Source organism: Wolffia australiana, chromosome 12 (genome assembly GCF_029677425.1).
Source record: "Wolffia australiana isolate 7733 chromosome 12, ASM2967742v1".
Lineage (NCBI taxonomy): Eukaryota > Viridiplantae > Streptophyta > Magnoliopsida > Alismatales > Araceae > Wolffia > Wolffia australiana.
The window spans coordinates 16,021,963-16,166,141 of NC_135846.1; the positions used below are offsets into that span (position 1 = coordinate 16,021,963).

General features: G+C 41.8%; 7 protein-coding genes and 2 long non-coding RNA genes across 9 annotated transcripts; 6 read left to right on the forward strand and 3 right to left on the reverse strand.

Moving 5' to 3' along the window:
- The first annotated feature begins 27,166 nt into the window (after positions 1-27,166).
- Positions 27,167-29,747, forward strand: LOC144710503 (E3 ubiquitin-protein ligase WAV3-like). Its single transcript, XM_078584303.1, has 3 exons — positions 27,167-27,349; positions 27,470-27,696; positions 27,774-29,747. Exons 2-3 carry the CDS (start codon positions 27,487-27,489, stop codon positions 29,565-29,567), a joined length of 2,004 nt encoding a protein of 667 aa, XP_078440429.1. The 5' UTR covers positions 27,167-27,349; positions 27,470-27,486; the 3' UTR covers positions 29,568-29,747.
- Positions 29,748-29,811: 64 nt separating this feature from the next.
- LOC144710509 (NADH dehydrogenase [ubiquinone] 1 beta subcomplex subunit 3-B-like) lies at positions 29,812-32,326 on the reverse strand. Its single transcript, XM_078584314.1, has 2 exons — positions 32,184-32,326; positions 29,812-30,202 (listed from the first exon to the last, which is right to left on the reverse strand). Exon 2 carries the CDS (start codon positions 30,199-30,201, stop codon positions 29,992-29,994), a length of 210 nt encoding a protein of 69 aa, XP_078440440.1. The 5' UTR covers position 30,202; positions 32,184-32,326; the 3' UTR covers positions 29,812-29,991.
- A 278-nt stretch (positions 32,327-32,604) lies between these two features.
- On the forward strand, positions 32,605-37,495 carry LOC144710700 (uncharacterized). Its single transcript, XR_013583381.1, has 3 exons — positions 32,605-32,782; positions 33,990-34,103; positions 37,252-37,495. It is a non-coding gene; the product is annotated as an uncharacterized LOC144710700 (long non-coding RNA).
- A 1,361-nt stretch (positions 37,496-38,856) lies between these two features.
- On the forward strand, positions 38,857-43,449 carry CNGC15 (cyclic nucleotide-gated channel 15). Its single transcript, XM_078584327.1, has 7 exons — positions 38,857-39,112; positions 39,185-39,674; positions 40,209-40,421; positions 40,720-41,009; positions 41,103-41,214; positions 41,303-41,539; positions 42,497-43,449. Exons 1-7 carry the CDS (start codon positions 39,099-39,101, stop codon positions 43,190-43,192), a joined length of 2,052 nt encoding a protein of 683 aa, XP_078440453.1. The 5' UTR covers positions 38,857-39,098; the 3' UTR covers positions 43,193-43,449.
- Positions 43,450-69,913: 26,464 nt separating this feature from the next.
- On the forward strand, positions 69,914-71,835 carry LOC144710269 (uncharacterized). The gene is made up of 2 exons (XR_013583246.1): positions 69,914-70,078; positions 70,746-71,835. It is a non-coding gene; the product is annotated as an uncharacterized LOC144710269 (long non-coding RNA).
- Positions 71,090-72,858, reverse strand: LOC144710268 (putative aquaporin PIP2-1). Its single transcript, XM_078583992.1, has 4 exons — positions 72,492-72,858; positions 72,114-72,409; positions 71,541-71,681; positions 71,090-71,456 (listed from the first exon to the last, which is right to left on the reverse strand). The coding sequence occupies exons 1-4, from the start codon at positions 72,796-72,798 to the stop codon at positions 71,337-71,339; spliced, it is 864 nt and encodes a 287-aa protein (XP_078440118.1). The 5' UTR covers positions 72,799-72,858; the 3' UTR covers positions 71,090-71,336.
- Positions 72,859-97,204: 24,346 nt separating this feature from the next.
- On the forward strand, positions 97,205-97,626 carry LOC144710401 (uncharacterized). Its single transcript, XM_078584159.1, has one exon. It carries the CDS (start codon positions 97,205-97,207, stop codon positions 97,541-97,543), a length of 339 nt encoding a protein of 112 aa, XP_078440285.1. The 3' UTR covers positions 97,544-97,626.
- A 16,862-nt stretch (positions 97,627-114,488) lies between these two features.
- LOC144710214 (protein S40-4-like) lies at positions 114,489-115,720 on the forward strand. The gene has a single exon (XM_078583918.1). It carries the CDS (start codon positions 114,842-114,844, stop codon positions 115,358-115,360), a length of 519 nt encoding a protein of 172 aa, XP_078440044.1. The 5' UTR covers positions 114,489-114,841; the 3' UTR covers positions 115,361-115,720.
- A 6,792-nt stretch (positions 115,721-122,512) lies between these two features.
- LOC144710685 (Pentatricopeptide repeat (PPR) superfamily protein) lies at positions 122,513-125,162 on the reverse strand. Its single transcript, XM_078584514.1, has one exon. It carries the CDS (start codon positions 124,895-124,897, stop codon positions 122,696-122,698), a length of 2,202 nt encoding a protein of 733 aa, XP_078440640.1. The 5' UTR covers positions 124,898-125,162; the 3' UTR covers positions 122,513-122,695.
- Between the last annotated feature and the right edge of the window lie 19,017 nt (positions 125,163-144,179).

Here is a 144,179-nt window from a genome sequence, read left to right on the forward strand (position 1 = left end):
GGAGATGTGATTGGGTTAGAGGGTTTCCGATCCCTCTATAATTTCAAACAAGGCCTGGAATCATAAAACTATCAACTCGCATGGCGCACCCTCGATCGGGTATTATAGATGCAATGTGTATGCTCAGTATCCGAGTGATGACCTGGGGGAGGGGGGTCCAAGTCTGACTCCTCGGAGATGGAAGCATCATCGTCCTCGTCATCTATAGTATCCCCACAAGTATCCTTAGAGCTAAGGAATGGGCCTTGATGGTTATTAAAGCAGTCCTCTTGCTCAAAAGGAATATGTGATGGATGGAGGTTGGACAGGGAGGTGAGTATATCAGGTGGGGGGGGGAGTGTGGCTAGGGTGGGGCGGTAGGCTAGGGATGGGGATGGGTGGTGAGCGAGGGGTGGGTGGCGCAAGGGGAGGAGGGGAAGATGAGCGAGGTGGAAGGGAGCGAGGTGTAGGGGAAAGAAGTGGAGAAGATGGAGGGGAGCATGGTGGTGGGGATGATGGAGGTGGAGGCCGGTGGACTGGTGAGAGGCGAGAGGTTGTGAGATGGGGGGACGATGAGGAATGGGGGACTGGTGAGGGACGGGTGGGTGTATGGCCGAAAGTGCTAGGAATACTCATGCAACTCTGCCCCACCTCCACGTAGTCTCCCTGAGGGCTCTTGAGATCCAAGAGAGCAAAGGTATTGGAGGTACTAGCAGGTGTTTGTACCTCCTTACCCTTGCCTGGCATAGAATCCCTAGGTGGGAGAGGGGTAGGGGTAGGCGCACCAGGTAGTGCAGGGGCGAGGCGTGTACTCTGAGTCGGTCTCTGAATGGGACGACGTCCTTGAGATGTAGACTTTGCCTCTATGATGTATTCGTTATAAGGCAAAGGTGGGAGATACTCTTCTGAGGGGATAAAGGAAGTCTGCGACACCCTTTGGCGACACGTATGAAGTGTGTGTCCTAGGAGGATACAATGCGTACAGAACTGTGGAAGATTCTAGTACACTATAGTCTGTCTAATCAGCTCATCCCCATTGTGGATGAGGATCATGCGGTGAATGGGCTCTAATAAGTCGATCTCGACAGATACCCTCGCGTATCCGGGGCGGTTGAACAGATGTACATCTTCGTCGAGACGTATAAATGTGCCAATAGCACTAGATAGGGACTCTAGAGTAGTGGGCATGAAAAGATGCGGCCTGGGCCTTGGAAACCGATCCAGACTGGTACAGAGTGGGGGCAATGCTCCCGTGAGGTGCTAGTCTGCTCGGCTGTCCATCAATAGGTGTGCATCGTGGAACCACTAATTGTCCACATGGTGCGACTCCAAGCTTTCCTAAAGTCCGCTTCCTGTTGGAAGCGAATGAAGACACTCCGATGGTTGTGTGCTCCAATAACCACTGGACCGGCGAAGTATCCAGGTGCTACATAGACCCTCATGATGTCGTCAATGAGGGGCATTTCGTCACGAATCGCCCTATCAAGGTGTAGGCGAATGGTGCAGCCATTCGCAAGACCTCCTCTTTCGAGAAGGCGGAAACTCTCACCCCCTCCGTGTCAATGTAACCCTGCTTTGGGGTTGTGTCATCATAAAGTGGGGGAAGAGTGACCTTGGGGAGGGGTTGAGCGGTAGTCGTGTGCGTAGTCCCTGCCACTTTCGCCACGCAAGTCGTCGATGGTGATCTCCCATAAGGTTGTCTAGCAAGTCCATTGCCACACTCCGTTGGCGCTCGCGGATCCTCCATGTCTAGTCGGCGTGGTGCGACTGGTCCGAGTTGGGTCGTTTAGGGCCGTCCGAAGGTCCCAAGGATAGATGTCCTATAGCGTCCAGGGGTACTCGAGCCGGGTTAACCGAATTCACCTGGCCGAGAGGATTAGAAGGGATAGTGTTGACCAAGTCAGCTTGGTCAACCTGGTCCGGGCCATCCAAGTTGGCCTGGTCAACATGGGTAGGTATGACTGAATCAACGTGACAAGGGTTGACTTAGTCGACCTGGTCAATAAGGGTAGGGTTGACCGAGTCAACCATGTCTACACGATCGAAGTTGACCAAGTCAATCTGATCACCACTAGCAAAGTTGACCAAGTCAGCATGGTCAACACGGGGAGAGTTGACCGAGTCAACAGGATCAATGCGATGAGAGTTCGTTGAGTCAACCTTGTCAACAATGTCAAGGTTGGCCAAGTCAACCTGGTCATCATGGTCATCCTTGACCAAGTCAGTCTGGTCAACCCAATCAGGGTTGACCAAATCATGTTGGTCAACATGATCTGGGTTGACCGAGTAAACCTGGGGGGTTTGGACCTGTTGACTGAGTCAACCATGTCTCCTTAGTCCGGATTGACTAAAGAGTCATCCGGGCTAAGGTTGACCAAGGAGGCCGGGTCAACCAGGTATCCTCGACCAGGGTTGACCAAATAGTCAACCTGGTGGGGATTGACCAAGTCGAGCAGGTCTCCTTGGTCCGGGTTGACCAAATAGTCAACAAGAAAGGGTTGACCCGGTCGATCGGGTCAACTCGGTCAGTTTTGACCGAGTCAACCTGGTCGATGATAACATGATAAATGAACCTATATTTGCATACATTTTAGATGTTTTTAGTATTATTAATTTATAATTTATCATGTTATTGTTTGAATTAACCAAATATTTATGCATTAGCTAATAATTCCAACTTTTGCACATTATGATTATTTTTCACTAACTTCATTGACTCCTATGAAGTCAATCAGTTTTATTTTTTATGAGTATTTTATAGTTCCAAATGTGCAGAAATTTACAGGAATTAGAAGATATCATTATGAGAAAAATTGAAGGATTTTGGGAGCTTAGTGATTATCAAAATGGGCTGCAAATGATGAAACAAAATTGTGGGCTTTTAAAGGAGAGACCAGAGGGGCTTGGACCACGACCTGACCTACATATTGGGCCTGCAAAAACATTACAAAAGAAACAAACTGGAAATTACAAGGCAAAGCTCTCAATCCATGGAGAAAAAGAGGCAAAATGGCAAGAAAAGAGAATAGATAATGCCCAAAGGGGTATTTTAGTAATTCTCACAATGTATAGGTAGACTTTTTCTCATTTTCCCTCATTCTGGACGTGCTCTAGCAAGTGGCTGGCCAGCAGGACAAGGCATTTTTCAGAATCCAGGTTGTTCAACCTGCTTAATGTAAGTTTATTGAAGTTTTCTCTTAATCTCGTCTCTTGTTTGCATTGAAAAGCGACTGATCCTGGCGAAATATAAGGATCCATACTTTAGAGGAATCATTGAGGGCTCAGTAAACTTGCATTGAGGCTTTAGGATCTTAGATTTCTACCTTCTCCATCATTTCCCATCCATTTACCCTTAAAATCCATCACTTTCACACTCTAACCACTAATTTTCTCCACTTTCTCTCTCTAACATAGGTTTTTTCTCCCACCAGACCTTCATCTATATCCATAGTTACTCCCCTAAAATTTTCATAAAAAATCTTCTTCATTTGCTCATCCAAATTCTATCTCAAACTCCTTCTACACTCTCTCTTAATTTTCTCTCTTTATCTCCTCATTTCGGCCCTTTCTGATGTAACACGATTGGGCTCTCGGACCGAACGACTCGTGTTACACCAAAGGGGGGGCTAATGCGATCATATCATAGAGCAGAGAGGAAGATTGATGATGTCATGTTAATGATGATGCGTCAATATAATCAATGAGAAGTATGAATTCGGTGTCGACAAGCGCCAACACCCACCAGGCCACAGCAAGTAGGACCTGGGAATGCCACTAGGCTCCCGATGATCCGGATATCAGGTTCAAGGCCGGCGGTGCGAGCTCGGCTACTGCCGCTTTTGCACACACCGTCAACGGTCCCAACCAAGGACGTCTCGAAGGAAATCCTAACGCTCAGAGCGTGAATCCTATCTATCACTAGCCTAACCCCGGCGGTGGAGAAAACGTTCGGAGGCACTGAAAGAAATAATATTACGTCAATGGGAAAAGTCAAAGAGCGTACCAGGAACGGTAGGCTTTGGGGGTGGCTGTCTTCTTCAGCAATCGTGGTTGGCGAGCAACAAGGTGCGGCGACCACAGGGCAAGGAGGTGCGACCGGCGCCGCAATCAGCGGAGATTGGATGCTGGGGCTGATCGAGGCGCGACCACGGCGCGGCCGCCGGATTGGACGGGTGCGCGTGAGAGAATGGCGGCGGGATGGCCAAGGGGCCGCGAAGCCGCTGGCAGTCGCGGAGGCTGCAACGGCCGTGGTGGCTTGGACAGACGCGGCAGCTTTGGGCGGCCGCGGTCGAGCACGGTTGCGGCGGACCCCGCAAGCTATGAGGAAGCGAGGGCGGCCGCGGCGGTGCATGCGGCCGAGGTCGCTCTTGGCGGCTTCAGGCTTTGCAGACGGCCGCGGAGGCTCAGGCAGCTGCAGTGGCTCGGGCGGCCTCGGCGGCTTAGGCAGCCGTGGTCCCCGGCGCCGCGTTGGTCCTAGCGCCGCAGCCGTCCGCAGCGCGGCGCCGCGGAGGCTCGGGCGGCCGCGTGGCGCGAGCGCCACGTTGGCCTGGGCGCCGGCGGCGCGGGTGGCCGTGGTGGCGCGGCGATCGCGTGGCGCGGCGGCCGCGTGGCGTGCCGCGATGGCGCGGGCGGCTGCGGTGGCTCGGGCGGTCGCGGTGGCTCGGGCGGCCGCGGCGGCTGGGGCGGCCTTAGTGGCCGCGGTCGTCGCTGGCAGCCGTGGGCGGCCGCTGGGAGCCGCTGGCGGCCCTAGGCGGCTGCTGGTGGCCTGGCGGGGTTGCTCGGCCCGGTGGGGTCGCTGGCGGCGCTGAGGGGCCTAAGGAGCCGGCGACAGAACTCCGGCGAGGGTGGCATTTTCCGGCGACTGTGGCAGTTTCCGGCGATGACGGCGGCGGTTTACGACAAACTTTAGGGTTCCCTCTTTCTCTCCTAACTTTGAAGTGGCATTTTCATAAATAACTCAAAAACTAAAAATAACACTAAAAATCAGAAAAAAGGTAAAAATCACATTTTTGAGTCTTTCTTCTTCTTTCTTAATACAAGGGGTTCCCTTCTCTTTATATGGAGGGTCCATATCAGTTAAGGAAGGTGCAAAGGCAAAACATAAAACAGGAAACAAACCAACAAAACAAACAACAAAAAAAACAAGGAAGGTATTTCCTTAAGGCGCGATGGTCCCCCATCATCCTCCCATGGTGGGGAAAGCTTGACAACGTCGAGCTTGAGGCCAACTTCATCATTTTGAGAGGAGCTGGCAGAGCTTTTGTTGCCTATCCACCAGTGCTTCATCGGGCGGGCGACCCTCCCATCGAATAAGGAAGAGTCGTATGCCACCTTTCCCTGCAACGTTAATTACTTCCCACAGTACCTCCTCTACACTCTCATGCCTAAGTGGGGCGCAATCAAGGGAGGGTGGACTGGCAAACTCACTCTCAAATGACTTTAGACTACTGGGGCTAGAAAGGAATGCCTTTTTGGTGGAGAAAAGAGGCGGCATGGGTTGGTACGACTCAAATTCCCTCTCAAAGTCTCTCTACACTATCTCTTCATTTTCTCTCTCTATCCTCTTATTTCGACCTTTTATCTCTCTAGAAACATTTGTCTCTCACTATAAAATTTCTCCCTTTATCTCACTAGATCCTCCTGCATTCCCTACTTCGAATCCCAAAAAAAATTGCATTGAAATATCATTTCTTATCCTCTCAAAGCACTTATTTTTTTGTCTTCTAGCCGCCATCGTGCGGTGCCGTGCGGCGCCGTGCAGTGCCTGTGCGGTAGAGACCGCCCTCTGCCCGCCAGTCCGTGCGCAGCCAGCGCACAAGATCGCAGGGCACAGGGTTGTCCTGTGCAGGACTTAGCCAAATTCGGCTAAGTCCTGGCCATTGGGTTAAGCCCAATAAGCTTAAGCCCAATTTGGCTAAGTCTTGACTTAGCCAAATTGGGCTAACCTTAGTGGGCTGACCCACTAAGGAGGCCAGCCCTCTACGTGCCAATCCAGGCCCGCCGGCCCGTTCTGCCGCTCCGCCGCCGCCGCTGCTCCGCCGCCACTCCGCTGCTCCGCCGCCGCCGCCGCCGCTCCGGCGATCGCCGGAGTAGGTAAATTTCATATTTTTCATATTTAAATTTAATTAAGAAATCGAAAAACAAATCAGAAAAATCGGAAAAAATTGTTTTCTACGTTAAAAAAATCCGAAAATTTTTGGAAAAAATCTAGAAAATTAATATAAGCTATTTAAGTCATTTTAACACCTAAAACATTTCAAACAAAATCTCTATTTCTCATTTTTAATGCTTATAATTGTGTTTTTTATGTGAATTAATCCCAGAAAATTCTAAAAATATTTATTTCTGATTAATTTGCTAAGATAAAATAGAAAAATTAGTTTATAAATTTGAATTTTGTGTTTCTCCTTGTACTTTGGCTTAATTTAAAACATAGGGAATTCTGAAAATTACCAACAAATCTAGAAACATCTCTTAATCTAAAAAAATATATAGTATTTTTCACGTTTAAAATCATTTTCTTCATCCCAAGCTTGAGAAAGAATTCTGAAATTAAATTTCTGCCTCTCCGTGGATCGACCCCTTACTTGCCCTATATTAATTATAGAGTATTTAAGTGGAAATTTTCATAAATATTGTTGATTAAGTCTGAATCAAAACAACGACATAAAACCCCTGAAATTTGGACTTATCAGTCGACCAGGTCAGAGTTAACCGGATCGACTCGGTCGTTGTCGACCGGGTCGACTCTGTCGAAAGCGACCAACTCGATATGATCAACTCGGCCACTCGAGACCCGGTCGACTCGGTCAGAGTTGGCTGAGTCAACTAGGTTGAGTCGGCCGTGACTAGGGATCGGCATTCGTCATCCATCATGTCACGCGTCACCGTGACGGTCACGTGACGGATGACATGACGGATGACGTGACGGTGACGGTGATGTTTTGCAGGGTCCGTGACGGTGACGATGACGGTGACGGATTTCCCGTGATGGTGATGGTGATGGTGACGAGGTGATCCGAACGAGTGACGGACGTCACGGATGACGTCCGTGATGGAACTTTTCATACAATTGTAATTTAATATTAATTTAATTTATCATTAATTTAGTGAGATGTATGGATTAAAATGTATTAATAAAATATTTCCAAAAACTACAGTTTTAACTTCTCAACCTATTTATAATACCTATTTAGAATTGCTCCGAATAAACTATGTGTGAACTGCGAAAGTATGTGGTCCTGTTTCCTAGCTTTCTAACCTGCATGACGAGAACCGAGCAAAAATTTATTCTACTTTCAATCTCGTTTTCAAGCAAAAAAATACAAACGGCGAAGAGAAGAAAAAAATTACCTGATTATACCCCGTCCGCACGAGAGAAGAAAAAAATTCTTCCACAGATAGAGAGGGAGAACCGAAGGAGTGGCAATGCTCCAACTAGAGACGGGGAGAGGGACCGATGGAGAGATCCACAAAGGGAGAGGGAGAAGAAGCGGGCGAAAGAGACGGAGCGAACTAGAGAGAAGAGGAAGAGGGACTGAGGGAGCGACCCAGCGAGAGACAGAGAGAGGGAAAGAGATCGTAAGGTGGACAAGGAGAGGGAGAATCGGAGGAGTTTAGAGAGAGGGAGAATCGTAAGGGGACCGGGTGACATAACAATAACAAATGGTCCATAAGAATAAAAATACATAACCTATAAAAATGAATAAAAATTTCATCACGGTGACGGTGATGCCGTCATCGTGACGGTGACGTGATGGTGACGAGGGTTTGCAGACGAGTGACGGGTCGATGACGATTTTTCTGAAAATCCTAGGACGAGTGATGTGACGGTGACGCGACGAACAGTTCTGATGTGATACGGTGTCGGCCGGGATCGATCGGCTCGTATTACGTCACAGGAATTATGATGCGAATGATGTGAGATGTAATTCAAGTAATGAGAAAATGGTGAATGAGCAGTTAGGGAATCGACGGATAACGGCGTCGGCCGTGCCGATCAATGAGAGAAGAATGATCCTAAGATCAAACTCCAAATGTCCCGCAAAATCAACTAGACGCTTAAGCGGTGAGGGGCGTATGACGGCCCTGGAGTGTTCGGCGTCCTAGTCAAATGAATATCCTTTCAACCACAAGAATTCCCTACTCTCGACAATGGTGGCTATCCTATCAGTGCAGAGGAAAGTTGGGCAGTGGACGCGATAGCAGGTGACGAGACTGGAGAAGATAATAATGCTGGAAATATGGAGGGAAGACGAGACTGACATTTGGGTCGCTTAGTCCACGGCATAGAGAATCGTCCCGACTGATAACGAGGTGCAGACGAATTGTTGGAGACGACGGTCTGGATGCGGCTGACTCCCAGCGGTGTGATCAGCGGACGCGGGACGACTCTGGCGGGCAGGGTCGACGGTGCACAGTGGGCGGGCGTGCGGCCGGCAAGGGCGTGAGGTGCGCGCATGGGCAGGCCGGCGAGCGCGCAGAGGTAGCAGCCGCGTGCGGGCGATGGGCGGGCGTGTGAACACCCACGCGAATGCGTGGTCCCGGCGGGGAGAGGCGTGGTAACAAGGGGGGGGCGAAGGCGGCAGTGATTGGACTAGTGGGGCGGAATGGCGATGTTGGCCGGGTAGGGCGACCAAGAAGGGGTTGGGAAGGGAGGGGTGACGGGAATCCAAGAAATGGAAGGGAAGAACGGTAGTAGATCAAGAAAGAGAGGGTGGAGGGTTGAGGATTCAAGATTTCAAGAATTCAAGAACAAGGGGTGGATGACAGATCAAGAAAGTGAGGGCGGAAGGTTGAGGTTTCAAGATTTCAAGAATTCAAGAACGTGGGGGAAGGGGGGGGAAGAAATGGTCAAGAACGTGAGAGGAGGGGATCAAGAACGCGGGGAAATGGATCAAGAACGTGGAAGAAGGGATCAAGAACACGGGGAAATGGATCAAGAACATGGAAGAAGGGATCAAGAACGCGGGGAAATGGATCAAGAACGTGGTAGGAGGGATCAAGAACGCGATGGGAAGGGGGATGGATGGTGGAGGTGGGAATAGGTACCAAGAAATGGCTTTCTTGAACTATAACAACCAAGAACCCTCCAAGAAAGAGGAGTTCTTGATGGATCTGGGGTGTGCTCCCTCGGCGGAGCGATTTCCCCGGTTGATGGCGTGTCGGCGACGCTTCTTGAATCTCCCAAGACCCCCGGAGTAATCTCGACGAAGGCCTCTTTTGATTCTTGATGGCGGCAGCTTCTTGAAACTCTTTCCTCGCACCGGAGTGATCTCGACGGCGCGCTTTAACACGTCTCCCTCGGAGTGATCTCGACGGGAGAGACGTGGGCTCTACCCACGGAGTGATCTCGACGTGGGGTGGGGCTAGCCAAACCCCCTACACTACTCTCTACGATAGGGGGGAGACGAATTGTGAATAAACTTTTCAACAATGACTCCAAGGTGTTCCTTGGGCATGCCATCCCCTTATATAGTGAGGATGGGTGCCAAGTGAACGTGGGAGAGGACGAACCGTCGCGAGACGTGGTTCAGCCTCTCCTTACAAATTCAAAATACAAACATAAAAAGTAAAAACGACGAGGACGGGGCCCAACAACATTGGCCCAGTCCACAAATCCGAAAATACAAACACACATGAAAATGAGCATAAGTAAAAAGATAAAAGTTCTTATGCGGGGTACTTAAACCCCGGGTGGCGAGCATCGGCGCGAGCTACTCAGTGTGGCAGACGACGTCCCGTCACGTCATCCTTGAGATGGTTCTTCGTCATTGTGGTGTCGTCCTCAAGATGGTCCTCCATCAAGTTCATCACATCACTGTCCGTCATGACTCGTCATCCGTCCCGTCACGTCCGGGGCGTCATGTCCCAGACGTGCCGTTCCCTAGCCGTGACCAACCCGGTCGACTCGGGCTGAGTTAGCCGAGTCGATTAGATCGACTCGGAGTGACTCAGCCAAGTCAGCGTGGCCCATCTTGGCCACATTAGCCTTGGCGGTGGACCGACGGTGAGAGATCTGCGTGGAGGGATCTGTGCCGTCGATTCGGTGGACCAATGGAACATTGATTGGTCCAAACTAAGGGGTAAAATTTGATCTTAAGTCGTTTGTAAGGATAGTTAAGTACCAATCAACAATTTTATTTCCTTACTAGTAGTATTTTAGTAAGGGTCGATCCCTCAGGGAGCTAGGTAGCTAGTTAGGATGAATTTCAATTAGTATTGCAAGTTCAAGATTCATATAAACCTTTTTTGTAATGTTTTTAGTGATTAGGAAGGTTAATGTTCAATTAATAAGGATGATATGAATTTTCCCAAGTGTGAAAAAATTTATTAGAAAGTTTAGATTGAGAATAATTTGTGAGAATTTTTTCAGAATTTTTTATCGTCTCTAGAGAGAGATAAAAAATTCTGAATTTAATTGAGTGAGAAAAGAAGAGGAAGAGAGAGATAGCACACAAGCTTGGGCGCTTCCGCCACTGTTTGTGCGCTGGGCTTCGCCGCTCCGCCGCTGGTCGCGCGCGCGTAGGTCCTCTCACGTGCGGTGGACCAAAACAACGATATCTGGAGTTCCAGATATTGGTTTGACACGTGTGAGTAGGCGTTGGAAAGCTTGAGATATTGGCTATCTGCCTAAGGATAGCCAAGAAGCTTAAGAGAATTCTAAAAGGAGATAGGGTGAGAATAATAACGTAACCTTTTTGTCACACCCCAAAGGGCCCAAGGTTGTTGCTCCAGCTCCCTACCAACTGGCTTCAAGATCCAGGATGCTTCTAGAAGACTCCTTGCACCTTCTGAATGAAGGTGGACCCAGGAACAAGCTCAAGAAAGAAATAAAGTAAAGAAAACAATACTCAATTCTTGGATGCCCTCAAGGAGGGTAGGGGGTCCCTTTTATAGGGGTACATGTGTTAGTTTCAGCCATTCTTGGTGGTTGGATTATGGATGAACGTCCAGGATTGAGTTCTTGAGGCATCAATCCAGGTGATCAGACCCCAACCAACCAGATTCTTTCCCTCCAGGTTGAATTTGGAGGGAAAAGAACAAGTCGGTTAGAGTTAGTTACAAGTCATCTCTAGCCCTTAGATTTGGGCTGGAATGGATGGGTGGATGCGTTCCACCTCATGGATCCTGGGCTGGATCTCGACCCTGGGCTCTCCTCCAACTAGGATCTGCCAGCTGGAGTCACCCTCATGTGCCTTGATCAACTTGGAAGCCTCCAAGGACATTCTAGAAGGTCTCCTTCAAGCTCCTTTATACCAAGCCTATCGATTGAGTCAACTCCACTGGTTAGCATGCATCTTTTTCTTCATTGCTCCTTTTGACTTGAAATTTTGTCCCAAGCCTCAAGACTCCTGTCTTGACTTCCCCATAAAATTTCATAATTTTATGACTATCAAAAGTCAACCTTGACCTGAAGAGTCAACACACTAGGGAAATCGTTAGATTCATATCCCACTTGACTACACGAGTCAAGTGGGGGTTAGAAATATCCCTCAAATCCTCTTATAAGTAAATCCCAAACTGTGTAACTTGTGAAATGCATGTCAAAGCATTGATGGAAACATTAATTAAGTACAAAATGTAAGCTTTTTAATCTTTGGGAAAGTGAAAAGGCATGATCTCATTACTATGCAAAATAAGCATTTTTGGCAATGTTGTACTTACTTTTAGGAGATTTAAGATGAATAATGCATGGAAATGACTACCCTTATTTGAGTTTATCAAGCATCTAACAGCTGAGAGCACGTTCAACAGTCAATAAGAGTGGGCAGCAAGGGAGGTGAGATTACTGGCAACGCATTCAATGCGTTGTCGGCGCCGTTTTTTTTTGAAGATGCATGGGATGAGCTGGCAGATCCGGCGGTCATGAATGGATCGATCAGGAGAGGGAATTCATTCACGGCCGTCAGATCTGACATGTCTAGGGGGCCATTCTCGATACATAAAGTGGCCTTAATTGAGCCGTTGGCATTTAATGCCAACGGCTCAATTTTTTGAACCGGTGAGAGGTCCACCGTGAGTCCATCATGTGGACCGTCGCGATCGCGACATGTGGGCGTCGCGACGGTCTAGATGGACTCGAGAACCTCTTGCTCGGCAGCATTTAATGTTGCCAAGATTCCTTTTTTTTGTTTTTTTTTCTTTTGTGTTTTTTTTGTCTTTTATGGTATTAAAGTAGCCGTCGGATGTGTCCACACTAGCGGATCTGACGGCGTGGATATGTCCGACGGCTGATGAGGGCTGAGACGGGTCCACCATTGGGTTGGTGGACCCGTTTTTTCCCTCCACATGGGTTGCCAGGGTCGCCCGCCCCTCCAACGTGGCAGCCACGTCGGACAAGCAGCCCTGGCACCCATGTGACTCCGCAGCCTGCATTGGATTGCGGGCTGCGAGATAGCTTATATGGCGATGAAGATTTTTGATGCCTAATTAGAGGTTAAATAAGCAGATTCATGGAAAGTTAATAAGTAAAAAAAGATGTGTCTCTTCGAGACGAACAGTTTAAGTATAACTTTGATATAATTAGAGCATCAGAATCATCTAAATTATGGAAAATAAAATTCGGATGAAAAACTTACCTCTTGGATTCAAAAGCCTCCAATCGTAGCTATAGGACTCTGTTTTTGACGTTCTGGTAGTCGATTCCTATAGACTGAGATATTCCAAATCCAATGAGACAAAAATCACCACGATCTGAGGTCTGTAGCCAAAGTTAAATTAGATAAATGATCATGCCAATCAGTGAAATAATTTTCTTCAAAAATAATTTAGCAACCCATGGTTCAATAAATTCTCTTTTGATCTTCAATTTTAGACCATTTCCAAGTTTTGGATCCATTATTTTTTCAAATAAATTATTCCTTTATGTATTATTCACGTGCCTATGAAAATCATCATGTATGTTTACTAAAATAAATCTAGAAATAATAAATGAATATCAGAAAAAAAATAATTTTCTTTAAATTCAATCATATGATAATAAAATTCTTCATGATAATCTATCAAATTATCATTTTCATCATTCATAGACAACATACAAATATTATGAATAATCTTATCAACTGAAAATATGTAAGATGATGCATGTGACTCAATATTAGATAAATATTTAGGATTCATGGAAAGGATATTGAAGGATTAACATGTGGTGTAGTCCATCTTCTCTTCTTCGTACTGGATGTAATTTTATTTTTTTCAATACATGGCTTCTGTTGACAACCAGGCTAATAATCACCATGGTTTTACTTCAGAAAATACAAAAACGGGCCCTCTTCTTCTGCATGATCATAGTATTGCACATGGAACAATATGAAGAAACAAAGTTGGAATTTTCATGAATTCCCTTACCATTCCTTTGATCATGGTTTACACCAGAATTCATGCTATCATCTTCCACTTTGTTGAGTCTATTCACCAGCTCCTACATCATCTTCTGCTTCTCTTACATCATCCACAAAATCAAATGATTTGAATAAGGAGCATATGCTTGTTGATATGAATAGAATATGAAGCTTGATATGGTTTTTTTTGAACTTGGGATGTTGATCTGTCTGCTGAAATGAAGGCCACGGACCACTTATCAAATTAATGTTTTCTTGATGCCCCATCATATTTCATTCACTTTGAAATCGCCCTCCTCCATCCTGTCATTTAACTTCTCCATGATTGTGACTGAAACAAGAATCATTTTTCACTCATGGACTTAAAATAAAATCCATATTTTTTGCTTAATTCCATTTCATTCTTTTATAATCATCAGTAACTTCTAAAAGTTGATTTTTTATGATCTCCATTTTTCATTCAAAATATAATTTCCCAGGGTGGCTGCGTTCATCAAAACATATTGTTCCTAAAGAACTTATACTTTTATATCATCCGATAATATTAAAGACCTTTCTCTTCTTGTATACAAATAATAATAATCAGGATATAGATTTGTGACAAAACATTGAAGTGACTAGTTTAATAAAATAAATTCATACTTAATGCTCTCTTGATGCCTTAGGAGTAATTTCTTCACCTGTCATTTTAGGGAGAATCATACAACTGAGAAATTCTAATTTATATAAATCATATTGCGATTAAATTAATGAGAACGGTGATCATAGTGATTTTCATAAAAATATGGCGGGATAAATATATTTTTATAAGCAAGAGCAGAATTAAAATGATCTGCCCCTATGACTCTTGATATGCATGGTACACATCATGATTTCCGTATGATTTAAAATCATGATGATTATAACACGTTTCACTAAAATTTGAACTCATTTTATTGTTAAAAAAAATTAAGTGAGTAGGTATATTTTTGAACTCTTCCTTCGAACTATCTATGCCCTAAAACTTTATCAAAATGAATAACAATAAATGTAGTTGACAAACTCAATGGCACCTGCTCCCCATTGATGATGGCTGTTGATGACACATAAATCAGGGTTAGAATTTTTTTTAAGGCTTAAGGTTTATGAAAAAATATTTACATTTTTACTTTCATGCACATGATCAAAGGTTGAATCCATGTGAAACAAGTATTAAAGTCATGAATTTTATCTTTCATTTCTACTTTTTTATTTTTTTATTTTTTTTAGGAATTAAATATAATTTAATTAAAGGAAGATTGTGAAAACTATTTTGGCATAAGTTTTGGAAGGTCAGAAAATATGAGTACCATTTAACTTAATTTAATCAAAATTTATAGAATAATTTACATAAAATTAATATAAATTTATAATTGAAAATCTATAACAAAATATTGATTTTTTAAAATATAAATATAAATACTAATGAATTATAATCAAAAAACCTACTGGTGCTTTGGGATCGCTGGGCAAGGGTTAATGACAATGGATGTGAGTGGAGTGAAGCAAATAAAAGAGAAAAAGTTGGTGATTGCAATCGAGATGAAGGTAGATATGTGCCGACAAGTTGCAGAGGATGAGTGGTGATGATTTTACCATTTCTAGTGCGATGGAGATGGAGACATATATGCATCTAAAAATGGTCAAAGCCTTGGCTGTCGAAAATAATAACATAGGAAAAAAGACAAAAAATGAGTAAAAAATACAATATCTCACTAACCTTTTGGTCGCGTGCCCAATGGACTGAGTGATGTTTTTTTTTTCCTTATGTATCTAGATCTTAATGTTACTCCTTTAAGTGTCTTCTCTTGCAATCATAGAACAGACCCACAAAAGATTTTGGATGATCAAAGCACTTCGCTAATCAGAATTTAAAAATAATTCCAAGGGGTACCTTTTTAACAAGTATGAGGGGCTATGTTTCTAGATCCAAATAATGGATGGATAGGGGAGGTAAATGTGTAACTAATGTATAAAAAATTCAGCCAGAAACTCCCCCTGAATTGTCAAATATCCTTTAAATTGGAGTAATATGAGCAATCAAAGTTTCTCTCTCCTCTGATTTTCTCTCTCTGCATGGGTTCCAACATGGCATGTAATCCTTGGAGTAAAAAATTTAAAAAATCATTTTAAATATTTAAATCAACTAAAAGTACATTTAATCATATAATTATTTTCTTTATGATTGGACTTAAGAAAATTCTGTAAGAAAATACCAAAAAATTAAAAATGAGAATATTATTATAAAAATATAATAAACTAATATTATATTGAAATAAATATAAAAATGTTTTATCACTCATAAAAATATTTTATCACTCATAAAAATATTTTATCACTCATAAAAATATTTTAGTCATGTAATTAATGTCAGAAATTCATTCTAGAAGTGCAATACATTATTTTAAGCTTTGTTAACATTCATTTATGATCATTTGTATGAAAATAAGCACAAAAAATACATGAAATTACTTAGGAGTAACCAAATCTGTATAAAAAATAACTATATTTACTATGTCTTATAACTCACATTGTTATGTATGGTAGAGTGAATACAATATAATGAACTTAATTCGAACCCTCCTTAGGTAGAAAATATTTCATTTAATTCATGAGAGTATAAATTTATTGGAATTAAATGGAATGATGATCACTGGATTGGATCATTCCATATGAATTTTTGAGCTATTTATTTGGGATATTGGGAATAATTGTGGCAACTTTGGTTTTTGGCTTCAACTAGCAAATAGAGGGGGCCTGGGCCACCTCTTATAACCCTCCATACTTCCTTTTAACTTCCCTAATAAAGAGGAGCCTCATTTATCCGAAGAGAAAATAAGAAGGAATGGGGTGAGTGTTGGGTTTTGGTGCCTTGGTTCAATCATAGAAAACAGTTTTTTTATGCAATGAAAGTTGTAATTGATTCAAAATAAATCTTTAAAATGACATCATATGTACCTTGTAGGGAACTTGTTTCACCCTTGACTTTCTCATTCTGATATTGTTTTAAAGCCGTTCACATGCCCAACCTCTCGAAGATTCTATGCTTAGATTATCTCATTTGGTTGAATATCTTCTCACCATGAAGATTATCTCATTTGGTTGAGTGAAGAAAAAGGGGGGGCCCAGCTCTGGCTGGCCTGGGTGCCTAAAATGTAGGGATCGTCAGTCGTCATCCGTCACGTCACTCGTCACCGTGACGGCCCCGTGATGGTTACGTGACAGTGACGGTGACGGATCTCAGGGCTCATGACGGTGACGGTGACGGATCTCAGGGCTCATGACGGTGACGGTGACGAAGAACCCGTGACGGTGACGGTTATCCCAGGACGGTGACGTGACGATGATTCCGTTACGGTGACGTCCGTGACGGATTTTATTGTACAATTTAATAATATAATAGAAGATTCACTTATTTTATTTGAATATGTGTTTGAATGCAATGGGACTTTGAAAATAAAACTTTTTTAGAATGGAAATTTGAATGGAATACGTAAATAGCACAAATTGAGACAGAAATAATTAATATTCTAAATCTGGTTTGAGAGAATGAATTTGATAAATAACTATGGGATTGGTAGAATATTAAATTTGATAAATTCAGTTCAAAGTTAAATATTTAGGAATAGAAATAGTTTTGATATTAAGTAAGAATTAAGAAATACACTAAATGTCAATTTTCGAAAAATTTCAAAAATTGAAACTTTTGAATGATTTTTTTTGTGGAAGAATGGTTTCATCACTATATAAATAAACTAAATGAATTTAAATCAATCTCTATAATTCATTGAAAATATTTGAATTAGAAAGCATCGAGGGGACCAAAATGGGGAACACGTTTAAGAGAGGGAAATATATTTTTCCTTGATTTTTAGTAACTACGTGGAGAAGACAGAAAGAAGAGTTATAAGCAAAACTAGAGCAACCATCTGGTACATTTTGATCGAGGATCAGAAAAAAACTTAACTAAATATTGTTCTGCCTTATAAAGTTGACTAACCATCTCGGATTTATCCTCCCCTCCAAAAAAATTTGGTCAGACCGCGTTATTCCCTCGTGCAATATGTATACATCGGGTATTTATTTGTTCTACATCTATATGGGTTAAAAATAAGTAGAGGAATGAACTAAGAGATACTTTCAATCCTAGTGAACTATCGGCATATTGGCTTGTAGTTGGTATCGGTTACAAAAAGTAGAAAGATTCAGATTCAAGTATGAAGCAACAAACGTTTGATGTTTCAACATAAAATTTTGTGACGTCAAAAGTTCTGCACAAAAACGTTCTGACAGAGATAGAAAAACTATGACCATTGTCGACTGATAATTCACACAACTTTTTCCATTTCTTTACCCTCTTTCTCCTCCTATCCTTCTCTTGACCAGTACAAGGGCAAGAGACATAATGCCATTTCGTACAGATACGAGCCAAAAATGCGCACCCATCCTGGAGAGGCGCTTGATTACGCTAACCGGAGGCCTGTTCACATCAAATATAAGATATTAAGAAAAAAATAAACCATATCAATGAAAATCACGTCTTCAAGCATAAAAATTGATCTGGTATTCTGCTTTGGTTAAAGAGGAAAATTAATTCAAGAAATAATGAATGAGATAGATACTTCACTGTAATATCTTAATCGAATTATTTCATGAAGCAGTGTATTCTGCCGTGGTCAGAATCGATTGAAAAATAAAATCTTCATCTAATAAATAAAATTCTAAGATTATAATCAATTTATCTAGCGAAGCAGTTTATTTCTAAGATCATCTAATAAAAAGGTTTCACGTCTTCAGGCTTAAAAAACGATCCAGTATTCTGCCTTGGTTTAAAATATCATAATCGATTTATTTCACGAAACAGCGGATTTTGCCTTGGTCACTATCGTTTCAAAAAAAACTTCATCTAAAAAAAGGTTTCTTAGATCTTTATTCTTGGGACTACATAAAGGTCTCTAAGATCGTCCATAAGTAATCAGCTAGAAGTAACTTACGTGGCAAATGACCACCAAGACCGCCAATCCTGCAGAAAAACTGACCATGGTTACGTTGGAAAAAATTGACCACTGCTGGAAGAAAATAAGTCCAAAGACTCACACTAGGCGTCATCGTCAGGGGAATCTTTCCCTCCATCTCCAACGCACAGTAGACTGTTCTCGGCACGTAACCAGCACTTCACTGTAGCTAGGAGCTCGATGCTTTCAGCACTAAGACGGGCTCGCTTGAACGTGACAACTGCACGTCCGATGGAGAATAAACGTTCCACTGGCGCACTGGTCGCGCAAACTGAGAGGAACTCTTGCGTTAGCGTAGCAAGTCATGGGCAGGATCGTGCACCAATACGGGCCACCCCAAAGCTGTCTCGTTGTCCTTTCTCTCCGTTGATTGCACATACGCCTCCAATTCCTCGGCTGGCGCGGGCACTCATCGTTCCTTCCCTCTCGCTGGTGGTGCGCCATCAATAAGTTTGGTGAGCCAATCTTCTTCCTCGGGGTCATTGTACATAGGTTCGTGCTGACTGTGTTGAGGCATAAGTTGGCGGACAAATGCAAGTGATTCCTGAAGGTCGTTGGATTCAAGCGACGCTCCCTTGTTGAAAGGGTCCAGAATCGCAGTTGTCGTCGTCGCACTGTTCATGGAAATCATCATCTCATACTTTAGCATCTTTGACTTCATGCTCTCACAAGCTCTACGTATGCATGCAATCTGCCCGGCGGTCATCCTCCTTCCCGATAAAAAAATCGTGGCCATATCAAACTTGGACAGGATCGTGTCGACATGGCGCAACAACACCTTCATTATGCGGATCACTTCCACGACTCTAACTGTCTTTGAGCCACTCACATACTTTTTTGTTCGATAAAAGGGCCCTTAAATGTCGTAGAAGTCTGCTAACATGTCCCACTCCTCCCTTGAGATTCTGATGTCCTTATCAGTGACCGACATGATCTGTAACGCCATCAAATCAACAACTTCTCTCTTCTCCAATGCAGCATGCAACATGTCATGTGTACTGTTCCACCGCGTAGGGCAATCTAATGGCGGTTGGTTGGAATTCTTCCCCATATCATTGCAGGTCTTCACGTACTGTTGCCGTCGTTGTGTCGATGCTCGGATACTCGTCACCACTTGTCGTCTGTATCGGCGTCATAATACGGTTCATACGTTGCATCCCATGTGCTGCTGTCGGCAGTCTTCGGAGGATTTGTGGTCACCGATACACGTAATGACTGCAGTGCGGCCTGGACGATGATGTTCAACACGTGGGCAGCACACGGGACATATCGGTCCCGAGTGAACCGCTGTTTATCGGCTTCAGTTCCTTTGCGAGCATCCCTACCATCCTCCCGTTGCTTGACGCATTGTCGGTAGTGATTGCACTAACCTGCATGGCAAAATTGTTAGTTTCCAATATGGTTGTACGAGCCAAAACTGAAGCCAGTTTATGAGCTCTCGACCTTCGTCTTCAAGCCGAAGTTGTCCAATGCTTGGAGGACTATTGCGCTCATATTCTCGCCGCTGTGTTTGTCGACTAGCTCACAGATAGCAAATACACGCTCGCATAGTTCCCACCGATCGTTCACCCAGTGAACTGTGATGCCGAGAAGACCACAGGAATTCTCGGCGGTCCATGCGTCAACCGTTAGGGACACACTAGGGACATTTGCTAATGCCGACACGAGCTTCGCCTTCATGTTCACATATAGCTTATGCGTCGCATCTTTGATTGCCTTTGACCCTGGCGGGTCAACTATCGTCTCAGCGGCGTACTTCCACATAATCTTGAACCCCACGTTGTCCACTATAGCCCACAGAGAGTCCGTGAGACAGACAAACTGCGCTATGATCTCCTTGGTTTTCTCTAGCGTCTTCCTGACGGTACCTCCTTGTCTGTATGCCTCGGTTATTGTACGCTGGTCTGGATTGATGTCCTTCATCTCGTTGTACAATTTGGTATGGGTGCACTCCATATGCCTCCAAAAGATGTTCGTAGAACCATCTTTTCGCCGCTTGAGCCGATTGCGCAATGGATCTACTCTTTGGTCGCGGCATAGTAGGCACGCCCACACGCCTGCGCTGATCTCGGTGAAGTAACGCAAGATTTCGGCCTTCCCTTTACGTTTAGGACGTGATGGCCCTACCACCGGTAGGGTTGTCTCCTGTACGTCCTCCTCCGAGGACTCTATGGCTACGTCAACGCATGCATCGCCAATTTGAGTGCCCATTGCCAACTATGTCCTAGGGAAATGGGCGAAAAATGTTGCAAGAAATTCTTGTTTGAGGATGGAAACTAACTGCAAGAAAATATCCACTTTTTTAAAAAATGTTCATTTCAATTAACAACTTCATGACAAGGAAAATTGTAGTCTATTTCATCCAAAAATGCATTCTGAGAAGAACCCACTCAAGAATAAAATTTTGATAAAATGACAAGGACAAAGTAACATTTCAAAGCTGTCGATTATAAGAGACACAATGCAATAAACGGTGGCATCATCAAACAGGATCTCATGATTGATTCCTTTGGCAGACTAGCATTACGAGCAGCGATACAATGCCTTGAAGGTCATTGCTTCTAAAAACATGAATCCATCATTACATGATTTATGTCTGATGGACATCTCACATGTCAACAGTGATGATGCAACATTCAAGTGATTGCACCAATATGCCATACAAATTTGAATCTCATTTGAGAGACAATTCAAATCAAAATCAGCTCTTTTATCAGATAATGATTATTATATAAACATATCAAAATCAGAACCTGATAAGCTTTGGATGTGTGATCCGTGTTAGATTCTCGTCTGGGTTGCAAATTTGACCAGAGTCACACAATGACCAGATTGATCAGGATCAGATCCCAGTGCAGCCTAAGAAATAAAATGGATGAGATTCTAAATCATATCAGAGTTGGAATGTGATGGGTTTAAAAAACTGATGAGAGATCCAAATATGGTCAGGGTTAAATCCTAATCAGATGGACCACTCATCAAAACCTTATATTAAACAGTAAATGTATCTTATCAGATTATTATCAGAAATCAGAATTATAGTCACATCAGAGTGTTTATTGTAGGAAAGGTGCCTAGATCAACGATACGGATACTTGAGAAAGATTATGGCAAGATACCACAGAAAATAATTTTTCAGAGGAAACTGGTGGATTTCATCCAACAATACGATTTGATTTATCTAGAAAAAAGTATATTCATAATAATGCGTTGTGCAAAGAATCGAGCCGATGGTAAAAATCAAACTTTAAAATCCACATGAAGTAAAATTTTGAGAGCATTATCAACAACGAACAAGTTGGAGAGGAAGATGAGAAAACAGGATGAGAAATTAGCTTTACTTGAACACAATACCCATTCAACAATTTATTCAGAAAAACAGGACCCATTGAAAACTACGGATACTTGAGAAAGATTATGGTCAGAAGTTTTTCTTAGATGTATGTCAGTAAAGGTATTTTTTATTTTTTATTACATTAAAGTCGCATTTAAATCAGGGCACTGATTCATTTATTTTATAGTAAATTAGTAAATAAAAATGATATTAAAAAAAATTAATCGCTAAGAAAAACATCTAGTCATTAGGATTTTCCAGAGGAATACGGATTGAGTTTGTCCAACAATATAATCAGATAGACGTATGGAGCAACGAATCGAGTCCACAGGAAAAGTCAAACATTTTGATCAACTTGAAGTAAAAGTTTCAAGACATTGCGAACAACGAACTAGTCGGAGAGAATGAAGAGGAAAAATGATTAGAATATGCCATACTTTAAAACATGGGATCCTATTTGAGAAATACGAAACTTCAGTTAAGGACTTTCCAAAGAAATACGAATCGAATTCACCCACTAAAATAGTCAGATTAACGTACAGAGCAAAGAGTTGAGTCCACAGTAAAAATCAAACCTTTCCATCAACTTGAAGTAAAATTTTCAAGACATTGCCAACAACGAACTAGTTTTTTTTAATGAAGAGGAAAAATGATCAGACTACGCAATACTTTAAAACATAATATCCCATTTGGGAGGCCGGAAATTTGCTTACATTGGTAAAGACTGCAAATCAGAGAGGCAGCAGTCGAGGGCAGCAATGTATGCCCCTTCTCGGCAGCTTGCGCCTGGCAATGCTTGCAGGAACTTCAGAGTTCAGAGAAGAGGAAGAGTTGAGAGAAGAGGAAGAGTTGAGAGTTCAGAGAAGAGGAAGAGTTGAGAGAGAGAGGCAGCGATCGTAAGGGGAGATCAGCGATTCGGCGGACTCGTGAGATGAAAAATATATAACAAAAAATGAATAAATACCCCGTCACCGTGACGGTGACGTGACTGTGACGAGGGTCTGCGTGACGGTGACGGTTCGGTGATGGATTTTTTGAAAATCCTCGGACGTGTGACGTGACGGTGACGTGACAACCATTTCGTCACGTCACCGTTCGTCAAGGTTCGTCACCGTCCCGTCACGTCCCGGGCGTCACGTCCCGGACGTGCCGTTCCCTAAAAATGGGTGCCCGTTCCCCTATTTATATTTTACTTAAGTTTTTCTGAAAAACTCATCAAGCAAAATATATCCACCAATGGGTGCCAAGTCACACCTCGTGCTCTAGAAGATAGAGAGTAGTGTTTGAATCTCTCTCATGGAATACTTAACTGTCATTGATTACCATATATGTATAATCCTTCATCTGTGAGAGACACCCGTACGACTTAGGGTATGGTTGATCGTCAAACCCTAACCCATCATTCTATTAGTACTAATGTGTAATGTGGATCATTGGAGAACACCTTTACCAATATCCTCACTACCCTGGCCACGGATTTGCTACATTATTTTCCTTGAGACAATCTCCTCGTATATAGATGGTGGATGATCCTTTCTTCACCACTCGATCATATCCGTGAGCTTCTCACTTCATCCAAGCTACGACTTGTTTGAATCTCGTACTTAGAGACTCGTAAGTCATAGACAAAATATAGTAGTCCATCCATGAGATGTCCTTGGTGTCTCAAGTCAACAGATCACTTATACATGAGTGACATGAATCAACCTAATTGATGTTAAGGTATAATACGTTCATGGATTCATACAAATCATTTCGGTGAACTCTTTCTCCAAAGCGAACCTACTATCTGTCCTTAGTGTCACCACACTAATATTCGCAGGATCAGCTATACTTAAGTAGGATCACTTAGTGTTACTCTATCCGGATAATTCGATGTCCATCTCGACTATCCATCGAATAGGAATATTTATAATAAATGTTTAAAGAATAGTGATAACTGTATTATGATCTTGTCATAATTCACAATGTCATTGAACGTATTCATGGACTTCATTATAAACATCACACTAGAATAATAATGAACTAATATTTTATTCAATGAACTTAAATAAAAACATGGTGGTGTAATTTGGCTTGACGACCACATAATATCCTTTAAAGGCTATCCATGATTCTGGTTAGTAACTATTTTTAAGCGTTCATCCTTCATTAATCCTTTTCTTGCCTATAAAATGCATGATCCACAAAAATAGTAGTATGAAATTTTATGAAAAGCCATTTGGGTATCAAGATGTGAGCATTACCATCACTTTCTCTCCATCATTCCCATCCATTCTCTCTCTCACTCTATCCACCCATTTTGTATCTCTCCAAAATATAGAATATTATATTTTTAAACCTTGAATTCCCACTTGGTTCTACACCTAAAAAGTCATTAAAAAATTCATCCAATTACTGTTCCCATTTCTCATCTCTCTATCCTCCATTCAAAATTTTTAGAATACATTTTTCAGTTCTATTGGATTCAATTCAGTTTTGCTCCCCAGAATTGGCAAAATTTTGGCCTACTCTAGGTTCCTCCAAGGTGATCCTCAACCTGTTTGTATCTCTTTTTACCCCTTTCCTCGACACCCGCCCACTATGCACAGCTGGAAAAGGCACTTCATGGTTTTTTAACATTTTAATTTTTGATAAAGTACAATATATTAGTTTTAGCCATTTTACCCTCAAAATAAGCTCTATTAAAATATCTAAGAACATTTTTTCTCATTTCTAGTTGTTTTTTCTTTGACTTTAACTCGTGAAATTTCCAATTCAATCTAAAATTAGAATTACTTAGTTATTACATTTTTCCTTGAATATACATGCTATAAAATCATTTATAATCTCAAAAAATTTTCCTTTTTCATTTCTAAGCTTATAAATATTATAAATTGTATTTCTCCCTACCTATGGTCAGTTATTTGACTGTATTTGAGTGGAAATTCCTTTGTTACATAACTTGATTAAAGAAATGAATTAAAATACAAAATTTATACTTATCATTGCCTCAGCCATAAAAGGGGAGAGAAAGAGAAAAAGGTTAAAAATTTAGGGACAAAAGTCTAAGGACCTGACCTTGCCTTTTGAAAGCTTTACAGGGAGGTTTGGTTTCATTTGATACTGCCTCTCATCTTGTTTCTCGCACCATTTTAGGGTAACAACAATGGATTTGAATGTGTCCAACAGATTCAACGTTTTACCTACCTATTTTTTGACCGGGTTGTCTTTCCCTGTCACCTAAACGTAGTAAAAGTGAATCTTGCAATACACGATGACTTGCTTTGTAAACAAGATAGTTCTTTGCTCTGCTTGCGTCAATTTTACATGTACTTTTAAATTTTCTCAAAAACCGTAAAAACTGATGTTTATTTAATCTTGAAAGATTCACTGAGATGATATCTAAAAGTTTTAAAAAAATGAAAATTTGGAAAGTGATTTGAACATAAGTATTACCAAATTTGGCGAAACTACAGTTCCTAAACTCAAAAGTTCAAATAATTAATAGACTGGAAGAAGACTGCAACGGAATAATTCTTCACCAGCTACGTCTCCAATCTTTTCCAATGTCGAGACACGACTCCAATGTAAGACAAGCTAAATGTAATGTCTCCAGTTCTCACTTGCTTTATCTGCCCTATACAAAGGGAAGTCATGCCAAGAGAACGGGGAAAATAAATGTAGTCTGAAGACCTGGAACGCTAACAACTTCAGACATCACCAAGCATAAAAATTCGATTTTTTCCAAAAAATAAATCAAACTGACCTGGAAAGGTCGACCAGGGATCCGAGTTAAAATGTACCTTAGTGATTAAGGTTTGACGAGCGATATTTAATGTGTGCGCAACTCATCCGGAGGCATTAAATTTCGGACATAAAAGGAAGAGATATGATCATCTTAATTACCGATCCGCGGAGGGAAACCCGGACGGCATTGCCGTCAAATTACTGGGTTCCAAATTAAAGTACTAGCTCAGTAGATGATAGAGATTCTAGACAAAGGCTCAAGCAAAAAGAAGAACACGGCACTGCAAGCAAATTTCCTATTTTCCATTAACTCCTTTCAGCTTTTAATTTTAAACTCAAAATATTTTTCGACGTTGAGATTAATACCCCTTATCCAGAACTGTTTTCTAGAGAGAGAGAGATGAAAATAGGAGTGCATGATGTGTGTGTGGCGTGACTGTATTTCCAGGAAAGTCTGCCGACCTTCCCTGTTGGAGTTAACATAACGCATACGCTCATGCCTTTGTAATCTCTCTCGTTCTCTCTCTGCTTTTTGCGGTGTGACTCGACCGCATGAAGATAATTGGCCCTTGTGGTTTGCAGTGACAGCTGCGTCGGAGATAGAGAGAGAAAGAGGCTGACTGACAAATTAGTGGACCATCAGTGTCCAGTTGCCCTGGTCCTCTTCCTGCACATCTCTCTCTCTCTCTCTCTCTCTCTGTCTCTTTGCCTCTCTCTGCTGTTCATCAAGAGAGCTTCACGAGAAGGTGCAACAAACTGTCCCGTTCGATCATTCTGAATCAGACTCTGGCATCTCCAACGGGTCCTCCGTCCGTTGCTTACACCAAGTTATCTCTCTGTCTCTCTGTGTCTCTCTCTCTCTGTTTTTCTCTCTGCGTCTTTCTTTCTCTCGTCTACCATTGAATGGTTGTCTGGGTCCAGAGAGAGAGAGGGAGAGGGGTGGGTTAGGGAGAGAAAGAGACGTGGTGAGAGACTCAGAAAAAGAGAACCAACAGGATAGAGACTGCGAGGGAAAGGAAGGGAATGCGATATTGAAAAATAGAGTAACGGAGAAAGGGAGAGAGAGAGAGAGAGAGAGAGGACAAAGATAGAAACAGCCAGCAAGAGATATGAAGAGAGCGGAAAACAGCTGGAACGAGATAGATGAAGAGAGAGAAAGAGTGCAAGGAAGAAAGGAGAGAAGCTAGAGAGAGAGAGAGAGAGGAAGGTGGAGTTGTGGGTCAAGAGGAGATGACAGCAGGCACGGGCCACACGTGCCTCCCAGCCTACAACCAGCTGGCGGAGAGGGGCCCCACGAATCCACGATTATCTCCGGTCAAACTCTTTGTTCTTCTCATGCCACGTCGGTCAACGCTATCCCTTTCCTTTCCATTAACTCTCTCTCTCTAGAATTGACTTTTTGGGATTTGAATGGGAAGGTCAACATCAGCGCATCTCAACCGAAATCTCCAGGGAGTTTGACGTCTCCGCCAGTAATTACGTTTTCTCTCTCTACCTCCAACACAAAGGAAAGAAGAGAGAGAAGATTTCGGCGGGGAAGGGAAAGTGGGAAACCACCTATAAACACGTCACGCGTGTGCGGCTTTTGACCGTCTAGAGAGATAAAACTAGAGAGAATAACACGTCGCAAGTCTCTCAAAAACGGGTTATTTACTGAAATACCACGCCTGGAGCCCTCTGTAAATAAAAGAAATCTCAGGGGTATTTAAGGGCTGGGCTCATCTTCTTCCTCGGGTCATCACGAATTCACCATTTATTTAGACCAGCCGTTTCACGCAATCCTCACTCGCTCGCTCTCTCTCTCTCTCTAGGATCTGTTGTTTCTCTCTCTAACGAACAGGTGGTGGGTTGGGGAAGGCAGGTTCGGAATCTCGAATGGCGGCGGCGAGGCGGCGTGGAAGGAAACCGTGTACTACTCGCCGAAGAAGGCGGTCGGGCGAATGACCTGGCTAACTCATCTTCCCGTTTAAAACCTCTCTCTTCTTCCTCTCTCCCGACTGCTTCTCTTCTTCTTCTTCTTCTTCATCTTCCTCTTCTTCGTTTTCTTCTAGCGTGGTAAGATTTGAGCATGGCGGAGGCATGGCGCAGGGCGAAGATCGCCCTCGGGCAGAGGCTCAATCTCTGTCTGAGTATACGGCGGACGCGGGACGAAGCGCAGCCGTCGTCGTCGTCGTCGGATTTGACGGGATTGGGGCCGTGGAGGGCGCTCTCCCCGGCGAGCTCTTCCTCTTCCGACGTCCGGCTCTCCAAGCCCGGCAGCGGGAGATCTTCGTCCAAGGTGAGCGCTCGATTCCTCTCTTCCTGACCGTCCGATGAGCAGCGAGGCGTGATTGATGTGGGTCGACGTTGTTGCAGAGGACGTGCGCGATTTGTTTGGGTGCAATGAAGACGGGGGTGGGACGGGCGCTCTTCACGGCGGAGTGCTCGCACGTCTTCCACTTCCAGTGCATCGCCTCGAGCGTCAAGTACGGCAACCAGGCGTGCCCGGTCTGCCGCGCCAAGTGGAAAGACCTCCCATTTCCGGCGCCGGAGCCGCCGCCGCACGGGCGAGCCAGGATCAGCCCGCTGGACCCCCCGCCCTGGCCGGCCGAGCCGGGCCGGATGACCGTCTGGCGGCCGCTCCCCCGCGCCGCCTCCGCCGGCCGCCGGCGCCGCCCCCACGCCGAGACGGGAGCCGCCTTGGACGACGACGAGCCGCTGGCTCGGTCATCCTCCCCGCCGCGGTCCCGCTCGGGGTCCCTGGAGGTGACCGCCTGCCCGGAGTTCCCCGCCGTGGCGCGGGGCGCGGACGCGGCCAGCCTGACCGTGCTGGTCCACCTGAAGGCCCCCCCCGCCGACGCGAGCCATGAGGCTCGGGCGGCGGCGGACCTGGTGGCGGTCCTGGACGTGAGCGGGAGCATGGCGGGCACGAAGCTGGCGCTCCTGAAGCGAGCCATGGGGTTCGTGATCCAGCACCTCGGCCCCTCCGACCGGCTCTCCGTGGTCGCCTTCTCGTCGGCGGCCCGCCGGCTCTTCCCGCTCCGCCGCATGTCCGCCGCCGGGTCGGAGCACGCCCTCCGCGCCGTCCACGGCCTGGCCGCCGGCGGCGGCACCAACATCGCCGAGGCGCTCAAGCTGGGCCTGCGCGTGCTCGAGTCGCGCCGCCAGCGCAACCCCGTCTGCGGCGTCATCCTGCTGTCGGACGGGCAGGACACGCACGCGCTGTCCGGCGCCGGGCAGGAATACGGCGCGCTGCTGCCGCGCACCGCGGCGGGCCCGGTGCACGCGTTCGGGCTCGGCGCGGACCACGACGCGGCGCTGATGCACGCCGTGGCGGAGCGCTCGGGCGGGACCTTCTCGTTCATCGAGGCGGAGGGCGCGATCCAGGCCGCGCTGGCGCAGTGCGTGGGGGGGCTGCTGAGCGTGGTGGTGCAGGAGGCGCGGGTGCGGCTCGAGTGCGTGCACCCGCGGGCGCGGATCGTGTCGGTGCGGTCGGGCGGCTACGCGGCGCGGGTGGAGGACGGGGGGCGGCGGGGGTCGATTGCGGTAGGGGACCTGTACGCGGACGAGGAGCGGGACTTTCTGGTGGGCGTGGCGGTGCCGGCGCTGGGGCCGGCGGAGCGGGAGGAGGAGACGGCGGTGCTGGCGGTGGGCTGCGGGTGCCGCCGGGCTGGAGCGGGTGCGGGGGAGGAGGAGGTCGGCGGGGATGTGGTGCGGGTGCGGCGGCCGGCGGCGGTGGCCGCGGGGTTGGCGGGGGCGGTGGAGGTGGGCCGGCAGAGGAACCGGGAGCGGGCGGCGGAGGCGATGGCGGAGGCGCGGGCGGCGGCGGAGGGGGGCGCGCTGGCGGAGGCGGTGGCGGCGCTGGAGCGGGGCCGGCGCGCGGTGGGGGATAGCGCGGCGGCGCGGGCCGGGGACGGGCTGAGCGCGGCGCTGGTGGCGGAGCTGGGGGAGATGCAGGACCGCATGGCCAGCCGGCAGCGGTACGAAGTCTCGGGCCGGGCTTACGTGCTCTCCGGGCTCAGCTCCCACTCTTGGCAGCGGGCCACCGCCCGCGGCGACTCCACCACCGTCAGCGTCGACGGCGCCGCCGCCCTCCGCGACTTGTACTACCAGACCCCGTCCATGGTCAACATGCTCCACCGCTCCCAGACCTTCACGCCACCCCGCTAAGGCCCCATACTTCCCATTCTCTGGGGGTGTTCCATTGAACGCCCGTAGCCTTTTTTTATTTTTTTTAAATGTTTTATTTTGGTTTTTCATTTTTTATTTGCCTCTGAAAAGATGGCTCCCGGTAACTTGTAAAGTCAAGAAATCTTAAAAGTGTAAGTCCCATGCATGGCTGATGGCTGAGCTCTTCTGTTCCCTCCCTTTATTCACTCGGCTGATGGTGCTGTGCTATAAGAGAAGAACATCATTAGAGCAAACAAGCGGCGGCCGGCATGGTTGGCTACTGCACAATAAAAAGTGCAACAACAGATGGTAGCGTGGTAATAAAGCCAGGAAAAAAAAAAAACGAGGTTCGGAATTTTGCAGGGAAGCGATGACTGCCGTTCTTCACAAGGGCATTGTCTTGGTCTTCTTCCTTGTTTATTGATCAGTGGGAGTTGGAGTGGGAGTGGGCACTGGTGCTGGGCTGGAAGAAGCGGTCATAGGCGGCCTCGCCCACGAGGTAGATGCCGAAGGCGACGATGGCGATGCCAAGGCCGGGGGTCGCATGGCGGAGCTGGTTGCTCAGCATCGGATGCTTCCTCCATTCGTCCCTCCTCTTGAAGAACTCACCCGTCTTCCCCAAAGGCTTTGACATCCTGCTTTTCCAGTCAACCCACAAAACAAAAGTCAACCCACACAATCACCAATGTCAATATCAAATTAGCACGCTATTCACATCTCGACTCCATGAGACACCTTATAATATAATTACAGTCAACTTAAAAGTAAAAGCGAAATGTCGGGTCGTTTCTATGAATATAGACGCTTGGTTGTCACAATACATAGACATACGACAGGAAAAAAAATGAACTGAATGACATCAATTTTTTTTTTTTCTGAACGACATCAAATTAGCAATAGCTTTACAGGTCGCCGACATATTTGAACATATTATCAAGCTGTTTGGAAGATACCACCCGTTGTGTAGAGATGGCTCCTTGAAAAACATTAAAGCAAATGTCGTGACATAGATTCATGAAATGTCTGCTTCTTCGCCAGGAGTAAATTGGCCTGGTTGTTAAAGTACGTAGCCAATAGGGATATGAGTAGAAATATGAACTTCCGACGTCTCAATATAGATTTGTCACAAAGCAGAGCGAAGTGGGAGGTCTCTGAATCCTCAGATATTGTTCAAAAGAGATATTGCGAGTAATTGTGTCATGTTTTGGTAAATTTCAGCAGGAAAAATAAATATTGTCCAGCTGAAATGTATCAAGACATGATGGCTGTCAACAGCTGCATCAGCAGAGGCTCCTCAGACGCTGTTGAGAGCGTCCAGTATTTAAAAAGGAAAATCTCAGCTTATCTAGAATTAAGGCTCAGTATAAATACCAGTCACTAGTGTTGGCCACAATACGAGTAAGTCATTAGCATGCCCAGAATGAGAAAGGCATAAAAAGAAGGAAATGATGTTGAACCGGTATGGGTCGGTTCACTAATGACCCAATACTGGATTACAAAGGGAATTATAAAGACAAAAGAGAGGTAATGTAGACGCCGCTATATAACAATAACAATTAGTCTCAATTACAATCAACCAAATTATCCTAGCCAACTGGTCGTAGGTGTCTGTAGAGTAGTAATGCATGATTCTGCACACAACAAACTCTACCACAGACAGACAGTAGGCGTAGCATTTTGATCATTTATTCCGTGGTTCTTGTCCGTAGATTTTGACTCGGAAAACTTTGACGTTAAAGAGGCGTTTGAAATGGGTGAGCTTCAAAACAAGCCGTGATCCTAATCTGATAACTTTTTCGTCCCCCCAACTGTTTGTCATTCGTTTGGCTACAACCTTTGACAATCGATAAGCGCTAGATGAGAATGCCCACAGAGTTCCTTTTCCCATCAGACTATTCGAAAGAAAAAAAACCAAATTATCCAAACCGATTGTTCTTTAGTGCCCATAGAGTACCAATGCACTAAACTGCACACCACATATTCTATGCCAGACAGACCATCGGTCCTGGACTTAGATCAATTATTCCTTGTTGATTTCAACAAAGGGAAATTTGATAGAAACCAGGGGTTTCAAATGCGAGAGCGTCAAATGTAAGAGCGCAGACACCCGCATATGCTGTGAAAATGGCAGGCACCCAACACAGAGTCCCCAATAGTTTTTGAATGACACTATGGACTGTAGAATCGGTAAGCTTAAGCCGTGGCAAACAAAATTCTGCAGGAGGATATCCTCATCATACACAACCGATTACAAGACCGGGAAGATGAGCAAGCGCGATTATATTTTAATGCATGATGAACTGGAGAGGGGCGCGAATTTATGAGTAGAAGACGAGCAGGAACAAATCGAAAGTCTAGAAGCGTTGAGGAACGAATCGAATCGAAGGGGAACAAAAATTTGGGCGTTGGAGCAAAATCAACGTCCCAGAAAACCCACAAAGAAAAATCACCGGCTTTAGACCTTTCTACATCCAGGAACACCAAAAACACCGCTCCGGAACGAACAAGGATTGAATACACAAGATCAGGAAACAACAAACTCTATTTCTTCACATCGTAGAAAAACCCAAATCCATTGGTGAAACGCTGAGAGGTTTCGAAACAAAGGGCTCAAACCTGGGATCGTCGCGCCCGCCTCTCCAACAAGATACCCGGACAGAGATCAGGAGAAGAAGTCGCGCAAAGGGCAGGAAAGATTACTCGATGAAATGTAGAACTCAGACCCGGGACTCCCCGGTTCACCAATGTACGAACCGGACCGGTTTCTTAACCCAACGATAAAATCCGTCTCCGTCATCCAAAACACATCCCGGACGTGAACGATCGACGGGACGAATTGACGTCCCGTCCGACGTTCGGATTCGGTCCAGGGACGGACGGGACGATTATTCGTCTGACGATTTGAAAACCGTCCCGTCCAGTGCTCCCGGGACGATTTTTCGTTCCGTCCGAGAAAAAAAACGTCCCATCCCTCGGTCACAAAAAAAACCGGTTATATTTTACTAATTTAATAAAATTTCTTTTGAAACCCCTGTTGTTTCTTCCTTTTCAAAGGAAGAACAAGGCCGACAGCATTTGCAGCCACCCACCTCCAACCCGTCCGGTGCAACCAGCCTACCACGGGAGGTCCTCATTGGTGGCATTCGTTTCCCCGACGCCCTCTGCCCCCGTCCTCATCATTGGAAATCGCGTCCCTGATGGACGTCTCGAAGACGGTCGAACTATGTGCATTCTTCGCTTATTCTCCATTCGTTCCCATCTCTCAATTGTCTTTTTTTTTGCTTTCTACCACTGTGAATTTTCTCAATCATTGCTTCATTCACTCGCCATCTCTCTATATCTCTCTTTCTCTTGCTTCCTATCTTTCTTAAATCACTCTATCCTTCCTTCTCTTACTCTCCATCCCTCCCAGTCTTGTAATCTCTAGTTATCCTGCTTGCTACCTCTCCGAATCTTCTTAATCTCTACTTATCTCACTCTTCATCTCTCTTAATCTATCTTTCTCTTGCTTTTTACCTCTTCTGATTTTCTCACTATTTTCTTCTCTCACTGTCCATCTGTCCCAATACATCAATATCTCTTTCTTTTGCTTTTTACTTCTTCAGATTTTCTCAATTTTTCCTTCTCTCACTCTCCATCTGTCCTAATAAGCAATACCTTTTTTTTTCTTAATTCTTTGTATTTTCTCAATATTTCCTTTTCTCAATCTCCATCTGTCCCAATATACCAACATATCTTTCTGTCTTTCTACCTCTCCGAATTTTATCAATATCTCCTGCACTCACTCTCCATATCTCCCATCTCTCAATCTTTTGTTCTCTTACTTTCTATCCCACTTATTTTTCTTAATCTTTCTTTATCCCACTCTCCACCTATCTCAATTTCTTAATCTCTCATTCCCTTTCTTTCTACGTCCCCTGAATTTCCTCAATATGTCCTTCTCTCACTCTCCGTCTCTCTCAATACCTCAATCTCTCATTATCCTTCTTGCTTCCTACCTCAATTTTATCTATCTCTCTCAATATCTCAATCTCTGTCTCCTGCTTTCTATATTTCTCAAATCTGTCAATCTTTCCTAACATCTCAATAATCCATTGCTCCTAACATCTCAACATATCATTATCTTGCTTCCTACCTCTCAGAATTTCTCAAAAACTCATGTTCTCACTCTCCATCTCTCTCAATATCTCAATCTCTGTCTCCTGCTTTCTATATTTCTCAAATCTGTCAATCTTTCCTTTCCTCACTCTCAATTAAATCCAATCTCTCATTCTCTCGCTTGTTACCTCTCCAAATTTTCTCATTCTTTCCTCCTCTCACTCTCCATCTCACTAAATCTTTCTTTCTCTTCCTTTCTATCTTTCTCAATCTCTTAAGAATTGTTCATATATCTAATTTTACCTCAAATTTCTTGGATTTTAGAGAATTCGCCGTGCCATCACTGATCACGTCACTACCGCCACTGCTGGGCAGGTCGAAATATAACTCGAGCATAGGCACCTGATCTCGTGCGTCTTTGTCGTCGACCCAAAAGAGGTACACTGTGTTAATTACATATATACCAATTTGTTGTATGTGTTATGTGATTAATGTGTAAGAATCAGCCAGAATTTTTTTGGATTCATCTATCTATAGTTAGTTCAATTGGTCAAAAATTTGTGATTGATTTGGTCATCAATAAATGGGATTTACAATACAGAGAAGAAGAAATGGGTTCTTTCCACCCATCTTCCTTGTCATATGCACTACTGTAATGGATCCATCAGTCCATTCTACTCAGTGGACTAGGATTCGATCAGTCCATGGAGTAAATCTGATTGATGGATGGTTTGATCCGATTGATATAATTTTCTTTCATGTGGTTAAGTGTAGTATAACATCATTAATTTCTGCAATTTTTAATTTTGTGAACTTAGACTTCGAAAAACAATTATTTAAATCTCCATCATTTTTTATTATTGAATGCGACTCTAGCATGTCATGAAAATTGTGCGTCACACACATTGTACGAATGATCTGCTACCACTCCAAAATCAACGGCTATGGCTACGCCGTCAGTGTTCGCGGAGTGCTATTTAGTAGAGGTTGATGACAACATATCATCTCAAAGCAGAAGATGCAATCGGTCTAAAGTTTTAGATCGATTTGTTGAAGTTGGTCTGGACGAGTACCAGTGTACGCTTTGTCAAGCGCAGAACCCCATCCATAAGGTCATCATCAAGAGGAATAAAGATAAGAGCACAAATGTATTTTGGAGATATCTAGATAAAGTACACCGTAAATTTCACGATGAAATCAAGGGAGTCCTGACGAAGTAGAGAACTATTCTCCACTATGAATTACTCACCCACAAGTTGTACTTATGCGGCATCAACGTGGAGCAAACGAAGGAGGAATTCGTTAGGTTCATATATAACAATGATCTTTCGTGGCGACTTGTGAAGAAGTTATTCCGAAGACTATGGTTCTACGGGACACAAGTGGTTGGGGACATCCCTAGTCCAGATGCAGTCAAAGCAAAGTCTAAAAAGATGTAAATAGAAGTCAAAGGGAAGTTGGTGGAGATGTTTGTTGAAGTCCAAAATGTCTCTCTTACCTTAGATGCTTGGACATCCTAAAATAACCTCGCCCTTTTAGGTGTCAATGCCCACTGGATTGAATGGACTGGAAGCTCTGTGAGCTTCTTCTTTCTCTCTGACAGATCAAGGGATCCCATTGCGGCACCAACTTGGCGAGGATCATCGTGGAAGTTGCATATGAATATGACATCGAGTCGAAGCTTTATGCCATCATCACGGACAATGAATCTAACAACAGAACGATGCTGGCCTCCATTGTGGATCAAGTGAAGACCAAAAATCCTCAATTCACTGTGGACCGACACGTACCATGCATTGCCCATGTACTCAGCCTCGTACCAGGCCGAACTCAAGATCATTCGTAACAGAGGCGCCGAGAAGTAATACTCCACGTGTCTGAGATTTCCGCCCAGATACAACGCTGGACACAAATGATCCAACCAAATCACAGGTCGACAAAAATACTACGGCGACAGTTGTACCTTTGGGACTAACCATTTCACAAGTATGAGTCATCATTAATGCCATCTAGGGATCCACACAACAAATAGAGAAATATGTGCAAAATTTTTGAGCTCTCAGATTCAAACAAGATAAAGGTTGACTGCCCAACATGCTAGAACTCCACTTTCATTATGCTAGAGCACAGTCTTTCCAAGAGAGAGGTACTGGACCATATGATTATGAGGTTCCTTTTGACGTCGACTAAGGATTACGGCCTATGTTTGGAGGATTGGGAGTTTGATTGATGAATATTTGGGCATCCTCAGCCCTCTATTCCAGGGTTCTGACTTTGTGTGTTCGACGAAGAAATTACTAATCACTGAGGAAACATCATTGATCGCAGAGCTTAAGATCCACCTTGAGTAGGCAATGTACAATGCAGGGGCAGCATTGGATGCTAAGCGGAGGGATGCATTGCGTTTGGCGTGTAGTGCTATTCATAACAAGGTGATGCAATATGTAATGGTACTTTGGGCAATTAAACGGTCGCCATAACAGTGAGATTGGATCCATTCTCCAAAATAGAGGTTGTGCGTTTGTCATGTCGCCAAGATGTGCATTCCTATCTTGGCCGTCTTTTAGACTATGCATCTATTACAAAAGCAACTGAATGTGACTTAGAGCAGGGAGAACCGTCAAAAAGTCGTCGTCCACCACAATATGTTTCCTCCAAGCGGCAGTATATGCGTTTGTGTAATCATCATCCACGACGCTCAATGCCCAAACAAGAGCAAGATAAGTATCTAAACATCCCATGCAGTGAGGAGGAGGATAACCGACTAAGCTGGTGGAAGGATGTCCGGATGCGATACTTTCCACAATTGACTCAAATTGCATGCCAATTTCTTGTTGTAAGCCTGACCAGTGCACTGATGGAGCGTTAATTAAAATCACAAAATAAAATAGCTTGAATGTTAATTAAAATCACATAGCTGAATAGTTCCATTCATCATGATCTGCATGCTCCAACGCTTCTTCATCTTGCTTAATGTGGGAGTAATATTTATGCACAAATTGGTAGGCTGGAAGGTAATTCCTGTTATCTGTTTACTTCAAAATTTAAAGAGGAGAGAATGATCTTTCCTTGGTTGTAATCTTGAATGTTCAGTCACCGGTCACTCTCTCATTTTCACATCTCTCTCCACTTCTCAAAATGTTTTGTTCTTTCATTCTCACTCTCTCCTTTTCACATCCTTTCCCTATCTCTATATTTGATCCATTACCATTCTCTTACTCTGCATCAAGATACAGAGTAAGAGAATGCATGGATTACATTTATCAGTTGGACAAAGACGGAAATGGAAATTAATTGCAATTAAATTGATCGATGCTTAATTGATTCTATAATGTTTCTCAATATCTCACCCTCTCGTTATCTCACTCTTTTTTTCTCTTAATCTCTCAATCTCTCTTTTTCTCATTATCTCACACTCTATCTCTCTCCATGTCATAAAATCTTTAGCTTCATTGTATTGCATCACAACATGCCACTATTGAGTTTTCCCCCCAAACACATTTGGAGAGTTACAAATTTGGAGCGTTACATTTATACACCAGTTTTCTTGAAATGAAATTTTTTTTACCAATTTAACTTTCTGTAGATATGTCGGTGTTCGGGTGTTGGTATGGACTGCCTTAAATCGAGAGAGATGACAAAGCCATTTCATCACTGCCATTCTACACCACGGTGAAGATGATTTTGAGCGGACTGGATGGACGGCTGAGTGAACTCTACATCATTATTCTGTCTCAGATTCTGAACGAACGCTGTGTATTTTCTTTTCACCTTTCATGTGATGGATGAACGACACATCTAGCAGTACTATGACAAACAATTTTTAAATCTGCGTCTGTGTGCTTTCCTATGGACAATTTCGAAGGGTCGACGAAAGAAATATCTACAATTTCTCATTACAACATATTTAGCCATTTCGATTTTCGATGGAGAGAAAAGTAAATAAATTTCTGTTCAATTATGTATGTCATGTGATTTATTTAAGCATGGAATACCCCTTTTTATAAAATTGAATTGACTTCTTCAAACACTTTCTAGAATTGACAAAGCTGGGGATCAAATAATGAATATTCTACATTTCTCTCGAACTTAATTCCTTTTTTGGGTATTTAACAAAAAGATAAATGGGATACAAAGATCTTATTTTACCCAAATTACCTGTGAAATTATTCATTTCATGTAATTAATTTAAACATGAAAATACTATAGTAAGATGAAAAGGGCATGTATAAAAATAAATCATATTATAATTAATGAGTGATTAAATATTGACTTTTCCACACTCTCATGGAAATCCATAGAATTCTTCGACAATTTAATCGAGGAATTAGTTAATTCAATTATCTGCTTTTCCCCCACTTATCTCTTCCAATATTCTTTTGATGCAATCCATCTGAGCTTCGAATTACTCTACTAAAATGACAATGGCATGTCTACAAAAAAGATTTTAGTTTTATTTAATGTGGGGATTGATTAATAAGTTTTGGACATTTATCTAGAAATCTATTGAATTTTTCAGAATTTAATTTAATGAAGATTTGAATAATTAAATCACAAAAGGTCACACTTGTAATAAAAATAATAGTAGAATGCTGGGAATTAAATTATGAAATTTCTACATTTCTCTAGATTTTTTTGCATTTTTTTGGGAATTTAATCAAAGAATTAATGGGATATGAAAAATAATATTTTACCATAATTATCTGTTAAATGATTCATTTCACTCAATTAATTTAAGCATGAAAATATTATAATAAGATGATAATGGCATGTATACAAATAAACTATATTCTTAATTAGCGAGGAATTAAATATTGACTTTTCCACTTTTTCTTGGAAATCCATAGAATTTTTGGAATTCAATTAATCTAGGAATTCAATTAGTTTTTCGTCCAGCATTCGTCCGTCCATCGTACGGACGGATTTTTTCGTCTCTGGACGAAAACCGGGACGAATTAGTTTTTCGTTTCCCCCGGGACGAATTTTCGTGCCAGAATTCGTCCATCCCATTGGACGGGACGATTTTTCGTCCCGTCCGCGTCCCTGCACTAGTGACCAGTATAAGTACTCTTCGTCATGATTTTAGAAAGTCGTCGTCCGTGGCAAGCCTCACGGGGTCCACGGCGGCGGCGCCGCCGAGCTTTTCGCCATTAAGAGGAGCTCCCCGCCTCATCGCTGCTGTCATTATCGTCCCCTTTTTCGTCCCCGCTCACATGTTTAAGATTTCGTCGGGAGACGACCTCTCCGATGGCGACGGCTCTCCTCCCCCACTCCCCCATCACGCACACAGACTTCTCGCCTGGAAAGAGATATCCACCGAGAGAGACGCAGAACTCTAGAGAGAGAGAGAGAGAGAGAGAGACATAGGACGAGGTTTAATGGAGGAAGGAGCTTCTCTTCCCCGCTGTCTCGAGCCTCTCCGGAGCGGAAACGATGAGGTCGGTGAGGTGAGTTTCCGTTTCTTCTTCCTTTTTCTGCTGGGCTTCTTTTCCTTTGAACTAATGGTGGGTTGGTCTCAGGTTCCAAGGGGATACGGGGAAGGCAAAGCTGCCCGTGTCGACGGGCACAGTCTACCGCGAGAAGCCGAGCCGATCTCTGAAGCAGAAGGTGCTTTCGAGGGTCTTCTCCGAAGACTACGGCTCGAACAGGGCGCCGAGGAAGGTGCTCGACCCGCGAGGGCCTACGATACAGCGATGGAATAAGCTCTTCCTCGCGGCCTGCTTGGTCTCGCTATTCGTCGAGCCTCTCCTCTTCTTCCTCCCCGGCACGACAGACGCCGCCTGCATAGACATAGCCGTCCGCCTTGAGGTCGCCCTCACCGTTATTCGCTCCCTCGCCGACGTCTTTTACGTTGTTCAGATCTTCGTCCGGTTCCGCACTGCGTACATCTCGCCGTCATCGCGGGTGTTCGGGCGGGGCGAGCTCGTCATCGACCCGGCTAAGATCTCCGCTCGCTATCTCTCACGCGGCTTCTGGCTCGATCTCTTCACCGCCTTGCCGCTCCCTCAGGCACAAACAACCCTCCTCCTGCTTCTTCTAGCTTCTTCTTGCTTCTTCTTCTTCTTCATGCTTCTTCATGCTTCTTCTTCTTCTTCTTCTTCACGCTTCTTCTTCTTCTTCTTCTTCTTCTTCTTCTTCTTCATGCTTCTTCTTCTTCTTCTTCTTCATGCTTCTTCTTCGTTTTCTTCATGCTTATTCTTCTTCATGCTTCTTCTTCTTCTTCATGGTTCATCTTCTTCTTCTTCATGGTTCATCTTCTTCTTCTTCATGGTTCATCTTCTTCTTCTTCATGGTTCATCTTCTTATTCTTCGTGCTTCTTCTTCATGGTTCATCTTCTTCTACTTCTTCTTCTTCTTCTTCTTCATGCTTCTTCTTCATGCTTCTTCTTCTTCTTCTTCTTCTTCTTCTTCTTCTTCTTCTTCTTCTTCTTCTTCTTTTTCATGTTTCTTCTTTTTCATGCTTCTTCTTTTTCTTCCTCTGGTTTCTTCTTCTTTTTATTTTGGGCTTTTCGATCGTTGACTGTTTTTTTTCTCTCCTTGCAGTTTTTGTTATGGGTGGTGATTCCCAATCTCAAGGGTTCAATCATCGCCAACACCAAGAACGTCCTCCGGTTCAGCATCATCCTCCAGTACGTCCCGCGGCTCTGCTTGATCGTCCCGTTGTCCTCGCAGATCGTCAAGGCCACCGGCGTCCTCACAGAAACAGCCTGGGCTGGCGCCGCCTACAACCTCATCCTCTACATGCTCGCCAGCCATGTAAGCCGTCGTCTTCTTACTCTTACTCTTATTCTTCTTAATTATCATCATTATTATTATTCTTCAAGATCCGGATCATGATCATCATCCTCTTCTTCTTTCTCTTGTCCATGATCATCATCATCGTCATTCTCCTCTTGTTCTTCTTCAAATTCATCACTATGATCATGATTGTGATCATGATCGTCATCCTCTTCTTCATCGTATTATAATCAGCCTTATCATTATCATCATCACTATTACACCATATCCATCTTACTATTATTATTATTATTATTATTATTTTTGCTTGGGAAAGGTGCTCGGCGCGCTGTGGTATCTCCTGTCTGTAGAACGGCAGGAGTCGTGCTGGCGGGCGGCATGCGCTCTGGAAAGCCCCATCTGCGATCTCAGCTTCCTGGATTGCCGCCACTTGGGCGAGAAGAGGCAGAGTTGGTTCAGATCAAGCAATCTCACGCGACTGTGCGAGCCGAGCAGCTCGTTTTACGAGTTCGGCATCTACGCCGACGCCCTCAACTCCGGCGTCACCTCCTTGCCTTTCCTCCAAAAGTACTTCTTCTGCTTCTGGTGGGGCTTGCAAAACCTAAGGTAAGAATCCGCTACTTGCCGAAAATAACCTTATCGCTCTCTCGCATGAAAGAAAGCTGATGATCATCTTCGTCGTTCTGTCCCTCTTCGAAGCTCGTTGGGGCAGAATCTAATGACCAGCACGTACGTGGGAGAAATTGGCTTCGCCATTGTCATGGCCGTCCTGGGACTCGTGCTCTTCGGTCTGCTCATCGGCAACATGCAGGTGAGTTTGCCCCTCCACGAGAGAGCTCTTGATATGGATTTAAGCCAAGACGTTGAGTTGATTATGGGGTTTTTTGTTCGTTGCGCAGTCGTATCTTCAGTCCACATCGGCCCATCTGGAAGAATGGAGGACCAAGAGAACGGACACAGAGCAGTGGATGCGGCACCGGCAGCTGCCGCACGAGTTGAGGATGAGAGTGCGCAAGTACGACCAGTGCAAGTGGATGGCCACTCGCGGAGTGAACGAGGAGTCTCTCATCGATGGTCTTCCCAGGGATCTCCGACGAGACATTAAGCGCCACCTTTGCCTTGATCTCGTTCGCCGGGTTAGCCGCATCTCTCTCCCTTCTCTCTCGCTCTCTCTTTCTCTTTCTCTCTCACTCTCTCTTTCTTTATTTCTCTCTCTTTGGCTCTCTCTTTCTCTTTCTCTCTCACTCTCTCCTTTCTTTTTCTCTCCCTCTCTCTATTTCTCCCTATTTCTCTCTCTCTCTCTCTCTCCCTATTTCTCTCTCTCTCTCTCTCTCTATATTTCTCCCTATATCTCTCTCTCTATCTCTCCCTATTTCTCTCTCTCTCTCTCCCTATTTCCCTCTCTCTCTATCTCTCCCTACTGCTCTCGCTCTCTCTCTCTATCTCTCCCTATTTCCCTCTCTCTCTATCTCTCCCTACTTCTCTCGCTCTCTCTCTCTATCTCACACTATTTCTCTCTCTCTCTCTCTCTCTCTATTTCCCTCTCTCTCTTTCTCTCCGTACTTCTCTCTCTCTCTCTCTCCCTATTTCTCTCTATCTCTTCCTATTTTTTTTTTCTCTCTCTCTCTTTCTCTATCGCACTCTTTTTCTTTCTTTCTCTCTCCATCTCTCCCTATTTCTCTCTCTCTCTCTATCTCTCTTTTTCTTTCTTTCTTTCTTTCTTTCTTTCTTTCTTCCTTTCTCTCTCTCTCTCACTCTCTCTTTCACTGTCTGACTGTCTCTATCTATTTCTCTCTCTCTCACCCTCTCTTTCTCTGTCTGACTGTCTCTATCTATTTCTCTCTCTCTCACTCTCTCTTTCTCTGTCTGACTGTCTCTATCTATTTGTCTCTCTCTCTGAGTGATTCTATGGGCGACTGTCGATATGAATGAGCGTATGCAAGCATATGCATGTATACATGTCGGTGCGACCAGATGCATGTAAGCATGCATGCATGTAAGTATGCATGCATTTTTATTGTGCGCATTCATTGTGTGCATTCACTGTGTGCCTGTGGGGACGGTGAATCATTGGTCGAATGAACAACGAGCAGGTGCCGCTGTTCGACCAGATGGACGAGCAGATGCTAGACGCCATATGCGAGCGGCTAAGGCCGGCGCTGTACACGGAGGGGACGTGCCCGGTCCGCGAGCTGGACCCGGTGAGCGAGATGCTGTTCATCATTCGTGGCCACCTCGACTCGTACACCACCAACGGCGGCCGCACCGGCTTCTTCAACTCGTGCCGGATCGGACCCGGAGACTTCTGCGGCGAGGAGCTCCTCACCTGGGCTCTCGACCCGCGGCCCGCCGCCAGCCTGCCCTCGTCGACGCGCACGGTCAAGACCATCTTCGAAGTGGAGGCCTTCGCCCTGGTGGCCGAGGACTTGAGATTCGTCGCCGCGCAGTTCAGGAGACTGCACAGCAAGCAGCTCAGGCACAAGTTCCGCTTCTACTCTTTGCAATGGCGCGCCTGGGCGGCTTGCTTCATACAGGCCGCCTGGCGCCGGAGCCGGCGGCGACGGGCCTCGTTATCCATCGATCTGCGGCGGGAGGACTTGGCGTTGGTGGCGGCGCCGCCGGGGAGGTACCCCAAGTTCCAGGATCCCTTGCAGCAGAGTCGCGCGGCTGCGGCGGCGCGGCTTTTGCCTGCCCGGTCGAGAGCTGGGCCGAGAGAACCGAACCCTCGCGCGGCCAATTCGTCCCTCATGAAGCCCGCTGAGCCCGATTTCTCAGTGGAGGAACCTTGATTACAGATAAAAAGAACAGGGATCTTTTCCCAATAACAGGAACAAGAAGAAGAAAGAAGAAAATGAGAAGAGAGGGACGAGAAGTAGGTGATGAGACGACTGTATTGATCCACAATATATATTAAAGTTGGTTTGATATTTATACTATTTACTAATAATGTAAATATAGTAAATTTCTGTAAACTGATGGTAGTCGTTATAACTGAATATAACGTCTATATTCAGTCTAATTCTAACAGCCAGATCTTTGGCCTATCTATCTTTAATCCTAGCCACTAGATCTTGGCCAATCTATCTTAAATCCTAGCCGCTAGATCTTGGCCTATCTACTTTAATCCTAGCCATTAGATCTTGGCCAATCTATCTTAAATCCTAGCCGCTAGATCTTGGCCTATCTACTTTAATCCTAGCCCTTAGATGATCCTACATTGAATCCTATCCATTAATATCTCATAATATGTATATAAAATATATATATCCTTTTCTTACTAACTAATCTTGTTGTGTGTCCTATGTGGCTGTACAGTTTGATGTAGGCGTGGCGCCGAATGCTGACATGGCTTCGAGTTTCCAACTCCTCTATCACAGATTCCTTTCATCAAGTAGACAGGCAGGTATGATACGCGAGGACTATGTTGGTCGATTTAGAAAAGAATGTCAAGAATCCACAGGTTATATTCTCACTTCTGTAGAACTTCAGGAAGATAAGAAAAAAAAATTTACCTCTAGACTTTTACCGATGACAGAAGCCTAACAAATCTTCACAGTTTATTAGCAGGGAAACTAGATCATCAGTAGGAGCCAATCAGTTCTTTGGTTGAGACAATAGAGTGTTGTTCAGTGTTCAGCTCCACCTCCGTCTCGACCTTTAAGCTTGTCCAGCTCAGCATCCGTAACATCTCTATCTTGACACCCCCCTCAAGTGGAGTATGGATAACCCCCTGAGCTTGTTCAGAAGCTTTCAAAATTTGAATCTTACCAATCCCTTGATGATCGGATATAGGGGGTACAAAGAATACCGTCCTTTAATCTTTCTTTCATAAAATGTCCATCGATGTCAACATGTTTTGTCCTTTCATGTTGAACTGGATCGTGGACAACTTATTGCTGATTTATTTTCACGCAACAGCTTAACTGGACCCTCCAGTGTTAATTTCAACTCACTAAATATATCTCTTATCCATTCTGCCTCACTAACTTTAGCCACAAGAGCTCTTGATTCAGCCTCTGCACTCGATCTCGATATTGTCTTTTGTTTCTTTATCTTGCAAGTAAACAGGTTTCCACTTAAAAAGGTACAGTTCCCTGTGGTTGATCTGCAATCTATTAGTGAACTCGCAAAGTCTGTGTTGGTGTAGATATTTAAATCCAAACACTTACCTCTGTTGAAGTCTAACCCATATCCCATTGTTCCTTTTAGATATCTTAAAATTATGAAAGCAGCTTTCAAATGCAGAATATTGGGAGCATGGATGAATGGACTTAAGGTGGTCACAGCATAAGATATATCATGCCTTGTATGAGACAAGTAAATTAATTTACCAATAGGTTGCTGATATGCCCTGATGTCGGACGTCGTCAACGACTTCGTCCGACCGGTAATTCACTAAAGTAAATGTAACTACGTGGATGTGAATGTCCTAAGTGGAGTGTACGTGCAAGGCCGACGAGTGGGAATTCACCGAGCTCGGAGCTCCGAGGCAACAACCGGTGACGATGACGGTGACCTTCTGATCCTCGTCGAAGCAACAACAGCGACTACGGTACCGAACGAAATACTTCCGTAGGGGCTCGCACGTAACGGACGGGTTCGACCCGTACCTAGGATTATGCTCAATTCGTAGTTTTCTCGAAGTAAATCTCTCACCTAACTTAACCGAGTGCAGTGGCGTGCAGTCGAAAGATATACTGAAAGACGTAATATAACTGGCGAGCAAGGGGAACAGCCTACCTTGTTGGTGGCGGCGTTCATCGTTGACGTCTTCGTTGGTACACAAAGCGTTGCGAGCAGATGCAGTGGAGGAATTCCAGAGAGGGTTGGCATGCTCAATTGGCGGCTCAACGCTGGAGCAATCGGTGGAGGTTGGAGGGGAAAACAGTGGTCGGCTAGTAACAGTGCACTACGGCGACAGAGACAATGCATATCACATGCAGGGACAGCAGCGGCTCCTGACACGGCGGCGACGGTACGGCGTGTGATCAAGTGGTGATGCAACCAATCCTTGGTGTGGCCGTGCGTCAAATCGTGCTATGCAACTACCCAACCGCGAGGCAGCGCAACGATTGCACTGTGGAGAAGTCCGGCTGCATAGCCGCACAAAGGGTGCAAATTTACTATCGGGAAGCCATGGCGTCCGCACTAGCAAGGGGCGTTGTGGCCGTGCGGTGCTTGTGTGGCACCGCTTATCGACCGTGTCATGTAAGGCGTGCTCGTTGATGCGTCAGCGGATGGTGTGACTTCTCCCTGTGGTGTGAATCTGTTGTCTGTCGGTTGGTGCAATAGTTGCGTCCGGCGACTATCATCGCGTTCGTTCTCACACTATCGATTGGTAAGTTGCCGTCCGAGTGGTATCGACAGCCCGGTCACTAAGTTGAGAGCGCCGGTCTTGACGGTGGCAACAGCGAGGCCGCCGCAACGGCTGTAGTGCCCAGGGTGGCCGCAGTGTTTGATCGAGACTTCGCAGTGGAGCTCATCGGGCTTCAACAATGACTCGAGTTTACACTGCGACGGCTCCGTGGAACGCAGCGATATCACAAGGCGAGAGCGATCGATCGTGCAACTCCAAGAGACGATACACCGTCAAACCAGATCGGTGCACTCCTGCTCCGCGTCGACCGTGATTGCGTCGGTGTGACCTCGCGATGCCATTCGATCACGCGGGCGAGCGACGATTGGCGCAAGGTGCAATAATCCCACGTGGTTTCTTTGGTTGACCACCGTGCAGGAAGGTTTTTCCACGAGCAAAGATCCCACCACGCTGATAACTGAATGGAGAAGAAAAGAACGATCAAGACTTCGCTGGTTTGGAGGGCACACTCAGAGAGCAATCATTTTCTCTCCAAACGCCCTTGATCTTATTCTTCTTCTTCCTTTTCCTCTCCTACCTTCTCATCTTCTTGGTGAGATTTGGACGGTGGTAACTGCCAAAAACGAGAATTCCAGATCTATCTTGAACGTGGTCCCATCATGGCCTTATATAGGGCCATGATGGGCCCCTTACAAGGAGTCCAACAAAGGGGAAGTCCAATAAGAGACCTCCTCCCCATTTTACAACATAAAAAAGGAAATTACGGAATCAAAAGATGTGAAATAAAATGATACAGACGGGAATGAAAACACGATGACACGGATGCATCACAACGAGTATGGTGCACTCGTCCTACAAACACTACACCGATTTTAAAACGACTGAAACAGATAACGAAACATGAAGATACCGAGGCGGACGGGCTCTACCAGGGTATTTAAACCCGGGCGTCTTCACGAACGCTTTGGCGTGCAGGTCAGGCTGGATACAGACCGGCGGGGATGCTGATGACGATGAAGACGGCTCGTATGATGATTCGTTGGCATCATCTGGATGCGCTCCATCAAACCCCATGGCCAGTTGCCTCAAAATCTCCTCCCATCTTCAGTTTGTGATTGGGATCTACTGGGGTCTCAAGCGGTTGACGGTCTTGATGACCTGTTTCTCTTAGCAAATAAGTGTATAAATCTGTTGTGATAAAAATAAATCAGTTGTGATAAAAATAAATCATGTTGAAAGATACGAAAATTCCATGCCAAGAAAGAATTTTAAAGACCTAAGTAGTTCCCTGCCTGGTTCCTGAGACGATCTATAGCCAAAATTTTTTATCTCTTCCTTGTCATCACCAATTATAATTATATCATCTGCATATACTAATACAATTTTAAAATTTCTCATCCTGTGGTGTTTTTAAAATAGCGTGTGGTCTCGGATACTCTGTTGATAGTTAAATTAGTTAAAATGATGTCTCAGATACTAAGTTTTCCAAACCAAGTGCATGATGAAAATTTCAAATTGTAGATCATCTTTTTAAACTGAACAAATTATCATTTGATTCTTGATCATATCCTGGTGAAATATCCTTATCTATTTCATTTTATAGTTCTCCATGTAAAAATGCATTCTTTATATCATGTTGTTGTTAGGGAAATGATTATTCACATAATATTCATCTGTTTCACTAGAGAAAAGGCTTCCAGATAATCTACACCATAAATTTTTTCATTAGAACATGCTATAGGAAGGTTTCCAGATGATCAAATTATTTTTTCCTGATCTAAGGAAAATTTTGTATTGAAAGATGTTACTTTTCATGAAAATTGTATTAGAACTGCTGCATAGAGGAAATGAGAGGGTCAAAATACTAAGTTCCACCCACTGTCATGAACTCAAGGGGAAGAAGTGACTGATCTGATCTCAGAAATAATACAAATGAATCTGATGTTTAAAAACAGATAACTGAAGAATATGGTGGAATAGTTAGAGTAGACCAAAACATTAAACCTTCAAATAGCCTTAAGAAAAATGCAAAGGGATAAGACCTTAAGAAAAATATGGTGGAATAGTTAGAGTAGATCATTTGACCTATAAATATGCTTTGTTAACACATCAGACCTTTTTTACCAATTTGGCTAAAGATAATATTCCTAGAAATGTGAAGGAAGCACAAAAATATCAAAGATGTAAGTGAGCCACGAATGACGGATAAGATGCTCTAAGTAGAACTAAATCATGGGAAATAGTTAGTTTACCCAAAGCAAAAAAACTTGAGAGATGTCAATGGGTATTCCCAACTTAATAAAAAAATGGAGAGGTTAAAATATCAAAAGCTATATTAATTGATAGAGGATGGACACAAATGATTATTCTCACGATATTCATCTTTGCCATTGGATAAATGATTTACAGATTATCTATACCATAAATTTGGGCATATCCTTTAGCGGCTAATCTAGATTTCTGATTCATGGTTAGAGGATATTAATACCTCCTATTTTTTGAGAATTTACACACCTCAAAGCCAAGTTTTTTATTTGTGGAAATAAAATACAGAAAAGAAGTATTAGGGTTCTAAGTGAGTGATGCCTCAATTCCTGATGTAGAAGTCTCACCTCCTCTTCATTATTCACTTTGGGCTCCTCCCTTAGGTACACACTTTCTCCATTACCTGAAAGATAGTAGAGTATTTGGACTAGTTTAGAAAGTCTATTATTTCTGTTGGACTCCTTGTTCACCAAAAATGATTCACCATCATCAAATTATACAGCATAATGAGGTAGGTTGGCTAACTTTGCAACAGACATGAGATTGATACACAGCTTCTGAATGTGCAACATATCATTTAATGCCTAAATAGTTTCTAATATGATATTTCCTACACCTTCTATAGTTAGAAGTGATCCATCAACAGTTTGAACTTTCCTAATGCTTGGGCATGGTGTATGAGATAAGAAAATGCCGGATTTTGGGGTCATATGATCTGCTGATCTTGCATCTAAAATCCACCCACCATAATTCACCATCGAAGCATAACCAATGACTGAAACACTTTCTGAGTACAAGTTTGTGATTCCTTCCTTGATATTCCCCAATTATGTTGGTATAGATCAGCTGATTTGCCTCCCCCTTGACTGTTAGATTCATTAATTTCAAATGTAAGAGAACTTTTTCCCAAATATTTTGGATTTCCACAATTTTCCAACCTGTCTCTTTAGTATTCCTTCTATTCTTGGAAAGTGTGCCCCATAGATTTTCCTTAGAGTCATCTGACTGAAATTATTATTTTATTCCTCTGATTATTATTTTGATATGCCATATTCTTAAAAAAAATTTATCCTTCGATTGACCAATAAATGCTGAATTTAAAACCTGATCAAAATTCTGAATTTTATTTACTGATAATTTTAATTTACTTTCCTCAAGAATTTCAGCAGATATAACATTTTCAATTGATGCTTTTTTCGGCACATTAAAGACTTGAACTCAAAATACCTCAATTTTGGATTCAAGCCGAGGAGAGGTAGATTCAATCTTGGAGAATATATTCCTTGTCTGTTGACTTTGGAATTAGAGGTTTGTAGTGATCCCACTCTTTCCAAATAGTGTAACTCACTTGAATTTCCCAGAAGAGACCTTTGACCTTACTTAATTGTGCAAGTAGATGAGCCTAATTCATACATCGTTGCCTCCTTTTCTCTTTTAATATGTGACTTTGATGAGCTGATTCTCATAACACCTTCCAAGATTTTTGATTTTTTAATCATTCTTCAACTTCATAAACAATTTATTCTAGGAGGCACTCAAAGATAAGTGATTCCTTGCTGATCAATTTAGAATATGCAGGATCATCAACATTTGGGCTATCCTTTGTAAGGTGATTTATTGATTTATGTAAAAATAATTGTCTCTGAATATAATTGGTCCATAGGAACAAGTTTTGGCATGTGAGGAGTTCTATTTCAGGAACCTCAGTCAATGCATTATCCATTTCTAATCATATAGCATGGATTTACAGGCCGTCAGAGTTTGACCTAGTAGCGTAATCTGACTTGATGGATTTGGAACCTTGGATTTCAACATTCTCCAAATTTCCAATAATACTTATCTTTCTAATCAGTTATTTCTAACACATAAAAGGATTAAAATCAAGGCAAGGTAATCAGTCATTCAATCAAGCCTTAGATTTGTCAATCACGCAGCATAAAAAATAATTAAAGAATTAAACTCAAAGAAATTCTCACCTGAATTTCTCTAGCACCATGCCAATAATCCATAGATTATATGCCATTGATCCTCAACCTGATTGAGAGTTTGGTAGGATACCATTCAAGGATTCGTACATACCAATGTGGTGTGCTTTTTCCACTAAAGAGCACCCACTATCTATCCTTTGTGTCTCCACATTAACGGCTATGAGACAGGCCATAGATATAATATAGGTAAGGGTAGATAATGCAATTCTACCCTGATACTTCAATTTCCTTCTTGATCATCCTTTGAATATGAATATTTAGAACACATGCTTAAAGACTAGTGTCTCCGTATTAGAATCTCATTGTAATTCATTAGTCCCGATCATGTATTCATGGACTTATTCTAAGCATCTCACGTGCCCTATTATTAATTTGTTGTCTTAATGAGCATGGAACACGATATGGAATGTGTGATTGTTATTATGTGGTTGTCATTTTCTTCTATAACAAGTATTCAATAGTTATTATTTTTTAAAATGGAATTCTATTGAATTTGCCAAAAATATTTTAGGTAATCTCATCATTAGTTTTAGAATGCCATTGCAATTTATTCCTAGTCTTTTACTACATGAATCAATTAGTTATTGTCTCAATCAAGGCTCTAGAACCCAACAAATGCATATGCTTGTATTGATTGTGGAGGAGTAATGAAGGTTGTAAGTGCCGGAAGCATGGAAAATGGGTTTTTTTTGCGCTTGTCAATGTACAAAAATATCATATCACATATCTGCCATGCGATTAATTCTATAGTAGATTTAGCATGTTGGCCTAGTTCTTTTATTTTTGTCCTGAAGCATAACTTTGGTGTCCACGTCCTCTAGAAATTCTTCCTTATCCATAATGTGCGCAAAAAGGACTTTAATGTGATCATTTACAGAGCATCTCACAGGATCTAGACATGTAGTAATGCTGCATTTTTTTTATGAAATCATCTATGATCATGAAGATGAGTTCATGATTGATCATGATGCATGTTACATGAGAAGTGGTGGAGTCTTGGATGATAGGTACGATTTTTTTAGGCATTGAAGACATAAGTGTGGCCATGCCGGCCATATCCCCTTTTTAGAGAGGGTGGTCATGATGACTTTTAAAGAGTTTTGTGCGTGCCCTGAAAAATACTAATGCATGAATTTCTTGTTCCCTAAGAGATGATTCATCATTAGGGAACAAGAAGGAATATGGCTCGTGGCTCTTTGTGTGGGTACAAAATCTAAAAATAACTTTTTTTTGCATGCATGATTGTTGTACAATGGCTTCATCTTACCTGGGGCCGTCTGAGAAGAATTTTTGTGCTTTGATACCATGATAGAGCTATTTAAGTGAAATAGAGAAGAAAAATATAAGCATATGATCAATAGAAGGAAGAAGAATTAGGAAGAGAGAAAGAACATAAGAAGATATTTATGATTTTTTATCATTCTAAATGATTGATACACATGTCTATTTATAAGCCAAACATGAAGCCTGGTAAAGCCTAAAATTTTGGATTTTTCAATTCATGTCTGCCAAGAGGGAAGTTTCTAGATGATGAGTTTAGAGTTCGTAACCTAGGGTGGCGATGCGGCCATGATCTATAATCGTAAGATAAATTTTCAAGTCGTACATGAAGCATCAGTCTGCTGTGACACCTATTGTCTTTTACACTAACCAGTATGTCTTGTAAAGAGTTACAGAATATCATTCAATAATAGACTACTTTGACGACTCCATGTCCTCACTCTCTCTTCTTCTTAATATATTAATGTTATCAATGGCATATAAATTGATGGAAGGAGATGATCACTGCTACAACATGCTCTCAAATTACTATTACGCTAGGAACAATGATGTTGATGAACCCCACAAGAAAAAAATTAGTATCATAGAAAAACACCATAACTCATAATCAGAATGGCTGCAATTTGATACATTTTATTTAGAAGGATCTGCCCGATATTAAAATGTTGGGTGAAACTAGAGGCATGATTGAAAACCCATAACATAAATGTTCGGTGGAATATTTAGTCCCAAAATTTATAAAATGAAGAACCCATTAAGTCATGTATTTATAGTCCATTTTATCGTATTGCGGAGGTATGAAAATATCTGAATATCCATGAGATGCATTAAAACTGATTATTTCATCTATGGGTAGATCAAGAATCAGAAAATTTTATGGCAATTAAGTTAGAAAAAGTTCACGTTAAAAGACTCAAGCATCCATCTTAAAATCTCCCCTGATCTGGTCATCTTGTTGGTGAAGAATCATTGATATTTTATTTGTTCAAATGCTTTGGGCTAAATAGATTCATTTCAATAGCACTATGAAATTCAATCTTGAGAATATTATGTTGAGAAAATCGTTGCATCATAAATAATAAGATCCATGTATGTCATACCATCGGCCTAAATACGAGATACCATATTTCCTTCTACTAAAAGTAACGTACAAACCTCATCTCTGTTGAACCAGAATCAAAATCCCAGGAAAAATAGATAATCCAACCATGAGGTGGTTATCAAAATCGAGGACAAAAATGATATGACAAAGGCAGGTAATTTCAAAGGGATATACTCTTAGATGTCAAATATGTGGTGACTTAGGTCACATAGCCAGAGAATAAAAATAAAGGTTGACCGCAAATTATATTCTTTATTAGTCCAAAAGTATCTGATATTCAAATTTCATTACATTTTTGCAAACTATGGTTGTTACATTAGGCTGTATTAAACCATATATTATGCTTCTTTTTCTTCTGTTTCTTTGTGCGCTTATCGCTGTGGTGTAGTAGACCACTCAGTCTACCAATTTATCATTAGTGTGCATCTTACTCCTCCTCCAGATATGGCTTTTTGGGTAAATAAAGCATTTAGAAGTTGCATCACTCCACATTAGACGATTGGGTGGCACTAATGAACTTCTCTAAATCGAGGGCAGTATTCTTCATGGTTTAGTTCTTGATAGGGAACGACACATCTGGGACGTGATGCCCGGACATGACTGCCGGTGACGTGATGAAACTTCCGTCAAGTCCCCGTCCTGTCACCACGTCCATAGATTTTGAAAAAATCCATCACGTTTGCGTCACACGTCCTTCATTGCGGCGTCCCATCACGTCCCCGTGACCGGACTGCCTCACTGTCACATGTGTCGGGAAAAAAAACCCTGTTTGAGGGAGGAATACTGTTATCTCACTTGTTTTTTCTCTCTCTCTCTCCCTCTGTTTCTCCCTCTTGTTTTTGCTCTCTCTCACACTCTGTTTCTCTCCCGTGTTTTTTCTCTCTCTCTCTCTCTCATTCTGTTTCTCTCCCTTGTTCTCTCTCTCTCTCTATTTCTCTCCCTTGTTTTCTCTCTCTCTTTCTATCACTCTCAATTTCACACCTCCTCTTTATCTGTCTCTTTCTCTCGTGTATCTCTTTGTCAGTTTTGCTTATTCAATCTCACTCTCTCTTTGCCTGTCTGTTTCTCTCCCTTGTTTTGTCTCTCTCTCTCTCTCTGTCTATCACTCTCAGTTTCACTTCCTCTCTATCTTTCTCTCTCTCTCGTATCTCTTTCACTTCTTCAAACTCACACTCTCTCTTCTCTCTCTGTTTCTCTCCCTTGTTTTCTCTCTCTCTGTCTACCATTACAAAGCTTGAAGAAGGACGTCCGACTCTTGAAAGTCAATACTTGGAGGAAGAGAGTGCTGTGGTAAGTGTTTCCTGTTTCATTTCTTTGGTTTCTTAATTTTTCTTTTATTTTATTCATACATCTTTTTCTCTATATCAGTGAATTTACCTTCTTCTGCTTGATCACCATCACTAGTATCACTAACAACGTTGGTAGTTTCCTCTTTATTAGTATAGATTACAACACGTTTGGCTTTTTATGAACGAATGTCGTGATCTTCCATTAATTCTTCTTCATTTTCTTCCTCGTGTTCTTCAAAATCCTCTGTTAATTTGTATGACCAATGTGGAACCTCTTTTATGATTTGTTCTATTCTAGGAAAATTCAATCGATTATCTTTCTCTCACTTGGTCTAATACTTGCCCTTTCCTATGCACTCCCAATAAATGAATGAATCAATCTTCATTCCTATCTTTCTCTGTACCCGTGAATTCATCTTTTATCCATCATTTACCCATTTATCACAAATTATACTTCTTGATTTATCTTTGGAATAAAGAAGGGTTCAATTTCTACTACAATTCTTCCTATTAATCAATCAATCAATTTTCCCATCTCTCATTATCTCGGTAAATTTTTTGGATTTTTTTTTTAAATTATTGTTTTGATAGTAGTCCAGAATGTTGATTTTTGGGGTGACATGGTGACAAAGGAAAAATTATCCTCCTTACCAAGAAAAATTATGCATGCAGAGACCACTCAAAGAAAAATGCAAAATTATTTAGAAGAAAGATGCACAATTATCTTTCTCCATATCTGTGAATTTACTTTTTATCTATCAGTAAATCACTGTCAATCAATTTACCCACCTGTCAAAAATTATTCTTGTTGATTGATCTTTGAAATAAAGAAAAGTTCGGTTTCTAATACAATTCTGCTTATGAATCAATCAATCAATATTCCCATCTCTCATTATCTCAGTGAATTTACATTCTATCTATCAGAAATTATACTTGCTTCTCATCCTTGTTGATTGATCTGTGACAGAAACAATAAAACTGAGCAGAAGAAGGCAAAGTTTGGCTAATTTCCAAGGCTTGTCCTTTAAACTTGGAGAAAATTTTCTTCTCCCAATGGCTTCTCACAAATTACCTCACTAATTTTGAAATTTTCAGATTACTCTGTAATGTTTTATATTTCAAAAACCGTATTACTTGCTCTTACACTATGAACTTCTCCTGATATTATGAGTTTTGGGTATCATCATGTCGTGAAGGTCTCGATGGAGTTTTGAATGTTTATTCTCTCTTATTTTTTCTTTCATGGAAGCTATGTATTATATGAATGTCTGAATTTGGGAAAACGAGGTAATTTGTGAATTTAGCAAAATGAGAATTTTTTGAATTTAGCTAGTGTTCAATGGAATTTCCACGTGGCGACGTGTGCGTTGACTCGGCTGGAAAGACATCGGGATATGATGTTTCTGAAACCCCTCTGCCTTTGGTTGGCACATCTCGTACCAAACAGAAAGGGAGGGAAGATATATTTAGATATTTCATGGAGGTTGGGTCAGGCATATGGGTGTGCCTATTATGCTGCAATTATAAAGTTTACCCACTAGAGAATAGGTTGAAGAGTTTCCAAGATGAGTCCACGAACATATTCAGGAGGGATTTGCAGTTCAGTCATTCTAGAATATATGCTAAGCTGAAAGACATTCATTTTGATCAACGGTCGATAGCTGAGGTGTACAGGCAGGGCAGTGTAGTGACGAAGACACTAGAGAAGACACAGGAGATCATAGCGTAATTCATTGAAATTGTGAGAATGAACCATTTGACTTCAGAGAAGTCAAATTGGGTTAGTTTATAAAAATGGACACACAAATATGCACAAAATGATGCATTTAGGGATTAAAACACTTAATTCACATAAATGCGGTATTTCATGTTAAGATAGGCATAAATGCATGTTTTAATGATAATTTATCATCTCAGAGTAGCATTTTAATGCATGTATGCAACGAAAAATTCATGCTTATCAAACACCCTACATTTTACTTAATGCTAATCCCTTAACATTATCCCATAAATTTACTTAGATAAACCTTTTCACCTTCTCGCCTTGAAGATAAGCATGCATAGTCTTTCAACTATTGATTGCACCATGTCGGGTTATTTAGCCCCATGGGATTTGGACTTCTCAACATTGGACCCTCTTAAAGCATGTGGGCAGAGCTAAGTGCGGTGAGCAAGGAAGGATTTAATACCATAGGCATGAACGATCCTCACCGCTCATTGGAGGAGCTATTCCTTTCCCGCTCAATGTTATGATCGCACATCTTCGCATAATTTTAGGAGGCTACTTGGTGCATTAGGGTAGACTCGTCTCCCTCCTCAAAAGTGTGAGATGAATGAAAAGACATAGAAAGGATGCACAAAGGGTGAATGAGGTGGTGGTGTGAATGGTGAAGCTTATGGAGGAACATGGAAGCACAATGGTGAAAACGGCACAAGTGATCACATAGATGACTGTTCACATGATAAAAGGAACCCACACATGCTGACTATACTCTCAAATACATTTGAAGAGGAAAAGGGAAGCATATGGAGGTAGGATAAGAAAGTGCTTGAATGGGAGATGGTGAACCATAGAAAGGAGAAAGATAATAGATAGTAGTGATGGAAGAGAGAGAAGCATAGTGATATAGGATGAACTTGAGAGGAGAATGGATAAACTATTCATGACTTTTTTTGTTTTATTTTTCTCTTCTTTTTTCTTCTTCTTTTTTTCTTCTTCTTTTTTTCTTCTTCTTTTTTTCTTCTTCTTTTTTTCTTCTTCTTTTTTCTTCTTCTTTTTTCTTCTTCTTTTTTGGAAACATATGTACACGAGATGAGTAGTCAACATTTAATGTTGGTTTAAGAATAAAAAATAGAATATACATAACAATCCTCTTTTCTTGAACTTTCGTCAACTGAACATTTTGATGAGAACTGGTTAACTTGGACTCATCTTTCGAATTTATACTCAAATTGTTCGTCTCGACAAGACGCATATGTTTGTATTACTTATTTTCTATGATTTTGTCTTTTATATAGGAATGTTGATCCAATTAGCTTCACCATCAAACTTAACATGTAGCCCGCAATCCAATGCGGGCTGCCTCTTGACGTGGGTGCCACGTCGGCGGGGCTGCTGACCCTAGCAGCCCATGTGGAGGTGGAAACTGGGTCCACTGATACCATAGTGGACCTGATTCAGCCCACATCAGCCATCAGAAGCACCCACGCCATCGGATCCAACATCATGGATGCATCTGACGGCTCCCTAAATACGAAAAAAGACAAAAAAGGGAAAAAACATAAAAAACAAAGGAATCTCAGTCAATGAGCTCATTTTGACCGTCGTGATGTCCACGTGTTGCGATCGTGATGGTCCAAGAGATGGACCCATGGACCGCAGTCCCAACGGTCAAAAAATTGAGTTGTTGGCATTAAATGCCGACGGCTCAATAACTGCGTCTTTATTTCAAGAACCTGATGCACCCGCCACGTCACAACCTATGGCTGAAAACACATCCCACAACTTGATTGATCCTTTGTATGCCGTCGAATGCGCCACGCCAGCCACCATTGACGTTGAAATTTCAAATGCCGACAATGCATTAAATTCGTTGTCGGACACCTCGCCCAAGGCGCCGCCTACTTATTTTGACAATTCCACAGCATCGTCGTTGTTAGATCATGCGGTGGACCACCAATTGGACGACTATACTCTTCTGGACCTTTGCCACCTCAGCATGGCCCACACACTGACTTAGACCCGTTGGGTGGAGTCGGATGGGCTACTCGGTCATGCCTGGCCACGTCAGTTGAGTCAAATCTGATTGGATCGATCTGGCCGACCTGGCCAGACTCGATCCGATCAAACCGGTTGGGTGCGACCCGATTGGCCAACCGATCCCGATGAGTTGACTTGGTCAACCGACCGGATCCGACCGAATCGACCCAACCGACCCTGGCCGGGTCAACTTGGTTGACCTGACCAGATCTGACCGAATTGACCCAATCGATCCCGACAGGGTAGATCTGGTCATTCTGGTCGATCTGGCCAGATCCGACCTGATCGACTCGACTAATACCGACCAGGTCGACCTGGTTAATCTGGCCGGAAGTGACCTGGCTGACCCAACCGATTCGACCGCATCTCACCAAATCGACCGGGTTGGATCAGATCAGGTCAACACGGCTGATCAAGCTCAGGTTGACCTGGTCAAACTTGCCAAGTCTCACTTGTCAGAACTGGTTGACCTGGTCAAACCTGTCAGCTCCGATCGAATGGCTCTAACGAGTCAACCCAGGCGGCCCAGATCAACACTTCACGAGTTGACCAGCTTAAACTAGCTGAGTCAACTCGGCCTGATACAATTGACCCGTTTGATTCGAATCGAGTTGAACTAGCGGGGCCCAACCCGATCGAACCCGCTGGGTCCGACCTGGTCGAACCCACCGATTCAGGCCAGGTCGACCCAGGCAAACATGCTTGGTTTGACTAGTTTGATCTAGTGGACCTGGCCGAGTTTGACCGGTATATAGGGTTGACTTAGTTGAGTCAACCCAAGTCAACCTAGTTGACCTGATCCACTCGGCCGATCCAACTCTACTTGACTTGATTGATTCGGTCGAGAATACCCGAATCGACTTGGTTGACTCAGCTAAGTCCAAACAAGTTGAATCATATGCATTGACTGGAGTCGCCCGAGTCAACCTACCTGACTCGAGTGACCGAGATTGAGTAGGTTCGGCTGAGACTGGTCGAGTCAGCCTAGTTCTCTTGATCACATGTGACCATTCTGATAGGGATATCTCACGAGGTACAGGCCGATTGGAGTCGACTCGCTCATCCCTTATAGACTCAAACGATCGTGGACGAGTAGGTTCTACTGACCCAAATTAGTTACTCGATTGATTTAGGCTGCGCTGACCCAGCAACACAAGATGCAAGCAAAGCGAAGGGAGGATCCGAACCGAATGGGCCTCCACCTGGCCATACACTTCCGATGACCTAGGCAGTGAGATTGGTTGGACCCTCACAGATGGCTACCATCCAATCGAGCTCAAAGATTACACCCGCCCCCCCCTTTACGATGCAACTACCCTGACAAGAGGCTATACTGAGACAGAGGGAGTGCAATTGGTGGCTTTCTCCAAAGAGGAGATCACACGAATGGAAGCACCATTTGCCTACACTTAAATAGGACGATATGCTAGGAAGCGTCCCCTCATTGATGACATCATATGGTATACTTAGCGCTAGGGAATTTCCTTGGTCCTGTGGTTATTAGGGCGCGGAACCATTGGAGTGTTTTTATACACTTCCAATAGAAAGCCGACTTCAGAAAGGCTTGGAGCCACACAACATGGATGATTAATTGCTCTACTATGCACACCTATCGATGGCTGGTCGAGCAGACAAGCAGCTCATGAGATCATTGCCCTCACTCTGTCCTAGTATGGATAGGCTTCCCTGGCTTACGGCCACATCTCCTCACACCCATTGCTCTGGAATCCTTAGCTCGTGCTGTCGGCACATTTATACGTCTTGACAAAGACGTAAATCTGTTCAACTACCCTAGATATGTGAGGGCATGTGTAGAGATAGATCTACTCGAGCCCATCCATCGTGTGATACTCATTCGCAATAGCAATGAGTTGATTCGCCAACCCATCGTGTACGAGAACTTCCCATAGTTCTGCACACATTGTATCCTCGTAGGTCACACTCTTCGCATGTGTCGCAAGAAGGTGTCACAAGCCACCTCGCCCTCCTCAGAGGAATACCTCCCCCTTTTTCCCTATGATGAATACATCATAGAAGCAAAGCCCACTTCCCAAGGGCGTTGACCTAACCATAAACCGCCTCCACCTACATAGCCCATCCCCACACAGAGTGTGACTCAAGATCCTATGCCGACTAAGCATGTCCCAACCAAGCCTACGCCCACCGCTTCACAATGGGTAAAGAAGGGTGTTGATAAGCGCCCCCAAACCCTACCGTGGGCTAAGAATGTTCCTTCCATTAGCCCTCGGTCGGGCAAGGACAAAGAGGTTAGGGCACCCACCCACATTTGCCCTTTTGGATGTGCTAGATGGACCCGATATGCGGGATTGCACGGAGGTCGGGCGTTCCTCTGGAACCACCCTCACCCATCCCTCTCCATCCCCTTGGCATACATCCCCCAAGCCCTCATCTTCTCTCGGCCTACACCCTCTTGCCCCTCATCATCCCCTCGGTCTGCAACCCCCCCCCCCCTAGCTGCTTCACCTCCATCCCCATCACCTCCTCCACCCTCCCACAGCCCTAGCCCGTGATCCCATCCTAGCCATATACCACCCCCACTGGATATACTCACCTCACTGCCCGACCTCCATCCATCCCATATCCCGTCCGATCGAGAGGACTACTTGACTAACCGTCATGCTTTACTCACCAGCTCTAAGGATGCTTGTGGAGCTACTAGCGATCACACTTCCATGGGAGAGGAGGACGATGACCCCATCTGTGAGGAGTCACACACGGACATGGAAACCTCCCCTCCTTCAGGACATCATTTGGATGCCCCTCATACACGTCGCATATATAACACCCAATCGAGGGATAGTTGGACTTATTGAGCCGATGACTACATCGGGTCACTCCCATACCATTGCGAGGAAACTCGGAATGGATCATGTTTACTACCATTCCTCGAATAAGCTCTGGCCTTTTGGAAGAAAGATTATTCGTTGGAATTACTTGTCGAAGGGACGCAATATGTTACTTTTTACGTACCGTACCCCCCGAAGCCCTACACGCTCAGGGTAGTCTATGCCTCACATAGACTCTAGTACAAGAGGCCCTTTGGAAGGAACTCACTCTACATATCCAGGCCCACCCACAACTTGTTGACCTCCCTTGGTTTATAGCTGGGGATTTCAACTGCATATGGGCAGCCAGCAAACACCAGGGAGGCTGACCGCCTAGGTTACAATCTATGCAAACATTTATTGATTTTATTCATCAGGTATCCCTCGTGGAGCCTCCCACCATAGTTGAGAAGTGGACATGGTGTAATGGGCGCCAGGCAGATACGTATATGTATGAGCGGCTCGAACGTTGCTTTATTAATAGCACTGCACTGATGCATTGCACTATCACAATTGAGATCCTATCAAGATATTACTCGGACCACTCACCGGTCCTCCTTCCGGACTCGAGTTCACGAGTACGCCACCTCCCATTCCGATTCCAAGCTATTTGGTTAGAGTATGATGACTTTCATCATTTTGTACACAACCATTGGAATGGAACGATCTCTACATTGTCTATAGAGAACTTCAGCTATAGATTGAGGAACCTCAAGTTCCACCCTGAAATGGTAGAATCAACATGTATTCGGAGACGTACACACACCAGTCGAGACACTCAAGAAGCAGCTAGTTTTTGTCGAGCGACAACTACAGGATGGTTGGACAGATGAAGCGCGAGAGCACAAGCTTCGGCTTAGCGAGCAGCTTGAGGAAGCTATGCGATGACAGGAGATTCTCGATCTCCAGAAATCGCAAATCCAATGGCAGCGCGTAGGTGACAAAAACACATGCTTCTTTCACGCCTCGATCCACCATAGAGCCCGTCCTAATTATACAACTCTATTAGGGATGTTTAATCAGGATCCTATCCAACTAGCTACATCTGGAGTGGAGTACTATCGCTCGCTCCTATCCTCACAATCGACTATCATGAGTGAGGATCTATTCATCTCCATCCCTCATTTGGTGGTCGACCAAGAAAACACACTACTCACAGCCCTTCCTAAGTGAGTAGAGATAAAGGATGTAGTTTTTTCCTTGTGCCGCAACAGGCCTTTGGGACCGGATGGATTCTCAGCAGAATTCTATATAGCATGTTGGGATATCATAGGCACATACTTGGCGCTTACTATCAAGGAGATGTTCACATGTAAAGTCTTACCTTGAAGTTGGAAATCCTCTTTCTTGGTGCTTATACCAAAAGTGGACGATCCAACATCATTTAGAGACTTTCGTCCAATCAATCTTTGTAATGTATGCTATAAAGTTGCATCTAAGATTATTACAAATCGACTAGGGACCTTCCTTGATAGACTTATCTCACCTAAACAGTACAATTTTGTCAAGGGTCGACAGATCCATGACAGTATCATGCTATTTCATGAGTTAGCCCAGTCCTTAAACACTCATATTCGAGCTTTGAATGTCATCATCAAATTGGATATGGAAAAGGCTTTTGATCGAGTTGAGAGGATTCACTAAAGCATTCATTTCTCTCGTCGATGCGTGCAGTAGAGAGAATCACTTCTCTCTCCTGATGGACAGAAACTCCATTGGCTTCTTCACGGCCACGAGGGGTCTACGACAAGGTGATCCCATCTCACCCACCCTTTTCATATTGACGGAGGAGGTCTTCAAGCGATCACTCATACGAGCGATCGCCCGCGGTCTCATCCAACCATATTTTATGAAAACGGGATGCCCGATCCTCTGGCACTCCTTATTTGCAGATGATGCCAACCTTTTCCTTAATGGATCTAAAAAATCAATTAAGGAATTCATAAGTGTTCTCACTACGTATGAGCAGGCTTCTGGCCAGCTCGTCAATGCCTCAAAGAGCAGCTTTATGGTTGGTCCATCCACCACTATAAAGCGCTCTCAGATTATCCAACACTATACCCAATACACACGAGGATGCCTCCCTTTTGATTATCTTGGATGCCCTATCTTTCTTGAACGGGCTAGGCATCATTATTTTGATGCCTTGTTGGCCAAAATGATAAAAAAACTGGAGGGATGGAAACTTTGTTTTCTATCCCTTGGAGAACGCATCCAACTTATTCGACATGTCCTCAGGAGTATCTCGCTACATACCCTAGTGGTTCATTCACTATCGCTCATAGCCCTCCGTTCTGTGGGTCGCCATATCTGGCATCCGGCAATCATTACTCGTGTCTCCTTCTTTCTATGAAGACTCCTACATCGAGGCCTCTCTACTGATGATCGAGTGACGTTTATTGGACAATCCCTCAGTTCGGATTGTCATTGTTACCCGGCATCTCCCCGCGCTGAGACTACGGAGCATCTTCCATGGTGAGACAGCCCTAGACTGTTGGCGTCAAATCACACAACATTGGCGTCCACTCCTCGGTACATCCTCTACTTTGACACCGTTAGAGTGTTTTGGCAACACATTGTAAACGGAGCCCCTTCCTCCACATCATCATAGTTTACTTATTATGGGAGATATGGAAAGTGTGAAATTCTTCTTGTTCTGCAAAAACTCCCATGCGCACCTTGGATATCATGCAATGAGTCAAGCAATGGTTACGTCTCACCCACCATCTTCTACCACTTCGCGCCCACAGCTCAGACATCGCACGCAACCTATTTCGCTCGTGGGGCATTTCGATGACCCTCGCCTCCATTTACATTCGTCTATAGGTTGTTCGTTGGCATCCACTGCTAATCAGCATCCTCAAACTGAATGTGGATGGTGCGGCCAATGGAAACCTAGGGCGAGCCGGGGGAGGCAGTATCCTCCATGACCATGCAGGGAGTATTATTTTTACGTTTTCAATTTTTATGGCATTCAGACTAATACAGTAGCCGAGGCTCTGGCGATACGTGATAGGAACGAAACCTTCAAAATATCATCGTAGAATCAGACTCACAGGTATTAGTTGACATGTTTCGTGTTGGCAAATGCTCCTAGTGGAAGCTTGAGCACGTATGGCAAGACATCATGTAGTGATGCTCTCGCACAACTAGTGTTCATCACCAGCTACGTGAGAAAAATCAGACAACAGATGCCTTTGCTAATCAAGCGGTACACACGCGAAACCCTACCTCCTTTTTCCTTTCTTGGCAGGAATTCCCCCTAACAGCTCGTGGATGCTATCGCGTTGACCGCCTTGGCTTGTCAACTCTTTGCATGTGTCGCACACCATCAAAGGAGGGGCCGAAGGAGTGGTAGATTGCATGGAGAGCTAGATACGGGAGAGCTTATCCTCTCGCTTGATAGTCCGACTTGCCGCACACCTCAACGTTGACATCAACGTTGGCAGGTTGGACTGCGCACATTCCAAGCATCACATCTGCTACGCCGTCTCCAAACACTCCTACTGGCATGAATGATCATCTCTCGATGATTGGCCCCTGCAATTGGCATATTGCATGAAGCACGAGAGGTAGGAGCACTCGCTCTCTCGCTTGACTGATGTCCTCACCACACAACTCCTCGATGCCACCTATCACCGACAGGGAGGTCTCCGCACACTCTATGCTTCACCACCACTACGGGGGGATCTAGAGAGACGCTAGCAAGAGCGACCATTTCCGAGCACTTATCAGGTACCACTTATGTATCTTCTCTTTTTCCTGCACATGGGCGTGGACGAGTGAGATCCGAGTGTAATTGGGATATTTATTCTCGCTCCATGCCTATAAACGCTGATAAACAATCTACTTAAATATAAAATCTCCTTGGGTGGCATCCAGGGCACGACTGAATCGGTCTACGGACACAACCGCAATGTTGGACGTATCTGGCACCGTGTTTTTTGCCAATAAAAAAATTTTGGTTTAATCTGAGCCATTAGATCGGTGGATCTGATGAGCCACTAACAATGGGACACATGCCCTGCTCTGATTGCTAACCGTCCGATTGCCTTGATCGTGATCAGATGGTCCACGATATTTATATGCAAGTTTGAATAAGGTTTGACTAAGGGGGGACCGCATTTTTAATGGCCGTTTAGTTGCAATGATCACGATCGAATGGTTTAACAATCTGATGTGCGTCAGGTGACAGAGAGAGAGAGAGAGAGAGAGAGAGAGAGAGAGAGAGAGAGAAGAGAGAAGAGAGAAGAGGAGAGAGTAGAGATGAGAGAGAAACGATAGAGGGGAGATGACCGTCCGATCGCAATCAGACGATCCACTTGTATGACACGTGTCAGACGAGAGGAGAGAGAAAAGCTGGGCACACCCCTCCAATGGACCTATGGTCCATTAGATCTGGATCTACCGATCGACGATAGTCGATCAGAGGCGCTTGAAGCTGCCACGTGTACACGTCTCATGTGCCACATAGACACATCTGCCAATGTGACAACCTCGCGCCCATGTGGCATACACGTGGGCTCCACATGACACACACTTTACCAAATGCACTTTTTTTAAAGATAATGAAAATTACATAAAACCCCTATATTTATTTTAATTACAGAAAACCTCTTTTCCTAAAAATCATAGGAAAATTAAAGATAGCCCCCTCTTTAGTAGACTTGCCATATCTCTCTCATTTTAGATCATTTTAATCCCATATTTCCTCCATTGGATCAATAATTTTATCCTCTGTCTTTATATTCCATCAAATACAAAAACATAATGCATATAATTAGCGTTTAACACATAATGAGTGTAAATCTATGTATGATGTAGGCTCAGTTCTCGAGTCATTTGCCTAACGAGAGGGAATTGACAGGTTGACTTCTTAAATGTGTGGACCATCCTAACAGACTTGGATGATCCTTTAAATGTTTACTAACCTGATTGGTTAGGCTCCAAAGTCAACGACGTGTCCGGTCCTTTCTCGGCATCGTTGTTGCATCCATACCATGGGTCAACCAAGAACGGTGGTATTCTTGCAAGGAATGTAACTATGAACAGGTGATTGTAGGCGATGCTCCACGATGATCTCGACATGGAGATGTGACCACGATCCCACGATCTAACAGCGAATTACGTATCCCCTGCATCCAAATACTCATTAAAATTGTGAGAATGATTCATTTGACCTCGGAGAAGTCAAATGGGGTTAGTTTATTAAAATAAACACATAAATATGAATAAAATGATGCATTTAGGGATTAAAACACTTTATTCACATAAATGCGGTATTTCATGTTAAGATAGGCATAAATGCATGTTTTAATGATAATTTATCATCTAAGAATAACATTTTAATGCATGTATGCAACGAAAAATTCATGCTTATTAAACTCCCCATGGGGTATCGTGGACAATGTTGGGCTCAAGATTATGTGGAAGTGTGTTGGTGATACGATAACATTTTAATGCATGTATGCAACGAAAAATTCATGCTTATTAAACTCCCCATGGGGTATCGTGGACAATGTTGGGCTCAAGATTATGTGGAAGTGTGTTGGTGATACGATAGTTGACCCCCCCCCCCCCGATCGAAGGTAATAAAGGGGTCGTGAAAGAGAGACTAATTGAGTTATTAGCAAACATTCCCAAGGTCTCGTTGACAGTGGATGCATGGACTGCTGAAAATTCATTTGGTCTTCTGGGCATCACAGTTCATTAGGTGAACAATCGGTGGGAACTAGTAGGGAAACACGATGGTGAGAATATGAGCACAATTGTGTTCTAAGCGTCAGATGACTTTGGTTTGAGGAGAAGGTTGGCGACAACCCATCAAGCTTTATTATGTAGTATATTTTTTTATTGTATAATTCCCCATTTTCTGCTATAGGTTTGCGTTATCACTATAGGCAATGCCTCAAGCAACAAGCGGATGATATCACTAGTAGCGAAGGAGCTTAAGCTAGTGAACGATCGTTTCATAGTGGACCGACATGTTCCATGTGCTGCTCGCATGTTGAACATCATTGATCAAGTTGCCTTGAAGTCATTGCGTGTAGTAGTGAATACACCTCTTCTTAGGATTGTGGACAACTGCTTAGTTGACAAAGTACATGCTACTGTGTATGGTGCTGACATAGATGATTTGGATGCCATGCGCGAGGCCACGGCGAGTCATGCAGACATGATGATTCATGATACTGCCCTTCCCTTGGGGGATGCAGTCGCCCGTCTAAGAGCCTTAGTAATAAGCATCAGGACATTGACTCAACGACGTCAACAGTACGTGAAGACGTGCAAAGATATGCAAAAGAATCACAACCAAATCCCATTAGACTGCCCAACACGATAGACCAGTACGCAAGGCATGTAACATGCCTCATCGGAGAAGCAAGACATCATCAATTTCATGGCTTTACTAATCTTGTTTGTAACATAGAAGGACTTGAGAGTTTCCCATGAAGAGTGGGAAATGTTGGCCAACTTCCACGCCCTCCTAGGGCCATTTTACAGGACAACAAACTACGTCATTGGCTTGAAGACAATGAGAGTTGTGGAAGTCCTTCGTATTTTGAAGGCCTTGATTAGACATATTGATAACGTCCTACATAAGTTTGATATGTATACAAATCTTTACTTCAGAAAGAAAACTGACCAAGAGTCAAATTGCATCTATCCTACAAACTTGTGAGAGCATGAAGAGTAAGATATTAAAGTATGAGTCAATTATATCAAAGAACCGTGTGACCACAACAACGACCATTCTTGACCCCTTCAATAAGGGGTCGGTAATCAATTCTAGCGTCAGTCATGATGCTTTGGCATTTTTCCAACGACTAATTCTCCTTCATGAGGACCAAGATCTAGCATGTAATGACCCTGAGGATGATGATTGGCTCACTGAACTCATTGATGGGGTACCACCCCCTAGATATGAGGAACGATGGGTACCCACTCCAACGGAGGAATTAGAAACTTATCTCAAATCAAAAGAGAGGAAGGACACAGAGACATCAATAGGATGGTGGGCACGCATAGGCGCATGGACTTACCCTCAACTATCTAACCTTGGGCAAGAAATTCTTTCAGAATGTGTGACTAGTGTCCAATAGAGCGTTTATTCTCCATGGGACATGCAATCATTACTTTAAAGAGGGCACGTCTTATTGCTGAAAGCATTGAGCTCCTAGCCACAGTGAAGTGTTGGTTGCATGTTGAGAATGCTCAACTATGTGATGGAGATAATGCCAATGACTTTTTTGACAAAGGCGACTGGTATGAGGTATTAATCCTATTTTTTACCGTTGCTTGTGTTGTTTATTTGCATTCGCATAACCTTAATTTTATTATTGTAGCCATTTGTATTTCTCATTCTGTAACCTAATGTGAACTTGATCGATTAACTGGAATGCATATTCATATGCATATCTACGGTATTGAGATTAGGACTAGTGAATTATCTCTTGTTAAAGATTGATTGATATATTAGATTATAGTTGTCTTGTGTTACATCATTGAAATGAACTTAACGATGCAATCATTACAAGTGTTGATATCATGTAGAAATTTTAAGCATTGACATTGATTACTTGACTGAAGACACAGGTTTAGTGACAAATTTGAGTTCATATATTTGATTTATTGATCTTCATTAGGAAGATTATTCGAACCATATTACCTCATTCACTGTTGTCGTTTACTGGAAACATGATGGAAGGACAATGAGATTTTATGAAGTCTGCACAAGGGAGTTGGGGTGGATGCGAAGTACACCAAAGACATAGTGATGAGAGCTGCCGGATGCCAAAACACATGTTTAATTCTGTAAAACTCTCATTGTCATGTTTGATGTATTTGATATTTCCAACACATACGAAATGCTGATGGATTTCGTACTCTGTGCTTTAAGCTGTCATGATCACCGTTCTTCTTCTAGGCACACCACTAGCAGTTACTATCGCCAGCTCCCGCCATCATTTTATTTTTTTCAATTTTATTGAACTTTTTGGGAAATTTTTCAAGAAAGAAATGCAATTTTAAATAGAAAAAGATATAATTATAGGGAAAATATGATTTTGAAGTAATTTCTAAAGTCGGAGGGACTATTGTTAAATTTTGGTTTCAAATATGCTCTTAAAACAGCTCTAGATCGTGTGTTACATGTGTAAAAATCCAGTAAAAATATTTACAGGCTCTTATAAAATTAATCTAGAATTTTCTGTAGTTTTCCCTAGGGAAATTTGGAGGAGAGAGAATCAGATGGACATATCTCCACATATTTTTGGGCGTCATCCTCTAGCGTGAGCAAATTAATGCGGGGACTTTTTTGCAAAATGCCAAGAAAGCTTAAATATAATGATTTTAAAGCTTTTTGCCCATTTTTAAGGTTTAAAAACTCAGTCATAGCCGTCATCCATGATGGCCGTCCCGTCACGTCACCCATCACCATTGCATCACTGTCACACCCAGTTTGTCATCCGTCACAGTCAACGTCCCCTAACTTCGTCACCGTCACATCATCCGTTTCGTTGCCGTCTCCGTGACATGTGAGGTGACAGATGACAGCTGCCGTTTAAGTTTTCTAAAAACTTGTACCAGCCTAATTTGATGGCATTCAACTGGAGGCCATTTAATCTATATTGACAAAAAAATAGACTGTAGTTGCTAGATCAAGCAATAAAAAGGAGTACGACAAATTAGCGAATGCAGATGCAGAAAATTTCCAGATTGAATCACTTCCTAAAGTGCTTCAGATTTCCATTGTCACACAGCCTACACTTTTTTGAGACAACGTTGGCGTCGCTTATTTTGCTGCTAGCCTTGATTTGCATGCATGACCAAAGCATGTGGAAATCACTAGCAAACATCAACTTGAGGTCGTCCTTTGGAAGTGATAAATCCAAAATGATAGTAATATATATGTGCAATTTCAGCTAATTTATGTACTTCTTTATCTTTATCTGGATATATTATCAACATTTATGTTAAGTTGTGAAACATCATGAAACAAAATTACCTTTTTCTAATTTGGAGTTAATTATTATCATTTGTGGGACTAACCCCACTTATCTCAATGAGTTAAGTGGAATGAATCTCACTCTCTTCTTAGTTTATGTGGAAGATGCAGGAATTAGGTGAAACTTTCATGAATAAAGGAGATAATTAAATGAAGAAGAAGCTATTTGGACCAGAGGAGCAGGCTCAGCCACAACCTTGGGCCAAGAAAGAAGGCCCAAAGCAAGACAGTTGGCTCTAGTCTAAAGGCCCACAAGGAAGCTCCACTAAGCCCACTATGAGAGGCATGTTGGGCCAAAGAAAGGAGGGCAAGGGGAAGGTCCAGTCATGATTATTTATGAATATTTCAGGGGCTTAAATGATGATTGGAAGACAACCTTGGACGTGGATCCAAGCCAGAGAAGAAGATCCAGCCATTCAATCCACAAAACATCCAAGGGTGGAGACTTAAAGATAGCACCTTTAATGCTAATTAAGGAAAGAAGCCTTGAACGTCCAGGGGGTATTTCAAAGGTCTCAATGCTGATTGGAGGACCATAATGGACGTGGATCATGACCCTGAAAAGAAGATCTGGCCATCCATTGTATTAAAAATCCAATGGCTCTCCTTTGCTTTCTCTCCCTATATAAACCCCTTCACCCTATTGTAAAATTCATCTTGTGGTTCAATACAAAGTAATGTTTGGTGGCCTAAGTGCAATTGAGTCATAGATCCATTCACCTCAGTGAGTGCCAGGCTGAGCAAGAAGCATCCAGGGCTGAAGAAGCTGGTGGAAAGGAGAAGAAGAAGTCCCTTGGACCTTAGCGGGTGTGACAAAGAGGTTACCTTCTTATTTCTCCTTTTTTATTTTTTTCTGTTCGTCTTTTGTCTTTTGGTTAGTCTTGGATCAGCTAGCCAATATCCAGACGGATCCAGTGCATCCAACCACGCTCTAAAATTCGTTCTAGAACTCATTCTAGAGTGATTTTAGTACAGTCCATTTTTTCTCTCTCCTCCACCAAGGCACCTTCCCCATTTGGCATCCGGACTTAGCCAAATTTTGACTAAGTCCAGAGCGCCAAACTGTTTCATTTCCTATTTTGTTTTAGCTTTCAAATACTCCTAAAAAATAAAAATAAAAATTATTTTCTGCCTATTAATATTATTATAATATTATGATAATATTTTATTTTTCTTTGTTATATATTTTTATTTAATTAGTTATTTATCTTCATATGTAGCAAACCTACCTCTAAAATTATTAAAAAATACATAACTAAAGCACAAATTCCTAAGAAAAAAACCCTTGCTCCCTGTGGATCGACCCTTACTCTCCCTACGCTAGTAAGGTTATTATAAATTTTTGTTGTTTTAATTCGGATAAACCAACGACACTAATTAGTGAAATTAACTCATCACTAATTACCCCAAAATCTGAATTATAAGGAAGGCCCTTCCAAAAGCTAGACTCATGTTTCTGCCTGACAATCGTTGCGTTGCTACAATAGGTGGTTCAAAAAGTGAAGCCTTCCAAAACCCACAGACATCATCAACCAATAGGACAAGTTAAATAACAGATTATTAAGAAACCAACACCTAAACTATTGTGGTTATGGACCTAGTGGCAAGGATTAAGTCCAGGTGGGATAAAAATAGATGGGTTTATATCTGGTGGACGGGATTCAATCCGGATAGGATGAACTCAAGCGGTCGGGATTCAATCCAGAGAGGATTTAGTCGGAGACAGCTTCCACTACTCGTCGTCTCTCTCTCTCTCTCTCTCTCTCTCTCTCTCTCTCTCTCTCTCTCTCTCTCTCTCTCTCTCTCTCCTTGATCATGTCAGTGGGGACAGTGGCAATAATACATTTTTGAGATTTGAGACACTGATAGAGAGATAAATCGGGAAGCACACAACATCAAGTACGTACAAAGACACAATTGGAAACAAGTCCAACAAATGGCCGGCAAGAAAGAGAAGGACGAGGAGCAAAATGTTGGAGAAGCGCAGAGGGGAATACCCTAGGCTGCAGCAGTCCACGTGAATCGCCGGCAACGCGCCGATCGAGCGTTTTCAGCCGCCGATTCTTGCTCCGGCAGGCTTAGACGTTGGTGTTGCTGCGGAAGGAGCCAAGGGCCTTGATAGCCCCCGCCCTCAGCAGGTACTGGTGGAAGATAGCAGCAGCGGCAGCCCCAATAAACGGGCCAACCCAGAAGATCCACTGCGCAGACCCACCAGAGGAATTAAAAAAATGAACGATCTTTACCAAACCCTGATCTTTCAATTTATTGAAAACATCTCTCACCTGGTCGTCCCAGGCCTTCTCGTTGTTGTAGATGACGGCAGCGCCGAGACTGCGGGCAGGGTTGATGCCGGTGCCGGTGATGGGGATGGTGGCCAGATGAACCATGAACACGGCGAACCCGATGGGCAGCGGCGCCAGCACCTGAGACAAAGCTCCACGTTAGCATATTATTCAAAGTTCAATCTCAAAACTGGCGTCAGAGAATCACGAGCGCAGGAAAGCCGCCGCAGACTGCAATTCCTGCCCACAATCTTACACGTCATCTATCCTAGCCGTCATACTTTTTTTTCCTCTACTTCTGAGTTCTGAAACACGCCAGCTGGCCCAAATTCCGTCGTTATCTCACGCGTGACATGACGGGACATGGGCCAGCGCCCCTTTCCTGCCGCCGCTGGCTCCCCCATTCCAGGAAGAAACGAGAATAACAAAAGAGATACAGAGCTAGAGATCTAGGGAGATAAGTAAAGTGAGAGTCATAGAGAGATCGAGAGAGAGTGATAGAGAGATAGAGAGAGGTAGAGAAACTGAGAAAGAGAAAGAAAGAGATAGAGACTCAGAGGGAGAGAGAGTTACCGGGACGTGGGAGTCGCGGGCATTGCGCTTGGGGTCGGTGGCGGAGAAGACGGTGTAGACAAGGACGAAGGTGCCGATGATCTCCGCGCCGAGGCCTTGGCCCTTGGAGTAACCGGGGCTGAGAGTGTTGGCGCCGCCGCCGTAGCGGTTGTAGTAGGCCGACTGAAAGGCTTTAACGAGTCCGACGCCGGAGATGGCTCCCAGAACCTGCGCCACAATGTACGCCAGCGCTCTAATAAGCGATACCTTCCTCGCCAGAAACAGCCCAAACGTCACCGCTGGGTTAATATGCCCTCCTGCGCACCAAACCAAGAATAAACAATTAATAAATCGAAACCCCATTAGAGAGGACGATAGAGGGCAGGCTCGAGGCCATGCCTGAGATGCCGGCGGTGCAGTAGACGAGGACGAAGATCATTCCTCCAAAGGCCCAGGCGATACCGAGCAAGCCCACGCCGAGGCAGGCCGCGTCCGGCTGTGCCGAATCGACGGACGACTTGTGACCGATGACGGTGAGCACGGTGACGTAAAGGAAGAGCAGCGTCGCCACAAACTCTGCAATCAACGCTCTGTAGAAAGACCATTTCTTCAGCTCCTCCGCGTCGATCAGCGGCGCCGGCGGCGGGTCCGTGTAGTCCTTGGCTGTGTACCCCGACCCCTCCGCCGTGTCCACCTCCTTCGCCATCTCTCTCTCTAACTGTCTTCCTCTCTCGACTCCTCCCGTAGTGAGGAAGAAGAGCTGCTCGGGGGGTATTAATGGTGGGGATGCCCACCCAGAAGATGGGTTTTTCCCGAATTTTTATTCTGCCGACCAGGGCCGACCGATCGTAATATAGTAATATTTATTTCCGCCGCCCCTGGACCCTCCGATCGCCCTGTCGTCTCCTAATCGCCGTCCAAGGAGTGGACTGCCCGATTTTTCCGATCAAACAGGCGCCTCGATAGTGTGTGAGCTGTCCCAGTCGTGGCAGATTGGCGAAGCACGAGACGACGTGGCCGTCCAAGGCAATTTCGCTGGTTCCACGGTGGACCCGCTGCCAGATCAGTTCGCCATGTGAGCGGCGCGGATATACCTTTCTCCATCGTCTGCTTCTTCGTCAGCTCTATCCTCTTCCTTGGATTCTCCCACCTTGCTCGTTTCCCTACCGTCGGATCACGAGATGATCAATTTTCACCTCCCATCTCAATTTCTGCACCCTGTATCTCTCTCCTCCTATCCCTCTCGACCCACCTCGCCAGATATCGCCATCACTATTCACAATCAGCAACGTGACTTGTCTCCTCTCTCTCTCTTTCTCTCTCTCTCTCTCTCTCTCTCTCTCTCTCTCTCTCTCTCTCTCTCTCTCTCTCTCTCAGAGTCTATCCTCGCCCATTATGAAAGAACAGATTGGGATGGCTGCCCACAGGAGACGAAGCAGCGGATGATCCGGATTCGATGCCAGAGAAGGAGAGATTAAGACAGGAAAAAATAATCACCAAGGTTTAACGGGGCCAGTTCGGCATTCATCACAGAGTTCCTGATACTTCAACATATATTTTATTATTCGAGGAAGTTAAAGATTATCAAGGGCATGCGTCTGCGGAAAATCGAGTGATAACGTTCATCGCTCCGGAGCAGAAGATTGAGAATTATTCGAGGATCATGAGACTGGGACGGCCCACAATTGCGCATCTTACAGCTGGGTTCGTTGGGCATGCGAGGATAACGACGATACATGGGCCCCCTGCCGTGGTCCAGAAAGAACAGTGAACTGAGGTGGAGGTGGGGGGACAGAGAGCTGTGGGGGAGTAAGAGGGGAAGAGGAGTGAAACCCTAGCCCTTGTCTTAGAAGTGTGGAAGAAATCTTATCTGCGAAAAATATCGTCCAACGCCGTCATGCAACGCCCTCCATTTCCCTTCTCTCTCCCCTGTCAATATCTCCTACTTCTATATTAATGTGAGTTATGTTGAGCTTCGTCATCCCAGATCTACAGTCTCCCGTTATTCGCTTTCGAGGTCAGGAAGCTGGCCCACGAGGGGTCTTTATCTCTCATGGGCTTCTTCTCATCAGTCCGTCACGCCATTCGGAAAGAAAGATCGGCACGGAAGATCACGTCTTCTCCATCCCTATTCTTTCTCTGCATCTGTCTCCTTTCAGATAGGGGCCTTCTTAATGATTTACAAGGAGGAAGCAAAGGATTGACGGAATTTTGTGGATACGAAGCAGCGAATCTTCAAAAGACGTGGACCTACCGCTCTTCGGACAAAGCCATGGTGGAGAGAAGTACCATGTGGCGTCCGCCTGGCGGCCGAGCGGCGGCGTCGGCCTTGATGAGTTCCACGTTTGTCATTCGATTATTCTTCTGCGCAATTTCTAGTCTTCATTAAATCGAGAGGACCATAATACACCGGAGGCGCCGACCAAAGCTGATGTTCCGATAAATTACATTGCTGAGATAAATACCAGGGTTATTTTATGATAAATGGACTAGTACATGCTGAACGGGGTTCTGATGCAGATAAAACGAACCATAAGTCATTTCTAATCATAAAAACGACCACTTCATTATAACAAACTTCATCCTTACCATGCTATACAGGATATTGTGTGGACTCATTAAAACAAGATTCACAGAAACGAGATTCTATGGATTTCTTGCCCTTGGGCGTCTCAGCCAGGAAAAATGCTCAATTTAAGTTTAATGATGAATGTTCGTATTATTTTCATTGATTTAATAGTTATAATCTTAGCATCCCATTTTGTAAATCCCAGACTGACCTAAACTTTCAAAATATGAGCGATGATTCTCATTTTTTACGTAGGAGTTGTAATTAGGGGAAATAGTTATGCCACATTTTCTTTTATATTATTTCTAGAAGTATTGTCTCGGTTGTTTCAGCTCCTAAGCATATATTCTAATTAAGAGATCGTACATGACTTATGACCTTTGTATGGTGTAATGGGTAGATCAAATAAACTCCTGATGCCCAAGAAGATACATAGGAGAATGTCAGCTCTCTCATGGAACATTTACAGTCATTGATTATCTTGTATGTATAATCTTTCATCTGCATGAGACTCCCAAATGACTTAGGGTATAGATAATTGTCGAACCCTAATTGTCAATTACAGTTAGTATTGATGTGTGGCAGAATATTAAAGAAAAAATGTGGTGTTTCAACTACTCTACCTAGGAATTTAACTAGATAATCTTCATCAATTCAATATCATCTTATCAAGAGAGCAAACGATCCCATATTAACCAAAAAATCATCTTTGTGGACTTATTGCAGCACCTGTGTTAGGACGATTTGGAATATCGTGAAGATAGACTCTTAGGCCATAGTCAAAACACAACCATCCATATATAAGGTGCTTTCGTGTATTAGGTCTCAGGAACAAGTACTCAACCATGACACAAATATTTTTCATTGAAGCTAGGTATAATACCATTGAGGGAGTTTTATGGATTGATTAAGTGAACTCTTTCCACAAAGCTCACCCATTATCTATCCTTCAATGCATCCGTACACATGGTATTGGGATCTGCCGTTCTCATCATGTGAGAGAGTCAAGACAATATTCTCTCTAGCCATTTGTTGTCCTTCTCAAGTATCCTTCACATAATAATGTTTGGAAGAGTTTTTTAAGACTAATGATCACTATGTTGTGATATCATCATAATTCATTAAGTCATTGTATATATTCATGGACTGCAATTATAAGAATCACACATGCTTTATAATGAATCCAATATATCAGTGAATATTCAATGACAGGTGGAATGTGTGTTTGCCTTGAAGGCCTCATATATTACCAATATTTACAGCCATGATGGCTTGATATTTGGAGGCAAAATTTTGCTAAAAGATTTAAGTTTCAACACCCTAATGCCATGAATAAATCCAAGAACTGCGAGGAAAATTGTAAATAGAAAGAGAATGAGAGAAAGATGGAAAATAAGATAATGAAAGGTATTTGGTTAGATCAGACCTTTTTCCCCCAAATGAACAATTACCTATGTGTGTGAATTTTTCAATATTATTTGCCCATTAATGATATGTGACATGATACTTCATACGAGATGACACTGTAATCTTTTCAACTTAATTCTAGACCCCGGATTTTATCTTATCTATATTTAATACTAGCTTCTATATGTGATATTGTAGATTGTAGGTACATGTTACACATATGTTGGATTCATATACATTCAATTATCATAAATCTTATTTGTCAAAAAAATATTTGGAGCTAGATTAATTACTGTCTACTTGTTAACCCTGGTGGGTCAACTAGTAGAAGATCTTTAATCTAGGTTATTATCAGAACCTGCAAGGTTTGATCCATCCTAAAACCCTTCCCATTGGGTCCAAAAGAGCTTGTACAAAAGAAACCTCATTCTTTTATATCAGTTTATCATACAATGTCGAAAGGGAAGATTACAACAAGGTTATCCAAAAATACTGACTGATTGTGGGTTTTTGAGTAATTAGTAGGCATGAAATTGTAATTGCCTGACTGATGAATAAGGCACACACACTCTCTCTCTCTCTAAAACACATACATGCACAGTCTCTCTCATAAATCCACGCATAAAAAATATCTCTCTCCCTCCCTTTTTCTTTTACCTTCCAATACTGAACATTATAAATTAATTTACATTGTCACCCATCCTTCTAGTTTCTTCCCTAAATGCTTACACAAATGATAATTGGGCAGTCAAACTATGTGGTCAACTTCATCTGCCTACTATCTGCTTGGTTGGCCAGCCTATTAGCTAACCACCTTGTTATTTTGCTAGCTTCTAAAACGACCGACACATCGTTGCCCTATTAGTTCCTACAGTGAAACAAAGATGGCTTGCCAACTACTTGGCTGGCCTTCCATGAATCAAAATTTCAGTTTGTCTAATCTATTGGCTTTTTGTTGGTTGGATCTCTAGGTATGCAGCTTCATGATCGGATTGGCTAGCTTGTGAACTTAGCCAGCTGGATAACTGCTTCATTGTGATGCAAAACAAAGGGTCAGAACGGAACGTCCTTTTTGGCATCAACGTGGCAAGTAAAAAAATGCAGTGAGGATACCAAAGCGGATGCAAGTGAAAAATCAACAAGAAGCACGATCAAGTCATCAGTGACATAGACAACTAATAATCCAATATAAGGGGAACCTGGGAATGCCACTAAGCTCTCCATGACCTGGTCGTTGAGTTGAAGACTGAAGGTGCAAGCAAAGCTACTGCCTCTGGTGAGGGCACCCTAAAACAAATCCAACCAGAAGCATATCAACATAGACACTGACTCTCAAAGCGATAGACCTATATAACCCTATCTTGACCCTGCTAGTGGAGATGTGTTCGGGAGGCACTGAAGGAAATAATGAATGCGTAAATAGGGAGAAACACGTGCATATCAGGATAGACGTGACCTAGTCCCCTGTGATGGTGATGGCCGAAACTGGTGTTTGATACATCTGTGATGCGGATGGAGAGTACAACATCGGCAATGTCGAGTGTTGACACTGCCAAAGAATGGGGATGGTCAGTGGCGCATACAGAGGCGCAAGTGTTGTCAGCTGGAACATGGGAAATGACATTGGCAATGCACGACGGATGGTTGGTATGACGTTGTGTGGATGTAGCATTGTAGCGCTAGAAGCGGCACGACATGCCACCAGCATGGCACTAACGACAGCAATGTGGGATGGCAATTGCCTAGTCAACTACAGCGGTAGTGTAGGCAGTGCGTGAGTGCTGGGGCGGCGTGAGGGTGGTGAGGTAGTGCGGAGATGGCGTAGGGGCGGAGAGGCGGTGCAGTGACACAGAGGCGCTCAGGGCAGGGCGGTGTGGGGCGGGCACCACGCGGGTTGAGCGCGCGGCGTTGTGGGACGACGCGAGCAGGAGGCGCATGGGGTGGCTTTGCCGCATGTGACATTGGGGGCAGCACATGCACGCAACAAGCAGGCATGGGTGGCGAGGGCGAACATCGTGAGCAGGAGGCACTACAAGGCGACGCGGGCAGGCGGCACATGGAGCGGCTCAGGCGATGCGCGGGGAGGCGCAGACCGGGGGGGGGGTATGAGGCTGCTCGGGCGTGCGATGGGTGCGGGGTGACCAGTGGCAGGTATCGGCAACGACACTAGCTGAAGGGGGCAGCGACATCAATGACGGTTGATTAGGGTTTCCTAAGGTATACCCAAATTTATAGTGGCATTTTGTAAATAAGTCATAAAAAATAACAATAATGATAATAATAATAAAATAAATGATTTTTTTTCCTTTTTCTCTTTCTAACAAGGGGTACCTCTTAGGAGAAAGGGAATGTGTGAATCCCCTTTTAGGAAAAAGGAAAAAGGCCCTAAGGCCATCACCTCTAGCAGGGAAAGGCCCACACGTGGCGCCAAACACGTCGACCCATATACACAAACACACAGAATTGAATATATAGGTCCAACACAGAAATGAAATGAGGTCAAAAACCCTGAAAAAGATAACGTCAACCTCCGAGGTATGTTGACTTGGCCAAATACTTGAAGGCCTAGTCTCATCATCAGTCCATGCTCCACGAGCTAGCTGGGATAGGTCTTCAGTGCTGGATGGTCCCACTCACATTGTTTAGCATGTAGACCTTTCCATTGTATCATATTAAAATGCAAATATTATGTTAATATAGTAATATTTATGTACATATTTTTGTTGATATGATAATATCTACATCTTACCAATGCTAGAACATATTAAACTAATATTATCATTGTTTACAGAGTTGTATTATTATTAGGAATTGTTTCCTCAATATTTTTTATCTAGTTAGTTTTACAATATGAATAAATTTTAATGATTTATTCAAATGTTCTTATATGAATATACTTGATTCTACTTAATTGAGCTCTTGTCATTACATGTCGTAATCGCTTTGCTCATTTTTTCCAATGCTTGTTATAAAAATCATTTGAAACTGTGTCATCATGCCGTTGCGATTGAGAATGCAATACTATATTAATCATGCTCCTAATTTCAAATTTTTAAGTGCTTAGGGATATGTAGCATGAGGAAAAAACACTAGATTAATTGTGTAATCAATGCAACAAGATGTGTGGCACCTGAATAATCTTGAAATATCAATATCATGGTATGTGTAGTTTTATGTCCAGAGCACACTTGTACACATTACATAGGGTTCTTTGATAAAATAGAAAACATATTCATGTGGTGCTTGGAACTCAAAGCCCTATCTTGCAACTAATGAAAAATAAATGGATTATCCTTTTTATTCCAGCACATGTACACATGATGGAGCATAATTTGTGTAGACAATTGACACATGTTTTAATGCCCAATTCAGCCATTATTATGGGTATAAAAATGGACCAGAACCTTAAGTTGATCTAGGGGTAGTGTGAGCAAATCAAAGAGATCAAACACACTAATTTATCCAACGTCATAGAGAAATATTGACCAACATAGAAGGATTTTCCAGCTGAAGTTGAGGGTATCTTTGTGTTCTACACCTATTCTGTCAATTCCTAGGTTTTATTAGGGATCACCAAAACCTCACAGTTTTCTCTGAGATTCTTCATCAAATTAATTGTCTAGAAAGAAAGAAGGAATCCAGATATATGTATGGGCATTTGATAACATGCATCTTAATCATTCATTTATATCATCATATACTACATTTAATGCCTACTTCTCACGACTATGATTAATATAACTGTTATTCTTTGATATTTTCACCATTAGAATGCAATTCAATTAAGTCTTAATTTTATGTTACCTAAAGGTTAATTATGTCTTTTATTCATCTTTAATTTTTCTCAAAGTCAAACTATTTCAAATTAACCACATTTTTTCAGTTTAGTTCTATATGTAGAAGATTTTATGCACGAGAATTAGGACTGACACAAAGAGGGTGACTGAAGGCTACCAATGGTCTGATTAAGCGTACCAGAAACGAACAAGTCACTTTGAATGTGGTAAAAAATGATGATGGTGGTGATGATCCAGAGAAAATGATGATGGTGCTGCCCCTTTCCTCATCCTATGGAGGGAGTATTGTCTAAAAAATTGTGGTAAAAAACTATTGTATACAAGAAGTCACCACCTATTTCACTAACCAATTACGCTATGTCCAATGGCGATGGAAACCACATGAGAAAAGACTAAACAAGGCAATGTGATTTACTAGAAGAAAGAAGAGTGAACCTTTGGTGCTAACATAGCGTGGCACAGAGATGCAGAACCTTGGTTGCTCACTGGCAGGGTGGATGAAAGGCGCTTTAACTAGGCTAGAAACAGATTAAATTGGTAGACATAGTGTGTAGATTGTAACAGTGGTGCTGTGGTGTGGGCAGCACTATGCTGATGGCGCTGTCGGAGGATGGCATAGACATTGTGAATGCATGCCATCGGTGGGCATAACAAAGAAAGCAACTCGGATGGTGGAGTGACATGAATGGTGCAATGGCAGGCAGTGCAATGTGGCTGCACCCATGTGGAGGCCTTTCAACTTGCTATCGTAGCAAAATGGCCCAACACATCAGGTATGTGGCACAAGATGGGCCATAGGTTGCCTAGAGGGTGTATTTCATAGGACTATTTATGAATACTATTTTTATAGTTTTCCAAGTGTTAAAATATTCAATAGGGGATTATTATTTTGAATTTATATGCACCTACACATGGAAGAACTTGAGACATAGGATGAATATCCAACTATTTGGATTTTTTTTGAAGAGGCACCATTCTAGACCCCACAACGTGCAGGACATTGTCTCCCTCATGGTGCCATGCAGCATCATCGCGACTGTACAATGTCATTAAAATGAATGGATGGCTGAGATCTCTCATGTTGATGTGAATCAATGTAATATTTTTCTCTCTTCAAAACAATGATACCTGAAAAATCTTTGACCAATTGAGCACATAGTTGTGTTTCTTTGACCAAGAATAGTTTGACTTTCATGGTTGACTTGGTGAGGCTAATCCTGATCTAAAAATATTGCCAATACATTGAAATAAGAGGGATAGTCACCGCAAACAACTTAAAACACTCCAAAGGTAAATAATGAGGTGATTAACAAGCTTAGAACTTGGTTCAAAGCCTATTTTTTGGGATTGTAGGTTGCAAAGATGTAATCATTGCACTTTTGATTTTGAATGAGCTAAATTCCAATTTAGAGTAGAAAAATGTAGATATTTTGATTAAATCATCAATGTTTTGCCTAAAATTTGCTTTGATTTTCTAGGGCAACTCTCATGAGTGATTTCTCATTTGTTACTCGAAAAAATCTTGTGATTTTGTTGTCATCATTCCATAGATACACAATAATCTAACTTTATTTGATCTTTGGATCCATAAATTGTTGTTTAAGCCCCATATCTTCATGTGAGTTGTGATTTTTTGGTGGTGACGTTTGAGACACATATCTTGGTGCTCATCACTAAAAATCATATTTATATAATAATTATCATTTATTTATCTAGTTTCTGAAATTATAATTTCTGATTGAATATATTACTATTTTTAACTCTTTTCACCTAAAGTAAATGGGTCAATCAAAATCAATGTTTTTGACTTTCCATTGATTTTGTTCTTATTTAAAAATGAGAATAGAAAATGGGTCAATCCTTGCATTATCCTCTTTCTAAAAATAGAAAAATCATAAAAAATTTAACCCATTAATTATTGGTTTGACTTGGTCAATAAATTTGCTCGAGTAACATATTATTGATATTTTATCTAACTTTTCATCCAATTCATATAATTTGACTAAATTGGATTCAAATATTTCCTATGTTAATTATAAAAATATTATTATTGTTATTATTTATTTTTTCTTCCAATTTGATGTAGCTTGATTGAGCTGTATAATAATAAACTGAACAATTTGGTTACATACCTACTTAAACTTCAGCTATAGTCAATGTCAATATTTTTATTTGATTCTCACTTGTCTGCTTCAAAACTATAGGTGTGAGCAGAATTTATGAGTCCTTATTTGGATCACCTATTAAGATCATGACTAGAATCTTTTAATGGCATCAAGAAATAAAAATAGACAGCAATTTGTGGCTGGGTTGGGGCTCAATTTGAAACTAGATCTTTTGACTTATGAATTCTCTAGGTTAACTCTATAGATCAGGTTATTCTATTCTTTTTTTCCCACTAGAATACAACAAATGGGCCTTCCATAGTTCATACTACTAAAAATACTCAGGATGACGGCTAATTTTTAAACGTAGGTTAGAATAAATAATAAGTAAATGAATAAAATAAAAAATAAACTGTTCGTAGAAAGGACTTTCACTTTGTCAAATTTCAGATTATTTGAAACCTGACCCTTTGGAAATGATATTAATTGTCAAGTCTCTTTTTGATGTAAATTTATTAATGTGTTAAACTCTGTGATAAACTAGAAATTGTGTTTAATATTTATGCAACAAAAAATATAATACTCTTATTCCTAAGCATAGTGTAAGTGAGGATCAAATCAATAGAGATCAGGTTTTGAAACAAGTAAAAATTCAGTTAACTCTATTTTATGATTTCTAATAATTATGTAAATATTTATACTTTTTAATTTTATATGGATTAATTTCAATCAAAACAAAATCAGAATTCATAAGACTAATTGTTTTTAAAAAATATACCAATATTTTATTTTTAAGAAATTATAGTAGACTTCCCTAGAATTTGAGCCATTAGAGACCTTGGTTTGAGATAATTACAACGTTTAGGAAATATTTTTTAATTTTTTTTTTAATTAATTTCCAACAGCCATACAAGTCCATAGGCACGAAAATCGTGCCGTTTGATGCAGGATTGAAGAAGTTACAAAGAGGACAATACTGTGACTCAAGACTCACACCATCACCACCGTTGGTTTTAGGATCATCCTTTTGATATTTTTCTAATTATTTTTTTAGTTTATTTAGAATCAGAGTTATTCCTAATATTCTTATAAATCTGTGTCATCTAGGATTTTTTTATTTGAATCAAGATTCAAGAAGATAGGTGGAAACAAAGGAGAGGATTGTCGTATCATATAGAAAAGGAAGTAAGCAATTTGTGAGAATATTTAGAAGGTTTTTGCTTATGCTTCAGTTTCGCCCGGTTCCGTTGATATTTTATCCTTCAGTCAAAAGAAGGATTAAACATTCAGAAGTGCTCTAGTAAGATTTTCAAGCAAAGAATCTCTATTTTCGCACATCTTAAAAGTTGGTAAACTTAATTTCCATACATGTTCAAAAGTTGGTAAACTTGATTTCAACATGTGTTGGACTATTGGCAAATCTGCATAACCATAAAACTATCTTTTGATACTTGATTGAAAGTTCAAAATATTCTTCATTCAAACACTTTCAATGATTATTTTATATTTTTAAATTTTAAAAATATTTGGCTGGAATTATCTACATATATCTGAGTTTTGGATTAAATAAAAACCCTAAAGCTAAGTGGATTCTTGTGATAGCCAGCGTGATTTTTGTTTCTGAAAAATCCTGAAAGTTGATGAAAGCAGAAGTTTAACCATGTGTGATACTAATGAAAGGTGCACTGGTGGGAATTTCATAAAAAAAAACACTAAACCCCCACATAAATTACTGTATTTTTCTTTCTTATATTATTTTATTATTTGTTTGTGATAGGGCTAAAACATATTTTTACAAAAACTTGGAAGAAATACTAAAAATGAATTTATTAAGAAATTTTCAAGGCCAATCAGAAATGAATTGAACGGCATGACTCTCCGAAATTCATTATATTTAAAGTGTTCTTGGTCATGTATATCAATATGAACAAAATCTCATTTAAATGATTGAATTTCTGGCCACATATACATTCTCTAAAGAAGATAATTTGGTCTGAGGTTGATGTTGTTTTATTCGATATCTCATTCTATGATCATGAATAGGACATATTCATTATAGTGCATGTGTGATGCTTATAGAAAAATCCATGAATACATGATTAGACTTAGTAAATTATAATGAGATCATAATATACAAATCACATCTCTAATAATTTCTGAATGCATTAGTACTAACTCGAATGACTGATTAGGGTTTGATAGTTGACCATACCCTAAGTAGTCCCATGAGCGTCAAGTGGATGATGGACTTTACGTACAGGGTAAACGTTGATGAAGAGGTTCCATGAGTGAGTCGATACACAGTCCTTTGTATCTTCTAGAGCCCTAGGTTCACCCCATGTGTTGGAGAATCAACCTATCAATTGGGTTAAATCAATATGACATAAATTAAACTATTATGCTATATTTAATTGATTTGGAAAGCCAATAAAGGTTATCGTGCTGTTGGAATCATTAACTAGAATAATACATGGTCTAAAGGGTCACACCCAAATGGTCTTTTGGACTTTGGAAGATATGCTTAACTTTGGGGGATTTTAATGAAAAATGCCCGCTTAGTATAAATATAGGAAGGTCGTGAACGAAATTCACCCAGACCCAAATTTTTCAGGGGCCTTCCCCCTTTTTCTCCCTTCTCCCACAACTCCACCACATTCCTAATGTGATCAAAATGATGTAACAACGATGACGGAGGTTGATCAGAGTTGATCAAGGCAAAGGAGGCGATTCAATGTGCCAGGGACTGCGTGGATATTTTTAGAGGCTGCACAAATGAGCAGTTCAACATGAGTCATTCAAGGATCGAAGGAATTAGGGATGGGAGCTGTGCCAAGGTTATTCATTTCATGTTTTAATGATGCCATTACGATCTTGCCTCAAGTCTTCCACTACAAGGAATCATAATGTTCATGCAGATTAAGGCCGCCAGAACCCAATTGTATTACCTAATGAGTATTAGGCAGATGAATGAGGTAGAAAGAAAGACAACCTTTGGATGAAATCGTATCATAATTAGTGAGAAATTATGAAACAAGGCCCATTAGGCCTAATCGACTATCCTTCTCTCTCTCTCTCTTGTCCCACTTTGGTTAATTCTCTAATCCTACCGTCATTAGCCTATATCAAGGCATGTAATCCTCTCTTATTAATATAAAAAGGAATACAATCATTCTCTCTTTTCCACATGTTATCAGAGCCTCGATTGATCCTAAAATTAAAAATTTTCTGGTAAAATCCTGTGTCGGCTCCTCCGCGCTTCTAGTGCCAACATCTCTCTCAAGTGTCGCATGTCCTTCTGCCACTGGCCGTCCTCCTCAACAATCATCCTCCTCGCTGACCTCTCCTCGCCAGCTCAATCAGGTGACTGTGTCTCCTCACTGTCCTCCTCGTCGGTCACAAGATCTCTCTACGGCAGCTCCTCGGCTGCGCATCGCTTCTCTTGTGGCCCCACCACAGCCTCCCGTGGCCTCCATTGCACCCTCTCATAGCCCCTGTAGTGTCTCCACTGTGGCCGTCGACGCGGCTCCACCATAGCTCCCGCCGCGGTTCCATTGCGGTTGCCTCCGCGGCTCCAATGCAGTCCCCGCTGCGGCTCCACTATAGTTGTCGCCGCAGATCCACCACGGCCACCACTGTGGCTCCACCGTGGCTGCCACCTGGAACCACCGCAGCCGCTGCCGCGATCCATTACGGTCGACAATCATCTCTGAGCCGTGAGCCTTTGCCAAGTCCTGAGGTATGGATCATCTAAATGATTCAAACCCATTAACATGGGTTCTTTCTCCACTCAGACAAGCTGCTCCGCGACATTGCATCATGGTGCAATTCACTCAACTTGCATATATCTTCAATGGACACCATTATAGGTTGTGGGCATCGGGATTCGAGCATTTCGTGACGTCCCACAACTTGGGTCATCATCTAATGGAGGAACCTCCCAGCGTGACATCACCGGCATATGTAGATAGGAATCAGCTTGACTCGGCCTTATTAACATGAATACTCAAGAACATTGAATAGCCAATCGTTGAGCCCCTAGCTTGTATTCGACCGGCTAAGTGATTGTGGACGACATTGGAGAATATGTGCACCAATCGAAACAACATTTGTCGCACAGTGGAAATCTTTGAAGCACTCCTCTCATGTAAGTAAGGAGAATCTATGCTCCAAGCTCACTTTGGGAAAATCCAGGCAATAATACAAGAATTGGTCATCTACAAGCCAGCTATGACAGACTTGCGAATACTGAAGCCTTATCACTAGGAGTTGATAGCTGGCCCCTATCTTGGCGGACTACATATGTCTATCTCCTTCCTGATCTAGGGTCCTCTTCTCTTTGGAGATCGTGTTCCTGTCATCAGTCGTATCTTCTCCGCTGCACTTCGAGTAACCACAGGAGCGTCCACGTCTCACAGGGGGCCTCTCCTACTCCGTCAGCAATGGCGGTATCGACACCGTCTGTTCTGGGGACTAAAGGTAGTCGACCACCTCACGGGAAGGGATGGAATTCTTTTCCCCCATGCTCCTACTGCGGTAAACAAAATCACCCTAGTAAAAAATGTTTGAAGAAAATTGGGAAACCCCAATCTACCTAACCAATGGAAGAAACTTCACCTAATCAAATTCCACCCTCGCCATCAAGTGTCCCATTATTGACGTTTCACGTAACACTCACATCAGCTGAGTTGGATGCATTCCGACAATTCAAAGGCCTATATGGATCTTCTCATCCATCACCTACATCTGCCCCTTCCACGTTAGGTACACACGCCACATCACACCTACCTCTCACCTGATGGGGGACCATCTCGCCACCAACACCAACGGATGCCAACAGCCACATCGAGCAGCACGAACCGACGTTCATGACTCATCATTCAAGTACTCGGCTTAATGACAAGTCATCGGACGATCTTTCTTTTTGTACTTGCACAATTGTATTTTTATTTACGAATTGTGGACGTGCCTATTCGTGTTTGGGCCTCGTCCTTTGGATTGTTTCTTTATTTTGTCATTAAGGGATGGCCTCTCGTCACGAGACAGTCCTTTTCATTATGGTACAATTTGGCATGCCCCTACCCTGTATAAAGGACGGCATGCCCAAGAAGCCAAGTTGGAGTTGAATTGATTTGAAAGGTTTCTTCATTTTGGCTCTCGCCTATCCTCCCCTTTGGGAGTTTTACAGTTTCCAACTGTAGATCGTGGGAGCCGTCCACCACGCATCCAGCCGCGATGCATCTTTTGTGGAGGAACCGTCGCTGACGCTCCCTTCATCATTCTTGAAGCCGATCCTCAAAAACACTCGTTCTTGGTCCGTCCTTGCCCAAGAAGGTGCCAAGCTCCCACATCTTGGGTTGTTCTTGGACAACTAGCCTCGTGCCACCTCCGCTCTACCAGCACCCAGGTGCCGTCAGCCCCGCCATCGCCAGCATCCAAGCGCCACCGCGCTCGCCCGTCGTCTGCAAGCAAGCAACGCCTCACCCGTGCGCCGTTAGCGCCTACGCACCGCAATGTCCAAGCGTCGTCGTACCCTCCCATTCTAGCGGCGCCCAGGTGCTGCCATGCCGAGTGTCGTCAGGCCCTTGTGTCGCCCGCACGCAAGCGCTGCCTTGCCCGCGCACCCTAGCGTCCGCGCGCTACCGCACCCACGCGCTGTGCCCCGTGCGGCCTCTCCTGCCGCGCCCATGTTTCCCTGCGCTCAGTGCCCGCACGCATCTCCTCTGTGCGCTGCACCCCAGCGTGCCCCACGCGCCCGCTTTCCATGCGTGCTGTGCCCCGCACGTGCCCGCGCCAGGCCTCACAAGTGCCCGCGTCCTGTCCGAGCCCAGCACTGTTGTGCCGTGCACGCTTTGCGGTCCTCCACTGCCATGCCCCGCGCGTTTTTGTGTGCATCCATGCCCTTGTGCCCACACGCTCGTGCCTTGACACACACATTGGTGTCCACATGTTTGTCTCACACCGACACTCACCTCCGCCCTACCTCATCAAACGTCGACGCGCTGCTGCCTACTATTCTTGCACCGGACACCAATCTCGCCGGCCCTAACTGTCGCCTCGGACTAGCTCGTTAATACATCAGGCCTTAACCCAAGATGTACTCGCATCTTCCCTACATTCGCAGTAATGGGTATTTCTTCCAGTATTGTTGATATGTGTTCTTATCGCCTACAAAGATTCAAAGTATAACTGGTTTGGGTTAGCCACCACTTCTTGTGAGAGATAGGAATTTCTTCTCAGTACGATTAGTCCTAGATGTAGAGGATTGGACACCTTCGGGTAATCATATTACCCCTCATCACGTAGACGTCTAATTGGTCGAAATGTACATTGAGGAGTCTGCTTGTGATCAATCAAACTCTGTCGACTTAATCAATCCTCGGAATTTTTCATTGCTGCTGCATACTTCTCATTGAGTTTACAAATTGCATCTCATCAATATCGTACATTGTTGCCCTAGTCCACAGTGTCTTGTGTTGTAACATGTGCCGATCGATCCCGGCCAACTATGTGTTTCATCATCACCCAAGTCCTCCATGTCCCCAAATTTCCTAACATTTGAGAGGTATTTTGAACTTATTGACAAATAGTATGTATAAAACTTCCAAAATTGAAAGTATTACTGTTTCATATTGTGTAAATACATATGGCTGTTGGAATTTTGATAAACTACCATCATACCCTTTCATATTTTTAAGTCCATTTTGAGCATTTTTTCAAGTGGATATTTTTTCTAACATCCATACAAGTTCAGATAGCTTGGAATCATGTTTTTTGTCTAGGGTGTCTAAAGATTAAAAGCAAAGAAGGTTGGCCTAAGAATTTTGCGCGCCCTCTACCTTGTGATAAATTTGAGATCTTTAAGATACATTTTAGATTGCCTTTGAGATTATGTTTAACTTATGAATAGTTTCTAACATTCAGAAAAAACCATAGAACATAGAATCACATATTTTCATCGAGTTTTGAAATATTTACAGGGGTTTGAACTTGGACACATACGAATTGGACGGTTGACTAATAATATGGAGAGAGGGACCTCTGAAGTTTTGTTTGATTTTGTTTTGAATATTTTATCTGAGATAACAGTTGTTCATACATGTTATGAAACAAATGAGTTACAAACATATGATTTTGTAGGAATGAAGAATATGTTTTAGTTCTAAGCACCAGGGGCCAAACACAGATCAATGAATTTTACCCGATGAGAAACAATGAGGAGAAGAGGACTCGAGGAAAGAGAGACCACAAACAGGGAGATAATTCTGCACGAAAGTCAAAATTACATTAGGAAGTTTTTATGTCTGAAGTAATAAATTTCTGATCTAAAAATATTCCTGGTGAAATACATGAAATTTGACGTTGTCTTGAATACTGCTTGAGAGATATATTGTTCTTGAGGAGAAATACATATTATTCAAAAATGCAATGTTCTTGCTAGATCTTTGTGGTCATTCAGGTTGAGGATTTGGGGCCCATAATAAGAAGGCTTTGGAGGCCAAGTGGAAGCAGGTCAAGCCACCTCATTCTGTGGAAGACCTTGGGGGTTGAGGTCGATAGAGCTACATCAACTTTTTCATTTTTTTTGATATCCTTGTTCTGCCATATTTCCAATTGATTTTGGTGGGGGCCATTCACACAAACTCAACTAGGGAACATCACCACCTTGGGATGGATAACCCTGAACTACATTTAGGATTAGCCTAAGCTGTCAGAAAAAGAATCGTCTCCCATTTCCTGTACTTCATTTCATAGAAAGATATTTCCTGGGTTAATTAAGAAGAAAGTAGAATATAGCCAGAGAACCTAGTTGATCCCCCTTAGGGTTATTTTTTAGTCACTTAAAGAAATAAGGAAACCATGGTCACTACTTACAAATGAAATCGAATAATAAAGATAGTGATATTAAAGGTGATAAAATTTGGTAGTAATTATACTAAAAATAAATTGTTTAAAGTTAGATATTAAGATGTTTTTATGATGCAAACTAGTAAGTATATTATAGAGAGAATTAAGAATCATAGCGATTATATATTTTCTGGGATATGAATACTTTTTTTTTGAAGAGTTGAAAGGTACTGGATATGTTGAATGGAATATTTATCTTTGAATTATATTGAGTAACATAGTTTAGTGTTTTATAATATATAAAAGAGAATAATATAATGGAGGAGGATTAAAGATAAGAGGATTCATAATAGGGGATTAATGCTTAATTATGTATATTTATGAAAGATGAAGGGTTTAGATTAGCTGTGGGAATATTTAATGTATATTGCTTTATATATTTTTAATTATTTATTCCTGATATTTTTAATATGGAATAAAAAAGGGAATTCAAAATTTAATGTATATTGCTTTATATATTCTAGATTAACAGAAGAAGCTTGATGAAATGCTTAGACATCATTATTTAAAGAATTTAAATTCAAAATTTGATTTAAAAAACTAAGTGTGATTGGAAATTATTCTTAGGTATAATGAAGAACTAAACGCAATGGTGAATAAAATCCAATGCCAAAAGTGCCCAAATTTCATGACGTTTGGAGAAAGGGGTGTTCGTATAGATTGTTCATCATTGTCATGAGCTTGAGAAACTGCCAAGAAGCTTCATGACTCTACAGTGCCGGTTCTCAACCTTTGAAATGGTCTTTCATAGCTTCGTGTTTTCCAAAGAACATAAATTATTTGGAAGGTTCTAGTGTGACCTCTAAAGGTTTTGGATTCCATGGGCCATGTTATGAAAAGTTTCTCAGAATACTTATATTGTTAATGGCCTTGCCACTACCGAAACCTGGTGCATGGTGATGAGAGTGGTAGTCAATGAAAAAGAGATTTACTTCTCTACCCCTGGCCATATGATATTTGAACATTGAGTCACAAGGCTGTGATTAAATCACAGATGTGTAACTGGTTAAAAAATAGTGCACCATAATCCTCATAGCCCCTCATGCTCAAAAACTAGTCTTCATTGGTTACTCTCGGACACAAGAAGGGTAACGTATTTATTTTCCACATACCCGGACTTACGTCATCTCAGCCGATGTTACATTCCATGTTGAGTCTCCCTTCTTCTCTCCAGAAAAGACTCCTACTCATGTCCCCGTAACACCTTCATTGGGCTTCTCTCCTCTCCACCGGGATTCCCCTCTCTTCTCATCTATCTAGGATTTGATTCATTAGCTCCTTCTAGATCCTCCACAGCTCAGCCTCCTTCACCAGTGCCAAATGCAAATCTGCCAGTCTCTGATGGTGCCTCAACACTTGCCTCTCCAGCCTCTTCACCTTCATTGGCACCAGATGCAGATCCTTCAGTCCCCGATAGTGCCTCAATACCCACCTCTTCACCACCCCCCACAGATGATCTTCACCTTTCCATTGCGCTACACAAAGGTACACATATGCGCACTCAACATCCTCTCTCTAACTCTGTCTCCTATGATTGCCTCTCTCCTTCCTTCCGCACCTTTGCCCTGGCCATGGCCTTTGAGTCATTACCCAGGACGTATAATGAGGCATCATAAGTACTGGGTGGAAAGCCGCCATGGATCATGAAATAAATGCACTTGTCTCACGGGCAACATGGACATTAGTCTCTCATCCCCGGGATGATTGTAACAAGCAGATGGGTGTTCACAGTCAAACACAACCTCGATGGGTCAATTGCAAGACATAAAGCTTGATTAGGTGCCGTGGCTTCACCCAAGTATATGGGATTGACTATACAGAGACATTTTCTCCTGTAGTTCATCTCAATTCCATCCGAGTGATTCTCTCTTTGGCGGTTAATCAGGCAGGGAGTATGCATTAGCTTGATGTGTCTAAAGTGTTTCTTTATGGCGATTTGGAGGAGCAAGTCTCTGTGGAGCAACCTCCGGGGTATGTCACTCTAGGGAAGTCATCCAAGGTATGTCATCTGAAAAAGGCAATCTATGGCCTTAAGCAAAGTCCTCGCGTGTGGTTTGCCAAATTTGGCTTCTCAAGATTTTTGGCTTCACCCCGTGTCAAGCCGATCCTATGGTGCTGACCAAAGAGCGCTAATGGTGGCAACGACGTCACCGCATTGACACCGGACACGCCACTAACGTCATCCGACACTCCGGGCACGTAGAATCATCAATGACATCAACCAAATAACCGCTAGACTTCAGACGTGCCACCAGCGTCTCTCGAGACGTCCCGCGTCATGACACGTCGTCAACGACAAATCCAGAACTGCCCATTGACGTGACATGATTACACATCTCCCACGTTTTATTTTTACGTCATTTCCCATATTTTCTCTTTTCTCCAAGGACTATATGAAGGCCAAAGCTGTAAGAAACCTTTAGGCAAAGTTTATTTCAAGAATTGAGTTTTCTTCTTGGAAGGCTTGCCCTAACCCTATCCTTGCCAGACCGTCATCGCTGCCGCCGCCAGTCTTCATCCCCATCTCCGTTGTTGGCACCCTCGCTCGCGCAGACTGCCCGCGCCAACACTGTCCGTGCAGGCCGCCAACTCGACCGCCCGCGTAGGAAGCCAAGCCGGCTGCCCGCGCCAGCCATGCCCGCGCAGACCACCACCGGTCGCTTGCACAGGCCGCCAACCAGGTTGCAAGCGCAAGCAGCCACGCCTGTGCAGGCTGCCACCGGCCGCCCGCGCAGGCCGCGCAAGCGACACCCCGCAGGCTGCCACGCTGATCGCCTACGCCACGCCCTCGCCGCCCTCGCTGCCACAATTGGGTCTGCGACACCCTGTCAAAGTGCACGTCAATCGTCCCGCCAACGACGCCCCATGCCCAAGCACTCCAGCCACCGAGCAACCAAGCTTAGTCCGGCCGTCCCATCGCCAAGGCCGCTCAACGCCCTAATCGCCAAGCTATATCATCAAGCGGGGCCATACAATGCCCGGATCGCCTAGCCACGTTACGACCAGAATTTCCCGCAGCCTCATCATGCACTCCAGTGCCGTGGTACGCCTGAACTCTTTGGTGTCGTGTGTTCTCCGTCCAATATTCCACGAGAATTCTTCCACCGCCATCTGATTTGCTTTGATTTTCTTGGAATTTCAACGATTAGTGGATTAGGTCTTTTCGTGAGTTTTTCCCACGAACGTGAAGTCGAAAGTATTGGATTTGGTGCTTTGGCATCATCGCGGTGGTTGAAGACAGTACTCCTGCCCTCCACGAGGAAAGGGACTGCACCACCATTATTTCATCGGTTTTAAGTTTTTGAAACCGATCGTGTGGATTTGTGGTCTGCTTTATCCCGCCTATCCTAAACCATTCCTGCGTTCCGCACCCATCGTCATCCATCTCGTCTCCTTAGTCGCCTGCACGCGTTCCTCTAGTTCCTGCATCAGCTAATGCAGGTATTATCATACTTGAAGTCTATGTGTATGATATGCTTATTACCGGTAGCACCAACGAGGGTATTTAGGCCACGAAGGCCTATCTCATGCAACATCTAAGTTTGTGTGACTTGGGGACTCCTCGATACTTCCTCAACATTGAGTTTGCTTATCATGGTGACAAACTCTCTCTCACTCAAAGAAAGTATGCCCTAGATATACTCCAAGAAATGGGAGTTTTGGGATGCAAGCCGACATCATCTCCTATGGAGGCTCGTCCATCATTTTGTGATACTTCATCGCCATTCATGGCTCATGCTGACCAGTATTGACGATTGGTGGGGAAACTCATCTATCTCATAGTGACACCCCCCGACATTGCATATGCGGTTAGTGTCCTTAGCCAATTCATGTAGGAGCCACGTCAAATTCATTGGGTAGAAGCTTTACGGGTACTTGTGTATCTCAAAAGTGCACCTGGGCATCATCATCTTTGAGTTGAAGCCTATTCAGATGCGTCACATGCGGCAGACCCATGAGATTGCAAATCCACTACTGGCTATTGTACTTATGTAGGTGGTAATCTTGTCACATAGCGCTCTCGAAAGCAAAAGTTGGTCGTATGCTCTAGTGCTGAGTCCGAATATCGTGCCATGGTTTCCACAACTCAAGAGATGGTATGGCTTCAGCTTCTGTTATAGGGGTTTGGTGTAGAGTTTCAACCAACTATGCCTATGCACTAAGTCAATCAAGCGGCTACCTACATTGCAAAAAATGAAGTGTTCCACGAGCGGACCAAGCATATTGAAGGGGACTGCCATTACATTCTTGAAAAAGTAATGGCAGGGATCATTTTGACTCCATTTGTCGCTTCATCTCAGCAGCTTGCACACGTCTTCACCAAGAGCCTGCCAATAATCTCCTATGATGGGACTAGTACCAAGCTGGGCATGATTGATCTATATGCTCCAGCTTGCGGGGGAGTGTTAAACAAGGCCCATTTGGCCTAATCACGATCCTTTTCTCTCTCTCTCTCTCTCTCTCTCTCTCTCTCTCTTGTCCCACATGGATTAATTCTCTATCCTACCGTCATTAGCCTATATTAAGGCATGTAATCTTCTCTTATTAATATAAAAAGGAATACAATCATTCTCTCTTTTCCACATAAACAATTATGCTATAGGTTTCTATATTGTTTTGTAGTATGGGCTCAGTCATTTAAGGTTGGCCATGATGTAAGGGTGATGAGGATTATTATTGGTAATAAAGGAAAAGAAACTGGATTTCGTGTGGCTCAACCAAAGGATATTATATGCTCAGGCCTTTAAGATGTGCATATCCCTATCCAACTTAGAATTCAGTTTAATAAAGTAGTTTGATGCATTAATGATATTCATCATGGCACGTGGAAGTATTTCTACACTAATTCATTCACTCCCTTCATTAACTAGTTATAATATTTCAATATTTTTATTTTTAAACCCCTAACTCAATCCAATAGACATGCAACATCAGAATATATTATCCTTTGAATAGGGGTATGCACATCTCATATATCCTATCAAATATCAAAATCAGAATCCTTTTGAGTGCTTTTGGTCCACTTAAAAAGTCTAACTTTTAAACTCATATTTCTTGGGTCACAAATACAATGGAATGTTCCAGGTCGAATTATTTAAACATGCAGCATTTTCCCTTAATACTCCGTACTTATTTAAATGCATGAGTATTTTAAAAATAAATTTGAATTCACAAAATCATCCTTCTCATTTTGTCCATGGTGTAATTTTTTTGTCATTATAAATTTAATTTAATACAATTAATAAAAAATACATTTTAAAAACTCACAATGGATGTCTATTGATGAGGGTAGTCATCTGCATAGAAATTGGTACTTAGATATATAAATTTTGAGTTAAAAAAGAATAAACACGTGACGATAAAACTGTAAGCGTATTTTAATAAAATAGTTTAATATGTGTTTTGGTGAATGTTCAAATTAATGCATACCTTTGTTAGGGATTGTGACCAAGATGAATAGATCCCCAATCAACTCATGTTTTTTGATTGTAAGTTAAGACCAAATAGCGCCCTTAGTTATATTAAAAGTATATTCAGTTTTAGGATATGGTGAATGATAATCTCAATTTTAGGGTTTTAATTTGTCATTGGTGATTGAGAGTATTCAATAAAAATATATTCATGCATACTTAGGAATATTTAGCTAGTGATGAGTACAGATCGCCTCCACGGGGAACGATGATTAATGATTCCTTTTCTTACTATATTTATTATCGATATGAGAAAATAGAGACGAGACTATAATAGGCAAAATAGTGATAATGAGTTAAATATTTTAATAGTTAGAATTAATCTTTAAATTAGCAAAGAAAGAGGAAATGGACGTAGAATTGTACGAAGCAATACGCGAATGTGGTAGAGAACACGACAAATATGATAGTGATTGAGTGCATGAACATTGTGATGATACAGCGAGAGACAAGATAATGGGTATGTAAGGAAGTGGAATGATAGTGGAAAGATGATACCAAACTCTAATTAATCTCAAGACGATGTAGGGAAAAGAAACAACGTAAGACGAAGACGCTTTCCATAGATCCCTACATTCCGCTAGGATCATGGTGATTTACGAGCATCAGTAAACTCCCCCTCTTCTCTAATGCTTTTTCCCTCATACCCAAGACACCAAGAACACACTTGATGGATCTTTAAACTCACCATCTTTCAATCATCCCACGCAAGTAGGAAGCAAGTTCAAGATGAAAATCAAAGTGATCCAAACATCTATGTATATATAAAAGGTATGGATGGAAAGAGGTGGGGGATAAGAAGCAGTGCTGAAAATTTCAGCTCAATCAGAGCTGTAGATCCTAAGATATGACAATTTGAAGTTGGAGCAATCCTAGCCCATGATTTCTCTCTCTCTCTTCATCAACGTCACTGATGCTTCCTCTTTTTCTGTTTTTGTTAAACTATCAACTCATTGAAATTCTGTGTCTTTTCGTTTTTCATGCTTGCTCTTTCACCGTGGCCACTTGGACTTGTAGGGGAAACATACAAAAAAGAATAAAGACTATTATTATTATGTATAATAAAGTACTAGCCCACAACTGACTTGGCGGCAAGTCAGCGCATGCCACGTCAGCCTTTTTACTTTTAGTCTAGTCTGCAGCTGACACATAGGCGCCACATGTACATGTGTGTGCCATGTGTAGACGTGGCGCCGTGTCGTGCGGCCATGTTGCCCGATGTCTTTGTTGACTATTCTAAAGAAAAATAAGAAAAAGTTATTTTTTGTCATTTTCTACCTCGACCCACGTGTATGTTTATTGCAAAAAAGCCCTCCTTTTTTATCCACATCACCCTTTGCCTGAAAAAGTTAAAAAGTGGGTTGTTAATTACTAAATGCAATCATGGTTTCGCTAACGGCAATGCCATGAATGCTTAACAAAATGATTGGCTGTTGCTAATCATAATTGTGAGCTATGATTCATTGCCATTTGACAAATCAAACGGCGACCCGTGCCAACACAAAATTAGATATAAAAATGAGTTCTAAAATCCATATTTACTTAAATAGAGGTCCAAAAAATACATATAAATATGTATTTTAATTTGGAAAAATAATATCTTTCCAAATTAGTGTCAAAAAATTTCAGAAAATCACATTTTGACTCAGAAAATTATTTCTTTAGAAGATATTTTCAAAAAATCCCAAAAGTACATTGAAAAGTGCCAAGAATTCATAATATCATTCTAAAAATGAATTTAATCATTTTTAATTGATAAAATCCATATGTAGCTGAAGTAATGCAAATGACATGTAAATATGGTCAGATTAAGTGTTGAGTCTCTCCGCGCCTTGCTCGATTCGCAGGTCAATCAACAATGTCTTTAGAGGTTGCCTGCATCTACGCAGCGTTGATCCTTCAGGATGACAACATTCCCATCACAACGGAGAAGATTGCTACTTTAGTGAAGGCTGCGAACGTGAAGATAGACTCTTTCTGGCTGTCCTTGTTCGCCAAGTTGCTAGAGAAGATAAGCACTGAGGATCTCATCCTAAACGTCGGCTTTGGCGGAGGAGGCGCTCCCGTGGCGGTCGCCACCCCCTCGGCCGCCGGCGGCGGTGCCGCAGCGGCTGCCGTGGCGGCGCCAGTCGAAGAGAAGAAGGAGGAGCCCAAGGAAGAGAGCGACGACGGCATGGGCTTCAGCTTGTTCAACTGAGATCTCCTTCCACTCCGTCCGTCGTTTAGAGTTTGCCACACATTCTTGTTTCTCGTTTATTTCTTCTCCAAACTCGTGAATTATTATTAAAAAAAAAAGACTAAAAATGCATGTTATTAGCCTTCTCGAGCACGTGCACGTTGTCACCAACCTTGACAGCCTTGAGAAATCACAACCTGTGAAAGAAAAATGGCAAATGAGATGTTATTAATTTATATTAAGCCATACATTTTTATTTAAGAATATCAGATGGTTATGATTATAATGTCAACATAGTTTGGATTGTGTCAATGTCTTAAATCTTCCAGAAGCTCACTAATAGAGGATACCATTCGACACCCTTACCTTTAATTATAATCACCACCTCTTTATACCACTCCTGCCACACAATACCACTTGTGGGGGAATGCTTATAGGTCCCCTATGACATTCGGAAACCCCAAACCACAAAATTTTAGAAGTGAAGAGTTTCCTTGGGTACTTTATGTCAATCTGTATTTGTCAATTCACGGTCTCATCTCTTCCCCATTCCTAAATACCATTCCTCGTCTCTATCTAATCAACCCAAAATTGAATCCAGAAGTTAAAATAATATTATCTTCAAGTTTGTGCATAGGGGTTCCCAAATTTCAAAGAAGACCTATAAACATTCATAGGGAAACACCAAAGACATATCCTGGATGAATCTACATCTTGATTTTTATTAATGAATACTAATCATAGGACTGCTTATATTTTACCTTGAATAAAGTATTTAGTTTTTCCTTGATCATTATCTGTGATGAGATTCTTGTAGCAGTATAAAATAAGATCAACCAAACCTTTAAAATAAGAACCAAAACACTAAATTATCACATTTTTATCACGTTTATCACATTTTTATAATTAAACTTGTTATCATTTGGTTATTAAATCAATCTTTTCAAGAAGCAGATCTGTACTAGCTCTCCCCACGTTAGGTCTCCTCATGTTCTTCTCCATCATCGGCAATGTAGATTTATAAGGTTACTTTTGTCCATTTAATTTTTAATTTAATTTCTCTTTCAATCAAGATGCATATTTTATAAGAAAATAAATAGGAAGAAATATGAGGGATTGTGAGGTACTAAGATGATCGTCTTTCAATTTAAATGTTATAAATATATGTACGACGTCCTCACATTAATGATAATAAGCAGTATTCTTTATGTGAAGTGTTCATTGAAATTTATCCATATAAGTCTCTGAATAATATTATACCTAACTATGAATCAGGTGGATTCATCTCAAGGTAGTTTAAATTCCCCGCAGATCTAAGACACTAAAGAAGCATTATGGATAGGTGGTTGTGTTTTTTCAATGACTTATAAGTCTTGGACTAATGGACTCCAGTCAGCCTTGTATGAAATGAAAAATTCACGATTTGATTTTGTGGTCAGAATGGGATAATATATCAATATAATAGGAGCTTGACTGAATGAAGAATATGTTGTTAAAGCACCAGTAAAAAGAACCCAAAATATCAGAGCTATTCTTCAAGGATTTTTTCACTTATTACTACTGGCTAGAATGACAAATTAGAGTTTAAAAATTAACCATATCTTAAGTCTTTTGGGTATCGTCGAGCCATTGGAACAATTAACTGACCTTATAAAAGAACCAAGAACTTAACCGTCATAAAATTTTGAGAAATTGGTGAGTATTCAGAAACGTTCCCATGGAGTATAAATAGGGAAGGGCATCTAGTATTTATGTACCCTTGGAAGCCAAATTTGGCACCCTTCCCTCTTTTCTCTGATTATGTCCTTATTTAGATGGTGATGGTGAGGAGATTGTGTAGGATTTAAAGTAGTTGAGATTGAGGAAAACACAAGTAGATCAATGGTTCTGAAATTGTAAAAATACGTCTAGAAGATGGTCATGTAAACATAATGTAACACGACGACCGGGTTCAGCCGGTTCGTGTTCCACTGTCGAGAAGTATGCGAGGAAAACGTCGAAATGCGATGTAGTGATGCGTATATTTAACGAGAATTAGGTCAGTCGTCGGATGACGTGAGACGCAGCTCAAGTGGACGACAGGGGACGAGTTTTATCACGAGCAAGCTCCCAATGACCCGTGTGAGCAGATCAATAGACAACGAGTGGGGGACGATCTCGTGCAAGAGTGTCCGCACTGTCAACGTAATTGATCAGATCCGATACCATCAATAAAGTCTCTAACAAAAATATGGTGGCTAATCCTAAAATTCACATTTAAAGCTCACTCGAAGGCGATAAGCAATTTAGAGACTGGTACTGAAAACAATAATGATACTGTAAGAGGGAAAGAGGAAAATGATCTGTAGTACTTCCGCACACTCGAAGTACTACAACAGTGAATTGGCGTGCTCAGATCAGCAGATGGAGAACAAATCCGAGCAGAAAGATTCAAGACACCCGGCAATCAGGATCTTTGGTGAATCAATGAAGAGAATAAGCACTATGATCGGGCGATTCGTTCGACCCAAAAGGAGGCGATCAGGTAACCAGAGCAGATCGTGGGGAAACGAATGGTGCACCAAAGTCCTTGGACAGTTTGAGTATGGTTCGGTGATGCTAGGAACGAGGGCCACTCCGTTCAGGATGTTTCGATAGTGTCAATCAGCCAGGCCTTAATTGTTCATATGCTACAGGCAGGGGTCATGATTTATGACGGTTAGAAGACACCATCGAGCGTGCAGTTTGGCCAGTTGGTTGACTCTCAAATGAATGAGCGATCTGTAGCAGTCTCACGGGTGTCAAGAGGACAATTAGGATAGGCGGGAGGATGTTTCTTTCCCCGATGTAGAACAATCTGTCGGAAGCTGGCAAGTGGGTTGTGGCTGTTCGGAAAACTCGGCCACGACTCCTGTGACACAAATCTTAAGCAAGGAATGGTCTCACGATGCAACAACGGAAGAAGCAACGTTCATATGTACACTATCGGCAACACTTTCACCAAAATTTTTCAGAGAGAATCGAGCCAGAAGTTTCTTGGGCATCTTCCCCTGGTGGGACTAGCCAAATATGTTGGTGCACAGGAGGACGGAGCTCAAATGGAGATTGGCAATTACGGCAAAGGGAGGTATTCTATCAGGCTTCTCCCCAGGAATTGGATCTTTCTTCAGACAGTAACAACTGCAAAACTAGGCCGTCGTACTGTATATTTCTACGATAGTAATAAATGGGATAGAACCCTTGAACAAGCCACGAGCTTTCGACGATGAACAGACCCTCGGGGAATGAGACAAAGGGAGAAGGTGTTGGACAGAAATTGTCTTTCTTCAAAGGTAATCAGTAACGCATTTGATCGAATGCTGCTAGATCTTCTTCTTCCAAAACACACACACAAAAAATAGCTTTCTTCAAAGAACGAAAACTGAAACTTCAAGACTTCAGATCTGGATCTCAAAAAAAGACAAGCCTCCCTCTCCCACGTCCAATCCTCCCCCTCTTATAGAGGGGAAGTGGCAGTTGTGGGTGGCCCAATTGGGCCCCCTTTTAAGGGGAAAGTCTTTTGGGCTTCCCTTTAAAAGGGCTATTTAGGGGAAGAAGAAGCCAAACATGGATTTCCTCCCCCTAAAGATGACAATTAAGCATAACTAAAATAAAAAAAACACATGCAGGAGGCCGGTACTCACGCAGGAGGGGCCGCCCAATAATCCAACGACGATGAAAAAATAGGAAATTACATAAAGACATGACACAAAGTGAGACGACAATGCCACTTCTTAAAACTGATAGTGGAACTGTAGATTCTTCACGTTGGCTCACGCTCCGCAACGTGGCTGGTGACGGGTCAGGGCTCGATCCACTGGATGGTCCTCCATCAGAACAACTTGAAAGAAATTATTAAAGGAACAAAATGATAGCAAACTCTATTTTATGTACGGTGACATGGTTATCTTGTGTTTTTCTTTTCATACATTTTTATTTTTATTTGGTATTCGGTGTATGATTTGTTTTAGATTATCAATAAGTCCTAGAAAATTAACAAATGAAAATAAAAATGAGGCTTAAATATATCATTGAAGAATCTATTCAAGGTAGCATGATTTATAGGATTTTCCTTACTATAGAGCCGGCATAGAATCCATAGTAACCAGACTATCAAGCAACTTAAAGAATATTTATAAATTTATAGTATGTCCTAATGATTGATTTGTTTAGTGCTTTGGAACTAAACTAGAGAAGACTAAAAAAAACATTTCAAATAATTTTATTTTTTTTATGATTTTCTTAGTATTATTTAGAATTAACCACCAAGAAAGAGAAATTAGACCTTCACCAGTGCTTTGGTTGCTCTAGATGGAAACTAGTTTGTGTAGTGCGGTGATGAGGTGTGTTTGGCACAAAGAATGAAGGATTGGCAAACTTGTAATGTTTGTTGGCAAGAATCTAGGTGGGATGAATGCATAGGTAGTGCTGGTCATTACATTTTGTGATTACCAATAGGGATGTTGTATGATCATTTGTTGTGTTTTTGTCACAGATTTTACAATGCATATAGGGTGCTTGGTGGCAGATGTGCAGATGTGCAGATGTGACAGAGATAGAGATAGAGATACATATAGAGATAGATATAGAGATAGAGATAGAGATATGGATGGAGGTAGAGATAGAGATAGAGATATAGATAAAAATAGAGTTGCAAGGTTTTCTTGAAATTTGCGGTATCTTTAAGATGTTCTATGAGGAAGATCATGCAAACCTCAATTTATGCATCACCTATAGAGTATGTATACTATTTCCGAATACTTGATTGGCCTCTTAAAAATCCCTTTAAAAAAACCTTGAAAAAAATGGGACTAGAGGAAATGCTATCTCGCCAGGCTAGAGACTATTAGGGCGATATCCTAAGCTCATTATGGGGCAGTAATATAAAAAGAGATTAAATAGGCTACTTGAATGGTTTGGCCATCTTCTGATTTGATGCCCATGGATTTGAGGCTCAAGATGTTGTTTCGCAAATCCCATCCTTTTTTCTCTCAAGGAATTTGTTATAGAATATCATATAGTATTTTTAAGAACATTATCTTGAGTAAAGAGGCAATTTATCATCAACACCATAAGTACATGTTATATTAAAGGCATAAAAAGGAAGGATATGTTGAAGTAAATTTCATACATTTAAATTGAGTAAATGATGGATGGATGTGTGGACAAATGGCAAGAGAGATGACTAGGAACACAAACAATGGTCATGGGTTGGTATCTAGAAATGATGGTGGTAGCCATGGATGTGATGGGAAGCAATGGGGATGTATTTGAGAATGTTATGAGTGGATTTAGAGAGATATGGAGGGGGAGAAGAGAGAGAGGAAGATGGTATGATAAACTGAGAGAAGGTGGCAGTAGAACGTGATTAAGAATTATAGGTAGTGGTTGAGATAAGGATATATATAGAGAAGGATAACGTCCTTGCCTGGATTGATGTACACTAGAAGTATCACGAGCATGACCTTGCATTTCATGAGCTCTATGGAAAGTATGATGGGAATCAATTCCTGAAATCTTTATCCATGTAATGAACTAGCTCAGCCTGGTGTGAAATGTCAATGCTTCTTTGTAATGAAAAGTTGTTCCATAGGATTTATGTTGTAGGTGGGTGCAACGACAACCAAAAATCCATCGATGAACAAAAGAATGATAAATAAGGAAGAAAGGTTATCGTAAAAAAATTCAGGGTTCAATGCTAAAAGACCTGTTCCATGTCTCTCGCACGACCAACTGACTCATTCAAAAAACACTAAAGAGTTTTTCTATCCTTTCTATTGTGTCCGTAGTGGATGAACTAGGATAGATTACGATGGCCCATACCTTTATTATAGTGACTATGTGCTAGAGGTAGGACAACTCGACGATAACTCATCACATAGACACCAGTTCTCAAGCGAGTAAAAAACTCATAAACTAAAATATTAGTCTTTTTATTCATTGTTGGTGCTTTGTATTTAATCAATAAAAATCTGTACTCAATTAATTATAGATAATGATGAGTATGGACCAACTCCATAGTAGGGATGGTCCTTTTGTGTGCATCCAAAAGTAGTGCTACGCGTGGTCCGGTTTAATCTTCCAGGCCACACATTGGACACTTGCACAGTACTTCGCACTGCACATCAACCATGGGTGTGTGCCGTGTGAATGTGTGATTTTGTAAAAGATTTTCTCACGGCATGATTATCTCTAGCGGTCTCATCTCTAGTTCCTTCTCTCCCTCATTCTCTTTCACGATCTCCTTTCTCGTTCCTTTTTCTTTTGTCTCTCTCTCTCTCTCTTGTTCCTCTCTCTCCTTTTTCCTCCCGTGCGGTTTTCTCTCTTGTTCCTCGCTCCTCTGTCTCTCTCTTGTTCCTCTCTCTCCCTCTTTCTCTCTTGCGGTCTTCTCTCTCATTTCTCGCTCTTTTGTGTCTCTCTCATTCCTCTCTCTCGTTCCTCGCTCTTCTGTCTCTCTCGTTCCTCTCTCTCATAGTCTTCTCTCTCGTTCCTCTCTCTCCCTCCTCCCTCGTTCCTCGCTCTTCTCTCTCTCTAACGTTCCTCTCTCTCTTTCTCTCTCGCAATCGTTGCTTTCCGTCATTACTCTCTCTCTCCCTATTTCTCTCTCTCTATCTCTCTTCTACCTCTCTCTTGCGTTCTTCTCCCTTTCTCAGTATCTGTCGCTCATCTCTTTCATCCTCTATCTTGCTCTCTCTCCCTTTCTCTATCTCTCTTCTTTCTCTTTCTCACTATTCTCTCTCTGGCTCGTTCTTTCCTCTCTAGGATACTGTCTTTCTCTCTCTAGCGCTCCCTCTGGCTCATTCTCTTTCTCGCTCTCATTCCTCTCTCACTCTCTCTTTGCTTATCATTTTTCTATCTCTTTGCTTTGACTCTCTCTCGCTCCCCTCCATCTCTGATCTCAATTTTTGGTGCGAATTTGTGCAATGTGTGATGCGGTATGTTCGCACATATTCACACCAGTCATCAAAATACCACTTTTGTTTGATCAAAAAATTTGCACAGCGGCCAAAAAAATTGGATCGGACCGCACGACCATCCCTACTCCACAGCAAAAAGTAATTAAATATTTATATTATTCAAATAGAGATTAGTGACATGTGGGGAGGTACGCATAAAACATAGGGTCGAAAGACGAGGAACATAAAAACTAAGAAGTTGATAACTGTTAATAAGATTGAGATGGTTATAGTATATAATAGGTAGTGATAATGAAGATATTAGAAGAATGAGGGAGAGAGCAGGGAGTGATGGTAGCAAGATAAGAAAGAAAGAAAATGCAAGAGATGTGATGAAAAGAACAAGTGACGTCAGGCGGCGATGGTAACATGATGAAGATATAGTGAAGTGAAATGCATAACACCTGATGTGATGTCAAGATGTGATTATGAGATGGATCTAAGCTAATAATGATGATAAAAAGGGTCAATGCAATGCAATGACGATCACCACAGAGATTTGTGAGTGCAGGTAAGCTTCCCTTTTTCTCTTTTGCCTCTTCTCAAGACACCCAAAACACCAAGCTTGATGGATCTCAGTAACTCATTCTATTTAAATCAACCCATAAATATAGGAAACAAGTTTTAAATTGATTTTTGAAAAGTTAAACACCTGAAACTTATATATTGAAGGGCATGGACTGGAAAATGGGTTAGAGATGAAGCTACCCTTAAACTTTCAGCTCTAATGGCCTTTTGGATTGTCAGATATCAAGCCCAAATTAATTTATCAAATAAGCAAGCTATCCTTGCTTTTTGTTTGATGTTCTGACTCCTTGTGAATTGGACAATCCCTTCCTGATTTATAGTTGAAGACTGAAAAATCCCTAGATATTACTTGTTAATGACTGGCATGATCTCATTGTCTTCAAGAATTGGAAGCACTAATAGTGCCAAGTGTCGTGCACGAAAAAGACAAAGGCAAGATCTATTTTTTGATATTTTAATCATTGTGTGACATGGTGATACATTCCCCACTCCATTCTCATTGGGAAAGATGACGTGGTAATAAATTAATCAATACCTTTTCTTTATTTTTAAATGGCACTGCATCATGTCATTCTCATTGGGAAAGACAAAATGATATAAGCATCATATATATAAGCATCATATAATTTTTCCTCTCTTTTTTGGTCAGTTTTATGAAGCCACAACACCACACAGCCTTTAAGCTTAAATTTTAGAAAATGCATCCAGATAATAACTATTCTCTCACTCCCTACACTCACATATATTGAAATTTTCATCTTGTCTTTTTTTTATTCGTCCACATCGTCTTACATATTTAAAAAAAAATTATCATCCAATCATTGAAAATTAATTGACATAATGACACCTTTTCATAATGATTAATTGTGTTAATCATTACGAAAGGCATGATTTTTTGGCATTAGGTTGAATCAAATGGGAATGTGGCAAGACAGGAAAAGAAGACTGAAAATATTTAACAATCCCCAAATAAATTCCTAAGCCATGAAAATATATTAAATATACATATTCTTAAACAGAAAATTAATATATCCATGATTAAAAATTTACAAAACTGTAAAACTATATATTGTGGATCATAAAGTTAATTTACTTAAGAATATGATGTCAAAAAAATCCCCGAAAAATACCAATAATGTCACAAAATCAAACTATCAATCAAAAAATAAATTTGATCATTTTATTCTTGATAACATGCATATATAATTATGTGTTTTCATAAAAATGTAAATTACATAGTATTAATCCATTATTTTTTATTGGAGACCAAAATTAGAATGGTTCTTCTTGCCATTTCTAAATAGGAAATACATGGATATACACTTACAAACTGATCCCAAGTGAGTATTGAAGGTAAGGTGAGACTCCTCGAGTTTGATCAAAACAATTTCCAACATTCAGAAACAATGATCTAGGGGACCATGGTGGTCATATTGGAAATTGATATACGAAGATTAGTGCTAGAAGTGAAAAGATGGATGATAAAATGTTGATTTAAACAATGGATCCATTGATACTTTTTGGTTCCTTGGATGTTATTAGGTTAAATGTAGTTTTGGGTTTAGAGATTAAAGAGAAACCGGGTTAACTTGAGCTGAAGTTATCCAGGTACTTGTTATACTAAAAACTAGTGGGTTGCCAACACAATTAATGAAACTAAATTTTTTTAAATATGAGGGGCTAAAGACTGTTGAACAAGTAAAGAGTGTTCAATAATAAAAACTATATTTAACTTTAAGTTGAAAATATAATCTTTGATCTCTATCAGAAAAGAGTGGCAAAATGCATAATCAGATATTTAAAATTCAAATATTCAGTTTATTATTAATCTAAATACTCTTCATCCTCTATCTATATGTTTTGGAATATAAATTAACACATTATTTTCATCTTGACACAACAAAAAACTTGATATATCTAGGATGCAGAGATATTATTATTTTCCTTCATTTTCATTGGGATTTACTCATCAGTACACAGTTAATCCCAAGAAATACGTCACTGCATGGTCAAATATAATAATATCTTCATTTACAAACAGATTCAAATGAAAAAGGGAATCTCTCATAATGTTTTTATCCATTTACAAGATAATATTAGTATAAAATCGATGAATTTTTTCAAAAAGATTATGATTTCATAGAAAACCTTCTGCATTCATTGATGTTTAAAAGACCTTGTGTGGATTAATTTTTATGCTTCTGGTTTACCCTTATACCCTACACAATCATGAACAATGTTTTCTTATTACATTATTTTTATTCTAATTGTTATTTTTGCATCTTATCTCACCCAAATTATCAGATATGCTCAATTTTGGCTCTAGGAAATTGATAAATCTTGATTGATTCATATTCATTTTGAGTTTCAAATTTTAATCTTTCTCCAAAAATGATTTCTTAATTGGTTAAAAAAGAAAAAAATATGAATCAAATTTCAAAACATTTTAATAGATGTGAATAAACATTTTTTACATTGGAACAAATATTCCGAATGAATTTGAGAATTATTATTTAGTTCAAATTTTTTGCATTATGTACAAGTATATCAATATTCAAATTAAATTTCTCTAAGATATATAATTATGGCATCTTGAACAATCAACCTGCATCAGTTTAACATTAAAATTGAATAAAATTAAATTTATGAAGAGTATTTAAATAAATCTAAAAGCTATATTGAAACACAAATTCATTAAATTTAATTGAGATTCAGCAACTCAGAATATTAGAATAACTCATTTATATTTTTAATAATTAAATAGTTGAGTTAAAGTGTACGCATATTTTCATCTTTGAATTAAATATTTTCCAAAATCAAATTAGCAATTGTGATATAATACAAGTTATTTTTGAAGAACCTTAAATTAACGTTTTTGCTCCTGAGGCCTGTTGGGTTCTGTAGTTTGGTTCATCCATGAAAAATACATTCCATGGATGCGAAAGCGTGGTCGATCGATTCTCAATCAATCTATCAAAATGAAATTTTGTAGTACCTTTTGGGGAACACGTTCCACCCTTGGCTTTGTCGTTCCGAGATCGTTCTGAAGCCGTTCACGCGCCCGGCCTCTAGGAGTATCCACGCGATCACTCGGAGCTTGGATCTCCATGTCTTCTTCTTCACTTCTTCTTGAGAACCTTGAAGATCTCCTCCCAATGAAGACACTCTTCCTTGGAAGTGTAGAAGAGAGTGGAGAGGGGAGGGGCTCTCAAATGAAACTTGCATGGGTGTCTAAAATGAGACCTCTTTACCTCTTTATATTTCACTTAAGGTTTTTCTCAAAAACCCTCCAAAGAAAAATATATCCACCATTGCCCTTATGACCTTGTGCGTGTGACCCTCTAGGCCCATGTATCATTCTAGTTAATAACTTAAATGGCCCAATGATATTTATTGACCAACCTTATTAATTAACTCTATCAACATATAGATTAATTAAATAAGGATCGATTTAACCCAATTGACAGGTTAAGTTTCCAGCCCGTGGGGTGCCAAGCTACACCTCGTGCTCTAGGAGATACTGAGTAGTCTCAAATGTGATGAATATATTACATGGATATAATTAGGAAATACAAACTGACGTTGATATTACTTTCGCTTGACTATCTAGCATGGTAGAGTAACTCTCAACAGCTGCTTGATTAGTTAGTTGTAAATTAAGACAGCATTGATGTAGGGTCTGGGTTATTCACATCATAACAAAAGCAAAAGATGATCTCATCTGAAACTCCCAACAACTTTGCTTCCTCTCACATCCATTGTGTACACAACAGGCCATGTGAGCATACCGAAGAAGCTAGTTGTTGATGTCCTCCTTCTCCAGCACTGATGCATCACATGGATATCATTATGAAGCAGGTGACCAAATCCACATTATTCACAAGGAGGAAGCTGCCTCAGGACAAGTGAGCATCCTTTGGCGGCTGTGAGCGTCACCACCTAATCCAAACATAGGGAACAGCAGAAGATGCCGTGAAAGAATGATGTCATCCTAGCTACCATTATACTGGACCCTTTTTGAAAGGGCGCATGCTTTATGAAGAATCCTACTTAAAACAGATGTCATATATTTGATGTCTTCTCCCCACTACAGCACCATACATACAAGACATGTAATACAAACAGGCCCCATCAACAAACACATTCAAGGTGCTGGGTCAGTTAGGCCCTTATCACCAAATCCAATATGGACTAGATTAACTATCCGAGAATTATCGCATTATATAAATCATAATGATTGAGTTAGATTGAAAATTATAAAATCAAGGATGATCAAATCACTTTGTGTGGAATGGATACTCATTAAACTTTATTACATAAAATAATACCTTAAAGCTGTACATTTGTTCAGATCCTAGATGTATGTACAAGAACATTATAATGATGGATCTCCTATTAAATTTATCTTAAATCTCCTTGAAGATCTTTGGTATCCAATCACATGTCAGGGAGAGAGGAATTTCATAATCGAGAAGAAGGTGAAGAAGCCTAGCTTGCATGGGTACATGAAATGGGTGTACCCCTATTTAGACGTATATTAGCTACTTTTCATAAAAAATCTTATTACTTTAGTATATCTATCAATGTCAATAGATCTTATGCGTGTGACTATCAAGGCCCATATATCAGTCTAGCCATTAGATATAATGTCGTAATTAATTAATCGACCTTATCGATTAGCAATATCATAGGTGTAAACATCCTGATCTCAAGAGTCCCCTACGGACCCAAAATCTTATCATAGATGTTATTAAGGCCCCCCTTGAAATGCTCCACTTCCACTATCATGCAATGTGGGTCCCCAGATACAAGTTCACTTCAGAAGATGCATCAGAGCATACTGAATGGCTTGACCATAGGCTCCAACGCTGTCCTGGTCCTATAAACACATTGGGATATCTCGAGCCTCCAGTATGTTTATAGTGTGCACCCCATTTTGTCCTCCCTCCTTTGAGATTACAACCTCCATTGCAGCTCCACATGGTCACAAACCAGCTGCTCCTAGCCATTGACCATGATGTAGGCTGCCATTTGGTCTCCACAAATAAAGAACTGTCTGTTTTCCAAGGCCCACAGCTCTGACCTATCCAGGCTCGGACACTTCTCCCAGTGACCATGTCTCATATCCTCAAAAACGAAGGTATCTCGAGCACGTCTCCCATGAAACCTTTATTTTAACTAGATACCATATACGTATAATCCTTCATTCACACAAGACTCTCAAATGAACTTGAGTATGGTTAACAATCAAACACTCATCCATCATTCTAGTCAATACTAGGGTATGGTTGACAATCAAACATTTGTCCATCTAATATATTCAGTACTCAAGGTAGGGAAATCAATGCATCTTCTTGCTCAAGCCAATCATCTCGTACACTAAGGGGGACGATCCCATGACCACCTGATCATCTTTGTGCACTTCTTGATATATTTGAGCAAAGATCAATTTGGGTATCATGACTAAAAACTCGCAAATCATACTTAAAATATAGTCTTCCATCCACAAGTTGTCTTTTGTATCTTAGGTCATAGGTCCAGTTCTGACTGACTTGATCATGTCTATTAGTGTGAATATTTCATCATAGTAAACCCCCTTGTCTTTTGTGATAACCTTTTGCAATAAATATTGTGATAACTTTACTATTGTTTCTAATTTCTATTGTTTATCACTCCTACAATGACTTAAGAGATTGTCTTTAGTTCGTTGCATTATTTTAGAATATTTTTTATACTTTAAAGTTGTGATATTTGAATTTTTGAATCTAGAAAGTTGAAATTTTATCTAACACTTCCATACTCAAACACAAGATGTGAAATCTTACAGCTGTTATGGAATACATTGCATCGAATATTGATGCCGCACCCCCACGGCATTAATACAATCAGACCCCACCCAAGGATGCAAAGGCTCAACATGGGAGCATATGACAACAAAGTGAGTGACCCATAATGCATAGTATGGTCAAAAAATACCAAAAATATAGTGTTATATTCATCAAATCAGATTCTGAATTGGATGAAGTCAAGGATGGGAGGGCATAGAGGATATGATGACACTATGAACCCGAGGATGAAGATTTACGTGACCACTTGAAAAGTTCTTCTTCTCCTTGCAGCAAATCACACTAATTTGAGCACGTAAAAAGCAAATCCTTCCAAGCATTCACTTAGCTCGGACTGACCCCAAGACTGAGTCCCACATATATGGAGTGATCATGTGTATCGTAGCAACTAACATATTTTACCAATGATGATCTCTTGGATCCATTGTCAAGTTGCTTGTGTCCTCTATAGTAAGCTGCCCCCACCACCCCATCCATATTGTGATGGAAATGGATGGCTCCTGGAATGAATGACTATGTGGATTGGGTCGCACCTGATTCTGTCTGTTATTTTTACTTACTGGCTTTACTTCAGTTCTCACCTTTCAAGGATTCCAGTTTTGGGTAAAATATTAACCTTTTTGTTCATCTATCTTCCCTATGAACCTTTCTCCTCCTCCAAAACCTATCGTTCATGCATTTGTTGCCAAGCACCACATTCCTTGAGGAGAGTGAGCCCTATCAATTTGTCGTCTACAGCTAACCATCCATACTGAAAAGGTTTATATACATATGGGAAGTGTTCAAATGGCTAAGTGACATGAGTCTAGACCATTATTTATGAATAAGAAGAACACTTGGCCCTTCAACTATTTCAAAACTCTTTCATCATCCCCCCTGTACGTATATTCATGTAATTGAATAACTGTTTCGTAATTGCCATCATAATCATTATCTTATTCGATTAAGAATATCATTTAGATGCATGTGATGTATGTTATCATTATCTGTTTTCCACTTCAAAAGTGTTGTCCCTTATTGATATTGGATCCAATAACAACAAAAGAAACATTGTTCCAGTTTTTTTGGGATAAAATGTTTATCTGTCCAGGAACGCATTTTTCCGTGATGGGCATCACCTCCATATAGGGTTTGACATTCCCAGTGGGGTACCAGTTTTTAGCAAGGACCTAAACCTTATCTAAAGTTTGGTTTGGTTCTGCTCCTGTCTTATCTGGTCCTGGTTCAGTCATATTGACCAGTCATTGTGAAAGTCAGAGTCAAAGAAGAAAAGTAAAAAATAATTGGAAGAAGGACAGAGGAAAGAAGTAAAAAGAGAAGAAGAGGAAAACAAAAGAAGGAAAGAGGGAGGAAGTAAAAAGAGAAAAACAATGGAAGAAGAAGAGGAGAAGAAGAAGAAGAAGAAGAAGAAGAAGAAGAAGAAGAAGAAGAATAAAAGGAATGTAAAAGAATCATAAATAAAACGACGATGAAGAATAAAAAAGACAATAATATGAAAAGATGAGGAGAAATGAAGACGGAAAGAAAAAGAGAAGAATAACATAATGAAAAGAAATGTATAATAAAACAATAAGAAAAGAGGAAGGGAACAAAAGGAAAATGAAGAAGAAAATAATAAGAAAAGAAGAACATTCGTGCATGGACCACCCTGAAATCGCCAACGACGCGGTGTGCATGAACCATAGCCGACGTTGCCTGTCAATAAATTTCGTCATCGTTCAGTAACATTCACATCGACGTCATCGCCGACGCACGTTTAGGTCAATGTGGGAAGGAGTAAGCGGCCGCTTGACGCTGTCATCCTTCGTCGTCCACAGCGAAGGGCATATGAAAACGAAAAAAAATGGGCAGGAAAATGGCTGCCACCGGAATTATTTCTCAGAATTCTCACTCCCCCGAACTTCAGTTAAAATAGTTTTTCTTTCTTTCCATTAAACTGGAAGTCATCTACGATTCGGGATCGTCTTGACAACTCGGCATCGCCTGTCTATAACTCGGAAGTTTATCTGGAGAAGAAGGATAGCGAAGGTGGGCCAAGTAATAAGCGCTGAGCGCGCGCAGTCGAAGCGCCGCAGATTTGGTCTTGCTTTCGCTTTCGGATGAGACGTGGCAAATCAAGCCTTCTTTCCCTTATCCTCTGAAGAAAGAAGAGGTGGCGCGAGTTAACCTTCCTTCCAATCGCCACGTCAATCTTTCTTCTGTGCGCTTATCACTTCGCGCCCATCGAACGTGCGATTTGATTCACAGGTTATCTCCTCGCGGTAGACGAGATATCGCGACGTGGGCGTCGATTGACCGGGCGTGAACCAGCGTAAAGAACCTATTGGAAGAGGGATGAATCTACCGAGTCCTCTCTCGTAAGATCAATCAACCCCCCATCTCCTGACGCAGACGGAGTACGTCAGCTCTTGCGAATGCGTAGGATAAGAGGGTAGGTTTAAGTCCAAAACACGCTCAGATACAACCTTCATTTGCTCTCTCTCTTTCTCTCTCTCTCTCTCTCTCTCTCTCTCTCTCTCACCTTCATTTGCTCTCTCTCTTTCTCTCTCTCTCTCTCTCTCTCACCTTCATTTGCTCTCTCTCTCTCTCTCTCTCTCACCTTCATTTGCTCTCTCTCTCTCTCTCTCTCATCTTCATTCGCTCTCTCTCTCACCTTCATTTGCTCTCTCTCTCTCTCTCTCTCTCTCTCACCTTCATTTGCTCTCTCTCTCTCTCTCTCTCTCTCTCTCTCTCTCTCTCTCTCTCTCTCTCTCTCTCTCTCTCTCTCTCTCTCTCATCTTCATTCGCTCTCTCTCTCTCTCTCTCTCTCTCTCGCTCTCTCCGCACCGCTAGTGTCGAGCTTTCCACTCTCCGAGTCCTCCGAGTGGTCGCTTTCCGTTGTTTTTTCTTTTCTCCAACGAATCAGATGAGCGCCATATGTCGTCTAACGAAGCTACTGTACAAGGTTACATGGATTAATTACGCATTCATGTACCAGTGAACAGAGAAAGACTGATCATAGGTACATGGATTGACAGCTAGGTCGAGAGAGAGGAATGTGAGCGTGTGTGCGTGCGTAAGTGCGTGCGTGTGCGTGCCTGCGCGTGGGTGCGATTATAGACACATCGAAAAGTGGTCAATTTGTTTTTAAGAGAAAGAAAGAGAACGACTGGGAGAAAGAGAGTGCCAATGAGAGATAGAATGAGAGGGAGAAAGAAGCAACCCGATGAATGTTTGGAGAGTGAAAGATTGATTATGGTAGATAAAGGACAGATAGATAGAGAGAGAAAGCGTGCAGGCCCCCTATATGAAGCAGTGCGCATTTGCGTGGGAGAACTGAACTGCTCCGCGGCGGAGATTAGGGCTAATTTGACACCTTGAGGATTGTCTTTCCAACGCCATGATTGGCCGCAGCGATTTTGTCCGCTCTGAGAAAGCAGCCGCCGCTCCAATAATTGAACGCCGGCAGAACCAGGCTTTCCTTTCTTTTTTTTTTCTCTCCCCATTCTTAAATTAATATTTAATACAAAACCCACACAATTAGCCGATAACCAAGTGGACGAACCACCCACGGTGGGGACCACTGTACAGGTGGAGAAAAATCCGCCACGTAGGCCCCACTGCCAAGTGGCAACACGACTCCTACGTGTCGATATCTCCCGGCAGTGGGTCCGGGGCGGGAGCCAATGACGCAATCACCCTTATGGGGGTCTGCTCCCGTGGAACTCGCGGGAGAAAAGGACAGGAGGGCACTTTAGTCTTTCGGGAAGGGCATCTCGCACGTAGGATGGGATCAGGATAAGGTTCGGTTTCTCTCTCCAGAGAGCCGCCGACTTTCTCTGTCTAGTCCGCAGGCTCGGCACTGTTCAATCCGGGTCGGCCGGCAGTCTATAAAGAAATGAACCGGGGTCCTATTCAGGCCCTCCCCCACTTCAATCCCCTCCCTCATCTTTCCCTCTTCTTCTCGACAGACTCAGGCGGAGCTTCTGATCATGGCAGGGCGGAGCCAGCGGCAGCTGAAGCAGAGTTATCGCCTGTTCGCGGCGGCGGGGGGCGAGGCCGACACGGCGGCGGCGGCGGCGGCGGCGGGGGGCGTCTCCGGCGAAGGGATGGAGGAGTTGGACGAGCTGGAGGAGTCTCAGGTGTGGGGTTCGGCCATAGCGGAGGAGGACGGCGAGGCGGCGCCTGCCGGGCCGCGGGGGGCGCCGCGCAAGCAGCTGGCTTGGGGCGGCGCGGACCACCGGCGGCGCGCGGCGGTGCCGGCGTCGCTGCCCGTGAACATACCGGACTGGTCGAAGATCCTGCGCGAGGAGGCGGCGGCGGCGCAGCGGCGGTTCGGCGAGGACTCGTGGGACGGCGAGGAGGTGGTGCCGCCGCACGAGTACCTCTGGAAGAAGCGCGCCGGCGCCGCCTCCTTCTCTGTGCACGAGGGCGTCGGCCGCACTCTCAAGGGCCGCGACCTTAGCCGCGTCCGGAACGACGTCTGGCGGCAGATCGGCTTCGTTGACTGATCTCCCCGCGCCGCCGCCGGCCCACCGATCGCGCGAGTACCTCTGGAAGAAGCGTGCCGGCGCCGCCTCCTTCTCTGTGCACGAGGGCGTCGGCCGCACGCTCAAGGGCCGCGACCTTAGCCGCGTCCGGAACGACGTCTGGCGGCAGATCGGCTTCGTTGACTGATCTCCCCGCGCCGCCGCCGGCCCACCGATCACGCAACCCGCCGAGCGCTGAGATTTCACACAAAATTAATTCTTTTTATATAATCCTCTCTCTCTTTTTTCTTCGGGCCCTTCGGCCGCCGGATCGCTCTAACTGGAGATTTCTTGTATTTATCCTTTGAACATTTCCCCGAAATAAATCGCGAAATTACGGCACGTCGTAGGGAATCCGTGTGTCATTTTGGGAGAAAACGCGTGGGGAGTTTAAGTTTTATGTTTATTTGCACGAGGATAATGGCATGTAATTCACGGAGAAAAAGAACGAGGAGGAACAGAAGTTTATTTTTATTTTTTTTATTTTTTTATTTTTTTCTTGACGATCTCGGCCGTTAAGACCAACCGTTGGCGTGACAATTTGGGAGATCTGCTGATCGATCAAAATTATGGCTCGTCTGGCATCTTGAGACGTTGACTGGCAGCAGCTGTGCTATTATCCTCTCCAGGAAGGAAAAATCACCAGGGCCCATTGATGTCAGCATGGGATATCTTTACCTGCCTCGCTAGTGAATGGTCAGAGATGGGCCCCTTCGTTGATAAGGAACGAACATCTCCCCATTATCTCGTGGACTATGGAGTTGAAGAGGATTCCTAGCGAGGACGGCAAAAATTTATTGTTCAGAGAAACTAGAACTCTGTGTTCTCTTGGCTAGTTAGCTTTTAAAACTCTTGTTTTCCTCGTGCAATGCGGAAATTATATCCTTGATTCGATGGTTTACACATTCCTGGTACCGATGATTGATATCACAGAGCTCAAACGAGTTGTGCTTCATCAGTTTCATTGCATATACGTCACAGAACCACAAACTAATAAACAGTTAAGGTTAATATGAGTAGGGTACTGAATAAGGTGAAAACAAACGAATAGGTAAAATTTCAATGGAGCCCTCCTAAAAATAATAGCATCGTTCGAGAATGGAAGAAGAAAACAAATCTAAAATCACACAAATGTATTTTTTTATGGAAAAGATAAATCTATCAAGATCAATGGAGAATAAGATATTCCACTTTTCAAGGAAGAGATGACTTATTGAGCTAGTATATTTATACTCACACGGAAAGACTAACTTGGATTATTTAATTACCAAGTCAGGTCCACAAGTTTTTTGGCACTGATTTTTTAAGAAAGTTAGTAAAATGATTGCAGTGTCATGAATCAGGATGTCAAAATGGCACATTTTTTATTCTTTGACACAGCACACCATTGGTCACAGCTGAAGATTGGTTGCAGCCAATGATTCGCTGAGATTCGAATAATGGGATTATGATACTTGGTGTGACAGAGTTTCATCACTAGGATCATTTGTAAAAAAAATTAAATAAATCCTTAAAAACATATTCTGACTTAAAAGTTTTATTTTTGTTGAGAATAAGATGTCAAGAAAATCTATAATTACTAAAATAAAAATAATCATAATATCATTGTAAAATAAATATGATCATTTTAAGCTTGATCAGAGGTATACCAGAATTTTCGTGAAAATAAACATGTAAATTCATTTGATTGGTGTAATAGTTGGCATGTTATCAATAGGATCTAAAATCTTGTTTTCGTTTTATCTTGTCACCTCTTATACATACAATCACACATCATACTGATAGAACGAATAATATTTTAAATTGTTTAATTGTAAAATTGAATTCAAAGTAGTTTTTCTTATGAATAATAGAATATGACTAGAGGAGACACATCACTTGAAATATTTATGAATTTTATTCTGAACTATTTTGATAACATATTTTATTTCTACTTCATGTTGTATCATGTCAGAATAATCCACATAACTATAATTTGTCATCTACATCAGATTCGATTTTTAACCAGAAAAAATGGTAGTTTGAGGAGATTAACTGAAATGAAGTGAGATTAACTGACATAGATTAGATAATTGGAGGACTAAATACTATTAACTAATGGCAGTTTCCATTTATGGATAATGAATATAATCATGTGGAGCATCATTATGAAAGGCATTTTGAGATCTTGTGTTTGTTAATCATCATCAAAATATTTCCAATTATTTTACATGTGGTTCTTTTTATTAGATGTCTAATGGGATAGTTGGCTCTATGAAAGAACCTTAAATCAACTGTCTCAAATTTCATCCTTTCTAGGAAGGTCATTCTTAGAAGCTTTACATAAAGGATACCAACGGTTGATAGTAAACTTTACATATGATCAAGGAGACAATATGCACCTGAGCTCTCGAGATGCACGAGACCAGTAAACGTTTACGTGCTTTTTTTGGTATTATCCCAAGAATGAATGTCATTAAATAAAATAAAAACTTGATGGCAACAACCCATATCAGTTCATGGACCAGTGCACAATCTTAATCAAACCAAGGCAGACAGGTCCTCAACCTTTTCATAGATACTTCTTGAGTAAGGCTTTCCTATAGGTAAAAATTTGAAACTTTGTGGACCTTATTTTAAACTCATTACGACATGGTCTTTCATTGCCTCTAGTTTATTAGGAATTACGATCCATGGAGTCACAATAGGTTTTAAAAAGGACAGTTATGTTAGAGAAGCATTTACAATGGTTCTTTTTTCACATTATAGTCATATATATTTTATTGGGATTTTTTACCATGATTGAAATGATCTGAAATCAATTTCACAATAGAATATCAAATCAAAGATGGATCTGAAAAACCAAAAGCAGCATATTTGCACAGATCGAACTGGTGATTAATTGGTTCCTATAGGGTTCATATTCAAGTCATTCAAATGCCCATCCTCTAGATGTATCCACACAATCTTCAAGGCATTGGATCTCCTCTTTTTAATAAAAATTGGGCTTCTAGAAATCTGATTTCCTCTCCACTTGTGTCCACCGGAAGCAACATTTAGGGAAGAGGAAGAGAAGAAAGAAGAAGAGGGCACTCAGATTGACTTGCGTGGGTATCAAGAAGATGGCCCCTCTATGTCTACTAATCAGGTAAATCTTAATAACAGTCAAAGGAAAAATTTCACAATAGTCCAGTCACTACAGAAGTTTATAAAAGTCTTCTCTTATATCAAGGACAAATAATCCTGTCATGATGACTCCATTCCCTTCGTGTATTAGTTTATATACCTAGGCTAGCACATATGTGAATATCATGATTAGAGGCTCATACACCTTAGTCAAAACATAACCATCCATTCATAAGATGTCATTGGTGTCTCAGGCCAACGTACAACGTTTACAACCATGGCGTTAACTAATCTAATGGGGATTTAGGTATAACACCATAAGGGATTCAAATGATCACTTCTGTGAACTCCTTTTCTAAAGAGCACCCATCGTCTATTCTTCGTGTCTCCAAACTAATGTCCATAGTATAAGCCTAACTTACCATAAAATTAGGATAAGAGAGTGCTATTCTATCTGGATAGTTTAATGTTTGTCTCTGAGTATCCATCAAATATGAATATCTAGAATACATACTTATAAAATAGTGATAACTACATTATGACTTCATCATTATTCCCCAAGTCATTGCACACATTTAATGACTTCACATTATAATGAACAAGCATATTACTTCAATAAACTTAGGTAAAACATGGAAGTATGATTGTCTTGAATAATAGATAACATCCATTAAGATATGTATTTTTTGGATATAAGTTATAACATATTTCATTCACATTTTCCTACATCTCAGTCAAGAAATTGTGGTTTTTCCATTAACATTTAAATGCTTAAAAGAAATATTATTATGTCTTCCCTATTAGATGTTGACCATGGTGATTATACCAGAATAAGGGCATTATCATATTTTCCCTGGTGGATGAGTGCACATTAGGCTTAAGGCATTAAGAGGGCATTACAGAGTTTCCATAATAGAGGAAAAATATCTTAGGGCTGACAACATCCAATTTTTGAGCTGCTTACCTGATTATCTAGTCGTTGAGCCATAGAGAGAGCGATTGAATTACAGGAGTTGTTTCACTGCCATCTGAGTTTATCAAAGGGGCTAACTATCAATATTCTGCTATCATGGTGCCTACAAACATGCTGCTAGATACATCGTCCTTGCATATCACAAATCCAAATTGGGTTAGTCAAAATTAAGCTTTAGATTTCATATATGAATGAAATTTATAGCTCCGCAACAAATTGATGATGTTTGAATTTGAGTAATATAAATGGTAACATTATTGTAATATGCATCTCCACCTAAGAGAAAAAATCTAGAGTTTGAGGTTTATCCTAGTATTTTCCCACAAGTCATAAAGCATTCAAAGTTTCCTAGTATCTTTTAGAGATTTGTCTATCATCAATTTCTGTAGTTCCTGTTAGGGTTTAGGATGAAAAATAAGAACGATTTGTAGCAGAAGACTTAAATTTAATTTTAATGGCATCAACAAAATATGAAACAAATCACCTCTGCATGGATCGCATCCATGATTCCTTCAATTCTTGAACAAGGCATATGGAGTTGCTCATGTGTGCAACATCTAGAAGAATCCACACAATCCTCGATACATCTAAGTTCCTCCTTTGCCTCAACGGTATCCACTTACCCTCCATCATCATCATAGTTATGCCATCTTAATCGCATTATAAATGGAGATGAGCTATGGGGAGAAGGGAAAACAAGGGTAAAGCCCCTACACAATTCTGGCCTATGTGAATTACGTTTAGGGCCTTCCCCTTTTTACAATAAGTGGGTATTTTTCATAAAAAACCCAAACTTAAAGTATATTTTTTGACGTCCAAAAGCTCATTTGTGTGTGAACCTTAAAGCCCTTGTATTAGCCTATTAAATGATTCTAGTGGTCCAATAACCTTTATTAGCCTTCCAAATTGATTAACAATATCAAGATACAGATTAATCAATGTCAAATTGATTTAACCCAATTGATAGATCATGTCTCCAACCTGTGGAGTACCAAGTAATTTGTCACGCTCTAGAAGATATCGAAGAGTGTGTATTGGCTCCCTCATGGAACCTGTTTGCCATTGGTTATGGTGCTGGCGTAATCCCTCATCCCCTTGATGCTCCTAGAATGACTTAGGGTACGATTGACTATCAACCCCTATTCATTCATCAAAGTTAGTATTGATGTGTTTAAAGTACTTGGCCAAGGACCTCATCGCATCATCTTTATAGGGCTGTGTCATTTTAAACTAAAGGTAGACGATCCCATCTTTACCAATCAAACATCTTTGTAAACTTCTTGATGCACACAAACTAGGTCTATTTAAAATCTCAAGCTTTGCAACTCGTAGGCTACAATCAAAGAACAAGATGGCTTTGGTGTCTCAGGTCTAAGGACCGCTTTCAAAACCATGACATGAATCAACCTGATTGACAGTCTGTTACAATACCATCCATGGATTTGTACAGATAAACTTAGAGAACTCTTTCCACTAAAGATCACCCACTATATATCCTTCGTGTCTGGAAAGAATATGCTTTTCAAGGAAAGCATTTAATCAGCTGTAGTAATTTTGGAATTTCCGATTGATAAGATATTGAAACTTGTGCCATTACCGATTTGAAGTTGATCAGTTCCTTGATATGGATTGGCTTGTTGTAAGTTGCAAGCATCGTCCGTTACGTGATGGGTAGCTCCGCTGTCTAGGTACCAGCCATGCTGCTCTGCTGAGTAGGCTTGAGGTGTTGATGAAGATTGATTCATAGTAGAAATTCTGATAAACTCTTGGCATTCTCTTGCACGGTGCCCAAACTGAGAGAAGATTTGGCAGCGTGGTTGAAAACGTTGATTTCTTCCTGAACCTCAGTTTTGACCACGACCTTTAGAGTAATTCTTTGGTAATTGTCTGGTCTTGGTCCAATATCCTTCTAGAGTGTCCTTTGAATAATAATGTTTATAACACATGCTTAAAGACTTGTGATATCTGTATTCCAGTCTCATCATTATTCACTAGGTTTGATCATCTATCCATGGACTTCACTGTAAGCATCACATGTGCAATGCAATGAATACATTTTTTTAATGAACATGGAATGATATATGGACTGTGTGATTAGTTGCTGGCCACAAATATGTCCATAAGTTCTTTGCAAAGATTTATGTCTTTTTCTCTTCAATTTGACTGTAAATTTTGTCATAAATTCATGTTTTTTAGAATAATTACTCATGACTCAGCAACCCTTGAAGATTACTGCATGAATATTATGATAAATACATCTATTTTGATGGTGTTTTTCTTGGAAGAGGAATAAGATATCCATATGAGCTTTGATTTGGATATGAAGGATATATATAATTTTATGTAATATGTCTATATTTATGATTTGGTCATTCTCATCATACTTTAATTTTTTTTGAGTTTTTAAGGTTTTGATTCCAAACCAACTGAACCTCTACTCCTTTGGATCACTGTCATAAAAAATGAACCCTTTGCAATCCATAGGCATGAAACAAATTTTACTTTAGATTATCTCTACTGTAGAAGGATCAACTTCAAAATAAAAAGAACTTACATAGAAAATATTTGAGCATTTACTTTTATTTCAAGGTCAATATATACAACATTGATATTCCCTTCAGGCCTTTACCTTGTAACCTACATCTTTTAATATAATGCTTGAAGGTAAAGATACAAGTACCCAGAATCATTTCTAATAGTCTTACATTTTATCTCTAAAATTGTTTATCCTTCACTATCTGAGTTACTTCAAGTCAATTTCGGGAATTATCTTTGTAATGGAATAGGAATCTCGAAGTCTTCGTGGCTGAGTCCAAAATAGGAATCTTTCTTGAATTGCCCTAAAGCGTCCCTATATATATACTTATATATATATTTGTGTGGGTATGCATACATATATATGCATTTATATACCATCTGGGTGAAGGAGATATTAGGGAATAGTCTTGGACATTTGGTAGGGGTGATAGAGTAAGATTAATAAGGCTCTCAGAAAAGGAGAATTTCGAGACAATATTAGGGAATAATCTGGACTTCAAAATGCAAGGGGATAATCCTTTTTCCCTAAATCCATTTCTTATATTGAATTACATCCACTCAGCACTTCACATCAATTGGAAGTTCTCCGTTAAAACCCCTTTGCCCCCGCATAGTTTTCTCCAGCTGGCAAGGGGCTGAATGAATGCTAGTAGTAAGCCCCCTGATACACAACATGTAAAGACCATGCAAAGTGGTCCTCGTTATTTCTTTTTTCCCAATGTTTCTTGTTCGGCCGATCGATGATACTTCTCTGGAGATGATCCGTCGTTCTCAATGGCGACGAGTCCGAACTCCGGCCGAGATAATTTCTCAGGATCGACTGCATGGACAAGGGTACGATCGCCTACTTCTCCGCGTTTATGCAGCTTATCAAGAATCCTCCAAGTCACCGCATCTGGGCGCAGTCCGTTCCTTCTCATCTCGGCGACCAACCGGTAAGCCTGCCTCTTCAAGTTCATCTTGGAGGCTCTGTCGATGACGATATTGTAACACACAATCCCGGGACTGAAACCGCAGTCCGCCAGCTCGTACAAGAAGTCGCAAGCTTCGTCCAGCCGGCCCAAGTTACACAGACCTCTGAGCACCGCCGCGTACACAAACCCGTCGTGAATCCCGGAAGGCCAAACGACATCCTCCCAGAACGCCTTCGCGTCATCCACCCGGCCGGCGCGCAGAAGCCCATCCAAGACTATCGCGCAAGTCCTTTGATCATATCCGACAGACTTCCTCGTCATCTCCTTGAGAATATCCATCGCCTGCTCAACTCTCCCGAGCTTGCACAGACCGCAAAGAACGGCGTTATAAGTCACGGTGTTGGGGGAGCAGGAGCTCTCCGCCATCTTAACGCGCAGCACGTCGAAGGCCTCCTCAGTTCGTCCCGCGTTGAGCAATCCGCGGATGACGGTCGTGAACGTGACCACGTCCGGGGCGCAGAACTCACCATGCAGCATGTCGTGGAGGATCTTCAAGGCCTCGTCGACGTTCCCGGCCATGCAAAGCCCGTGGACGACGGTGTTGAGGGTGACCACGTCGGGCCGGCATCGTCGTCGTAGCATCGCGACCAGAACGTTCAGCTGCTCGCTGGGCCGGCCGACGAGACGCAGCGCGCGGAGAAGTATGTTGTACGTTCTTCGCGCGGCGTCGTCGTCGTCGTCTTCTCCCAGCATGAAATCGGCGAGAGCTCTGGCCTTTTCGACGTGTTTGATCTTGCAAAGTCCCTCCACCAGGGTCTGGTAAGTGGAGACGGGAGGCGCGTAGCCAAACCTCGCGCCCTCGAACAAGAGCTGGAAGGCTCGCAGGCAGCCGCCCTCGCCCTGCTTGCTCAAGCCGTGAACGATGTTGTTGAAGGAGACGAGGCTCGGCTTCAGGCCCCGCTTCCTCATCAAGTAGACTATCCGAGACGCCGCGTGGTGCTTCCCGACCCGGCAGAGAGAATCGATCATCTGCCCGTAGGCGAACTCCGGGCTCACGCAGGCCTTGGTCGGCGCGTCCTCGGCGAGCCTGAAGAGCTCCTGAAAGAAGCCTTCCCGGCACAAGGCGTCGACCAGATTCGCAAAGGCAGCGTTTTTCACAGAACCGTCTTCTTCTTCTTCATCCTTGTTCGCGCTCTCCATCTTAACCCAGAGCAATTCCATCATCTTCCGTCCCTCCTCGACCATCCTCCTGCGGAGCACGCCTTTGAGCAGCGAGCTATACGTGAGAGAATTGGGCGCGACGCCTCTCTCGCGCATTTCGTCGTACAGTCGCCGGGCCGCTTCGAGATCCCCGGCGCGGGCGAACCCATCAATCAAAGTCGTGTAGGAGACGGCGTTGGGGCGGTATCCCCTGCGCTTCATCTCGAGGAAGATCTTCAGCGCGTCGGAGGGGCGGGAGAGGGTGCAGAGCTGGTGGACGAGCCGGTTGTAGTTGGCGAGGGAGAGAGCGAAGGCGGGCTTGGCGGCGGACAAGTGGGTTAGCGCGCGGAGAGTGCTGTCCGGGGAGCCGGCGGCGAGGAGGCGGGAGACGAGCGCGTTGATCGTGCGGTCGTCAGGGACCCATCCGGAAGCGACGGCGAGGATGAGGCGATCGTGGGCCTCGGCGAAGCGGCCGGCGTCGCAGAGGCTGTGGAGGAGGCTGGCGAGGCAGAGAGAGTCGGGGCGGTAGCCGCGGAGGCGGAGGCGGTCGAGGAGGTGGAGAGCCTCGTCGACGCCTTGGGCAGAGCAGAGAGAGCGGATTCTTCTGGTCCAGTTGGAAGGGTCGGCTGTGAAGGTTCCGTCGAAGTCGCCGTCGAGCTCGGCGTCGCTCTCCGCGGCCGTGATTCCGGCGAAGGAAGAGGCACTTCTGAGAGCGTTTTTGAGAGGGAGAAGGCCAGATGACGAAGACCGGAGGAAGAGGAAGAGGAGTCTCCGACGTTGGAGGCGCATTGGCGGAAACCGTAGTCCGGTTAAGTTCGGTTTGGATTGATGCCGCGTACGCGAGTCCGCAGAGACAGTATGCCGAGAATCGCGAGCGCATGCAACAGGGCGCTGGGCGCCGGCGATCGGTGGAACGCCGCCGGCGGGTCCGGTAACTGGACGAAGCAGGAATGTGATCCTGGCGGCGGGTGACTCGCCATTCACTGAGAGGAGAGAAGAAGCAGGATTCGACGCTGGAAGTAGAGCTCTGTTTCTTCTGTCTCTCGGAGTTGGATCAAGTATCTAGAGAATAGGATTTGATTGTTATACCGTCCGTAATACATTTATTGGATGTTATCGAAAGTGGTTAGTTAAGTGGCCTAAATTTGATTAACCACTAAGCGTACAGACTAGTTATGTTATTTCACCTAAATTCTACTCGAGTTAAGTGCGCAAGAGACTAGCTTGTCTAACATCATGTATCAAGTTATCCGAGTTTGGTTCTAATCCTTGTATCTTTTGAAATAAGTGGACGAAATAGAAAAATACTTCCCTCATGAAAAAAATTTGTAGCTTACGCCACTAGGAGAGCACAAAAATGATAAAATGTAAATAGACACCTTCAAATAGTTGATATTTTTCATAGATATTTAAAATAAATGTTATTCCTTTTACTAGTTGATATTGCTATCTCTTTAAAATAAATGGGAAATTTATCTTTTTGTTAGTGATTTGTTTGCCAAAGAAGATAATTGTTTTAGAAATTTTATGTGATGTTTTCTGTCTAAATTAAAAAGTGTGACATTAGCTTTATGATAATTCAGTAGTTAGAACATATTTAATATTACACAAGTAAGAAATAAGAGGATGATTATAAGATTAATACCCTGGTTTGGGTCAATCAGGTTTCAAGTCCCATGAGGATATCCCCTTCTTTATTGTGACCCTAAATTTTTACTAACCATGGTAAACATTGAAATCTACTTTAGTGGATATGGCACTCGGCCTTTCAGAAAGTATACTCATGCATTCATAGGAATATGACACTTCACAAGGCAAGATTCTCTTCTATTCATGATGCTTGGCATGATGCGCAAACTCTGCTCCATTAACCACTCCAAAAATGTATTTTTATAATAAATGTATTACAATATAAATTGTGGATATTCTTACTCAATGAAGATAAATAGACATTTATAAAAAACTATCAAACTGTAGGATAACTTAGACCAATATTCTGGATGACATGCCCATTCCAAGAATAGGGAGATATCCTAGATCAGGTGAAATTTTCGTCCTCTCTTTTAAGTCAAGATGTCATACTCTCTCGTCCCTCAAGCTCTAATCAATCTATGTGGATATGCATATTTTGAAATACATAATTATGTAGAGAGAGTCTAGGCCAATATTATGTAGAGAGAGTATACATAGTTATGTCACACTTCAAAAAGAAAAAAGGAGACTGTGACACCTAAAACTAATGGATCATTATTTTAATGCAAACCAGATAAGGTCATATTAAATAAATCAAATGCAAAGGTTAGGGTAACTTCACAACTCTAGTTAATCAGATAATAAGAAGCAAAACCCATTCATTAGTGTTCTTCCACTATGCCTTTTCCACTCTTGAATCCAAATGATAAAAAAAAACAGTAATATAAATGATAAAACAGTGTAAATTAATTTAAACGACTGTTATCCTGAATCACCAGGGCTTTAAACGTTGTATTTATAAATAATTTAAACAAATTACCTAAAATTCATATTATTCAGAAACAAATAACACAGTACTAGACCATCACCTTCAATTGGTCCGAATACATAGTTAAAATATAACTTGGCATAGATTCAATTATTTTAAAAATTCTGGAATCAAAAAAAAAAGGTCCATACAAAATATTAAAAAATGATTCATGCGCGTAAGGTGCTGCCGTTCAGATAATGATATAAAAAATGAGTACTCAATACTAATAACAGTGATAATTTTACAAATGATCTGATGGATACTATGTGGCCATCAAGCCAATAACACTTCCGTTCTTTATTTAAGTTCACTGAAACAAATATGTATTCATTATTAATCTCATGCTATGTTTATAATAAAGATTCTAAATACATGAAATGTCTTAGTCAATGACAATGATATCATAATGATCTTAGACTTAATATTGTACTCTCAAAATCCCTTTTCCACAGATACTCAAGATGGAGATCGAGTATATCAAATTGATTCATGTCACAATTATATGGGTGGTAAATTAACTTGAGACACTAATGACATCTTGTGCATGGACGGCTATGTTTTGACTAAGACATACGAGTCTCTAATCATTAGATTCAGATTTTAGATGGTCTTGAATTGTCAATATCTGTTATTAGAAAATGTAAATCATACATCATATTTTTTAAAATTTCAAAAATCTTTTTGTACGAAATGTTTACGATTATTTATATAACTCTTTACTTATAAGTCATAAGTACTTATGACTTATAATTTAAGCCCTTGCTAATACTAAAAGAATTATATGTGACCTACAATGTTAATTAATACAATCTATATATTCCACATATTTTTCACTGTTCATTAAAACAGACTATCAATTATGATGCACTAATGGCGCACATAATGAAGTCCATGAATACATGCAATAACTGCATGAATTTTGATGAGATAAAAAATCACATGTCTTTCAGCATGTAGTCTAAATATTCATATTCAATGGTCACTACAGAAGGATAAAAAAACACTATCTAGTCTCAATCATACAATGAGCATGACTGATCTCACAGATATTTGTATGGAAGCATTTAGGATAGATCTAGGTGCTCTTTAGAATTAAGAGTTCAATGAATTGATTCTATCAGTATTATATCAACTATCAGTTAGGTTGATTCATAAAATAATTGTGTACTCATAATTGGACACCAAAGATGTTTTTAGACCTGAGACACCAAAGATGTAATGTGGATGGATACTCATAATTAGACTATGACCTATGAGTTCGTAATTACAAAGATGTAGCAAGAAGTTTATGGCGATGATTTAGTGATCAAGTGGGATTTTATGCCCTCAATAAGTTCCTCATGCTCCTTCTTTCCTATCCTCAAATACCAAAGATGATTTTCATATAGATCTCAAAAACTTACTCTCTTTCAATCAGGCCACAAATGCAGGAACCAAATTCAAGGATGAATTTTACAAAGGTCAATGCCTCAATTTATAGATATTGGGGCAAGGATGGAAAGAGGGGAAAAATAAAAATCTAATCTCAAAAATTGAAGCATAACATTCTGATGTCCCCATTTTAATTTCAAGACTCCACATTATAATCCAATGCATGTGCAGTGGTTCATCCTTAAGAGATTTGATCTCCTCTCATCTAATATTTGTATAAAAATATCCACATTAAAACTATCGACCATAAATTTTAGTAGTGTATGTTGTTATTATATAAAAAATTAATGTATAGTTACATGTTCCTAACACACAAAATATTATTTTTCAATGGAAATATAGTAACTGTCCTATTGAATAGTAATTTGAATTTCCTTATCCAAAGTTTTGAATTATAATGAAATGTTAAAATATCATAAAATCGTATCTCCATTTTTTAACATAAATAAATATTTTCCCATAATTTTCATTAATTCCCCTAAACTTCCTCCTATCTAAAACCACAAAAATTATCAGATACTTGTCCAGATTTTGGATTGAAATTTTATTGAAAGACATGCTGAAATTTATTTTCTATCAGAAACATCCTGATATATTTAAATTAATGTTTCCATTAAAATAAGATTAATAATCCATAAATCACAAAAATATTACAATGCAAGGTTCAAAGTTGATTATTAAAAGGCTCTAGATGATTCCTCAAAGTTCTGAAGATTGAGTTCTCAACTTATTCTCAAGATTAATATTTCAGAAAAATATAAGTTTCTATAAATACTTATGAAATATAATATCGGTTTAAAGACTTCATTAACAAGGATCATTCTGCACTTGATTTTCTTCCATTTGTTCAATGTATAAAAATCTTTGCTGCAGTTGATATTTTCTTTTAACACTGGAAAAATAAATATCGAATGGACTAAAGTTATCATGGTTCATAAAAAATATAGATATTAAGTAAATTTTTAATTTCCAAATTTTTGTCCCATTGTCTGCTCTTTAAAGTGTTAAGCTCTACATAAACTTCTACATATTTGGTGCCAAATTCATGGCATTTCATTTCAGAATGATTTATTTCTTCATTAGAAGGTATGCCATGACTATATAAACTTCTTATCATGGTTGACCACGAGTTTGAATGTCATATCACATAAACCAAGACTTTTAGTAGTCCATTTTGGAGTATAACTGCATATTCATTGAAATACTAAATTTATCATTCTATTCAATGTTCACTGTTTATAATTCATCTGTATGGTTTAACAAGGTAAATAGGATATAAGTGATATAAAAGTCTTTAAATCGATATATACCCAAACGAATCAAGGCCAAAGAGAAAAAAGATGAATTTCTTTTATTTAGCATACTAGGTTTTAAGAAAAGTGGGTTGTGAAAGTGATCTCTTGACAGGTCTGTGATAAGCCAAAAAAATAGGGGTGAATTTTGTAATTTTATAATCCCTCGTCGTTGTTAACTTCAGCTTATAAAATAAAATTTATAAAACCATCACTTAAGATGTACAATGATAAGTAGAGGTATCGTCCAAGGAAAACTAGTAAGGAATTCAATTAGTGATCTACTTGAATAATTGGAACCTAATTAGAGTTAATTCAATCTTCAACGAAGATCAAATCACCCTAATTAGATGAAGAACTTAGAAAGGGGGGTAGAAGAGATGGGAGGAATAGAAGAAATAGGGAGCTCTAAATTGAATTCTTTAATCCACTTATGAGGATCAAAGGAAATTTGATTTGGTTTAGTCAGTTTTGGGGATTTGTTAATTCAGAATTTATTAACTACTAGATCAAAAAGGCCAATTTAATATCTCCTAGAAATTAAACTTTTTATGTGTTTTTTCTTAATGTGCAAATGGAATAGCTAGATCAATTTCATAATTTATCTTCTCAATCCTAGTATGGGCTTGTACATTGCGCTCAAGCCAAGTGATTTAGAAAATACAGACCAAGATCAAGAAGAACAATCACAAAATTAATTAACACATAATTCAAATTACACTAAAAATCAAATACAATGAAACATAAATCACCTAATAGAGTTGATCCAGGATGAAGCTCCTCTCTGTCTTGCAGCTGTGATAGAGCCACCTTCAGAGAGACCCCCTCCTATCAAAATTTGGATTTTATACTTAGGTTACATGGTGAAAATTACCATTTTACCCTCATTTAGTAATTAATTTTCAACCATCAATTTAGGCTTTATCTGAATAATCCAACCATATGGATAGAAAGAGGACGTTGAGATAAGAAAATCCATTAAGAAATCATCTCAATCAAACTTCAGGATCAAAATTTATTAATAAATGAAAATTGACGAATCTAAGCCGTTGGATCAATTGTCATTTATTTAATTTGATTTTTTTTCTACACGCAATGATGTGTCGATGGCAGATTGGCTGTCAAAATTTGAACTTCATTTTTTGGGATGATCCTTTGAGCACCACGTACCCCCTGGCAAAATAAAAATAAAGAAAAAATATCTTAAAAATCGACGGTCGTACATTTAAAACACACTCATTTGTGCGTTTTTCATTACATCACCCAATCAAAAAGCGCCACTTTCATGTGTGCGCTTTGTATGTGATGCAGGGGAGGTGAACTTACCACTCGGAGAGAGAATTTGATGGATTTTTGCAGATAAGTTCATGATAAAACAGGTGCATGCAAATGGACGCAGATCTAAAAATATTTTGTGTATGTATCCTTTTCACTTTCTCTCTCCTCCTTCTCATAAAAACCATCAAACAATTGCTCATTAATTGTAATAAAACCCTGTAACTATTTAAATAATATCTTTATGCATGCACACATGATAGAGACCTGTTTTTGACGGTATAATTGCAACACCAGTTTAAGAAAAGCCTCCCCCCCACTTTAGAAAATGATCTAAAACTCATATTTCCTTATAAATATATCCTTTTCCTAGTTAAAAAATCATTTCTTCCTTGAATAAGTTCCCAAAAAATTCCAATAAAATTTCAGAAAATTCTATAGAACTCAGTAATTCATCCCCACATTAATTACATCAAAATTAAATTTCAAACCTGTCATTTTCAGTTAAGCATAATTATTTCAAGCCAAATAAATTCCAGAAAATTCATAAAATTAACAGATAACTAGGGGAAAATCTGGAATCACTTGGAAACATTAATTACATGTAAATATATGATAACAACCCCATTTTAAACTCTTTAAATGCATAAAATTGTGCTAATTGAGTGAAATAAAGACGAAATTTAGGGTGTTATAAGTCTAGCCCTTGCAGGCCATCCAAGTTGCAATAGAAACATATGAAATCTTCGAACGAATGTGGGGTTTAAAATATGGCAACACATGTACATAATCTAAATGGTTTTAAACTGATCTTGAAGAAATAACTAATAGTTGTGGTTATTCTAGAGTGAAAGGAGAAACAAGGAAGAGGATTAATACTATTCTGCTATTTATCAATTAACTTGATAAATAAGATCGGGATTCTTTTGGGGGACTATCTGACTATCTTGGCATATTCTGTTAACTTAATTATGATTTTTGTTGTAAAGTCACAGTCAACTATTTATTTTTTCGACAAAAAAACATGGTGGCAGGGTTTTATTGTTTACTTGTTTTAAGGGGATGAGGGAAAGATGATCGTCTCTCCCTAGCACAGAGTTTTTCTTGCACTACATTCCTGTTGTTTTTTTTGCACTGCTAGTTGAATTCTGATAGTTCATGCGCCGTTGGAGTTGGAGGAACAAAAAAAACTCAAAGTCAACTATGATCCCGCTAACAGGGAAAACTCTACTAAGAACGTTTGGTTGCGATATGGAAAAACAGAACATTCTTTTCTGCCGCCCTCTTCTCCTCTCTTCCCTCTTCTTTATTCTTCCTATTTTCTTCTTCTTCTTCCATCCCTCCTCCCCAATACCTTGAGCTGCATTGTTCTCGTCTTCTCCTCTTCTCCTTCCCACATCTCCTCATCTCTCCTCTCCGATAATAGGATATCACAGGGAGACTGACTCCTGCAGACAAGCCAGTTTCCTACGATGGATTTCATCAGCTCCATTAAAATGGTTTGCAGTTCTTCCTTATCTGCTATTAATAAATGAAAAATAGAGGGTCGTTTCTTCTCTCCCATTCTCCTTGTTGATGTATCTCGAAGCCCATATTTGGTCGTGTTGAAGTGTTGATTGAATATTGTTGTAATATTATGGCGAAGTAATTCTTTATACTTATTTGAACTGGTTGATTGTCCACATCTAATTTGGGTTGGTATTGTTTCCCAAGATGGTAGAATCTTCTACTTTGATCACGACACTTGAGAAGTTGATGACACACTTCTTAAAACAATGTTCTTCAAGTGACGAGGAGCCCAATGTTGTTGTGCTCGAACCCAATCCGAAAAAATTGGATGGTTCCACCTCATATCTAAGTTGGATGTTACATCTTATATTAACTTCACATAAGCTACTAGGATTTATCACTGGTGATGAAGATCCCCCTAAAGGGGATTAGGAGGCTCTAGAGAAATTGCAGGCCTATAATGCATGTATCACCGGTTGGTTACTAGGTTATATGATTCCAAATGTGGCTCATAACCTCGATTCGTTCACTATTGCATCTCGTTATGGAAGGCCATTTCCAAACTGTACTCTCTTGAGCATAACATTTTACATGCTCATAGGGTACATATTGAACTTTGGACACATGTCCAATGCACCAAGTCAGTGATCAATTATGTTGGAGAACTTCGTCGCTTATGGAATGATTTTGATTGTTATTTCACTTTTTCACACTAAACCTAACAATTTCATTAGATTCAGCCAGTGGATTGAACGTCTACGGTTGGTTGATTTTCTAGATGGTTTAAATTGTTAGTTTGGGCATCGTCCTTCAGGATTACTAAGCTCAATTGTACGGACTACTCTTAATGAGGCTATTTTGAAGATTATTACTGAAGAAACTTGCTTGAAGTTGGCATCTATTTCTCCTCAATAGTTTCCCCGCAATCCATTCTCAATGCCCAAGTTGTGAATTCTTCTGGTATTTATTGTAGGTTGAACCAGGTGAGGGCTCTGCGCCGGGACGTGTGATGAAGGCAAATTGGGGTTTTAATTTTTAAATGTCATTGTAAATTTAATTTTCCTACTATCTAATAAATTTTATGAAATATAGAAACTTACTCAAATATATAGTGTGAGTAAGGTCATCTCCACAAGGACTGGCCTTTTGGGATGTTTCAATAGGTGAGTTGTTAGTTAATAATATATAATAATAATACTAAAGATAGTAATCATAAGAAGAAATAAGTAGTAGTAAGTAGATAGAATGATAGGTGAATAAGAGAAGTAGGGAAGAAAGGATATCAGATATTGTACATATATTTATTTTATAGATACTACGATTAATCAAGAAGTAATATATTAGATATTATAGTTAAGGATGATATGATTATATTTATTGAATAAGTAGAAAGTATTTACTAAGAGTAAGTAGCTTAATAAGAGTGAACAAGAATACAAGTATATAGATAGGTATAGAGATCGTAGGAGAGGATAGATAGAATAGTACTAAAAATTAAAAATTATATATAATAGTAGAAGGTCTCATTTAGCAGTATAATATGATTTATATAAGTATAATATTCATTATATAGTTAGTATATCTCTTATAATAGTTTTAATATTATTTTTACAATTTTTGTAGTTTTTTCTATGGTCAATTTCTGAAGTTCAGGGGTAATTTAGTCAGACACCTTGGAGATGTTCGACCAAATGCCAGATAAAGGGTCAAAATCAAAGGTATATATATATATTATTTATTTTTGATATGCTTTTTATGTATTTTATATAAATTTTATAGAAGAAAATTGAGTAAAGAAGAGGCAGTTCTGTCGAACGCCCCTCGGGTGTTTGACAGAATGTCCGATAGGAGTTGGGTAAGAGGTATATATATTTGTATTTTTAATTTTTTTTTAAAGTAAAGTAGAAAGAACTTAGTAAATAGTAAAAATCATTTGATGCAGTTCAGAAGATTGATAAAATGCCCAACAGAAGTCACAAAGATAATCTCTAAGAAACTTGATCAACTCAGTTCGTGCACAAAATCATGCATTCAGAGTGTACTGAAACATAAAATCAACCGAAGAAAATCATAAGATCACCTGAGTCGATGAGCAAAGGTGGTGGCACCAATCGTCGCTGCCTAACTTTAGTATGTGGTCTCCATGCTCGTCTCCTCCATCTAGGTGAGAATACAAGCTGCTGAAACTCTTCTTCGACTCCATCCGGAGCTCCAAGAATGATTGTAGGGGTGTCACGGCCCTCCTGCCCTCGCCGCCACCAGACGGGATCCCCACTGCCGGTGAGGCTTATGGTCAAAATATAAGAGAATTGGGGCCTAAACATCTCTTTAAAGGGTCGAGAGAGATCTCTCGACCCCTCAAAGGGACAGGATTGGTCTAACGACCCTCCAGGGGATGTTGGATTTGCCTATGGTCCCCTTGTCGCTAGCCTCCACTAGCAGGCCGACGAGGAGGATGGCCAGGGGCAAAGAAGGATGAGATTGCCCCCCCCCCCCGGCCGTCCAATCGTTCCTTTATGTGGGTCGACGATTGAGATTAAATTGCAGCCGTGGACCCACCCAGATCAGTGTACCCCATCCTTTGCCATGTCATCATGCCCCATCATCGCCGCGTCAGCCTTCCTTTCTTTTTATTCGTCTGCCAAGGGGTCCCACTTCCGCATCATCCGCAATAGCCAATCAAGGCCCTAGAAAATAGAAATAAGAATATATTAAATATGTCTAGAAATAAGAATAGATTAAATATGTCTAGATTAAATCTGATCTTCTGAAAGAAGGTCAGATGGATGGAATCATATCCGCATATTTCAAATGGGCCCAAAATGATACGGGCTTTGGGCCGGGTCAGGTCTAAGCCCAGTCATGGTTTTCCTTTAAAATGGGATCGGATCATGGCTCGTTGGGCCGCGATTGCTTGGTCCCTCTGTGGCCCAGCCCACTACAAATCTAAAACAGATAATTGGATTTCAATCCGATATCAGACATATTTGAAATATGGAGTGCTATATATTCTTTAAAATGTATTCTCAATTGTATTAAAATCATATACCTCTTGAGTTTACAACCTCGGTTATTGCGATGGGCCTGAGTAGGCCTGTCTGTTGGCCTCTTTGTGAGCTGCTCTGTGTGGCCGATTAGGCTTGTCTAGGGGGCACCGCCCCTTGCTGTCTGCAGGTGGGTTTGAACGCCTGCTCATCCTCTTACGGCTGGCTTGGGCGCTGATGAACCTGGTCAGCTCCTTGGCGGGCCCAATCAACATTATTATACATATGTATATATATATATTCTTCTTCATTTCATTTATTCTATTTATTTTTCTCTATTTCTTTCTCAACTTCGACTTCTTCCCTTAAAAAATATAGACTAACATGCATGGCAGGGCATTGATCTAGAAAAAATTAACAATGTCTTAAACATATTTTTACAAAGAAATTCTTGGTCTTGTAAAGCATGTAAAAATTACATTAAAAATACATTGTTTTATCACTTGGTCTATTTAGTGCAGGAGATGAAAATTCTTGTAAAATTAGAGATAATACACATCAAATGATCCCAAATGACTTTAAAATATGTATGGTTACTGATGTCGGATGTTGTCTTGGACATCGTTTGGTCGGCACCGAGTAAAATGGCTTAGTACCAATAAGAGATAGTGGTATCGAGCGTTGACGGTGTCGTCGTCCGACAGATAAACCCTAACGGGTCAATGTGACTACGATGCAATGAATGAATGTCCTACGTGTCGTACGTGCAAGCTCTGACTCGAGGGAGGCACCAAGCTCCAAGCTTGGACGAGGTCATCGGGTGTCGGCAACGGTGGCCTCTCGAACCTCGTCAGAGAGATGAAGGCGTCTACGACCAAATGGAGTCAATCCGTAGGGCTCGCACATAATGGACAGTCTCGTCCGTACTAGTAAGACACCCAAGTATGTCATAGTTTCTCTCAGAACCTCACTCACCTACCTAGCCCCAGCGCAGTAGAGTCAAGACAAAAATTTACTAACAAGAGATAATTAAAGAGCGACAGGAGAGGACGGCGTACCTCTTCGGCGTGGCTCGTTTTGTAGAATTCATCGACGATGGCGGCGTTCAGAGCGGGTGTGGTGGAGAGTCGTCGGAGAGCGGATGGCGGCTTGACGGGAGATGGTGATGCTGGAGCTCTGGTAAAGGGGCGAAGGAGAGGAGTCAAGGGAGGGGACCAGTGGAGTAGGCACGGCTCGAGCAAGTCTGCTAGGACCAGCGAAGTAACGATGCAGTAGTCAGCTCGGGCGAGTTGCTTAGTAGGGCGAGAGACAGCGGTTGATCAGCCGCTGGTTTGATTGCTTTCGTCGGCTGGCCATCAGTGGTGAGCGAGGTGGTTGCCCATCAGGGACGGCAGCTCCGGTGAGCTTTTGATCTGTGACCAGACCCAATGGGCGTTGATCAAGGAAGATTAACCCAGGATGCGGTCATCAATTGAAAAAATGGGGGAGCAATTCTCGTAGTCAGCTTCGGTGCAACAACGACGGCGTGCTCCTCGGCAACAGACCAAGATCTGAGATGGTTCCAGCGGTGGGCTGTCGAGGACCAGTAGTATACAGCCTGCGATTCTGGTGGGCGAGGATGGGCACCAGAAAAGTCAGGATTCTCTTGGGTTGGAAGAGTTTTCCTGAGTGGTCAGAGTCTCAGGGATGATCACCTTTGTCAGGAGCCCTCAACCAAGCCACAAATCCCAAACAAGTGGTCAGAGTTTTGATTCTCTAACCCTACGACCAGGGCTAGGCCCTCCTGCACCACGACCAGAGGTGGTCGCGATGGAATTGGCTCCGTTGACTGTCACCGGCAGGACAACGACATGCCGCGGGGAATCACTAGAGGTTTTGTTGATGAGGGAATCTTCACGCAGGTGAGAGCGTCCAATTGTTTTCCGTAAAATTTCACCTCACCAGAGATTCTTCTTTGCCAGAAGGGGCTCCAATTTACCGATCAGCTGAAAGGGGGAAGGGGGGATGGCCACATCTGCCAATTCACCGTGGGCGAACAAATTTCCAACGACAAATTGGGGAAGAAATTGAGCACCCCCGCCCGGACGATCGTTGGAGAGGGAGAGCTTCCCTTCTTCCTCCTTCGCGTCCTATCCAGCCCCCTTTTGGCCATCTCCCATTCCTCCCCCTTTTCTGATTTCCCAATGGAAGGGGGGTGAGACTAGAAAGAATGATAAACTCTCAAACAATTCTTCTTCCTAGTCTGCCTCTTAGGGCACCCCTCTCTTCCCTTATAGAGGGGAAGAAATGGGCCCTTTAGTGGGTCAACCGAAAGGGTAGAAAATTAGGTCCATTAGGGGCCCTTATATAATGGGCCCCCATTACAAAGAAAGAGGGAAAATTTAAAACTTCAAAAGAAAAGGGGGAAAGGGGAAAGGACTAAGGGGCCCCTTCCCATGACGATGAAGACGGACATATGTGACGTATCGCGAATGCGACAAAAACAAAATGACAAATACAAAAAATACTAAATACGACTAAGAAGCAATGAAGTTGGTGACGACCACGACACCAACAAATTGGTGGTGACCACGTCCACGACAAATTGGTGGCAACCACGACAACACATTGGCACCGGACGTGCTTCCACCTTCTCACGAGACGTCCCGCGTCATGACACATCATCAATCCCAGCTTCAGAACTGTCCCTTGACGTGACATGTCGACAAGTCACCAACATTGTTTAAATATTAGATTTTTAAATTAATAGTTATGCTATTTTCTCTTTCCTCCAAGGCCTATACATAGGCGAATGTTGTAAGAAACACTTGGTGAATTTTTCTTAAGGATTTAAGTTTTCTCTTCTCAAGGAAATTCGGCCCTAGCTATCTTCCCTTCCAAGCCGCCGCTGCCGCCACCACTTGCCATTGGCATCGTTGCAAGGGAAGATCACCTTCGCGTGTCATTCGCACCTGTGCGCGCACGACCATCGCTCGCGCCCACACACGGACAACCGCCGCTCACACCCTCATGCGCACCGCTGCCGCTCCTGCTTTTGGCGCACAGGGCTGCCCTCTGGCCCCACCGCGCGTAGGGCTATCAGCCCCGTCCCGCCGGCCGCTTGCACCCGCCCGCGCACGGCTGCCGCTCACGCCCACGCGCACATGGACGCAACTCGAACTGTGCATGCAGGGCCACCGCACTCACCGGCCATGCGCAGAGCTGCCCCTTGCCCCGCTGCGCCAGTCACTCGTGCCCGCGCGCACACGGCTACCGCCTAGCCTATCGCCGACATAGCCACTCATCATCGCGCATACAGTTTAGGTTTTGGGGCACTGCCCCAAACTCCGCAAGGGGCTGACTCCCCCCTTTACCCCCCACCAACTGACCGTGCAGTTGGATTCGTGACACCCTGTTGAAGCGCACATCAGTCGCCCCGCGAACGACGCGTCAAGAATTTTCCGCATCGCTACGACACACTACTCAAGTGCTGAGGTACTTTTGCAGTCTTTGGTATTAGTCTTCTTCATCCAGTGTTCTTCCAATGTCTGTCCACCGCCGTCGAATTAGTTTTGGGATTTTGAAGCTTCTAACGATTAGTTGATTAGGCCTTTAAATCTTCTAGCGATCACCCGCTCGAATTTATTGAAATTGTTGCTTTGTTTTCATCACGATGGTTGTAAGACAGTACTCCTGCCCTTGACGAGGAAAGGGGTTGCACCATCAGTATTTACACCGAACTTAAATCTTTGAATTCGATCATATAACTTGGTGGTCTATTTTATCCCATCTCACACTAGACAGCCTTCCTACCCAGTTTCCACTAATCATCTTGCATCAAATTGGTATAAGAGCCTAACTTATGGCAGCCTACCCACTCCGCATTCATAGACATCGTCCATCTTCAATTCATTTGCATGCATTTGCATTCAGGCAAACTCATCGTCACTGCCATGAGTGATCCTTCCCTAGATAACCATGAGGCCTCTATTCCTATCCAAGATTCTTCTCCACCTGCTCCAACATCCTCACGTAGGGATGTCAACCGCATGTTAGACATTGTCCAAAATGGTTTTTGTGATGTAAACACACGTCTTACCAACATGGACCACCGTCAACCAGTTATATTGATGCGATTAGTGAGCGAACTCACCAGTTAGAGACCCGTGGTTGTGATAGGAATCACCGTGATCCCGACAACCCATACCCACATGAGCCTAGACCTCAAGAGTACAATAGAAATCATCCAAAAAATGATGATCCATATCGACCCGAGAATAGATCCGGAGGTCCTAATCAGAATCGTCAAGAGCGTAACGATCTGAATCTTCCCGAGGTTAGAACCCCATGCCACTATAGGAATCATCGAGAAGATCTCTATCAGTCTGAGAATAGAGGCTTGGGTCATGATAGGAATCGTCCTCAGCGGGATGATCCCAATCTGCTTGAGGATAGAAACCCGGGACACGATAGAAATTGTCCTCCCCGTGACGATTACTATCCACCAGAGGATAGGATCCCAAGTCGTGATAGGAATCATCCCCCGCGGAATGATCCCTATCCGCATGAAGATATGCACTGAGGTTGGAATGGGAATTGTCCTGACTTGGACGATCCCTATCTTCCCGAGGATCGGGTACAACCTCGTGATCACCATCATTTGGATCATGACAATCATTAGCAAAAGATTCAGAGAAGTGTCAAAGTTGATGTTCCGTATTATGAGCGATCTAGAGACCCTAAGGAATACCATGATTGGGAATCCAAACTTCACAGTTATTTCAAATGGCATGATATGCTCGAGTGGCAAAACGTTCAATATGCCGAAATAAAGTTAGGGAGTCGGGCCAAAATTTTTTGGGAGAATCTTAAATTTTCAATCTATAACCGACGAGAGGCACCAATAGACACGTGGCCCCAAATGAAAGACAAGTTGCATGAGAAATATGTACTCGTTGCTTATTTAGATAATCTCATAGATCAATGACATAAGTTACAATTGGGTAGGTGCCCTGTGGCGGACTACATCACCCAATTCGAAGAATTTTATATGAGGTGTCGAGTTGGGAAGAACCCTCGAGTTAGCATATCCAGATTTAGAACCAGACTTAATCCATATTTAGAGATGGAGTTACTTGTTCGAAAGGTTGCCATGCTCAAGCAGGCCTATCAGATTGTAGAGGATCTCGAACTTTGCCAAACTCTTTACAATAACCCTATCATTAGTGGTCGTCCCGCTCTTAGCGATTGCACCTATCCTTCCTACTCCAACAGATCAACTCCACGCAATCCTCCTCTAGCTCTTCCAGCACCCATACCCATTCTGACTCATACTCCCGCTGAACATCGTGCTCCTGCTCCCACACCGCAATCATCCATGCCATTACCTCACAATAGTCATACCTCTTCTTCCCTCGATTCTACCCCAAGGGCCCCAACTCGACCTAACCGAGCACAACTCGGACCGTCCGGCTTGACATGCTTTACGTGCCAGGGACGTGACCATAGAGCCTTTTAGTGCCCCTCTCAAGCCTTACACATAGGATATGAGTCCATTGAGATTGAACCTACCTTGGAATAATATAGGGTAGAGAGCTATGTAGTAGATGAATTTGTGCATGAAGATGGCTTGGTGAGTTTCATTGGTATCACTGACTGCCAAGCATCCACTCCTCGACGTGATTCATCTACTTCAATTAGAGGTATTGTTCTCTGCACCCTTACCCAACCTTCTACCGATGATTCTGCATTGAGGACGTCCATATTTTATACTTACTTTAAGATTGGTGATAAGATGTGCACAACGATCGTAGAGAGTGGTAGTTGTATCAACACGGTATCAGATGTCATGACTTCAGGTTTGGGGTTACCTTTGATTGATCACCCTCATCCCTATTATGTATCATGGATCGATGCTACATCGATCCCTGTGAAGAATCAATGACTCATTCCTCTCAAAGTGCAATCATACAAGGAAAAGGTATTGTGTGATGTGTTACCTATGAAGGTCGGAAGCATTCTCCTAGGTTATCCTTGGCTTTATGATAATGACGTGCATATTTTGGTAGGAGTAACACTTGTTCTTTCATTTATAATGGCAAGAAAATCACATGGCATCCTTATACCCAAAACCCTAAGAGCCTTACACCGAAGTCTACATCATTAGGTTTATGTCTTCTCAACGGGTGCCAATTTCAAAAGGAATTAGACTCTGAGATATCTATCTGTCTATTCATGATTCCTGATCATTCTCTGAAAAATACCACTCCACCACCACCGAAGGTTTCTAAATTACTAGCTGATTTTGAGAGCATTTTTCCAAAGGATTTACCCAGCGCCCTTCCACCTATCCGTTGTATTTAGCATGCCATTGATTTTATTCCCGGTTTGTCCTTGCCAAACCTTCCTCACTATCATATGGATCCCACACAATATAAGGAGCTTCAGAGGTAAGTCCAAGAACTATTGGATAAGGGATTTATTCAGGAAAGCCTTAGTCCATGCACAGTTATTGCAATCTTAGCTCCGAAAAAGGATGGGAGTTGTGCATGTGTATTGATAGTAGAGCTATTTATAAGATCACCGTTAGGTGCAAATTTCCAATCCCACACATCGATGCTAAGTTTGATATGATGGCTGGTTAAGTGATTTTCTCCAAAATTGATCTAAAGAGTGGTTATCATCAAGTCTGAGTGGTTATCATCAAGTCTAAAGAGTGGTTATAGAGATGAATGGAAAACTGCTTTTAAATTTAAGGATGGCTTATATGAGTGGAAGGTCATGCATTTTGGATTATCGAATGCTCTTAGTACTTTTCAACAACTGATAAACCATATCCTTAGACCATTCATTGGGGACTTTGTTGTTGTTTACTTTGATGAGATACTCATTTATAGTAAATCTAGGAATGATCATGTCCATCACCTACGCCTAGTATGTGAAGTTTTAGAGGCCAAACAGTTAAATTCCCATCCGAAGAAATGTTTATTCCTTGTTGATCATGTCTCATTCCTTGGATTTATCTTATCTGCACGATCTGTTTCAGTAGACCCTACTAAAATAGATGCCATAACCCAATGGCCTACTCCTACAAGTGTCCATGATATTCGTAGTTTCCATGGTTTAGCTACTTTCTATCGTCGCTTCATTTCAAACTTTAGTACTATTATGGTATCCATTACTGGATACTTAAAGGTAACCATTTTGAGTGGACAACATTAGAACAGAAATCCTTGGAGGATATAAAGATTAAGATGACACAAGCTCCCATCCTCTATTTACCAGATTTTAGTAAAGTGTTTGAGATCACTTATGATGAACTACACCAGACGTTTACGACAACGCATTGGCACCAGATGTGCTTCCACCTTCTCACGAGACGTCCTGTATCATGACACGGTCAACGTCAGCTTCATAACTGTCCTTTGATGTGACACGTCGACACATCGCCTACATCGTTTAAAAGTACTAGGAGCATTCGTTGAAAAGTACAAGAGTCAAGCATTCGTTGAAAAGTACTAGGAGCATATCCTTAGAAATTGTTCATTACCTTTATTGATGGGTTTGGTCACTGCATTTGGGTATATCTCATAAAGCACAAGAGTGAAGCCATTACTTCCAGTCCTTTTGTAATATGACATTTACGCAATCTCAACCACAGTCAAGACCTTTCGCTCAGACAATGGCACATAATACATATCTCAAGAATTCCAAGATTATCTATCATTTGTTGGCATGATACATCAAACATCTTGTACAAATATGTGTGCCCATAATGGAATGGTTGAATAGAGGAATATACACTTCGTGGAAGTGGCTCACTCCTTTATGTTTTTGATGAATACTCCAAAGTTTGGGGAATGACGCTATGCTCATAGCAGCCTATCTTATAAATCATATGGTACTATGAGTGTTATGGTTTAAGACTCCTATTCAATGCTTAAAAGGTAGAAATTCATTCATTGTACCGCCAAAGTTATTTGGTTATGTATGTTTTTTTCATGACCATTGACCCTCTATGAATAAACTTGACCCTCCAGTCATCAAATGTATATTTGTGGGATATTCACCCACACAAAACAAATACAAATGTCGGTCACCTTCAAAATTAATCATTTTATGGGACTTCTCCAAGTTAAGGAGACACCACAAGTTTTGAGCCTCTATCCACGCATGAATACCAACCACAAGCTCACCCTTTATATCAGAACCTCCAAATAGACAATCAAATGATCCAAATTCAACGACAGGGGGAGCAGCTATTGCAAGAACTCCATGCATTTGACGAGAAGACCTCTGCAGCATCTGAAGTAACTTCACAGCCTTGTCCACATAATGATGAAAATTTGAAGAACAATCCAACGAGACAGCAAGAGAATTAGATGTCTCAATTGCTCTACACAAAGGGGAATGTCACAAGTTGCTCCCTTCAAAATTTTGTAATGAAATTGGGTATGAACATGATATTGCAAACTTTGTGTCGCATCAAGCCCTTGAACCATCCCTTATAAGCTTTATTTCATCTGTACATTCCATAAGGGTTCATGGTAAATGGAACTCTGTGCGGGAAGACCGAAAGTGGAATCAAACAATGCTTGAGGAAATGGATGCTCTTGAAAGAAATAAAATCCAGGAACTTACTACACTACTAGAAGGAAAGAAGTTAGTGGGATGGAAGTGGGTTTTCATTGTAAATTACACTCTAGAAGGAGAAATAAATTGATACAAGGTGAGATTAGTGACAAAAGGATATGCTCAAACTGATGGACAAGATTATGAGAAGACTTTTGCACATGTTGCAAAGATGAATTGTATAGAAACTCCCATCTCGTGTACGACAAATAAAGGTTGGGATTGTTCTCAGCTTGATGTTAAGAATGTATTCTTACATAGTGATCTCTAAAAAGAAGCATATATGAAAATTCCTCCAGGATTCGATACATCACTAGGTATATTTTCTAAGGAAATAATTGTATGGCTTGACAAAATTCCGAAGGGCTAAATTGATTGCTTAGCAAGGTTCTTGTTCTAATGGGGTATCGACAAAGAAATGCTGATCACACTCTCCTCTTCCAAAGACTTATGGATAATATTACTAT

What these genes read in the sequence shown, in the direction of transcription:
- LOC144710509 (XM_078584314.1), bottom strand. Translation starts at nt 30,201, where the DNA reads ATGTCAAAGCCTTTGGGGAAGACGGGTGAGTTCTTCAAGAGGAGGGAC.
- LOC144710214 (XM_078583918.1), top strand. Translation starts at nt 114,842, where the DNA reads ATGGCAGGGCGGAGCCAGCGGCAGCTGAAGCAGAGTTATCGCCTGTTC.
- LOC144710503 (XM_078584303.1), top strand. Translation starts at nt 27,487, where the DNA reads ATGGCGGAGGCATGGCGCAGGGCGAAGATCGCCCTCGGGCAGAGGCTC. An exon ending in GCGGGAGATCTTCGTCCAAG is followed by an intron (nt 27,697 to 27,773) that starts GTGAGCGCTCGA and finishes ACGTTGTTGCAG; the next exon opens with AGGACGTGCGCGATTTGTTT.
- LOC144710401 (XM_078584159.1), top strand. Translation starts at nt 97,205, where the DNA reads ATGTCTTTAGAGGTTGCCTGCATCTACGCAGCGTTGATCCTTCAGGAT.
- LOC144710685 (XM_078584514.1), bottom strand. Translation starts at nt 124,897, where the DNA reads ATGCGCCTCCAACGTCGGAGACTCCTCTTCCTCTTCCTCCGGTCTTCG.
- CNGC15 (XM_078584327.1), top strand. An exon ending in CCGCCTTGCCGCTCCCTCAG is followed by an intron (nt 39,675 to 40,208) that starts GCACAAACAACC and finishes CTCTCCTTGCAG; the next exon opens with TTTTTGTTATGGGTGGTGAT. An exon ending in TGGGGCTTGCAAAACCTAAG is followed by an intron (nt 41,010 to 41,102) that starts GTAAGAATCCGC and finishes CCCTCTTCGAAG; the next exon opens with CTCGTTGGGGCAGAATCTAA.
- LOC144710268 (XM_078583992.1), bottom strand. Translation starts at nt 72,798, where the DNA reads ATGGCGAAGGAGGTGGACACGGCGGAGGGGTCGGGGTACACAGCCAAG. An exon ending in CCCGCGACTCCCACGTCCCG is followed by an intron (nt 71,682 to 72,113) that starts GTAACTCTCTCT and finishes GCTTTGTCTCAG; the next exon opens with GTGCTGGCGCCGCTGCCCAT. An exon ending in AGAAGGCCTGGGACGACCAG is followed by an intron (nt 71,457 to 71,540) that starts GTGAGAGATGTT and finishes GGGTCTGCGCAG; the next exon opens with TGGATCTTCTGGGTTGGCCC.